At 49.2% G+C, this 135,510-nt stretch overlaps 1 protein-coding gene across 2 annotated transcripts; it reads right to left on the reverse strand.

Annotated features, from left to right (window-relative positions):
• Positions 1 to 42,762: 42,762 nt before the first annotated feature.
• On the reverse strand, positions 42,763 to 121,488 carry LOC135447895 (gamma-aminobutyric acid receptor subunit beta-4). Of its 2 annotated transcripts, none has more exons than XM_064713081.1 (9): positions 120,726 to 121,488; positions 115,984 to 116,072; positions 93,725 to 93,792; positions 68,860 to 69,080; positions 54,947 to 55,029; positions 50,475 to 50,612; positions 48,903 to 49,055; positions 46,017 to 46,273; positions 42,763 to 43,428 (listed from the first exon to the last, which is right to left on the reverse strand). In XM_064713081.1, exons 1-9 carry the CDS (start codon positions 120,803 to 120,805, stop codon positions 43,051 to 43,053), a joined length of 1,467 nt encoding a protein of 488 aa, XP_064569151.1. In that variant the 5' UTR covers positions 120,806 to 121,488; the 3' UTR covers positions 42,763 to 43,050. The 2 variants fall into 2 exon arrangements, with proteins under 2 accessions (XP_064569151.1, XP_064569152.1); XM_064713082.1 differs by having other exon boundaries at positions 42,938 to 43,428; positions 46,029 to 46,273; positions 120,726 to 120,926.
• Positions 121,489 to 135,510: the final 14,022 nt, after the last annotated feature.

Below are 135,510 nucleotides of genomic sequence, written 5' to 3' on the forward strand. Positions count from 1 at the left end.
GAGCACAGATGCCTCCCCAGCCAAGCCCTGTGCTCTTGCTGCAGGTGAGGCTGGGATGGTGCTGCAGGTCTGCCCTCAGCCCCTGCTTCCCCCAGCTCCTTTTCCACATGCAAAGCCAGATTTGGGAGGATTGCATTGTCTGGCTCCATCCCCTAAATCAGCTTGCTGGCTAATCCTGTTTTAAGTGCACTCCACCTTTGAGGGAGCATCAGCACTTGCAGAAGCCCCTCTTGCTCCAGTTAATTGCACAGAATAACACCAGGCCCAGCCTCAGACTACAGGAGCCTCGTTGCCACAGAGCAGATGGTTTCCAAAAGCAGTTTTCTCTCCACTGTGAAGTCTGTAAAAATTGAAAGCAGGAGACACCTGCCTTCAGCACAAAGGGAGAAAGCTGGGCAGCTTCCCATTATCAGAACAAGTAATTTTCAATATCAGCACTCACTCAGGGTAGTATTCCTATCTGATAACTCAATTTTTCTCTGAGTTTCTTAGCTACTTTTAAAAAAAGCCAATTTAAAAATAAAAAAGCCACTTCACACTGAAGTGTCCAGGTGTTCACACCTGCTGTTTTCCAAGGGAAGCCTTTCAACTTTTTCTTTCCTTTCCTCAGCTGAAGTTTATCAGCAAATTTGCAACAGTTCCTCAGGCTGTGTCTTTAGACAAAGAAATCACTGATACTAAATTTAGGTATTTGTTTCTTTTTCTAAAAAAAGGACATGGGTAATAAAAAGCGAAATTAAGCATAGGTGGGACCACATTAGATTTAGACAGAGCCACAGTGAAAGGAGAGATGTGTCTTAGTTTTCAGTGGAGGAGAAAGTTTTGTAAGCTTATGGTGAGCAAATAAAGCCTCCATATTTCACCTTGTTCAGCTTTAGATGGATTTTTTCTTTGAAAAAGGATAAAAATCTTCACAACTTCAACCTCCTACTCCTACCAGACTCACCTGTGCTGTCAGTGCCCTGCAGTGATCCCAGATGTGGAATAGGACCATTTTTTTTTTGCCACCTTCAATCCCAGCTGTTTTGCCAACCTGAAGGACCCCCATGGCTGGGTTAAGGGTGACAGGAGGCCTCAAAATGCCCACAAAAAATGAGCATTCCCCAGCATGAGGTGGACTTTCAGCCAGCTGCATCTCAGCAGTGCAGAGGCAGCCAACATCTGGACAGGCCACCAACAGGAGGCTGTGCCTGCACATCTGGCAAAGCTGCTGCTGGACGGCAGAGATGGGCAAACAGCATTTCCTGGGAATGGGGACCTGGCTCTGAGCCTGCACTGAGCACCAGGGGAGGTACAACCTCACCAAAAGTCATGCAAGTATTTGTAAAGATCAAGAAAAAAACCCCAAACAGCAACAAAAAACCAAAACCAAACCAAAACAAACAAAAACAAAACAAAATTAAAAAACAAACAAACTAACTAAAACTCCCCCCCAAATTTTTTTAAAAACCAAAAAACCAGCAAAAAACAAAAATAAAAATAAAAATAACCCAACACCCCCCCAAAAATCCCAAACACCCAAACAAACAAAAAAAACCCAAAAACTCCCCCCCTCAAAATTTTAAAAAACCAAAAAAACCCACCAAAACCCAAAAATAAAATTAAAAATAATCCAACACCCTCAAAAACCCCAACAAACAAACAAACAAATAAAAGCCCTGAGCAAACTGAAGGCAAAATGCTGATTTTTGCTGTGTGTGGGTAGGACAGGACAGCCCGTGCCCCTGGGGTTTGGCTGTTGACATCCACAGAACTCCTTGCCCAGGCTCAGCACAGTCCCTTGGGGCTGCACCCTCGGCTCTTGCTCTGTCTGCAGCTCTGTGCTCAGAACATTTGTGCTGCCCTCTCCCCCTTCTCTTTGCCTTTGCTTCTGCCTTTCCTGGAGCCTTCCTGCAGAGGTGACAGTCCAGTACCGCAGCTATGCCAGATATGTCACTCTCCAAAGAAAAGGGAACTTTTTTGCTGGGATTAGGATCCTCTCTCCTGCGAATCCACTGCCCACCATGCTGTATGCAACCTCCTGTGGGGCTTTGACACCATAAACCAGAAATACCTCATTAAAGGCAGAGATATTTAGGAAAATCTATCAGCACCTTGACTGTGTAATGGTTACAGCCAGGGACACAGCCAGCAAAAAATCCCAAACAACAAAAGCAACCTCACCACCACCACAACAACTCTGATTCTTTTTCTCACCTTTCCTTTGTTTCATTCCTAAACAATGCTGGGTTTTTTTCTAGATTTCTGTAGCTTCCCCACTGTTATAAATGAGAAGCTTGACTAGGCCAATATTCAAGAAGCAATCAATTTATTAATTAATATGGTAAAGTATGAGCAATGCAGTGCTGGGTACAGTGGGGGAAGTTTTCCCTCCAACTGCACACCCTTAGTTGGGGCTTACAGGTGTTTATAGGGGTTCTCATCAGCTTTCTCAGCAGTTTCTATTCCAAATTTTTACGTCACAATTCTATACACTATTGTGATTTAGTCTTCTCAGGATGCACATCCCAAAAGAAGTCTCCCAGCTGGTGAGGTCCAGATTCCAGATGTGGGTCCACCTTTTGATTGCAAGGACTATAAATCTCATAACAGTGATGTCCAGCTTCCCTTGGTTGAAACTATTAATCCCTGAGTTGATGTTCATCTTCCTTTCTCAAGCTGCTTTTCACTGTTTCGTTAAGGCACGAGATAAGCATGTTTCCTTTTTATATCTTCTAAATTATAGTTTCAAAGATCCTTACTACAAGCAATATTTTAAAATTATACTTCAAAAGGTTATTATTGCAAAACTCTTTAAGGCTTAACTACAAGCAGAAAGTTACTGTCAAAAAGCAACATCTTAAAACTTGAATTCAAATGCTCCTAAATCAACTTAAGACTTATAAAAGTTAATTGCAAACAAAAGATAGGTTCAAAGGCCTTCTTCCATGCTTTACTTTCCTCAGTTATTTATTAGAATTCATCTTTATAACCGTCCCATGGTGGTTTCCACACATATCACAATCACAAACACACACGTTGCCTGTTTGTACCTGACACCAAACCCAGCTTTGTATTACACACCCACTGTCCCATACAGCCAGAAAAAAAGAGACTCTCCACATTGTTGCCAGACAAACTTATTCACAAACTGAATTTGCGGCGCTTCTTCCCAAGGTGACATGCAGATTCTCCTCACTGCTATTACCTATGTGCTTCTTTTGAGCAGGAAAAAAAAGCCAATACCAAATGTTATCAAACCTATGGGGTACCAACAGTCACCTTCACATTTTCCATTCTGTGGGGTGTTTTTACTTCCCTTCCCACTGAAAACTCAACTGTACCCCCACAAAGACCCCACCCATGACACATCTGGTTGCTGGTAACAATTATTTTGAAGTCCCACAGCTGCAACTGAACAGAACCACCATGAGTTCTGTGAGCAGCTTAATTTGATGATCTGAAGAACCTATTTGTTTTCCTAATGTTAGGTGATTAGATTGATTTTGCTATTATTTTCAGCTCCATGGGAAAGAAAATTTGTAAAAAACTTATTTTTTAAAAATAAAATTATAGCAGTCATTAACTGTCAACAGAGCATCAGACAAATCAAAGTGCAGCAGCAGCACTGAACTATCCTGTGTCCCCTCAGTGTCCCCTCAGCAACCAGAGGAGAAAATTAAATCATCCCAAGCTCAGAGCTCCAGACCTAAGGCACAGCCAAAGCCAACTTTCCTGTTTCAGAAGTCCCTCATTATTTTGGCTTTTTTTTAACCTGATTTTTCTTGCTCCTCCTCCTCACCAAACTCTCAAGCAAATCTTCAGCAGCAGATCCACATCTCCAGACCCTTCACACCAAATTCTCCTGCTTCAACATTGTGTGTGAACACCAGTTCTTCTGAGGTAAGGCTCTCCATAGGAATGGATGTTAAGCAATCAAATCACCCCTTTTCCTCCTCCAAATTTAAGATTTCAGGAAGTCAGGGAGAAGTTCCTGCCTGTTTACAAAATATTGTTCATAGAGCAGCACTGCAGGACTTGATGTGTTCAGGGACAGAGAAAATGGCCTCAAGTTATGGCAGGGGAGGACTGGATTGAATGTTAGGAAAAAATTCTTAGTGGAAAGGATTGTCAAACATCAGAAGAGTGGAGTGGTGGAGTCACCATCCCTGGAAGTGTTCACAGGACATGTGGATGTGGCACTTGGGGACATGGTTTAGTGGTGAGCATGGTGGTGGTGCCAAGCTGGACTTGATGGCCTTAAAGACTTTTCCCAACCTTTACAACTCCATAATTATTCTGTGATCTGCAGGTAACACAAACCAAAGCTCCTCTTGCTGCTTGCTCCCAGGATTAAAATCGTGTGGGCTCTGGGACATAGTCCTAGCAACAGCAACAGTTCCTAATTTGTGAGATGTCAAAGCTCTCTGACATCCTACCCTGAGGAGCAATCCAGCCTCCATCTCCCTCACCCAATCTGCAATTCTGCAGCTCAGAAAATCTCACATCTACAGACAAAATCTCACATCCCTCCACAAACAGCAGCATGGCTGCACCAAGGGCAGCACTCCTCATTTCCAGAGCTATCACATGAAGTCTTCAGCAAGGCCAAATACTTTAAATAAACACTTGAAGACATGTTCATCTGGGAATTCTTCACATTCTGGGAATTCTTCAGCATTAACAGATGGGTTGGTAGATGCAGTAGATTAATCTGGGTACAATGTAATCCAATATGATACCCAAGTGATTCAAGCAAGGAAACCACATGCAATGTGTTTTTTTTTGAAGAAAAAGATATATTTTCTTGTCAAGGGCATCAAGATGTTCTGGTGCTGACCCTCCTCCTGCATTTATTTCCCATAGAAATACACCCTGCTATCCTCCATGGCCAGATGGCCACAGGTTCCTCTAAGTGAGCAGCATCATTCCCACACACCCTGGATTTCAATGACTCCAGGGCAGACTCCAGTGGAGAATTTCCAGTCAGGCCAGCTCAGGACAGGCGGCACAAGCAGTTTTTTCCAAGCAGAGATTTGGACACCTGGCAGGGAGGAGAAGCAGCAAACACTGAGGTTCAATTTTATGCCCAGTCAGGCCTTGACACCCTCTCACTCAGCTCCATAAATTAGGCTGCTCTTTCCCTAAATATTTGCCTGGAACAGCTCCTGACTTTATCCTGGAAGCTGAAAGATAAACTCTGCTGTTCCTGTATCAGGCCAGGCTGCACCAGCCCAGCTGTCTGAAGGAACCCCCTGTCCCCAGGCAGACCCTTGCAGAGCTGTCTGTCTGTCCTTGCATGTCACCCTTTGTGTTTAATTTCCCTGACAGAGCAAGGAGAGTGCTGCAGGAACTGCAGGGCTGGGCTGCCCTAACCCCCTGCACAGGGGGAAAATGCCCTAGTGGCAGCCAGGTGACCACAGGTGGCTTTGGGCCCTTTCTTCCTTGGCAGAAGGGTCAAATTCAGGCTCAGGGCTGACCCTGACACCTCAATTCCCCTAATTCCTAGATTTACTCCCAGCCTTCCCCTTTCTGAGTGCTTCCTGGAGTGTTTTGTGGCTGGGGTGGGACTTGCTTCACCCAAATATCTGTGTGATTTTCCACCTGGAGCACTGTCAGCATCCCTGCTTTTCCCTTGGTGCTGTGTCTTTTTTTGTAGCATTTATCTCTCTTGGGAGGACAACTAATGTGTGTGATAATCAGACAGTGTGATAAAGGAAAAATGACATGTGCTACACCAGAAGGGGAAATTAAAAGGCTTTTTCATGCCTCTGTGTTTGTTAATAGGCTTGAATTGCCTGGATCAGACTCATCTGGGACCCCCCCATGTCAACCATCAGTTTAAGAGCTGCACTTCAGCTCTGACATGGTTTGTAGCTTTGTCCTCAACTATTCCTGACTTAACAGGCAACATCTTCCTTTTCCTGGTGGTGACACAGGCTCACCTTTTTCAATGTGGTCACATTGCACCCTGGCTGCTCAGGGTAGTGGTCACCCTCCATTCCCTGCTTGGTTTTCCTTTCCTTGCCTTTCCTCTCCTGCTGGATTTCCAGGTAGACAGGATGGGAAAGGGAGGGTTAAAGGAGAAAAACCTGCCCCTGTGCTCACACTGTCACTGGGTAAACAGCAAAGGCTGTTGGTAGCTTGCAGCAGGCAAATCTAGAAATTAAAGAAACAAGTCACCTTTGCAGGAGGGGAATACAATGAACCACAGTTTCTACTGACCCTTGGCCAGCCCTTGAGCAGGATGGAGAGCCCACAGCTCCTGTGCTTGGCTGTGAGCAGAGGATGATCTTGTACAGAGCTGCATTTCCAAGGTGCAGCTCAGCACTGCTGAAAGCCTCTGGCAAACTCCTACTGCTTTGCATGGAGAGCTCCAGAAACACCAACTTGTAACTTGATGGATTTGTCAAACACATTTCTGCAATTTCTGCATGTTTTTATGTGGTGCAGAATCATGAACTCTTCCTGTGTTTGATACAGTTTAAATGCCTGGAATTGCTCAGAATGGAAAGCTGGCCTGTGGTGTGCTGGGGCTGTCCCATCATCATCACGTTGAGGCAGGAGCTGGACAGGCAGCACGTGCCAAGGCTGGGCAATGAGCAGTTTGCCATGGTGGGGCTGTGCTGGGAGCCCTGCCAGCTCTGGGAGGGTGGGAGCACCTCTGGGACCTGCAGATTGGCACAGGAAATGTGTGGGATCCTCAGCTTAACTCAGGGTCAGGTCCCTCTTACAGGGAATTTCTTCTATGGGCTCCCTGCTTTGGAGACTTGATTTAAAAAAACTCCTTTTTTTTCTTTCAGCCCATCTTCAGGAGAGTCCCTCTTGGAGCAATTTTGTGACGGTGTTCACAGGGGTCTGAGGATGAGGGAAGAGATGAGGATCTGACTATGTTTCTGAAGGCTTGATTTACTATTTTATGATATATATTATATTAAAGCTATACTAAAAGAATAGAAGAAAGGGTTTCATCAGAAGGCTAGCTAAGAATAGAAAAAGAAAGAATGAATAACAAAAGCTTGTGTCTCGGACAGAGAGTGTGAGCCAGCTGACTGTGATTGGCCATTAATTTGAAACATCCACATGAGACCAATCACAGCTGCACCTGTTGCATTCCACAGCAGCAGATAATCATTGTTTACATTTTGTTCCTGAGGCCTCTCAGCTTCTCAGGAGGAAAAATCCCAAGGAAAGGATTTTTCATAAAAGATGTCTGTGACAATTCCCCCATTCTCATGGGCAGGAATTGTTACTTGGGCACAGCCAGGGGCACTCAGGAAGGTGAAGTAGCTTTATCCTGGATACTCCTTTCCCCTCACATCCTTCTGGCTGGTCCCAGGCAGAGTCCATCTGTGGTTTTGCTGATGCCCAGTGGAAAAGGGAGGAGGTGGAGGAGGTGGGTGCTCCCTGGATGGCAGCACAGGCACTGGGGGCTCTGGGAGCCACTCCTGCTCATGCCCAAGGCTAACCCAGCCTCTTGGACTCAGTGCAAAGAGCCCCAGCCATCGGGTACAGTAACAAGTGGGCTTTAATGGTCCCCAGCAGGCAGCCCTGGCCCTGCCAGGCTTCCCTCAGCAGGGCTGGGAAGATCAAAGCTGTCATGTGTGAGTGCCAGCCCGACTGATGGGGACATGGGGAACAAATGTGATTAAGCAGGAGGGATGAGGCTCAGCCAGGACCCTCCTGGCAGCAGCAGGAGTTTGGAGAACAGCTGGTGCTGATCTGCTGTCCTGTCCTGCCTCGGGAGGATGAGGAGGAGGCAGGGGAGGAAGGGATCCCAGTTTCACACAGTGCCATGTGGGAGTACCTCAGCTCGTGGCTCTGCGGTTCCCAGCCCTGCCTCTGCTCTGAGAGCACAGGAACAGCCTCTCCTCCTCCCCCAGACCCTCCCTGGTGATGTTGGAGGCTCCTTGGCTCTCACCGTGCTCATGTCTCACCAAACCCCTCTCCAGGAGCCCCAGGGGGATGGGGAACTGCCCTGTGCTGCTCCCACTCCTGGTGCTGACACTGTAACTTATGGGGAATTAATTGTGCATTATTAGCATCCGTTATTCATTCCTGTGATGTGAACAGACATTTGTGGTGCTGGAAATAAAGGGAATTATGCCAAACAGTTAAATGGCCCTCCACAGAGGAACAGCCTTGAGAGAAGGGGCTGTATCCCAAAACAAGGGGGGATTTAGTGGGGGCTGGCACCAAACCTGGTGGGGAAAGGAGGGAACAGCCCTTGCAGGAGGAAAGGCAAGGCAGAAGGCAAGAAACCAGCAGAGATGTGTGAATTACAGCTGACTGCACAGACTATTTTTCATGTGAGTGGCTGAACCCAAAGAAAGCAGAGGGAATTTGGGTCAACCACTTTGGCAAAACGAAGTCAGGCCTAAGTGGTGGCTTCAACAGGAAGAGAAAAATGTCCTTTATCATCTACTCTGGTTTTTAATGTTAGGCTAAACAGAATTTATTTCAGTGTTAAAAGTTTAAAAAAAGCAATTTCAAAACATTTCAGCTTGATGTCAAAACTAATCCTGCATACATTTGGCTGAAGCTGTTTGTGAAATTAGACACAAACTTGCACATAGGTTGGGTTAACTGGAAGAAGGAAAATTTTGATCAATTTTGGCATATTTGGGTTTTTTATATATGGCATGGTGAGGAGGGGAGCGGAAGGAATTCCCAGTGCTCAGGGGAGAGAAGCAGATCAAGGAGCAGAGCTGAGAGCTGCAGCCTGTGTGTGATAGATCAGAGCTGCAGCAAAGCTGGAGGGGAAGCTCAGGTTTTCAGAATCCATCTCAATTGACAGAGATAATTACAGGTGCCATGTTCCCAATTTCTTCTTCTGAGGACTCTCTTCTTTAATAAACTCATTCTAACAAATTGATCACAGCCTCTCTGCTACTCAGCACATATCAAAGCCATTTTTAAGATTGAAGAGAACACTTTGGGTGAAAAATAGGAACCAGTGCCAGACTTTGTAGAGATCTAAATCTACCTCAGCTGTAATACAACTGAATTAACTTGCTGTCTTCCCATGCCCACTGCTTAACATGTTCATGGGTGTCTGAGGTTTGGTCAGTGCTGAAGCCAGGACCCAAAGAGAGCCCTGGAATTGCTGATGGTGTTCTCTGGAGGTTGCACCCCAGCTGGGGAGCCCAGGTGAGGATCACACTGTGGTTTCCCAATGCAGCTTGGACACCTGTGCTGTTTTGGGCTGACTTCAGAGAACCAGGCAATCACAGAGAGTTTTGTGTTGGAAACAACCTTGTTCCCCCACCTGCCACGGGCAGGGACACCTCCCACTGTCCCAGGTTTCTCCAAGCCCTGTCCAGCCTGGCCTTGGACACTCCCAAGGATGGGGCAGCCACAACTGCTCTGGGCACCCTGTGCCAGGCCCTCCCCACATAATAAAAAATAATTTGCATTATTTATATTGGACAAGTGCCTTCATATAAACAATATAAGTAATACAAATACAAATAATAAAAATAGATTAATAAATTCTGGAGGAGTTTGACTAGATGACTGCTTGATTTGGTCTAGTTTACTTCTCTTGGTCGTTTCCTGTTCTTTTTTCCTATGTTCTCAGTGGAGTGTTTGTACCAGCATAATTCTAGTGAAATAACTAGACAAAGAGTAACTTTTTCACAGGAGCATCTGGCATGCTGAAGACCTTGTTTTCTAAACCAATATAATTAAACCAATGCCCCCCAAAAATCAACAAGTGATTTAAACCCAGGCTTTTAAGTGCATTCCGTCAGACACAGGGAAATTCCACAAGGATGCTGTAATTCCCTTTGTTGAATTAGTCTGAGGAGAACATTATAATTAACTCTCATAACTCCAAAATAAATACTTCTTAACTGTCTTAGGTTACAAATGCAAGTTGTGGCCAGGGGTGTGTACTCTGTTGCCATCTATTAAAGGTGGGCCAGTTATCTGCTGTTCATTGGGCAGTTTTCTTTATCTCTTCCATGACACATATTTCCTCCAGGAGATCCCTTCTATCCATGGCCACTGAGCGTCCCTGCAGGGCTGATCCAATCCCAGCATCCCATGGGGAGATGCTCCGCCCAGGGGAGGAGCCAAGCATTCCTACCTGGATCCAATCTGAGCCTGGCACAGCACAGCAGCCTTTGCCCCCTGCATTGCCAGAGGAGCAGCTTTCTGCTGCCCTGCATGGCCAGAGGGAGCCCAGGCCCATCTGCAGCAGCCCTGGAGCTGCAGAGGAAAACTCCCCCCTTGTGCAGGATCCCTGCTGCAGCAGAGCCACAGCTGGCACTTCAGGAGGGCTGAGCCTCCATGGATGGGGCTGGGACACCGCCCTGACGCACAGAGGAGCACCGCCTGCTCTCACTCTGGCAGTGGTTGTTTTATGTATTATTTTTTTATTATTTTTTTGTAAATTTTTGTATTATTGTATTTGTGTTATTTATATTTATTTATATTACTTATTTGTATTATTGTATTATTTTGTATTTTTGTAGTATTTTGTATTATTCGTATTTTTATTTTGTATTGCTGCATTTTTATTTCTTTTCTTTTCCCTACTAAAGAACTGTTATTCCTATTCCCATACCTTTCCCTGAGAGTCCCTTCATTTCAAAATTATAACAGTTTGGAGGGAGGGGGTTTATATTTTCCATTTCAAGAGAAACTCCTGCCCTCTTTTGTCTTTCCAAACAAGACATAACCCAAGCTGAGAGCAGCCCTGCTGGCATTGTTCATGTGAATAAGCTGCAAGTTCAGTGCAGCCATGTGGAGATGCTTTGCTCTCCACAGTGACCCATTCAGCTGTTTCATCCAGCCCCAAATCTTCCACAATCCTGGTTAGCAGCTGTCTGTAGGAGGCAGAAACACAGGGATAGGCTTATCCAGGACTGCCTTCCTGGTGTCCAGTGGGAGAAGTGCTCAGTCTAAGGTGGGCTTCACCTTCTGCTCTGGGAGGAAAGCGGGGTGACAAAATGGTTTGCTTTCCTCAACACATCCCAAGGGAGAGAGGGATGTCCAGGGCTCAGAACAGCAAATTTGCTGCAGCTACAGCTGGGAATTGTCCTGGTGGCTGTGGGGAGTTTTAAGTCACTGCTCCACAAGGTTCAGGAGCTTTCTGCAGCTGCTGAAATTCCCAGTGACGAGGGCTGAGTCAGAGATCCCAACCCTCCCCTTCCTGTCCCTGGTGCTCTCCCAAACCTGCGTCTCTCATCTGCCCTTCCCAGCCAGAAAAGGCTTTGTCTGCACAGAAAACTGCATCACTTTTATGTAACACAGAGTTACAGCCAAGACAGACACCTGCACAAAGCCTCTTCTGGTGCACCCCTCGTGCCAGCTTTCAGCATCTAAAGCACCTCCTCCTGCTCCTGGGGGACAGCATTGGCAGTGTCTGGGCTCCACAGCCCAGGCCAGGATAGCGAATTGTGACGGTGTTCACAGGGGTTTTCGGATGAGGGAAGAGATGAGAATGTTGACTCCATATTTCAGAAGGCTTGATTTATGATTTTATGATATATATTACATTAAAACTATACTAAAAGAATAGAAGGGAAAGTTCTCATCAGCAGGCTAGGCTAAGAATAGAAAAGAATGAATAACAAAGGTCTGTGGCTTGGACAGAGAGAGAGCCAGCTGTGCTGTGATTGGCCATTAATTCTAAACATCTACATGAGACCAATCAAAGATGCACCTGTTACATTCCACAGCAGCAGATAATCAATGTTTACATTTTGTTCCTGAGGCCTCTCAGCTTCTCAGGAGGAAAAAATCTTAAGATTTTTAATGAAAAGATGTCTGTGACAGGGAATGGCTGCTCTGTGTCTCTGCTTCATACTCCTTGGTCAGCAGGACACAGGTCCTGAGTGAATCTTTTTCCTTTCAGCCTTGGGGGAAGCACTCCTGGGTGCTCTGCTGGGTGGCCAAAGTGATGCTCCAGCCCCTCAATGTGTTTCTTTCATGAGGAGCCCAGAGCTGGACCCAGGATTTGAGGAGTGGCCTCAGCAGTGCCCAGGCAGGGGACAGTCACTGTCCTGGTCCTGCTGCCCCACCATGGCTGGGACAGGCCAGATGCCCGTGGCCTCTTGCCCACCTGGGCACCCCTGGCTCCTGTTGAGCTGCTGGTGAGCAGCACCCCCAGGGCCTTTCCCACCAGGCCCTTTCCAGCCCCTCTGCCCAGCCTGGAGCTGCAGGGCTTGGTGTGACCCAGGGCAGGGCCTGGCTGGGCCTCAGCCCATGGAGCCAGCCTGGCCAGATCCCTGTGCAGAGCCTTCCTGCCCTGCAGCCAGCAGTGCCTTATCAGAAAGGAGCTTCTTGGGGCATCCCACTGGATGCCCCAACCCATTCTTGGGGCTCAGGCCTTGGTGGGAGCAGCAGCTGCCTTTTGCAGGGCTGGGAATGTAGAAACGAGCATTTCTCTGGCAGGCTGCTCGGGCCCAGAGGGACTGAGCAAAGAGCTGGGTGGGTGGCTGGCAGCCTGGGAAAGGAGCCATTCAGAAGCACAGGGAAATATTCCTCCAGTTCAGGTGTGTTTTCCATGTTTCATATCCATTTCTTTTCAGCCCAAAAGAAGAAGAAAATGTCAACTGGAAAAATAAGTCCTGAAATGGACCAAAGAAGAACATTTGAGCTGCCGAAACCTTGCCCTGCTAAATTTTGTGTTTTGTTTCACTGCTGATCATTTAAATGGCGTGCATTGTGAGCTACAAGTGGACATAAATTTATGGACAAAAGATTAATCAAGATTGAATGACTGCTGCCAGCGTCTCCCTTGTCCCCTGCTCCCCTTCCTTCCCCAACCCTGAGGGATAGGATTGGGCAGAATGGGGAGGAAACTCCTTGAGAGGCAGCCAGGCCATGGCTCTGCTGCAGGCAGTCAGGGAGGACACCCAGCTGGGCCCTCTCCCCTCCAACCTTGCTGTACTTTTCATTTTTGGCTGGAGATGGGGGCTGCGGGGTGAGCTTAATTTTGCTGCTTTGACCACATGCAGGCTGCTCTGCTCTGAGAACATTGCTGTGGTCATTAAAAGCCAGCACAGCACTGGCTCCCAGCTTTGATATTGTGATATTGTCCTCCTCAAGTGGGGACAATTGGCCTGTTTGGATCGAGGTGAAGACTCCAGCCATGACTCTGGAGACAAGGGAAAGATCAAACCATCAGTCCCTGAAAGAGAAATAATCAGTGCAAGACCCTCAGCTGGAGGAAAAGCCCATTCTTGCTGTCTTGAACTCCCTGGAGGAGGTTGCAGTGAGGGGTTGTCAGTCTCTTCTCCCAGGTAAACAAAGGACAGGACAAGAGAAAACGGCCTCAAGTTGTGCCAGGGCAGGTTTAGATTGGATATTAAGGAAAATTCCTTAACTGAAAGGCTTATAAAGCCCTGGAACAGGCTGCCCAGGGCAGTGGTGGAGTCACTACCCTTGGAAGCATTCAAAAAATACATGGATGTGGCACTTGAGGACATGGTGAATATGGTGGTGCTGCTGGGTTGACAGCTGACAGCAAGAAAGGTCAAATCTGTTACATCAACTTCTATTTTGGCTGGAAAAGTATTTGCTTTCAGCATTGAAAAAAAAAAAAAGGAGCTTCTCCTGGGGTTACTATTTTTGTGGCATTTATGGTTCAAGCAGACCCCTGCTGTCTTGCTTTTCAGGAATATTTTTGGATTGTTGGTGCTCCTGCGGTGTCCAAGGCTAAAAATATTATTTGAGTTTTTGTTGCTCCTGTTTCCAGAAATAAACCAAACCCAAAGCCCCAAACAGAATCTCCTTAGGGGTTGTTTAAAGGTCAGTTTAAAGAGTTTTTATAAGGTGAATTGTTGTATTAAGGACACCTGGCCTGGAGCTTGGCATGGGTTTGGAGAGGCACAAGTGCCCAGCAGAAACAAAGGAGAACAAAGCTGGTGAAGGATCTGGAGCACAGGTCCTGTGAGGAACAGCTGAGCGAGCTGGGGTTGCTCAGCCTGGAGAAAAGGAGGTTCAGGGGACACCCTCTCATTGTCTGCAACTCCCTGACAGGAGCGGGGAGCCAGGTGGGCCTTGGCCTCTTCTCCCAGGCAACCAGGGACAGGACAAGGGGAAATTGCCTCAAGCGGCACCAGGAAAGCTGGGGTTGGACATTTGGAGAAATTTCTTCACAGAAAGGGTGATTAAATATGGGAATGGGCTGCCCAGGGAGTCTTGGGTTGCTGCTGATGATTGCTGCCCTGAGATGTGCAGGATGTCTCTGCTTCGGCCTCGCAGCTGAAGAACGAGTCTGGACTCCACTTTTCGGTCTTGAGGTTGTTTATCAATTCTTATCTATAAAATTTTCTTTCTGCCCAGCCGAGATCTGCTCAGCAGGGCAGCCACAGGCACTCTGACTGCCCCTGGGGTGGTGTTGTCCTTTTATACTACAAACTGTGTATAACATATTTACACTTAATTCCCAATACCTATCACCTGTGTTAGACAGTGCACTTCTACTCTAAACCAATCCCAAAGTGCCAACATCACTGCAGAAAATGGAGAACAAGAAGAAGAAGAAGAAAGGCTGGACATGCCCAAGTTCCTCCATCTTGTCCCCATAACCCCCATACCAAAAATCCTAAAATCTACATTTTCACCCTGTGATCATTTTTGTTATTACATCATTCAAACCTGTGTGACTTTCAGGTCCTCATACAAAGCTGGCAACTTGATCCAAGGGTCAAAATCAAATCCCCAGGTGTTCTGGGCTGTGTGCCAGGGTCTCTGAGCCCCCAGTGGGGTCCCAGCAACTCTGGACACCTGGAGGGATGCACTGAGTTCCCACAAGGGAGGAGGTGGAGTCACTGTCCCTGAAGGTGTTTAAGGAAAGACTGGCACTTGGTGCCATGGTCTATGGTACATAGTGGTGTTTGGTCATAGGTTGGACTCAATGATCTCAGAGGTATTTTCCAACCTAATTGATTCTGTGATTCTGTGGTTCAGAGGAGCAGCAAGAGAAAAAACCAAAATAATTTAAAACCCTCAGTGCCCCCAGAGCTGCTGGTGTCCCTCTGGGGTGCTGTCAGCCCTGGCATTTGGGATCAGGATGAGCACAGGGAGAGGCAGGCAGGGAGGGAGGGGAGGAAAAGCTGCAGCAGGAGCCCTGGTGGGACAGGGTGAGTTCCCCCAACAATCTGTGCACAGAAACTCCCTGGGATCAATTCCCAACTCCAGATTCACAGCCATGAAACCAGCATTGTAAGGGAAAAGGTTGGGCTATTTTTTGTTTGTTTGCTCATTTTCTGGAGTGGCAGCTCAGATTAGAGCTGACACCAGGAGGATAAGCACTGAATCCTGGGCTAAATATTTTATTTCCACAGATGCTGACATCAATTTGGTTACAAAGACACTCTTTTGCTTTTTTGCTTTTGTTTTGTTTTGTTTTGTGTTGCTTGCAGGCTTTCCTTTAGGGCTATTTGCTTATTCTTTTATACAACCTCCTGCTAAATTTTGGGGTGGAAAAGAGAAAATATAATTGAGCTCAAAAAAAAAAAAAAGAACTTGGAAGTAGAATGAGGTACTTTACAAGGAAAAAAAAGCTGAAGAAGAAAAACCCCATTACCTCCTCTTTCTTACAATTTTCATGGGCTTCATGCAAAGATCAAGGACAGCTTTGCTCTAATTCATGGCAAAGAAGAGATTTTGCTCCAGTTGATCCAGAGATGGGGCTCAGATTTGGGCAGAAGGGAGTGGGTCAGGGTAGGTCTCTCAGCTGGCTGTTCCCTGCTCCATGACAGGAATTCCTGCTGTCTGAGAGCTCACCTGGGACAGGCTGGGCTCCAGCAATGCCACAGGTGTGCTCCTGTGCCCTCAGACACACAGGTGCTGCTGCTGGTGGGCCAACAAGCAAAGGGCAGCTAAAGAATGCAGTGATGCTGAGCAGCCCCAGCTCCCTTTTGCTGCATTCCAGAGGATGGCTGGAAAACTTCACAAGGGAAATCATGTTTATGCTTCAATGCAGTGAGCAAAAAGCATCTCATTTCCCTGCTCTGCCATTCAAGCTAAATCCGGCTCTCCCTGACACGGGTCCATTTGGAATTCATCCACTGAACTTATTCTGGATTTCCACAGCAGCATCTGGGAGCAGAGCATGGAACCCTCTTGATTTATTTATCAAGGCTTCTGAGGATCTGGGATTTGTTCCTGCAGGAGGAGCCTTCCTGCCCATGGTTCATGCTGGGCTGGGGAGGCCTCGATGCACATCCGGGGGGACAGAGAGGTGACAGGACTGTCCCATCCCGTGGCACTGCCATCCTCCTGTGGCACTGCCATCTGAGGAACGTTTGAAGGAGCTGGGGCTGTTTAGCCTGGAGAAGAGGAGGCTCAGAGGTGACCTCATTGCTCTCTACACCTTCCTGAAGGGAGGTTGCAGACAGGTGGGGTTGGTCTCTAATAGAACCAGAGGACACAGTCCCAAGCTATGTCAGGGAAGGCTGGATATTAGGAAGAAATTTTTCATAGAAAGAATAATAAAGTACTGGAATGCTCTTCCCAGGGAGGTGGTAGAATCACCATCTCTGGATGTGTTTAAAAAAGGCTGGACATGGCACTTGGTGCTATACTCTGGTTGAGGTGTTTGGGCATAGGTTGGATTTGATGATCTTAGAGGTCTCTTCCAACCTCATTATTCTGTCATTCTGTCATTCTGTGATTCCTCCCATGGCACTGCCATCCCCCTGTGGCAATACCATCCTCCCATGGCACTGCCAGCTTCCAAAGCCCTTCCAGGGTCCTTCCTGCCTCTGACGTTGGCGCTGCTGCGAGGCGAGGGAGACACGGAGGGATGAAAATAGCTCAGCTGTTATCAGCTCTGCTCCGAGTTCTGCTGCCATTTAAATGCCTTTGTCAGGAGAACAAGAGCCAAACCTTTGCTCTGAGCAGCTCTTTTACCTCCTGGCTGCAGAAATATCTCAGTGCCAGCAATAACAGAGGCCAAGGCTCACAACACAGGCACTGTTTGGCTCCTGGGGATGCTCCTAAATTCTTTCCAAGCACAACCCAGAGCTGCTGGCTCGGTTTGAAGGTTTCACTGGACAGCAGTGAGATCAAAGAGGCCAACCCCATCCTTCTGCCCCAATTATTTTGGGGTAAGGACCAGCCTACACAAGGCTGTGTTCAGAAAACAGTCTCTGCATCAGAGTCTCTGAGTTTCTGAGTTCCAGTTTCAGCTTCCTTTTGGGGCCAGTGGTTCCGTCTCTTTTCTCCTTCCCTCACTTAGGAAAGCAGCCATAAATGGTCCTTCCTACTTGGCAAAAAGTGTCATCTCTGAATGTAACTTTCTCTGCTTTTGTGCAAGCTGGGATCTTTGTTAGACTGGCACATCAGGTTTTCCCTCACAAGCACATTTAGGTGCTTGGTGCTGCAGAGCTTGGGCACACTCAGGCAAAGAGCCCAGCTGTACATTGCTCTAGAGCATGAGAGTGCCCTCAGTGTCTTCTCCTCACCCCAGCTCTATCCTCCTGCCTTCCCACATTAAACACACAGAATTCCCACAGAACCTGGGTGATCCTACACTGGGTTTGGTCCCTACTCTGTCTGTGATTTCTGGAAATCCCCTTGCCACCCATGGCTGTTTTCAAGCAGGCGAGCTTCCCTTCTATGCTTGCATTTGGGGGCTTGAAGTGGTAAAAAAATAAAAATCCAGGGCTTTTAAGCAAGCACAGCTTCCCTCTGTCTCTGAGTTTTCCTTCAGGAAGACAGGTTGGAAACCCTCACGCCCTTTAGTCTGGAGTTTTCCTCAGCAACACCTCATTTTACAGCACTGTGTTGCCAAAAGATTCCTCCCTGCCAGCCCAAGCACATTTCCATTAAATATCTCCCCCTGCCCTGGAGACTACAGGAAAGTGAGAGCTGTGTGTGCCTCAATCTGTCCCCCACACCACACTGGATGTGGTTTCTTGCTTGCTGCAGTTCTTCCCACAGCTTTTTTGGCAGCAACAACTTGAACACATCTGCACCCCCAAAGGGAGCCAGGCTGGGGAAGCTCCAGCTGAGACACCCACCCCAGTGGAAATTGCTGCTCACAATTGCTGCTCACACACCTGTGGGATGGGGCAGCTGGCCTCAGAGCACCTGGGGACCAAGCCTGCAGCTCAGGGCACACCTGCACAGCACAGGAGGGGCTTTTGGGCCTCCCAGTGAGGGAAACATGCTTCAAGGACTCAGATATCAAACTCTGGCTCTTGCTTCAAGCCAGATTCCAGCTCTTTGGGGAGCTTGTGTAGCAACAGAACTATCAGGCCTGGCCCAGCCTGTCCCCAGGCCTGAATTGGGGTCTGCTGGGGGGAGAACTGGGACTGGGCTCACTGTAAGGTACATGAATGATGCCTTTATGGGGCTACATAAAAACAGAGGCCAGACAAAATCAGGAGAATAAAAAGCAGTTATATTTATTGAAGGGCCTTCAGGTACATTCAGGACAGACAAAGCCCCTCAGGGCCTGCATCCAAAATGGATGACAGGTCATGAGTTCTCAGAGTTTAATAAGTTTGGTCCATTGGTATGATGGGGGTTAATGTTCCAATTACAGATTCAGGTAATGAAGTCATTTACCCCCAGTTTGCTGCCCCCAACTCATTTTTGTTTCCATCTCTCAGGGCCTGAGGCAGTGAGGTGTCCTTGATTGCCAGGCCTGGAGAGGAATTGTTGTGTCTGCCCAAAATGGGAAAGCTCACACTGTGTGTGGAGTTTAGAGTTATCCACTAAAGAACTGCAGGGTTACAAATATAAGAAAGTATAAAATCTGAAATCCTGAGGTGTCATGGACAGCCACTCCTGTCCCCAGCTCACATGGGCTGTGCTGACAGACAGAGCCCAGCCAAAGAGGGGGAATGGGGAGAGACACACCTGGACCTGCCTCTGGAAATGGTCCTGGTGCTCTCCCAGGGCAGCCTCACCCATGGAGCCACCCCCTGCCCCAGGTCCCTCTGGGCTCAGGATTTGGAGGATGTGTGGCCCTGACTTTTTAAGATTTTCTAAGCCTTCTGATATTTACATTCTTGTAACAAACTTTCTCACACGCTTTCTGTAAATAACTTATTGTTTTGCATTCTTTTATGGAGGAGGAGAAATTTGATGGACTGTTGGTTTGTCCAGTGTCATTGGAGAGGTGTCATTGTCACCCTCCAATCCACTGTCACGTTTGGAAATCTATAAATGTTGGAGTCAGAAAATAAACTTCCCTTTTTCTTCACCTTGAGAGCAGCAGTGTGAGCTTGTGTTGTTTCATGTCCTATAGTGACAGGAATGAGCTCCTGTGTCCCACTGTGAGGGAAGCTCTGCCTGTGGGGCAGCTGGGAGAAGCCAATGGGAGGATAAACCACGCCAACAACAGTCAGGGCATTCCCAGTACCATTGCCCCTGTCCCCTCTCCCTCCTCCACTCCACATCCCTGCGCTCCCCACTAGGATCAGAAGCGATTTTCCTGTCTCATTTCTGTCAGTAAATCTCACTGAATTCATGAAAAAACCCACAAAAAAGTTGAGCACGTTTCACACCCAGCTGCCCATCTCTGGAGAGCAGTGGAGCGAGAGCAGGAGCAGCATCACGGGGCGCAGAGCCCCTGGGACCCCTCCTGCCCTTCCCTGGGGATGGGGCTGCTCTGCTGACGTGCTTGGCTGGGCATGGAAGGCTCATTAGAGCCTCCTGCAGGCCTGGCCGTGGTGGAGGCAGCTCACCCTTCACTCCCTCCCCTCTGTGTGTCTGGGGAGGGCTTCACCTCCTCTCAGCCCTTCCAGAGCCATCCTTGCTCCCCACATGGAGGTGGACACCTCCCTGCCACCCACCCCAGCCTGGCAGTCTGTCCTAGAAGGGGCGTTCAGGATGGGTTTTTGTGGAATTGAGGTGAGGAGTTGTGCAATGCCTGCCCTCCTCTGGCTCCTGCCATGGAGTTTGCAGGAATTGCTGTCCCCCTTCCCTCTGAGGGGCTTCCCAGCTCCTCCTGTGACTCTCTGCACCCCTGGCTCCCACTCCTCTGGTCCTCCCTGTGCCCTGCAACCCCCTCTGACAGGGTTATCCAGGTTTCTGTCAGCTCTGCTCCCCACTGGCATCAGCTGAAGGATTCCAGCTCTGGGCCTGAGCTCTCCATCAGAAAGGAAGGGGTAACACATCACCTTGGCACCAGCACAAGGAGCATTCAGCTGCTTAAAAGATGATTTCAGCAGATGGAAGTGATTGTGCCCAGCTGCCCATCACTGCTGACCACAGCTCTATGGGAAGCAGAGCTGACAGTGTAAATTTTGGGTGGGAGCAGCAACATTTGCTCATTGTGGCAGTCGATGCTTTTCTGCTTGTGGTGCTGGTGCCTCCTTGCCCCTGAATCCTGACCCCAGCACTGAGCTGCTCCCTGCTGGGTGCTGACAAAGTAGAGCTGGCACCGGGAGCAGGAACCCTCTGGCTGGAACTGCAGCCTGGCCCCACCACCATGGTCAAGACCATTCTCCAAACGCTATTTGTGCCTGAACAAATCTCCGTTCTGATGTTTTGCATGTTGAAGGCCTTAGATTGTTCCCTTTCAGTGTTCACTCAAGAAATCCTAGTGGGATTTTCCCTTTCCAAGCACAAGCAGCATCCTGCTGATGGGGGCAGCCTCGTGGGCGTGATAATTGCTGCCCACATCTGCCTCAGGACTGCAAACTATGCCGTGGCTGGGATGGGGGTGTGGAGGAGGCTGCTGTGATATTCCTTCAGCTGCCCTCTCCAAAAACCTGGCCTCTCCCTGGAAAAGCACCCACTGCTGAAGAAAAGGGCTGCTCTGAGTCACAATTCTTTCACCACACAAAAACAAGCTGCAAAAACAGGCAAACTCCTGAGCAACCACCTCATTCAATTAATCCCCGCAGCTGTTGGACCAAAAATAACTAGGGGAGAGGAAAGCAGGATGATCACATCCCTTTGCAAAGGTTTGTTCCCCTTGCAGGAAAGACCCCTGCTCCCCTCCCTCTCCAGCTTTGGAGGAATTGCCCACACAGGTTTTATTTGGTGTTTTCCACCTCTCTCCTTAATTTCAAATCCCTGGGATTGCCACACCTTCTGTGCTGGAAACAAAGCCATAAAAGAAATTGGAAGAGAAAAGGAAAAGACAGCCCACTGATCCCCCAATTAGCACGGAGTGCTTAAACAGTCAGAACTTTGCATTTTAATTGTAATCAGTCCAAACACAAAAAGCTGAAGTGACAAACCCCACAGCTAATTCCAGCTGATTAAATAGCTCCCCATCCCAACGCTTGTGTGTGTTTCTGGTTTAATTCCTGGCCTCTGGACACAGCCCCACTGATAAAGGCAGTGCTTTATTTTTACTCTCCTCCACCCAAATCAGTTTGCTTCACTGAATCCTTTAACAGAGCCACATCTGAGCTTTTTCCCCTGCTCTGGACCACAGCCTTGGGTGCCAGGGGCATCCCCAGCACTGAAGCTCTGACCATCTCTGAAGTGAACTTGGGTCTTCAGGTTCATTTTGTCAAATAATGAGTAACTCCAATTAGAGAGATCCTACTGCTAACCTGGGTCTGTGATTTGCTGGCTGACTGCCTTTGCTATGGAAATTTTTTCCTTTTCTCTAATAGAACTTTTCCTGTTGCAATTCTGCCTCCCATCTCCTTACTGTGACAATTAATTAGGAACAAATTAAATGAGAAAGGAACTCCATGGACCCAAGAAGAGCTCTCAACCCTTTGTGAAAAGCAGGACACACTGCAGAGCCTCAGCTTGGAGCACAACAGACCCAAACCAAGCCACAAAACCAAACTTCTGGGAACTGAGCTGCAGGTCCAGATGTGGGGAGAGAGCACACCCAGAGAGAATATTCTCAAGAAGCAGCTGTCTCCAAAAGAGGGGAAAGCTTCTCTTTCAGTATTCAGTGTGGACAATTCAGTGTTGGATTTTCTGAGATGCTCAGTCCACTCTTCCCACCCCCTTCACAATATAATGCCTTTAAACCTTCTGTAAAAAATCCTTTAAACCCCTGTGAAAACAGTGACTCTTTCACCAGATCAGACTGCTCAGAGCCCCATCCAGCCTGGCTGTGAGCACTTCCAGGCATCCACAACTTCCCTGGCCAACAGGCTGCCAGGGGACATCACATCTAAGAGCAGGATCAAGGTGTGAACCTCTGATTGTGAAGCTGGCATTTCCTTTTGAAGGTCCTGACTGAGAAAGCTGGGACAGGCACTGGGAGGAAAAAGAGCTGTGAAAACTGTGTGAGGCCAGCAGAGAGCCCTGGAACATGTTTATTAACTGGAACAGCAGAGAAGCAGGCAGGAGGTGTCAGTCTGATGTGACCTTACACAGGAAACTCCTCCTGAAGTGGGATCTGAGGGGCAGAATGCCTGGGACCCCAAAATGGTGCTTTGGGGTAATTATGAGCCTGCAGAGGAGGAGCTGGCTGCTGAAGGAGGCAGAGAGTGAGGGTTTGATGACCTCTCTGGTGCCCATTGTCCCTGCTGCTTCTTCACAGGAGCTGGAATGAAATGTCAAGTTGGTCTTTAGAGCTTAGAAGCAACAAGGTGCTGTGGCTGCTGGAGAGAGTTCACACAAGGATTTTCTTTGCTTGTTGTTGCTTTGTAAATTAGTTCCTTTAATCAAAGTGCTCCTTACCAAGGAACAATTCTTGGAAGCAAAAGTACAAGTGGGTGTGAGGGCTGTGCTCTCCCCTAGCACACATCCCTGTCTGCTGCTGCAGCAGATTCCTGCTCTGTGCTCCTCAGGAGGACAAGAGATGCCCAATGTCACCTCAAGGCTGCCACTTCCCATCCTGCAGGTGTTCCTCAGGAACAGGCCTGGCACACACTTCAAACACGTCCCATTTCTGGATGTGGGATATCTGGAACTCTTTTGGTTTAGGACAATGTGTTTGAGGATATCAAAGCCCCAAACTGGGGGCAGTGCTGAACTTTTATTTCCTCCTGTAAGTAGGGCTGTGCTCACGCAAACGCTCTATTTTTTGTTAGTCAAAGTGAAGAAGCAATTCTCACAGAAGGGTGGGAAATGAGGAATGTATGGATTTACACTGAATCAGATATTTCATACAGAAGGCTTAATTCTTTTTTTAGCCCCATAGGAAGAAAAGAAATGAAGAAACTAAGTAGTCTCAGAGAACTGCAGTGGAAGGAAAAATCCTGATCCCACCACAGGCTCTGCATTTAGTGACACTCAGCTCCTTCCTCTGCCCCAAGCGGTTGGGAGCAGCAGGTCCCACATCTCTGGGGTGGGCAGGGTGCTCCATCCCTCCCATTTCCATGGCTCCCCAGTTTCCATGAGTCACAGGATGCAGGGCTGCATCTCCAGAGCAAGTTCTCCAGCAGCTGGTGGGGAGTGGGTTTGACCCTGTGCCAAGGAAAGGACTGGGAAATGGTAGGAAGCAGACAGGCTCCATACCCACTCTGCTGTCCCACTGGCTGCCTTTAGTGCCTTTTTGGCCATGTTCAGGGAAATTCCTGACCTGTGGGAACGTCATGAGGCAGCACCATGCACCTTATGGAAAAGGTGCTGGCCAAGGGATCCTGCTGATTGAGGAGGAAAGGAGAGCACCTGCACAGCTCTCCTCTCAGAGGGTGCTCAGGAAAGGCCCCATTCTGCTCAGATTTCTCCCTCCCCAGAGCAGCACAGCTCATGCAGCCATGCACACTTTCACTATGTGCTCTACAAGGTCACCACACCCAGGGACAGCCCCTCAAGCCTCCCTGCCAAGGTTCCCACAAGGAACTGTTATCTACAAAGAGTGGCACTCAGACACTGAGCAGTGTTGATCTGCAGCTGCTGATCAGGCAGGAGGACAGGAGTGCCCTGGGCACAGCTGGGGTGAGGAAATCAGGCATCCTCTGGCCACTGAAGGGAACCCACTTTGCTTGTTTCAGTCCCCTTCCTCGTCTCTTGCTCTGTATTGACAGCAATAAATCATTTCATTAATCAGCCTGAAAGGGGAGATAGAAACCCCAGTGCAGGCAATGGATTTCTAGGGACAGAAACCCAAACCCATTAGTGGAGGTCCCCATTCATTCATCTCCATTAGCAAATGCCTTTGCCTGCCTTTCCAGGCCCTGCCCCCAGCTGCAGTGCCTGCAGGGGTCGTTTGGGGCATTTAACAAAGTCCCATTTTCCACCAGCTCCTGAGCAAGAAGGCGGCAGAATTCTCCTATCTCCCCATTCCCCTGTGCAAATCTGAGCTCTGAAGTCCTGGGTAGCACAGGGCATGTTTACCCCACCTGATCAGCCCTGCAGTGAGCTCATGGCTCAGCCCCTGCAGCTGAAATGGGCAGAGCTGAGGCTGACTTCACAAGAAGTTTCACACCCCAGGGACACAAAAGAGCAAAGACAAATCTCCATGGGCAGGTTTGGGGGGCGTGAGCACACCGTGGTATTGAAAAAATGGACAGAACATTAAACAAAACAAAGGTGTTCAACCCACCAAGGACTCTGGCTCCTGTGACCTGGTTGGCTGCCACTGGTACCAAGTCCTTCCAGCTCCAGTCTTACTCCTATTTATTAATTTTCTAACTACTCTGCATGTCCTTCATTCCATCCACACTCTCAGGAGCCTCTCATTTTTATTTCTGCTCTGTACTTTGCCTTTGTACTATGCATCCACCCTGTCTTCTCTGTTTGCCTTCTGGCTGAAACACTTATCCAGCTGAGGTTTCCCCCTCCTAAGACTTTCCCATCCTCCTGGAAAGCTTACAGAAGTGCTGAGGCTGCAAGCTCTGTCCCTCTCAGGAAGATGCATGGTGCAGGTGGGGCTGCTGTCCTGGGACTGTGGGCTGCTCTCAGGTTAATTTGTGAAATTACCTTCAGACTCAGCAGCTGCTGGGGCTGTTAGTACTTCAAGAGAGAAGAAAAATGCTGATGGGAACAGCTGCCTCTATGATTTATAAACCGTACAAGAACATCTAAGCTCTGGAGGGAGCTGCATATGGAAGGGGATTTTCTTGTGAATGACCTTCTTTAAGAAAAGGTACCAGGCACAGGTTTGAGGGGAAATTGGAAAATACTCCCTCAGTGGTGAAAATTTCTTCTTCCTTTTGCCTGTCTACACATCAATCCCCTCCCTGCCATGAGGAATGATGATGAAGGGCTGATCTCATTTCCTAATCCTCTTCTGTAAAACATACTCCACTCACCTCTAAGGTCTGCCAAGATGCTTTTCACTGTCCCAGCACCTCAACATGAACTGGGAACTTTGTGTAGTGGCAAGTAGGACAATGTGTGTGCAAATGTAGGGAGGTGAGGTGATGGTGAAACATCCTCTTCTGTATGATCATCAAATCCCAGGATGGCTTATGTTGGGAGAGACCATCTTATTCCACCACCTTCCACTGTCCCAGGCTGCTCCAAGCCCCATCCAACCTGGCCTTGGACACTTCCAGGGATCCAGGGGCAGCCACAGCTGCTCTGGGCACCCTGTGCCAGGGCATCAGCACCCTCACAGGGGAGAATTTCCTAAAGTTTAAACTTTAAATCCATTATCCTTCTTGACACCCTCCTATGGACACCCTTTTCATACAATTAGGGTGACCTAAGGTGCACAACAGCTTCTGCCAGTGCAGCACTCACATTGTCACCATGGGTTATGCGAGTTCCTCCCCAACTTGGCCAGCAGAGACCTTCTCCTGCCTCCAAGGAATCCAAGGGGATTCATGTGGACAGTAAATAATGTTGTCTCATTGGGATGACAATCCTATCTCCTCTTTTTGAACCATTACCAGAGCAGGAGCAAATTCTTCCAGCAGGAATCTGGGCACCTTCCCCACCAAGACCACAACGCTCTGGCTCTGCCATGCTCCAGTGGAATGGGATCTGCACCAGGGGCTCTGCAGGCCTGAGCTCTACAATTCTGCTTTTTCTGTTTATACCATCCTTGAGTGGTCACTCTTGCTCTGTCCTGAGGCACCCACGTGCTCCAGGAATGTGAATCATCTTCGCTGTTTCGTAACGTGAAGCCAGGTGGAAACTTCATCCAACAAAAACGTAAACATGAGCAGCCCTGTGCTCCTGTGCCACCCTGGCTTGTACTGCATAAATTACACTTGTTCCTTTGTCCAGCAAAGCTGGTCACAAATGCTGTGCTGAGACAGTCCAGGAGGAGATAGTCATAGTCCTGTGGGGATTTGGGGGTGGACATTTACATTTATGTTGCAGAGAAACCTCCTCCAAACCAGGAGGTTTTGGACTGGGTACAGAAACCTGTTAGACACAAATATTCAGTAATCATGAGTTAGTTTGCTTTTCTTCTTCTCCAAAATCTTGTTTTTGACTTGAAACCTATTACCTCAGTAATAATCTTTTAATGACAGATTCTTTTAATTTATCTTCTGGTAGAAGGCTCCAGCAGTCACATTTTGGAGAGTTTGTCTCCATGACAGAAACTTACTTTTTGTTTTTAAATGCAAGCACAGCCCTGGATTTATTCCCATGAATCTAAGAACATGTTGTTGTGGTTTTGTTTTTTGAAGAAGGACTTAGAACTAGGCTCATGATTAATTCACCAAATTAAATTAAACCACTTGGCAACTCTGATTTAAAGTTGGCTCATTTTCACCCATCTGACTTCAAAATGGCAGAATGGATTTTGCTCAAAGTTTAGGAAAAAAAAGAAGACAAGAAGTTGCCTTGGGAAAAGGAATAAAAATATGAACTAATAATAGTGTGTGTCCTCCAGTGTTAAGCAGAAGCAGCGCCTTGCCAGCAGGTGCACAGCAGGTGAGGCATGTCTTTGCCAGCCCACGTGGTGTCCAGGTGCAGAGCTGAGATGCCACAGCAGTTCCTGCCCCAGCAAGAGCGTGGTCAGTGCTGCTGAGCACAGTGCTGACCTGCTGCCCTGCCCTGCTGTGCAAACCCAGGGCACAGGGAATATTTCTGTGTCTGCTCTGGGGTGCCCTGACCCCCAGGGCAGCAGTGACTTTGACCCTCATTCATGGAGAAAGTTTCCCAGATTTCAAGATAGACTGGAACCCACAAAAGAGTGAAATAGATTTCAGAGAGCAGTGTAGGTGAGAAATTGAGATTTTGGGATTTTTAGTATGTTGTGGATGGAAGCAAGATGGAGGGCACAGAGTGTCATCCTGGGTTTCTTCTTCATGCTTCTTCTTCCTTCTTCTCCATGGGTTTGGGTGGCATTTTGTAATTGGGCAGAAAAATCTGCATTGGGGGCTCTTTGAGATCAGTTATTGGGTTAAAAGGGAATGTAATCCAGGTGTCAGTTCTTAATTGGAGAGTTTAGTCTTAAAAGACCTTGTAACAAGAGATTGTTGGCCATTTTGTGCCTTCTAATGAAAAGCTGCAAAACTCTCAGTAGTGAGACTGTTTTACTAATAAGAAATAATAAACACCTGAGTCCCGACATGAACTACCTGTCCTAGGGTGATGTTATGATGCTTGTATCCCCAGCTGTCTGTTCTGTTTATGCTGGATATTATGTTCTGTGCCTTCAAGACTGGCTCTGAAAAGCAAAGTTTTGTTTTGTTGTCAGCCTGCTCACTCCCCCACAGTCGGAGGGACACAGACAGGGCAGTACATAGAGCTGCTTTTGCTTTTTGCTTTTGCATGTTAGTTAGTTTAGCTAGGCAGTCTGAATTTTCCCTGGACTGTTTTTCTATCATTTTCTTGGAACCACTTGAGCCTGCTCCAGACTTGGGATCTGGGAAACACCGAGAGTTTGCACCCTGTGGCCTAGTGGGGCCTACTCTGGGCAGCAGCCATCCCGAGCGCTGAAGGGACAGAGCGACCACTCCCAGAAGAGACTTTCTGAATTTGTCATGTTTTTCAGAGCAGTGAAAGAGGGGTGTCATTCTGTATTGTTCATTTTGTGTGCTGGGGGTGCTGTGCCTGTTAAATAAACAGGTTCTTTCCACTTTTCTTCAAGGAATCCTTCCCAAACTGGTTGGGGGGAACTATGTGGGTTTGCTTTCTGGAGGGGCCCCCTTTGGAGGTTTTGTCCCAAATTTGCTCTAAACCAGGACACTGCTGTCCCAAGTGCCTTCAATCTAGACCCAGAGAAACTGATACCCTGCAGAGAAACTGCACCTGCAGCACAGCCTGCAAACCAGCACCGGGCCAAGGCCAACAGCAGCAGCAGCAGCTCCCTCTGTACACTGCGGCCCGGGGAGGGTTCCTCTGTCTCCCCATGGCAACGGGAGAGGATTCCAGCTGAAATGTGCTCATCCTTCCCCAGAAAGCTCAGAGTGAGAGCGTGCACAGCGGGAGCCTGTGGGCGGGTGAGGATCTGCCCTGTGGCACCAGGGATGGGCGCCTGGGCCCTTTCCAAGCTCTGGATCTCAGCACTGAAATGCTGGGTTTGCTGCATGTGCTCAGCTCTTCCCTCAGTGCTGGTACTGCACAGGTTTTGGATGTGGGGGATGAAGAACATCCTCGTGGTTTTAAAATTCAGGGTGCCCCCAAGCAGGGAATGATTGGTATCTGACTGCAAGGGTTTGGAATGCTGAACACTCGCTTTATTATTCTATATTATATTGCATTGCAGCTATGAGAGGAATAGTGGATTTGACTTTACAAACAAGCTGTGGGTCTGCTGGTAGGTAAAACCAGCGCTGGGAGGTAAAAGAAACAATGGGAAGGATTCCACTGATTGACGAATGGAAAAAGATATTTGTTTTTATAAATAAACTTTAGGTTTGTTGATAAAGGAAATTAGACATTGAAAGATGAAAGAAACAATGGGAAAGAAAAAAACCTAAATTCTGTAAGCATTAAAAATTAAAAGGGAGGGTTGTACATTAGAGGGGAGTCTCTGTTTTCAGGCATTCTGGGAAGGCTGTACCTCCCAAGTACCTCAGCCAATGGGGAAAGAGAGAAGGGAAATTGGGATAAAAAGGAGGCTGCATCCTCCAAAAACTTGAGACACCCCAGGGGAATGCCCCATGGCCTCTGCCTTCATTCGAATAAAGTCAAAGGACTCCTCTGTCTCCTTTTTGGACATAAACATCTGGTGTTTGTGGATTAATTTTCCTAACAACTATATTAAAGAGAGATATACTAAATCATACTTACTGCTAACTGAAAAACTCCTACTGTCTGTAGACCAACAGTCCACACAGCTTGGACTTGACAGGTTAATTAACATAAACAATCTCTTCCAGAATCCAATTACTAAATTCTTTCAGGTAAACAATCTTCTTAACACATGTGCAAAACACCAGGAGCAGCAAGTAGAGATAAGAATTGTTTTCCCTCTGTGTTTCTCCAGGAAAAAACTTGAGAGAGAGAATTATGTCTCTGTTCAGAGAATGTGAATGCCACATCGTGTCTGCCTTGTCTGCTGGTATTTATTGCACTGGCTTGCACTTTCTTGTTCTTGCATGTTTACATGACACCTCTCACCCCAGAGACTGCTGCAGATGAGCTCTTCTGTTGTCCCACAAGTGCAAGGACAGGGGAGAGGGATGGGTGGATCATTTTTCCACAGAGTATAGGATCCTGACTGAAGTCAGACCCTTCCTTGACTAGGTATAATGAGCTTTAGGCAGCTCTTCTAAATCCTGGTCTAGAACCTGCCCTGTAAATGCACAACACACAAATGAGAGTAGTGTTTCACATATAGGCTACAGAGGTAAAGTTTTGATCCTAGAGCTGAGATGACCATACAAAACCACTGACATAAATCACATTTTTAACCAGGAATTTCTCTGGAGATTCTTTCTTCAGCTACAGACTTTGCTTTTATAATTTGTGCCTTCATTGTTGCAAGGCCAGACTCCTTCACTGTGCCCAGTGTGGTGCCAAGACTAAAGCAATCCCATTTTCCAAGGCTGCTGCAGACCCTGACAGGATGCATTTCAGCAATGTCTGTGGCAGAGTTGTTTGTCCCTGAGCACATCAGCTTTGTTTGAAGCAGGGTTTTAGGGGGATTTTGGCCACATTTTGGAGGTATTAGCTCTTAAGTTTGGTGGAGAAGGAGCCTTCCTCCCTTCAGCAGTCACAGCCTGGGATGCTGAGTGTGTTTGGAGCTGCCTGCCCAAGTGACCCTGGAGCTGTGGAAAAGCCCTGTCTTCCCACACAGCCTTTTGGTGTGAGAATTGGAATATCAGAGCTGGCTTTAGACAGCAATGTGGGCTCTGTTCAGGCTGTTTCTGACTACACAGCTCTGTTTGGGGAGACAAATCCACGAGTGGGATCAGAGATGAAATCCTCTGGCTGGTCCTGCATTTCCCCTGGGTGGCAGGAGCACCTGGAAATGTTGATATTTAAATTGTTGACACAGTGCCTGCTTCAGCACCACCATCCTATGGAGAAATCTCTTTTCTTGCCTGGGGCAAAGCTGCAGGATCCAAACCAAGCTGCCAGCACAGAATGCCCAGGCTGCCCCAAAGCAGGCACTGGGGCTGCAGCTGGGTTGAGTTGGTGATTTCTGTTCTCCAGGCTGAGGGTGGATTGCAAGGACTTTGCAGCACAGAATCTGTCAGATGATATTTTACAAGACAACTGGCTGGATAATGTTTGCTGTTCTTTTTTTTTTTCCCTTCAAAAATCTGCATTTTGTCGAAAAACTGAAAAAAAGTGTCAAGTTGCAGTGATTCAAATGAAATGCTCTTCAGCTTTATTTCATTTAAGTTTCAGTATCAACTCTGCTCTCAATTTGTCTCTCTCTGAATTTCCACTCTTCTGCCTTTGCCTGCCTGAAATTAGACAATGAAAATGGTGCTGATACAGATAAAAACATAATTTATTCTTGAAGACAAAATACTCCAAAGACATACCAACAAAAAATGAAATCTTTTTGACATCAAAGATTTCACATGCATTAAAGATATCACTTTCAAATTTCCAAATAACTCTTCCTTTCTTTTTAGAATCTCTAGTCACTCCCATATTGGAGAGACTTTAAATTTGTTTTAATGCATGGTAGCTGGCAGAGCAATGCACTAAACTCTGCCTTGTTGCTCCCTTCCAAACTCTTGGAGGTTGATCTGCAGAGGCTTTTCCTGCAAATGGAGTTAGGAGAGCTTGGACTGACATTCTTCCATGCTGTTATACAAAGTGATCTTGAGGATTTCTTCATTCCAGCCTCAAGAGAATTTCCAGGTTAAACCAGTCTGAATATGCTTTAATGTCTTTACAAACTCTGCATGTCACTTTGGATATTATTATTGTGCAACTTAAATGCTCAAACCATTGAAAAGCCAGAGGGACCTGGATGATTTAATCACTTCAGAACCTGTAAAAATCACTGTTTGAATCTATAAGCGTCCTAGCACCATTTATGATCTTCAATAATTGCCTTTTGTTGGGGAGCACAGTCTCTTTAGCTTCCATCTATGCTTTTGGGGATGATGAGACCCTCAAGGGTTTGGACACACAAGCCTGAGGAGCTGATGTCCAACTCCCATGTTAGGTTTCAAATAACTTCACCTTTCAGCAAGCATGGAGTCAGTGCTTCCTGCTGATCCCATATTTGCTTAAAGCTGAGGTTTTACAGGGAAGAAAGAGGCAAGAAGGGAGGGCAGTGATGCTCCCTGGGCTTCCCATGTTGGGGCTGCAGCTGCAGCCTCTGAGCTCAGCAGGGCTTCAGGGCTTTTAGAGACAAGAACTGTCCTAATGGCTGGTGAGGAGAGAGGAAAGTTGAATTGGCAGATTTGAAGAAAAGAAGAAAATGGTTTTGTGTTATATATGGACTTCAGTGAAAGAAAATAAAGTCCAAAGACAAAAAAAGGACCTTTACCCCCATTACCTGTGATCAGAGTTTTTTTAATGAGCAGGTGGTGACTTCAGCCAGTGTTGGGGAGGGGAACTAGGATTGGATTTCACATGCTGGGTTCTGAATGCAGTTCCTAGCATGATTTTTATGCCTGACTTTCCATCCAGCAGCCACACTGGTCCCACTGGCAGTAGGTCCAGGATGGGAAGAGCTCTGGACACCAGGATGCCCATCTAGAGCATTTCAGGCACTGTAAATATTCCTGTTTTCCTGCCTGAGCAGGGGAGAGCAGCACTCTCTGCTTCAGGGGGGCAAGGATGGCCCTGTCAGTGGCTGCACACTCCCAGCAGCATCCCTGCCACGGTTGGTTTTGTATTTCTGACATTCCATTTCTGCTCACACCGCACAGGTGTCACAGACATCTTTTAATGAAAAATCCTTTCCTTAGGATTTTTCTTCTTGAGAAGTTGAGAGGCCTCAAGAATAAAATGTAAACAATGGTTATCTGCTGCTGTGGAATGCAGCAAGTAGATCTGTGATTGATCTCATAGAGTTGCTTGTAATTAATGGCAAATCACAGCCCAGCTGGCTCAGGCTCTCTGTCTGAGCCACAAGCCTTTGTTATCATTCCTTTCTATTCTTAGCTTAGCTAGCCTTTGGTGAAACCTTTTCTTCTATTCTTTTAGTATAGTTTTAATGTAATATATATAATAAAATAATAAATCAGCCTTCTGATACATGGAGTCAGATCCTCATCTCTTCACTCATCCAAGAACCCCTGTGAACACGGTCACACACAGGTGTGGAGCAGACCAAGCTGGAGAGCAGAGCCTGGGTGAGGAATGGATTTTGGGCTGGCAACATCCCTTTGCAGCCCAGGGAAGTGGGGATTCCAGGCCAGCTCCCTCCTTTTCCTGCCATCATCACTGACCACAATCCACCCCTGCCAGCACCCCCCATGTCCCCACAGTCCCTCCCTGGGTGACAACAGAGTCCCCCACTCCCCTGGCTGGACAGCAGCCTGACTTGAATATCCTAAGGCCTCTAAATGGACTTTTGAACTTCCAAACATGAATTTGGGAGCTTCAGTCTGGTCATTAAATACCTCCATATCTTGCTGGAAGTGCATCAGTCATTTCTGAAAAAGGTCCTGACTGGTTCCCTTTTGTTCAGCATGGCAAAGCCTGCAAGAGCTTGAATATCTCAGTTGCTTTTGGAAATAGGAGTGAAGAGCCCTCAAAAATGAAGAATTCCTGATCTTCGTTGCTCAGAGTTAGGATTAATCACTCACCTTGTGGTGGAAAAACAAGAGTGAGAATCTATTTTGATTTTCTCTGCTCCAGGCAGTGTCATGGAGCTTGAGCACATTCCAGCTCTTGGTTCAGGCCAGCAGAACACTTGGAAATGCAGAAAACTTTGCTTAGGTCTTAGCAAAGTCCTTGGGACACCTTTCAGGTGGCATTACCACAGCTGTGTTTAAAGCTCAGGACAAGTTGGAGTCCTCTTTATGGCAAGGCCTAAAGACAGAGCCTTGCAAATGGAAACAGGGAGAACACTCAGACCAGCCAGAGGAGTTGATTGTTTCACCTTCAAAGGCTGTATTTTATAGGTGTTACTTTTGTTCTGGGTAGGAAAAAAAAAGCACAAACCCAAAAGGCCAAGTTTCCTAACCAGTTAATAACCAACGGTGTTCAAGTACATTTATGTCCACATACAGCATTTGTTAAAAAAGAAATATCTCTTTTGTGTTTTAACACCTTTTTTTCAAAAAAAAAAAGAAGAAAAAAAAAGAAAAAGAAACAAAGAAATAATAAATTAATGTGATAAATTAATGTACACATTACATTATTTTGGCATTGGTATGGACCATTTTTAAAAACATTTGCTGTTAGTATTTATCATGTTTGTACAAAATTGTAAACTCTTTTCAAGTTTGTTGGGGTTTTTTTTCACTTTTGTTCATTGTCACCTTTCAAAAACTGTCACTACAGGAACAGAAACACCCCAAACAAAACCCCAAAAGAAAATCAAGGCAGCTCTCCCTGCCCCTCCCCACCCTTCCCCCTGCCCTCCTGCCCCTGTCCCTGGAAGATGCTGAAGGGACAGTTTGACAGTTTTTGAAAGTGCCTGGCAGCAATTGGTGACCACGTCCTTCCCAGAGCCCTCCTGGCTGCCCTGGGCTCCCACAGACACAGCAGAAAGTGCCACCCACCAGTCACACCTTCCCACCTCTAGAGTAGACAAAGATGGCTCTTTAGGTCATTTTATTTTATTTCTTTGTTGATTTTTTCCCTTTTTTTGTTGTTTTCTTTTTTTTTACAAAAATTTCTACATCTAAATCACTTTGCTAGAAACATTATTTTTCTTTCCTTTTTCCCCCCCCTTTTTTTTTACATTAGTTAAAGCAGAATCTGCTTTTGTGAAAAAAGACAAGGATCAAGGTCTTATTTCATGCAGAAAATGCAAATTAAAGATCATAAAAATGGGTGGTTTGTTCTGGGTTGGTTTTTTTTCTTTTTTTTCTCTTTTTTTGGTTTTTTTTTGTTTGTTTTTTAATAACGCTGTACAGGATGCAATGCAGCCACTCAGAGTATGTTAAGATGGTTCACAGCATTCCCTTTGACAGCACACTTTGACACTGACATTGATCCTCCTGCCCTCTTGCTGTTCAGCTGTTTGGATTTCAGGCCCCAGCAATTGTCCCCAGCCAGAGAGGACACTGCAGCTTCTTCATCTTTGGGAGGGAGATGGGTGGGTGCAGCTGGAGAGGATGAGCCAGAAATGGAACAGATTTTCCTGGGAAGATGTCCCAGCGTTGTTTTTGTGTCTTTTTTGGTGCACCATCCCTGTGGTGAGCACACTGGGTGTTTGCCCTCCAGGAGCTGGGTTCTCTTTTGGCAGGGGATGTGATTTCACACAAAGACACAATATTATGACATGCCAGGCAGTAGAAAAAGGAAATAAAACAACCCACCCCACAGACCCCACCACAGCCCTGCCACAGGGGCATGTGTATTTGCCAGAGGTTGGGCTATTTCTGGGTGACTCCTGAGGCTTTCCCTTATCCTCAGTTTTTCCATTTTCTCCTCTAGCACCTAGCTGCTCATCCAGCCAGGTAACAGAAACCCTTCTCTGTGACAACCGCTGAGCCTTTCTAGGGGTTTGCTCCCTCAGAATCTTCCCTTTTGGCCTGCCAAGCCCACTGGCCCCAGCCCAGAGAAGCTGTCAGATCCAGGCAGGATTTCAAGGAGATGTGCAGTTGTCAGGTTTGCTCCTGTGCTCAGACTTGAGCAAGACATGGGGCTTTGCTGGGCTGGGACTGTGTGGGTTTAATCTCTGCTTTGCCCATCCCTTTCTTGCTTCAGTGCAAGGGAAATGGGAGAGGGAAGGGTTGCCAACTCCCTTTCTAACCTTGCTAGCCTTGGCAGGGGCTGAAACTCAGGGATTTGTGCCCAGTCTCTGCTTGTGGGAGGCTCTGGGACACATCTTCCTTCTGTCTGCCTCAAAACTCAAGGGCCTCAGGGGTGACAAGATCTCTAACAAAAGCCTGAAATCTGCACTGGCAAAAGAGCTATTCCTGTCCAAAACAGCCCCTGTGGGTCCCCAGCTGTCCCTGAGGCAGGTAGCACAGTGGTCCCCAGGCTGTCAGGTTCTGTAGGACTCTGTTTCTGGGGAAAAGAGGTTAAAGCATCACCAGCTGTAGCAGCACCAGCTCTCTCACAAGGTGCACCTTGGGCTCCCACCTGACATGTCCCAGTATTGTGCACCAGGAGTTACCTGTTTGCCCCTGCTCTGAGACCCTCTGGCCTCGCTGTGAGAGGCCATTGCAGGGCTCCAGCCCAGCCAGGGGATGGTGGTGAGGGAGAAAAGCCCAGCCAGAGGCACCATCCCCTACAGGTGAAATGAGAGGACTCCTTTAGGGACAGAGCCAAGACCAGCAAGTTCATCCCAGCGTGGAGCAGAGCATCTGTCAGTGCAGGGGCAGTGCCAGCTCCCTTCTCTGCAGGCAGGAGACCAGGCACAGAGAGAAAAGCCTCTGCTAACCTGGACAGGCTGCTCCTGCTGCTGGAAACCCAGCCACTGCCCTGGCCTGAGGACCCAAGGGCCATCAGCATCACAACAAAGGTAAAAGCACAATTTCCTTCCTTGCTGGCCTGGCTTCTCCCAGCCCATGGATCCCCAAACCCTTTCAGCAGGCTCATCAGCACCAGGGCTGGGCACCATGAGCCATGTGATGGCACATCCAGCAAAGCACAGGCTGGGCAAGGCATGTCCAGAGGGTTGGGAGAGATCTTTGGTCTTTGTGTCCATCAGACATCCAGCAAGACTCCCAAAAACATGGACCCAGCACCTAATTAAGTGAAACAATAAACTCTGGTGCTTCCTCACATCAGAGCACTGAGAGCTGGGAGGCATTAGGCTTCACAGAAGGCAAACCAACACTGTTTAAAACATACTGGAAGAGAAATTATCATCCCCTTCACAAAAATATCGTTACTCACCACTGTACTGTTTCATCCTTTCTGGGGGAAAAGTCTGCCAGCATAAATGCCAAGCTCAGCCTGTGCAAATGATAAAATGTGCATCCCTGGATCATAAATGGGTCTATCACATCTCCTCTCCTCACTTTGTCACACACATTTTCAATATTATTGACTGAGTGCTTTCTGCCCCTGGCAATGGCAAGTTGAGGCTGTCTTAGATGGGAGCAGACAGCCCATGGCATGGGGCTGGGGAGGGGAGCTTTGGGATGCTGTGGGTCCATTGGGGAGCTTTGGGGTGCTGTGGGTCCATTGTCTCTGTGGTGACACTCCCAGACTCTGGGAGCAAGGGGCTGCCCTTTGTGGCAGAGCACAGTGCAGTGCAGGAGCTCCTGCTCACACAAGTCCCCATGGTTCTGTCTCAGCAAAGCACCTGCCCTTGGCTCCCCACCAGTGCTGGTGGCCTGGTCAGCGGCAGAAAGGGCTGAGGGGGCTCTGGGACTGCCCCATGTTGATGCACTCCAGCTTTTCTGCTGAAGATTGGCCTTTCCTAAGAGGATTGAGACTCCCCTTAGGTCTGCCTTGCACATCAAGTGCTGGTTTGCTTTGCTTTTTTTTTCCTTTTGGTCTTGCTGCAATAACACAAATAACAGGACATTTATTGGCCCCACTGCAGAGAAGCCACACTTTCTGCCCCATGGAGGCAAAACTGCCCTCTGCTTTTCCAAAGCACCAAACACAAGACTGGCAATTCCAGTTCAGGCTCCACTGCCTTTGTTCCATCTGCATTGCCCCATTTACCCAAGGGACAGCTAATCCCATCCTCCCCTCCTCACTACATCTCCTACCACAGTAAGGCATGAGGCAGGCTGGCTCTGGGAAGAGACCCTGTGCACAAGGGACTGGGGTTTAGCACACAGCCTCCTCCTGCTGGCCTCAGGGGTGGTGGGATCAAACACTGAAAAGTTACTTACATACCATCACTTCCACCTGTACTGCCCACCTCTTCTGTGCTGCACTCACAGGTGGATCAGGGAGCCAGCCCCAAGGTCACCATCCCAGCACCTCTGTGCAGGCACAGGCACAGGCACAGGTCTGCCCTCCAATCCTGTGGGAAAAGTCTGGGGAAATGGTTATAGTAGCCTGGAGGTCAGTGCTTCTTTATTGTACTTGTCACCTTTCAGCTGTTCTTTACTTCTGAATGTACAGAACCATTTTTATTTGGTTTACATCAAGACATTAGAAATCAAACAACTTTTTTTTTCTAAAAAAAAAAAAAGGAACAAAAGGAAATGAAAAATAAAACCCAACACTATATACATCTTCTCTTCCCCAGTCTCTGCTTCCTTCCCTCCCACCTTTCCACCCTCCCTCCCTCCCTCCCAGCATCTGCGTTAGGTCCTGCTTCCAACACATTGGTTTCACATCTCTTACCCAAACCATGCCCCATCCCAACTTTCACATCTACTGTAAAGACATCCTGCCCTGCTTGGTAAGGCCAGTTTCCTCTCCCAGAAAGCATTTGGTAACCAGCAGGACGTTTCTTGCCTCGTTGTCTCTGGTGTGACCCCAGGGCAGGGCTCAGCCATGCCCCAGCCTGGCATGGTGGTCACTCCCCTGCACATCTCAGCCCAGCTCCTGCAACTTTGTCTGGATGCATCTGATTGTCCCTGCCCCCAGGGACTGAGCTCTGCTGATGGCCACGCACCCTGAGTCTCCCTCCTTCCCTGTTCCTGCCCTCCCTGTCCCCCAGAGAGGACAGGCTGTGCCCACCAGGGACTGCTGCCATGGCTGGCCTTCCTGGAGTGCTGCCTGCAGCTGGACCCAGCCTGTCTGACTCAGGGCTGTCCCCAGTGCCCCAGTCCCTGCAAACCTGATGTATTGCACATATATTTTCAACAGCTCTCTCCTATTTGCTCTGCTTCTGAAGTTACAGCTCTCTCCCACCAAGCACCTTTTCCTCAAGCCCTCCTCTCCATCAGGATTCCAGTAACCACCTTCCCTAAAGCCACTGTCCTTTGGTCGGCAGCTCCAGAGGCTTCTCTTCTGTCTGGAAACAGAGATTTAAACCCATTCCTCCTCCCCACAACAAAGAGAACAAAACCAGCTCCCTTCCTCACCCCCTATCTCCTCCTGCCAGACCCTCTGGAGCAGATCTGGTCAAACAGACTGGCCAGATCACTTCCCTTCCTGGCTCTGTTTCTGGGAAGTGGATGTGCTGTCCATTGGACAGAGGAAGTGCCAAGCCTTGGCAGGTTCCCTACTTATTTGCAAGACATAAGCTGCTGGCGTGGTGTCAGATGTGCATGCAAGAAAGTTGGATGCCATTTAAAACCTACAGTCCTGTTTGTTTCATGCACGGTCAACTTATCCTATATACACTAGTGGCTGGTTTATGCTCAAAGCCATGAATATAAAGGTTTACATCTTCCTTTTACCTCAGTAACCAAAGCTTTTCTGTCACCCATGGAATAGCAGGGGTTTGCTAGCAGGGCTTATTTCCCTCTTTTGCACTTCCTCTCATTGTCTTTTCATCTCTCAACACTCAAGGCAAAGGGGGGATAGGAAGGGGACAGGCAGAATTACAGTCCCAAGGTCCCAGTCACTAAAGGTCCCTGAGTGACAGCACTATACAGTATCAGAAAATGAAGCAATAGAGTTGTGTTGGCCATGTATGTCCTGAGAGAGATTTCATTTCTATTTCTGCTCCTCCTTCTCCTCTTCCACATGCCATCCCTAGGCTGTTACACATGGAAAAGGTGCAAAACATTCTCCCCCAGCCCAGCCCCCTCAGGCAGCCCAGAGCACCCCTCATGTTCAAATGCTAAAAACCACAACCCAGCAAGCAGCAGTCCTGCGGCAAACCAGGCCCTGAGCATTGCCTCCTGCACCCCTGCAGCAAAAGCCAGAAGCAGCTCCACTCTGGAAAAGCACTCACAAACCCTTTTTCCCCTTTCCCCTCTGTGAAGAAGAGGAGGGCAGTGGGCACACCAGATGCAGCATGGAAATCCCCTCCACCTTCTGGTAACACTCATGCTTGTGATGGCTTGAAACCTCTGAGCCTTGAGCATCAATAATATGCCTTGTTTTTCCTTCTCTATGTCCTTTCTGGGTCGCTGGACCTCAAAACAAGACAGGGGTTTGTTGCCTTCCTTAGGGGTGGAGCAGGCAGCTGTGGAGGGGGACACAGAGGTGCCACCTCACTTTGTGAGCTGAGCATTCTTAAAGGCTTTCAGCATCCTTCCCTCCCATTTCCTAGTCCTCATCCCACTCCCAGGACTCTCTGTTGTTCTCCAGCACTCTGCCCCATCACCAGCAAGTGTAAGGCAGCTCCTGAACTGTCACCAGTCCTGACCACACACTCTTTGGCAAAGATCATTGTGTTGGACCCAAAAGTCCAGGAGTCTGGATGTACTGACTCTGTGAGTAGCACTGACCTGGTAATACCAAGTTAGAAACATTCAAAGAGAGAAACTAGGATGACTCCTGATAAGAAAGAGAGCCCAGCCAACAGAGAACTGAGGCCACAACACAGGAATCTGGCTCCCAGTCCCAGCAGGAGAAGAAATCTGCTAAGCAGAGCTTTTTTTCCCTGGAAAGCTTTTGGATTGTCACTGGGCTCAATCCTGGATTGAAGCCTCAAATATTAAACACAGCCTCCCTGTGCCTGATCTCCAGTTTCTGGAGGCTGTACCTGCAGGACACTGGTCCCTCAGGACCCCACCCCATGTGGGGCTCAGCTCTGAGAAGCACAGAGCATCTCTGGGGTTTGCATCATCTGTGTGCTGCTGGCCCTGCCAGCCTTTGGGGCCAGCTCAGACAGCTCTCGGGTGAGCCTAACTCATACCACACATTTGTCAGGCTTTTACTACAACTGTCAGATTCCTGCAGTTCCTGAGTCATCTTCCTCAGCTTCAGTATTTCTTACCCCACAGCCATTTGTTTTCCCTCCAATTTTAATAGGCTTTTTATAACTGCCTCTTTTTCTCCCCACTTTTATCCTTCTGACCACCCTTTACATTGCAATCACAGATATAAAGGGTAAAATTTTAAATGTTTTATTGAATCATCAATCACCTGGTTAGGCTCCCCTTGCAAACTGGACCTGCTGATAAGCAGTCTCCATGTGGGAGCTGCAGCCATGCCATGCTGAGATCCACTGACATTCTACTGCTGCTGTCATAAAGCACAACTTTATGACTTCCATTAAAGCATTTAAAAGATATTTCTGAATAGAATCACACTAGGAAGTGTAATTTTCTCCACTGGCCAAGCTTTAATTCCTGCATATCAGGTAGACAGAACTACCTGGTCCTACAGACTCCTATTCCTGTACAGACCCATACAGACCATGAACTGCAGCAATTTGGGGAAAACCCATCCCCAGCAGCACTGCTCATGGATGGGGAAACCAGCAGGAGACTGTTCTGCAGGGCAGGGGAGAATATAAGTCTGATTTAACAATTGTGCTAAAACCTTGGTGAGTCCAGGTAGGCCTGGCCCAAACATGTGCATGCATGAACATGAGAGAGGGGGACAGACACATGGGGAAGGGGGGATGCTTTACTCTTATGCTTCAGATTCTGCATAAGACACATTACTGATATAAAAATAACAATAATTACTCTGATGAGGCCTGATCCTGCTTCAGCCAAGCCCAGGCAAAACTTTCCCTGACTTCAGAGTTACTGGGTCAGGCCTGGAGAGATTCACATTTTCATAGTATTGTACAGACATAAATTAGTGAATGAAAGATGTGCATCAGGGTCATTTGCAGGGGATCACTCTGCTCTCCCAAGCAATGGGAACCGAGGAAAAGGGAGGAGAATGCTAGCAGGAAAATAAAAAGATGATTGACTAAAGGGCAATGTAGGTGTCCGTGGGTCTGACACGAAAAAACTCTGTCAGGTAAGAACAAGGTTCTCATCGTTACTCTAGTAATGGCAGAATGACCCTAGGGTTAAAGTTTTGCACTTGTGAATTTAACATTTTCATGGCTTTTATTAATATTGTCAGGGAGATTATCAATCATCAGTGATTGCCAAAGTGGCCAATAATTCAGTGGTTTTCACTGGCTCCTTTGGGAAAGTCAGACCTTGCTGTGCAAGGCCAAGTTCCCTTCCTGTACCTTCCTCTGGAATGCCTGTGGATGGAAGCTCCTGGAGACTCAGGGGCTTCCACAAGCACCAAGCTCAGCATTTTCACTGCAACCTTTCCCCCTGCCCAGCCTTTGGAGACCATCATCCTCCAGCAGGATGATGCTCCATGGAACCCCACCTCATCCTCAGCTTCATCATCTGCAAGGAAGGGCACAGAGTGCTTTTTTCTACACTCTGTACATCTTAACAGACATAAAGGGAGGCCTGGTAGAAGCAGCACAGATCAGAGGCTGCCAGCTCACCATTCACTCCTGAACTTCTTAGGAAAGGGGATCATTATCATTTCCCTATTTTTTTTTATCCTGAAACATAACCAAGTTAAATGATATCCAGCCTTTCCTGTGCCTTGATGCAGGCTATGGTCACTCAGAGGGCTGGAGTGTGGATCCACTGTCTGGCATAAGGAACAGGGAGAGGGGGAAAGGGTTGAATTTTTAGAATCCTGCAACTGCTTTTCTCTCCAGACTCAGTAAGGAAGATGCAGGGTGGGGATAACTAGGAACAACCCTTCCCCTGAGGACTAAATCAGCTTAGTCTCCTCGAGATCAGATGCCAGCAGTGACCAGCAGCACTGCCCTATTGCTGATCCCAAATCCCTCTCTGCCCTCAGCAAGTGCCAATTTGCACACTCTGCCTCCCCAGCTCTGCCTCTGGAGCTGGGACCCCGACCTCCAACCTGGTGAAGCTGCAATGAGCAAACAAACCCCTGCTATTCCCTCCCTCCCTCCCTCCCCAAACACGCTGCCAGTTAAATGTCATCTGTGTTCTCTTTCTACAAAAGATATTACAAAACCCCCCTCCCCAGCCCCCCTCCCCAGAAAACATGCTTGCACACACACATCCATGGACACACGTGCCCACACACACACACACACACACAGATGCTCCATACACGCACATTCACACAGGAAAAACAGCTTGCAAACTCCTGAAGGTGGAAAAAGGCATCTTGCAAATGTGCCTTGGTTTTGATAAGTTCCCTCCTCCCCCCCCCCATAAACCCCATGTTGCCCCTTCCCTCCCAAATAATTGCCTCATCTTCCCCTCCCTTCCCAGCTCTTCCAAAATAAATATTCTTTTTATTTGTTGGTTTAAAAGACTCTTTTAGGCTTGTAAGCAAGAGAGAGGGAGAGAGAGAAAAAGAAAAGAAAAATCTCATAGCGTGAGAATGAAACCCCATCATCTCATGAATCCATGAAAGAATTAACATGAAGGGGTTAAGAACAGTGATAGAAGAAAGATTAAAAAATATATAATAGGACTGAAAGTGAAAGATGAAATTCAGTAGTGAAATGGAAGTGAGGATAGAGCATTAGTGAGCACAGCCAAAGATAACCTATCGCCCCCACCAGTTTTTGACTCAATTTCTTTAAATCTCCCCCCTCTTTTTTTTTATATTTTCTTGGTTTTGGGGTTTTTTTGTGTGTTTTTTCTTTTTTTCTGTCTTTTTTTCTTTTTTTCTTTCTTTCCTTTTTTTTTTGGTTTTTGTTGTTTTTGTTGGTTTGGATTTTTTTTTTTTTTGTACAGTGGTGTAAGTCCTTCAGCAGGAAACCAAAATCAAGACAAACACATCCCTCCCTGAAACCAAACCCCCTCCCATACCTTTCTCTCCCTTTACCCCATCCCACACTCCGTGGTTCTACATGTGCTGAAAAGAGAAGAGTAAGCTTAGAATAAATCTAATGAACCATAGGAATAAATGACAATGATAGTAAAGAGTAAAACCCAAACCCAAAAGACCACAACACTCCTGTGTTGTCATTGTCTGAGTGTCTGTCCCTATTATCTCTCTCGGAGGCCGCAGGCATCAATTTACATAGTACAACCAGTAAACAAGGTTGAAGAATCCAAAAGTGATTGGAAAAATGATCCTTGACCACTTGTCAATGGTGCTGACGTCTGTCAGGTCTGGGATTTTGAGCTTCAGCTTGGACGACCGCCGGCGCAGGCGGCAGTTGGCGCGGTTGCGGGCGGCGGCGTGGTGGCTCAGCGGGACGTGGCGGTCCAGGGTGGGGTGGTGGCCAAAGCCATCCCGAGAGGCCAGCGGCTTGCGGAACTGGATTCCTGAGCCTTCGAAGGACATGACAGAGTTTCGAGAGTCGCCCACGCTGCTCATCATGTCCGTGGCCAGCAGCTCGTTGTTCATCTCCAGCGTGCTGAGGAGGATGTTACCGTAAGGGTCAACCTGGGACGGGGAACACAGACACAGAGGGGTTGTGGCATTCGCATTCCCTGGAAAAATCCCTTTGCCCAGGATTTTTCTCCTGGGAAGCTGAGAAGCCTCAGAGAAAAGGAAAACAAGTCTTATCTTGTTTGCTTCTCCTGTGTTTTGCTCCTTTGGAATGAGTTTGGAGATTGTTTACCCATAGGTGAGAGGAATAGCAGATTTGTGTTTACAAACAAGCTATAGGTCTGCAGGTAGATAAAACCAGATAAAAGAAACAAGGGGAAGGATTCCACTGATTGATGAATGGAAAAAGATATTTGCCTTTACAAATAAATTTTAGGTTTGCTGATAAATGAAATTAGACATTGAAAGATGAAAGAAACAGTGGGGAAGGAAAACCCCCTAAATTCTGTAAGAATTAAAAATTAAAAGGGAGGTTTATACATTAGAGGGAAATCTTTGGTATCAGGTGTTCTAGGAAGTTTGTACCTCTCAAGTACCTCAGCTAACAGGGAAAGAGAGAAGGGAAATGTGCTCAGGAAACTGGGATAAAAAGGAGGCTGCATCCTCCAAAAATGTGAGAGATCCCAGGGGAATGCCCCATGGCCTCTCCCTTTATTTGAATAAAGCCAAATAGGACTCCTCTGTCTCCTTTTTGGACATAAACCTCTAGTATTTGTGGATTAATTTTCCTAACAATTGGATTCTGGTGTGAGTTATTTTGACTCTTTGGTCAATCAGGGCCAAGCTGTGTCGAGACTCTGGAAAGAGTCACAAGTTTTCATTATTATCTTTTTAGATTAAGTGTGCTTTCTGTATTCTTTAGTATTGTATAGTATCCTTTAATATAATATAGTATTATAAAGTAATATTTTAGCCTTTTGAGAACATGGAGTCAGATTCAATCATTCCTGCCTTCACTGGGACATTTCACAGCAAATACAATACTGGGTGTCCTGCATACCATTAGGGGTGATTCTGAACAGATTTCTGGGGAGCAATACTGTTAGAAATTACATAACTTATAAAAAAATTAACTTTAGTCATGGGTTAGTTCGCCTTTGCCAAAGGGGGGTGGAAACTGAGGTTTCTCTTCAAAAGATTCTGTTCATTGAGGGTTTGAATCTCACTGGGTGAGGCCTCAATCAATGAAATGAAGATTCCTAGATTCTGAGAGCTTAATATCTATAGGGTGGAAGTAGCCAGAAGATACACAGGAGATAGAGAGACATTAACAGATATTAAACCCCTGGCAGGTTCCCAGTCTGGGAAAAGATTGATAAGGAAGCCAAAGAATGAGGACCAAAAATAGCATTGAAGGAATCAATAGCCAATAGGAGATCAAATATTAAGAATTGTCTAATGCACAACCAAAGAATGAGAATTTCTTTGGGGATTTTTTTTTGAAACATATAAATATGTGAAAATTCTGGTAAAGAATCACATGTGGTTGGACTGATTTCCACTGAACATCCTGGCCAGAATAAAGTAATGCCTGACTTATAGATAAAGTAAAAAATACTTAAAAGATCATGTTGGGGAGTTTCTTTTCTTCCCCAGAGTTTGGTGACTATAGCCCTGATGGGGTCATTTGTGAGCTCTGAACATGCTGCATTGAGGGTACATTGAGTACCTCTGCTGCTGGGGTAGAAGGACGTGCTTGCAGCAAATTTTTAGTGGGGGAAGTGTGATTCTGCTGACACAGGAGGACCAAAACCCACAGAGGGACTTTTGGCTACACCTGCCCCACGCAAAAGGAGGGCTCTGGTGCAGCTGCATGAAGATGATCAAGGCGGAAAAATTCCCAGTAACCACCAGAGAAGGGAAACTGGGGTTCAGCTCTTGTGATGAGCACAAAGACTGCTCTGCTGCTGTTCCGGATTGCAAGGCAAGATGTTTTCTATTGCCAGCTGTATGGCAGATTATCTTTTGTCAAGTGGGCAGTTTGCCTTATCTCTCTCTTTGAGTGACCACATTCACTCCTCCCTTGGGAGGGGACATCTGCTGATAACAGCTATTGAATGTCCCTGCATGGCTGATAAGAACTACAGCATCCCATTGGGAGATGTGAGCCCAGAGGGAGGAGCCAAGCATTCCTACCTGGATATAATCCAGAGGTTTTTGAGACACCAGCATGGCTTCTCCACTGGATTCCCCAGAGGAACAGCAGCTGCCTCTTCTCCCACTGGATCTTCAGAGGAAGAATCCATCCTTCTCTACAGGATCCCTGCTCCAGCAGAGCCACCCCTGACATTGCAGGAGGGCTGAGCCACAATTCCAATGGGACTGCTGCCAACACCCTGACCCACGGGGTGTCAGGCTGGGTTCTGACTCTGTCAGTGTTGTTCTAGTGTACTGCATTGTTTATTTGATCCTTTTATTTTCTTCCCTATTGAAGAACTGTTATTTCCTGCTCCCATAATTTTGCCTGAGAGCCCCTTAATTTAAAATGTATAGCAATTTGTAGGGGTGGGGAGGGTTTACATTCTCCATTTCAGGGGAGGGTCCTGCCTTCCTTAGCAGACTCCTGTCTTTCCAAACCAAGACAGCAGCTCACCCAGTGGAGAGCCTGAATTCTCCTGCCACAAGGAAAGGAGAGGACAAACCTGTTCTCTCACCCTCTTCTCCTCGTAGCGGTGGCGCTCGTTGTTGGCCTTGCTGACACGCTCGCTCTGCTTCTTCTGCTGCCGCGGCCCTCGCCCGAAGAAGATGTAATTGACAAAAGCATACTCCAGGAGGGCCAGGAACACGAAGACGAAGCAGCCCATGAGATAAACATCAATAGCCTTGACGTAGGGGATCTTGGGCAGAGTCTCCCGCAGGTGGGTGTTGATGGTTGTCATGGTAAGCACCGTGGTGACCCCTGTGAGGAGAGGGCAGGTGCTCTGTTACCCACGTGGGATGGTTTCCTGGAATGCTGTTCTCAGCTCCCACATCCCTCCTTCCACCTGGACAGCCTCAGGAGGGATGGGAGCAGTGCAACTGTCAGTATCCTAAGCCCACATGCCCACCACAAATTGCTGCAGAAAATGATCCAGCAGCAAACACTTGGAGAAAGTGTCAAAGCTGAGCATCATCAGCATGATGGGGATCAGCATCCCTGTTTCTTTAAGTCCCCCTGATCTTCCCTCTTTCTCTCAGTGTGGTAGGAAACATTCAGTTTTGCTCTTTTTTACCCTCTTCTCCTTTTTTTCTCCTTTATGAACTCATCAGGCTTTACTGTGTGCTACTGAATGTCTCAGCATCCTTGGCATCGTGAGTTTATAAACTGCTGTGTGTTCCCAATGCCATGAATTGGAGAAAGAGTGGAGAGATTTCCTCTTCATGGCATTCTCTTTTTATTGCCTGCCTCGTAGGCTTCTGTCCTTGACCCCATGAGTTCCCACCTTCCTCTCACCAGCTTTACCATTCATTACATCAATTATCACTTGGACACATTCCTCCCATGGTTCTCACACTCTTCTTTTTAGGCCTCCTCACATTTCTTGCATCTTAAATAAGCATTTTGTGAACACTTTTGTCCCCATCTACTCAGTTCCAAAAGCCTGATTCACTATGATTACCCTCACAGCTTCAGTCCTCTTCTTCAGCTTCTTCTCAGGCTCTTCCCTTCTCTGGACTGTCAGAGTGGCCCCAGACTTGCCTCTTTGACAGTCTTCTGCCAGCTCCAAAAACATAGCAACGAACCTTCACATTTCTTTTGAGGCTGGTAACTCTTCCCCTTCAACCTAGTCTTCCTCTGCTTCTCTAGCTGTTCTTACTACCTTGCTGATCTTCTTTTCTCCTTTTTTCCTCCTCATCTCTCTGTTGGCAGCTCTAATACTCTCCATGACCTTAATTTGCTCCTGTGGTTTCAGCCCCACCTCTACAGTGATGGCTCTCTGTGCACCCTGGACCTCTGCTTGTCCTATTTCCCCTTCACCCTCACTCTGCTTTGGTGTCATTCCTGATAAAAGACTGAAAGAACTATTAGCCTTCAGTTGGGTAAACAGAAGGGAGATATATTTATATACGCACACAATATGGTCTATATTTAGGCAGTAGTCTAAATATACAGAAATCTGAGGCAAGGAAAGGGAGGATAGAATGTTCTCCACGTCTCCATTAAGAAGTGGACAAATTGCAATGGAGACTTAGGGCAAAGAGGAGCTCTTTGACTGTGCAAGCAGGTAAATCTGGAGATAAAGTGACCAGAGGAGGCTGGGGAGTTTCTTTTTTTGGAGCTTTTTATGGATAAGTTAGGTCGAGAACTGTCAGGAATAGTTTAGGGAGAGCTGTTGCAGTTCTGATCTACAGTGTTCTTTTCCTGACTTCTCCTTTGAGTCCAGATGTCAGCAGAAACTCAACAGCTGTGCATCTCACCTCCACCCTCTTGCTTGTGCTTCCACAATGCCTGCCATGGTCTCTTTTTCTTCTCTCTCTGATTATACTCCTGTCAATGCAACTTACGCTTTTAATTTACCAAGTTCATCTTCCCTCCCTGTCTCCCTGCTCCAGCCTCTCTGAGCAGCCAAAGCCAAATCACCTCTTTTGTACCTTTGTACAACCCACCCCTCCTCTGAGTCTTCCCAAACTCATTCTCCTAGAGCTGCTTGAAGCCCCCAGGCTTTGCTGTAAGACCCAGCCTGTCCCTGAGCTGCCTCTCTAAGCCTTGTCCCACTCACAGATCCAGCCCTGCTCCTCCTTACCTCTCCTATTGCCCTGGAACTTCCCCTCATGTTGCACAGCCCCATTCTCGTGTACCAGCCATCCCCCCTTTCTTCTGTTCCTCCTTACAAACCCTCATCTGCCATCCACCCCCACTTCACTTCTGTTGCTTAAAAGACCTCATTTTTCCCCCTCTTATAGGAAAACATTCCTCTTTAGGGGAACATGTGCCAAAGAAGAACTTGGACTTTAACTGCTGTCCCACATTTGCCTTGGCCTTGAAGGTCTTTTTCTGCAGAGAGTGTCTGTATGAGGTCTGAGCTATCAGAAAAATGTGTAATGCCCCTTCCTTTATTTCTTTCATCTTTTAACCATTCCCATACAACTTTTTGGCCATCCAGCCTCATTAATCATGGAACTGGCCACTCCTGGCACACCTGTTGGCAAAGAGGTGCCCAGATTTCTCTTCTTTCTAAGAAAACCGGTGCAAACCAGAGTGAAGGAACTTAGGGCATGTCAAGGTCCCACATTCCTGAGAATCAGTGACCATCTGCACTTTTGTTTAGAGAGTTTAAACTCACACCCAGGACATTTTTGGTAGGACTTTTACTGATTCAAATAGAACAGACTCCAGTTTGGGAAGTACTAATAAACAAAAACAAAACAAGTAACTCTTCTGACTGAAAATTTAAAGTTTTTCTCAGAAGAAAAAAAAATATGTCCATTTGGGATGACAACTTTAACAGACCTGTTTAATTGCTACCTGATAAAGAAAAGGGATTTTCTTTGTTACAGCTGATCTCCCTCAAGAAAACACCTCCAAAACACAACGAAAAAGTCCATACCCAGTGCCACTCGTGCAGCAGAAGCATCATAGTTGATCCAGAAGGAGACCCAGGACAGGATGGTGATGAGGATGGATGGCATGTAGGTCTGCAGGATGAAGTAACCAATGTTCCTCTTAATCCTGAAACTCAGGGATAAGCGCAGATACGAACCTGCCAGTGAGACATCAAAGGAGGATGTGGGGTGAGAGGAGGGCAAGGCTGGATTTGTGCTAAGAGCTTTGGTTAGGAATTGAAATTTTATTTGGAAAAAGTTCTCAAGAGGCAGGAATAATGAGAAATCTCCTGGTTTCTGCAGCTGGTTTTGCAGACTGGTCAGCTTTTGCAAGGGGACCCTTCAGAATCTGCTCAGTTGCCCCGGAGTATTAAGAAGAAAGGAAATTCTACCTAAGTGACATTATTATATTATATCAGCCATCATGGGAGAATGGCTGTTCAGTGCTGAAATTGCTGTTATGGTGCCAGCCAATATGATGGAGGTTTACACAGGAGACTTTAACCCTATATTTGGGTGCCACAAGATGATTTTCCAATGTTTCATGTGCCAGCTCTGCCTCCAAACAGCAATGAAGATCTGAATCATATTTTTCCCATGCTGTTCTAAAAATGGGTTATGGTCAGACTGGGCAAATTCATATGCAAATAGAGTACTGTTAGTTAATCTGAAGGTCTCTTTTTTATTATTTTCAAGTTGTTGCAACTTCCTCCTAATCTTTTAGCAAACCTAATGAGGATAGTGAGGACAATAAGTACTCTTTACAGTCCTTCCACTGGAGCAGGCTAATTTTGACAGGGACAAAGCAGTGCCTCTTTCATTGCTGTGAGACAAAGTCCAGGTAATTTCTCCCGCCCACCTCTGTCCCTCAGGCAACACAGGAGCCTGAAATATGGGTGTAATCCTGCTTGGCAGCTAAAGTAACAAGAAAAGAGCAGTTTTAAACCATCAAGGATGTAGACTGAGAAAAAGGAGGTATTGTTCTCTCACCACCATGTGCCACCTGTATGGCTTGAACACAATATTTCACCAGTCTTTTTTTGACAGATGTGTGCTGTGCTGTTTTGGCAGTGAACTCCACCTCAGACCAGCAACCAAAAATCCAACCCCCTCCAACTTTCCAGCTGGCAGCATCTGAATCGTCCCAGGTATTCTCTCCAAACCTTTTTATTGCCATGTACAGATGGGTTTGCATCATTTCATAGCCCACTTGCTCCTCAATGGATATATTTTATCCTTACTTTTGCACCTACATTAGCTTGGAGACCCAGATGTAAACCACATAAAAAATCAGATGAGGCTGAGAACCTTCTGAAGGAGTTCTGAGTTCACTCATTATTTTGACTAAGAAAGGGGAAAAATTGCAGCGGGGAAAATGATCCAGAAAGTCTTTGAAGAGAAGCAGACAAAAAAAAAAAAAAAAAAAAAGCAAAGCTGGTGGGTGCAGAAGACACTTTTTTTTTACAGGAACCCCAAAGTGAAGATCCTAAGTTAGTGCCCCAGTAATCAGAAGGATTCAGCCCAGTGGATCAGCAGCAGCTTTGCCCATTCCATGCATCCCTTCCCCAGAGACTCACCAGTGGTGAAGACCACTTCCCTGCTGACCAGCCTCTGCTCAATGATGGTGAACTGGGGCAGCTCCAGCACCTCCATCCCCGTGACAGCAGAGTCGTTCCCTTGCCAGAAGAAGACAATGTCATCCACGGTGTAACCATCTGCAGGGAGGAAGGAGCACAAAGGGAGAGCTGAGTTGACAGGCTGGACCATTGGACACCTCCATTTGTAACAAGGTGATCTGGAAAAGGATCCAAAAGAAAGCCCACACCAAGCCTAGCCTCTCCCTGCTGATGTGCTTTCCTTCTTCAGCTGAGCTTGGCAATACAGTCCCCAGGAGAAGAGGAAAAATTGGCCAGAAAGCTCCCATTTCTGGCTAGAATTCAGAGCAAATGTGAGGTGTGGCCCATGGAGCCTGGACTTGCACAATGTGATCTCCATGGCTGACATGACAGGGACTAGTGCACCAGGAGCCTCTGTCAAATGCACCAAACACAGCATTTTGCTTTTTAAAAACTGCCTCCTTTTACCAGGAGGGGGAGACCACACAGTGCAGACTGGTGGGACTGGGGAAACAGGGCAGCTCAGTATTAAAAATTCCCAGAGAGGAGAAGATCTACAGCAGCAGTTGAAAAGAAGTTTGAAGATCAGAGCACCTCCCTTTTCTAAGTCCTCTCAGTCAAAATTCAGATCCAAGGAGTGAACAGAGTCTCTGAAGCTGGGAGCTGTTTTACCAAGTGCTGGCTGAGAAGAGCAGTGATGAGAGAAGAGAGAAAGGGGAGCCAGCCTCAAATATTCATCCCTTACATTTCAGGGTCATGGGTTTGCTAACTCAGCCAAGCTTCTTGCTTTAACCCCAAAATATACGTGGCAGACAGAGCTGCCTGGGCTGGAAATGTGACCCCCAAGTGCTCTGGACTCGTGGGGAATGAGGGCCAGGGCATGAAACCATGAAACCCTTCACCCAGCAGTGCCGGGTCCACAGCCCTGCCCTGTCCTTGGGGCAAGGATTCATCACAACTTGAAAATCACTTGCGTGTTTTGAAGCCCTTTGGCTGTAGCTGCATGAGGGTGGCCTCAGATTCTCAGTGAAGCTTCCTGGGAGCAGTAAGAAATGGCCAGGCTTTGGTGCAGCTCAGGGCAAGGCTGCCTTCAGAGCATGAGCTGCCCACAGACAGCTTGTGTTCACACCTGCACTGCAGCACAGCAGCCTGCTCTGCCACCCAGCCTGGCACACAGGCCATGCCAGGCTCACAGCCACTCAGCAGAGTGCCACCACAGCCAGCACCTGGCACCAGGGCAGTGAGGAGCTGCTGAATGCAGCACCAAGGAGAAATTCCTCTCTGGGGACTAAGGGTTACCCCAGATCAGAGGTGAGCCTCTGAGAACAGAGTCATCCTTAAGCTGCTCAGTGGAGAAAGGGCTCAGCAGTCTGCTCTGATCTCACAGCTGACCCTGCTTTGAGCTGCAGGCTGGACTAGGGACACCCTGAGGTGTCCTCCCAAACAGAATTATTTGATGACTGTGCAGTCTTCAAGCTCACATCCTGCACTCTCACTCATTGCTGCACTTATTCATGGGTGCCAAAATACAAACCCAATCTTCCAAATGCCATGCCACATCTGCTTCTGATGGAAATCAGCTAAGCCAGGGCTCCTCCTCCTCCCCCAGCTGGCATGTTCCTGCTCCCAGAGTTGTAAATCCTCACACCTTGGAGCCCACAGGGTTTCAGGACCCTTGGTTATCGTCCTCACACACCAGCTCTGTGCACATGAGTGTGTTTGCATCACTCAGCCCCAGGCTGGAACCAGCAGGAAACACCCAGGTTGCCCCCAGTCCTGCTGATTCCAGCAGCTCCAACACCCTCCCAGCTCAGGAACACTGTGTGTGATCTCACAGGGGAATTCATCTGGCTCAGACCCTCAGGCTCCTGTGCTTGTTCCCAATTTCTCCAGGAGGTTCCCAAGCCCTTTCCCCGCAGCATTCCCCCTCTGCAGAGGTGAGCCCAGCCTGGGAACAATTCACCTCTGCACCTCCTTAGCAGCAAACAAACCACACTGAGCTATTGGCATTTCTCACTCACTGCACAACATCTGCTCCAGCCCTTGAACCACTTTTCAGCATCTTCCCTCAACCTCTTCTGATTTCTCAGCTTCCTCCCTAAATTTTGGCACCCAAACCCAGCCAGAGCCCGTTTCCCCATCTCAGTGACACGTTCAGAGGCCAATCAATGGCGAGCTCTGACTCACGGCTCCCCTGGTTTATATAACAGGGCTCGCTCCAGCCTTTTCTGCCAGAGCCACAGAGTCTCCCTGAGCTCCTCGTGTGGCTGCAGCCCCTGAGCATGGCCCTGAAGCCCCTGGGCATGGCCCTGCAGCCCTGCTCACAGCCCAGGGCTCACTGAACTGAGCTCCTTCCGGATGGATTCCCATTGGGGAGGATTTGAATGCGCAGCCAGCGAAGCCCCGCACGCCGCTATCTTCATCATCCACAAATTTAACAGCACTGACTTCAAATTTACTTCCTGATCAGCAATGAAAATGTCAAATTGCAGTAACTAATTTTAGGAGATCTCACAGTTAACTAGCTCTATTCCATTTATTCTATGACCTGCTGGTGTTGGGTACCAATTTCTGTATTTTAATTTTTTTTTTATTATGACATTATGCAATATGAAATCGAGCATGTTTTTCATGAAGCCATTTTTAAAAAGTGTTTCTAAAGGGAAAGGTTGCTTGGTCTAAAAATAAATGCTTCACTTTGATTTCTAGCTTTAAAGAGAAAACCAAATTTCCATTTTACTTCTAAAAAGTAAACGAACTTTCACAAAGACAAGTCATTTCCATCTGAAATATCGAAAAGTATTGATGTGACGTCTTAAAATGTCAGATTAGCAGTCTGTTTGCAGCCTGCCTCATCAGGTTTTTGTTGGATCCTGGCACACAGATAGGCAGGGTGTACGTGGTGAGGGTTATTTTTGGGGTGGAGGGATGGGATCAACAGGCAGTGCTTATCTCCTACAGGTAAGAGCCCCCAGCTGCTTCCCACACCCAGCACCCCTGCATTAGAAAAGGGCTTTTTCTCTGAGGTTTGGGTCAGTTTTGTTTTTCAAAATACATGGGTTGTACAATCCAGCCCTGATTGATGTTCCAAAGTCAAGTGGAAGCAAAGAAAATGAAGCCCTGCAGATTGAGAATGTGCAAGTGTGTAAAAGAAAAAAGCTCTGAGGGAGGAAACAATTGGATCTCCTCATCTCGGCCTGGGTCTCAGGAATACTGTGAGGAAATGTAGCTTTGATGAACAAATTGGCTTGACATGACCCATTAAGAACAAAATCACAACACGGGGAACTGTGGGTAATTCCCTGCCTTCTGTTTGCTTGGTTCTACTGTAAGCTGCTCCCAAACTGCTGAGGAGTGGCAGAAATGACAAAAATTACATTCTAGCACTGGTGCATGCAGCAGGACCTCACTTCCATCCCCTGACCCTGCATGGGTGGGATGGGGAGGGCAGCTCCCAGCCAAGGTGCTGTGGGAGCTCCCTGATGGAAGGAGCAGCTCCCAGATCCCTCCCTGATGGAAGGAGCAGCTCCCAGATCCCTCCCTGATGGAAGGAGCAGCTCCCAGATCCCTCCCTGATGGAAGGAGCAGCTCCCAGATCCCTCCCTGATGGAAGGAGCAGCTCCCAGATCATTCCCTGATGGAAGGGGCAGCTCCCAGATCCCTCCCTGATTGAAGGAGCAGCCCCTAGATCATTCCTTGATGGAAGGAGCAGCTCCCAGATCATTCCTGATGGAAGGAGCAGCTCCTAGATAATTCCGTGATGGAAGGAGCAGTTCCCTGATGGAAGAAGCAGCTCCCAGATCCTGCCCTGATGGAAGGGGCAGCTCTCAGATCCCTCCCTGATTGAAGGAGCAGCCCCTAGATCATTCCTTGATGGAAGGAGCAGCTCCCAGATCATTCCCTGATGGAAGGAGCAGTTCCCTGATGGAAGGAGCAGCTCCCAGATCCCTCCCTGATGGAAGGGGCAGCTCCCAGATCATTCCCTGATGGAAGGAGCAGTTCCCTGATGGAAGGAGCAGCTCCCAGACAATCCCCCTGAGGCTGCACAGGGATTTCTGCTGCTCTGGACAGCCCTGGATGGAACCTGCCGTGCATTTTTATCAGGGAGAGCTGGACCTGCTCTGCCAGCACAGCTGGAAGAGGATTTCCATGGGCGTCTAGGGAACATCCAGGCAGGGATGAGGGCTTGGGTGCCACCTCCCACACAGAATGGAGCCAGCCATGAGCAAGAACAGCTTCCTTAAGGCTAAAGGATGCTTCCCCACCCTCCTGGGACTGGTTTTAATGCCCAGCTTGCTACTCGGGCTCTGTTTTCCCGGGAATTTCCCCCATGGGTGAGGAGCCCGGTGCTGTGGCAGCCCTGGGTGCATCCCCAGGAGCGGGTGGCATCAGGTGGCACCGTGTGGCAGGGGATGTGCCCGAGGCATACGCACAGCTCTCGATCTCCAGCGTGCAGTTCTGCTGGTCCAGCGGGTACCTCCGCAGGTCCATCATGCAGGCGGCCGTGGTGGTGATCCTGAAAGGGAAAGAGGAACAAAAATATAATAAAATTTTTAAAAATTGTGTTGTGTCTGTTTTTTTCTTAGCAAAAAGAAAAAGGAATAAAAGGAGAAATGAAAGGCAGAAGTGAAAGTCAGGCAGCATTTGGGGCCGCTGTTTCCCTGGAAACCAGGGAGATCCGGGGTGGGAGGTGTGCAGGGCGGGGGGCTGGTGCTGCTCACCCCCAATGGCACGGCACAAACCCTCCGTGACTCACGTCAGCAAAGCAGCATCTCTATCAACGGGCTGGGGAGGGACCCGTGTGCCCGCTCTGCCTCTCCCTGGAGAGAGACAAAGAACCCGGGGGGAGGCACAGCCCCGGCTCGGGGGGAGAGGAGAGGAGAGGAGAGGCTGCCAGCGTGGAACAGGGAGACAGCAGGCACGTGTGTGCGTGTGTGGGGCTGGGGATGGATCGGCTCCATCACCCAGCACTGACCTATTGCTGACCACATCATCGCCCCCTTCCCTCACAAACTGCCCCAAACCTCCTTATCACAGCCCCCCATCCCCGTCGTGCCCACTTTGGCACTGCCAAACCCAAAACCCAAAATCCCAGAGGACTCTGGCAGAGCCCCCCTGCTCCACAGCCCCACTACCTGTGTGCAAATCATTGTGTAGTCATCAAAGACACTTGGAGGATGTGTGTGGGTTTGTGTGCATCTCCCCCCAAAATAAATATGGGGAGAGGATGAGGGTGGGTGCTGCTTTGGGGTGATGGAGCATGGGGAGGACACAGAGCAGGGAGGTTCAGCTGAGGATGCCAGGAGGGTGTATGCGTGTGTGTTGTACAGGAAGGAATATTTTTGTACAATATATTGTACATCTCTGGGATGGGGGGTTTTGGGCTGGCACAGATGAGGGCATGAGAGGCAGGGACAGAGTTAACTCCCCAGCATGGCAACAGCGCCCTGGAGTTTACAGGCTGCCCCTGTTTCTCAGATCTATTGCTCCCCTCACCCTTTGATGCAGTCTTCCCCCCGTGCAATGGATGTGTGCAGAGTGCTGGAGAGGGGAGAGAGATTGCTGCATTCTCCCCCTATTTTTTCAATTAACCATCTGGAAGGCATTAATCAAGCTACACATTTTTTACTATGTAGGCATAACCAGTGAACTGTTAACTAGAAAGCTTTATCTTCTGAGCCCTGTGGCCTGGGAGAGAGAAAAGAGAGGGGAAAAAAGAAAAAAACAAGAAAGCAGGGATGATGAGATGGCGAACCAGTGAAAGAGATGGGGAAAAAAAAAAAAAAAGAAAAAGCAAAAAACATCAATGGTAGAAAAAGAGACCAGAAAGGGGGAGAATATGGGAGAAGCTGGGCATAAAATTGGAAATGGGGAGGAGGGGGGAAGAATGTGGGAGGATAGAAGGGGAAGAGGGCTGCCCCAGTGGGGGTATCAGGGCAGGGGCTGTGGCAGGGCAGGCTGGCAGCCCCGCAGAGCTGCTGGCTCTTTAAGAAATCTCGTGTGCTAAATTTATCTTCTCTGCTGTCTGTGAAGTCTGTTTGTAGGAGATGAAGCCTTGAGGAGAGCCTTTGCCACTGCCTGCCGTGCTATAAATAGATCCGAAGAGACGAAGGGAATTTATATATATCCTCACTGGGTCTAGATACAACACTGCAACTGCCCTCTCTCCGAGCAGGGGGCCCAGGCGAGCTCTTAACCCTTTCATCTGTGATGCATTTGGGGTGGAGGAGAAACCTCTGAGGGGGGAGAAGGACAACAGGACAGGAACCACTTAAAAAATTACCACTGCAGCCTTGCCCTTGCGTGGATTGCTTTCACATCCTCCCAGCTGGGCAGCTCCAGCAGGGCAGCTGGGAACACAAAGCCTGTCCCACCCTAATCCTGCTGCTGTGCTGGGGTAACTGGGCATTGGGGTGCTGGGGGGAAGCAAAAAGGGGAGCTCAACCTTGGCAGGAAAGGCCAAGGTGGGAGGCGCAGGGAGCAAGGAGTGGGATGAGTCATCCCCCAGTGCTGCACACAGCATCCACTCCCTGGATTATGCTGCACCCCTGGGAAATCGTGGCCACAAACGCGCTTCCCTGTTTTCCCTAAAGTGTGAGATGCAAAAAAAATGTATTAAATGAAAATTTTCCACCCCATTTGTGGAGCCCCCATGGGCTAAAAAACCTTTGCACAGTGTCCATCCCAAAATCGCAGCCTGGCTGGCTGGCTTGGCTGCAGGAAGGACATGCAGCCTGCTCTGCTCACACAGGGACCCTCTCGCCAGGATTTGCTGATCACCTGCAGTGCTGGTTGGAAATGCAGAGCGTGACACAGTGAGATATGGCTGCCACACTCCATGCACCAAACCCTGCTCACGCTGGCAGCTGGCATAAATCCACAGCCACGCCAATGATTTCTGCAAGATCACACCAATTTGTATCAGCAGAGATTTACATCAGGGTAGAATTGAGCCCTGTTGATTCAAAAGGAAGGGACAGGTAGGACAGAAAGGAGAAAAACAAGATTAGGAGGACATTTGTCCTCAAAAAGCCTGATAATTTCTTTCTGTGCAATTAAAGGGCAGGTATATCCACACTGTGTGGCTCAGCATCCTCCAGAGATACCCCAGTTAGATGCAGATCTCAAACTCCAGGTGATCTGCCCATATAAAACTGCTTGGGCAGGTAAAATGGGAACCATGTCAGGCTTTGCTGTGGTTTTTGAGCAGAGGTGGCACAGCCATCCCCAGCTGTGCCAGGCTGTAGCCACCTGCTTGTCCAGAGAATTCCACCTGCAGTGCCTGCCCAGCCCAGGGACACCAGCACTGCAGGACCAGCAGGTGTGGGGGCCTGGGTGGGACAAGATCCAAGAGACAGCTGGTCTGGGGCACCAGATCCAGCTCAGGTCCTCTCTGGCCTTCCTAAACCCTGATAAACCAACCCAGCTTGGGGTAAAGCAAGAGATGTATCCCAGAGAGGATGGAGGTGTTTGATTCTTTAGATTTCAGATCTTAGGAAGCATCCTGACCATAAACTTTCCTTTGATAGATCCTGCTTGAAGGGTTGACTTTCACCTGCTCCTAGAGGGGCCAAGGACAGCTTTGTCCAGCTCATTTGGTGGGACTCATGGAGGGATGAGAGGCTTTATGCACCTCTCACAGTCAAAGGGGTGCATGAGCAAACCTCAGTCACCCCACGGAGAAAGTTTTGGGGTCACAGCATGTGCCATCTCTGGTGCAGAAGGCCACAGGACCAACCTTTGCCTCATTCTTTCATGGGTATAAATGTACTACCTTGATAGACTCTGAGCTGTTGTGTGAAGAGATGGGTTTGCTTGGCACGTGGGAGACTGCATGGGGAGGACAGGATAGGGGATGGATGAGGGGGGTGACCCTCAGGAGCTCCTGTCTCAACAGGCTTAAGAGAAAATCAGGGTGGAAGGAAAGTAAGAGGTGGATAAATGAGGAGAGATGACGGCATGAGCACAGCTAGGGAAGGCAGGAGTGGAGATGACAGAGGAGAGCAGAGAGCACAGGGTAAGGGAAGAGAGGAGGAGGATCAGGGGATGCATGGGGTAAAGCAGCCTGGAGAGGAAGAACTGGAGGAGAACGAGAGGTTAAAAGAGGGAAAGCAGAGGAGAGGATACTCACTCAGTGAGCAGGGAGATGAGGAGACAGGGAACAAACCATCATCCTGTAAACAGCTCTAGACAGAGCACACTGCCTCCAGAAGACGTGAGCACAGTGAAAGGGAGCAGGGAGCGCGGGGACCAGAGGGAACGCCAGGGAAGGATGCCACCTTCCCCGTGGCGCTAGCATGAGGCGCTGGCGCCCAGCCAGCCCGCATCTTCTCCCTCCCCCTCCTCCTCTCCTGCTTCTCTACCCACCTCCCTCCCCTTTTAAATTCAGAAATTTGTGTGGTGTGAAATTTCATCTGCTTTGACGGCGATTCACGGAGACACTGCCCGTGGAGGGAGCGGCTCTCCCGCGCCGCGCGCTCAGCGAAGCGTCCAGCGCCTTCCACACCGAGCCTGGCCACCACCACAGCACCCTGCAGCTCCCCTGGCCTCCCCCAGCCCCTGCCCACCCCACAGGCCTTGGGGCAGCCCCTCACAACATTTACAGCTCCTTCCTCACAAAAAAAAGACATCCATGCCCTTGATTCTAATTGTTTCTCCTGAGGTCTGTAGGCGGTTGTGCCATCCAAGTAGCCAAAGCCTGAGTGCCCTGCTACTCCAGTGCACAGCTGGCAGGCAAACACGGGTCATCTGGGGGGACACTGCTGTGGAGAAAGCACCGTGCAGCTCACAGAAAAATAAAAAGAGAAAAAGGAGAAAAGGGACATGGATGAGATGTTGAGCAGCTCGGGCAGGCTGATGGAGATGCCCTTCTCTGCCTGCATTTTGAGTGGATCAAGCAGGATACCTCACCCTGGAGGGCACCCTTGTCCCCAGGAGAGGTAGAGACCACCTCTAGAAAAACATCCATAGAGCTCTAAGTCACACAGGGCTAGGTCTGAGTGTCTGATTGTTACAATGAGGAAAGCTCTGCCCTCTTGAAGCTGGGATGGCCAGAGCGGATGCTGGCATGGGGAGGGTGGTGCAGCCTCGCCTGCTGCTCTGCACCGAGCCTGGCAGCAGCAGAGCATGGCCCCAGCACAGCTGCAGCTCAAAAGGGAGCGCTCAGGTTGCTGCAAACCATCAGTTCTCCACAAATATTTCAGTTCTCTGACATGAACACCACCAGCCATTTCATTCCCCCTCTGATCCTCCTCATCACTGTTTACTTATTAATGGCTTCTTCTGTCTTATTTAGAATGATTATATAAGTGCACGGGCATAGAGCAGCATAGAAGCTGCCATTAAACCCTGCTGCAGTCTAGGGTCTCCTTTCCATCTCCTCCTTACCCTGGTGCTGGGCACCTTCAGGGGAGCTATGCATTCAGCTCCTGCCCCAGCCACATCTCCCTCTGCTGCAGGCTCTGAGAGCCCTTGGCCACCCATTAATCCCAGCATCATCTCCAGTGTGTCGGGAGAACTGAGCTCACCAGCCACAAGTGTGAGGGGTAAAGGATTACTTCCCAAAAATGTGACCTGATTGCAAAAGAAGCAAGTCCAGGCTTTCTAAGGAGGATTGAGTGGGAGACAGGAGAAGACCATTACCTTTGAGGCATTGCTAAAGTGAGTGGGGAACTTTCCCCTTAAAGTTCATCCTCACAAAATCCTTTTGCATCATGACTGTGTCTATCCCAGCAAATTAAAAATGCTTGGCACTGGTTTCTGAGGCCAGTGTCAACTGGCATGGAACAGTCTTGGTCTGCACTTCAATTTCTACCCCACAGAAAAGGGTCTGGCTGCAGAAAGCCTGCTGAGAATGGTCACCAGCCTCTGCTGGCTCTGACTGGGGATGCCCAAGGGACTGTTTTGGACACAGAGCAAAGCCAGGAAACAAACTGACTGTGGAGGACACTGATGTTCAGTGTCCAGGAATATTCCCTGACACCTTTGGCTTGGAAAGGACGCTGACTAAAACTCAGTATGGCTGAGAACAGGAAGGGAACAGCACAAATCCCCCCCACCACTGCCTTTCTAATTCCAGGAGAGACACAGCCAGCAAACACCTCACCCTATTTCCCTGCTATAGATGAAGTGCCATGATGCAGGGACTAACACAAACACCCTCACAGCCAAAGACAAACATTTAAGTTGCTGGTTACAACTTTCTGGATTCCAGATCTCCTGAGAAGCTAAAGATGCTCCCATCCCCTGGGGATGCAGGCTCCCAAAGTTCCCAGCAGTTTGCAGCAATGAGGAGAAGGGATGGAAGCTCAGGTTCTGCAGGACTTATTCAGGCTCGCCCCATGGGGCAAGTTAGACTCCTACGGGAATTCTGGTGACTAAGAGTAGAAAGAGAGGCAAAATTACTGTTTTGCTAAACATGGGAATAAAACCAAAACTGAGTTCTTATTCTGTACATTCTCAAAGTCAGTCATAAAAAACATGCTGGCAAATGTCACCTTCTGCCTGGCAGTAAGCACAAACTTCCAAGGGCCTGGAGGGATTTATAAACCCGTGGTGAATTTTGCCATTCTTTTAACACAGCCTGATCTTTGCAAACTCCTGGAGGTCATGATTGAACCAAGAGCAAGGCAAGGATATGGAATATTTTCCCCTCGTGTCCGTTTGCCTAAAACTGACTCCACAAGCCTTGGCACAGTCCTGCTAAGGTCACTCTGTTTCCAAAAGCATCTGTGCTTGCATAGGCATCCCTTGATAAATAACAGTGTGCACTGCACTCAGATGGGAGAGGAAAAGGAGGCTTTTCTAAACCAGTGCTTAGGGTACCACTCCTCTTAACCAGCCATTTTTCCACCCTGGGAGAGTGGAAGACTGCAAGGTTTTGTTTTTCTGCCCCTTTATTCCATCCCAAATGCACCATGCATTTGGCCATCTTCCAGCTGAACTGGGGGACAAGAGACTGGTGGAACACCTTTAAAAATGTTCTTTTCCTACACTTGAGTTTCAGATATCAATGACTTGCACTTAACAGAGGTATCTCCCTTCAAGAGCATCAGGCTGGCACAAGTTGCATTAATAAAACAGCAAAACAAACCTATGGGAGGTGGCAAAGAACAGGCAAAGCCCAGGAACAGGCTTAAGAGTGGTGGCTGGGCAGGACATGCAGGAAGATGAAGAGGTGCTGCCTCAGGAGACAGTGGATGCTGCCTGACCTCTGTTTCTGCTAATAAACAACTCAGACTCATAGGAGATGCAGCACAGGCAGCAATTCCAGCCAGGAGGGTGCTTGCCTTTGTTCTTGCAAAGATGCAAGGATGTCAAGGATGGAGGAGCAGCTTTGGCTTTGCTGCTTTGTCCTGGTTTAGTAAGCTCCAATTTCTTCCACATCTTCTGAGATTATTGAGAAATTTCATATTATTAAACTTTCTTTAAGTATTCCCAGTTAAATCCATCATTCCAGCCCTAAGAGACAAAAATGCAGGAGAGGATCTATCCTTAACCTCAGCTGGGGAGCTGAGCTCTTAATAAAACCCTGATTTCTCCTCACCCACCTAAGGAAGTCCTCTCCAATCTCCACATATTTGTGCTGAGGAGCTGGCCCAAGGCAGGGCTTGGGGGTGGGACCAGGACAAAGCTCCAGGATCAGCTCCAAGGGGATGGATGGATGGATGGATGGATGGATGGATGGATGGATGGATGGATGGATATGAGTCCAACTTTTTGCATCCCAGCTGCCATGGGGGAGATTTCTGCTGCCTTTGCCTAACCTGCAGAGGGAGCAGGCAGACCTCCCAGAGGCAGGGTAGAGCCTGAATCAGCTCTCACATTTCCAGAGAAAACTCTCTCAGGGAGGGAAAGGGAAGCAAAAATAGTAGATTTCTTCCCTGCTGGCCTGTGAGATGGGAGAAGAAAATTGCTCAGTGGTCTCAGCACAGAAAAAAACTCCTCTCTGTTAAAAACTCCTGTCTTAAACCATCAGGCCAGATTCTTGTGGAAAATCAACAAATACCCATGGAGAAAACAAGGACATGGCTGCAGACAGCAGCTCCAAGTGAGACAGGAGCAGAAGAAACCTTTCTACTGTCTGGAGAGCTAAATAACCCCAGGCTGGGACCTGGGAAATGCAGCACTGCCAGGGCTGGATCCTGATCAAGGGGCAGGTTGGGGATGGGGGCTCTGGAGAAGCCCCCAGGAGGAGCCCCAGCCATGGCAGGGCAGGCTCTGGGATGGCACAGGGGGCTGTGACAATGTGACAGTGTCCCCAGGGCTGAATGGGCCAGCAGGTGGGATGTTTGACATCAGCCTGTGCTGCTCCACAATGCCAGGTGAGCCAGAGGGATGTCCTGGCTGCTGCTTTGCCCACCAAGGGTCAGCAATGGGAGGGTTGGTGGCCCCAGGAGCAGCTGACTGGTGAGAAGTCACCACAGAGAGCAAAAATGAGGTGTTGCCAAAGCAGATACACCCAGCATCTCTCAGTTTAAGACGTTTTGAAGTGTTTGAAGCATCGCAATTCTCTCCCTCTTGCTTTAAGGGATTTTTTACACCGATGAGAGGGTTCTGCCTCCCCAGGAGAGCATTCCTTGGGCTCGGAGCCCCACGGTGCTGCCTTGGCACCTCGGCGTGCTCCTGAGCTGACTCATCCCTCAAGCACACCTCGTTACATCACTAGGGCCAGGAATAAAAACCCCCACCTCACACATGCACACGTTCCCCAGCACCACCCCCAGCTTCGCAGGAGGAGATCCCTCCTTCCCTCCACACAGGATTTAGCCTCCACCACCACCCAATTCCTCTGCACTTCTCCAGTTGCTCAGTTTACACTGCCTGGGCTCCTCGCCAGCCAGGCACGGTCCACGCTGCTCCCTGCCTGCTTCCCAACACCCCAGATTCCAGGGAGGAATTCCTGCTTCCCAACACCCCAGATTCCCCACCAACCCAAGGAGGCAGCCTGGCCTCCTCACATCACCTGTTTAGCCAAAAATCCTCTAATTAGAACGACACCAAACGGCTCCAAGATTCCCCTGAAGGGTGTTTTAAAGCTGGTTTCAAATATGATTCCCCAATTACCACATGAGAATTTCAGCATTGTTACAGTGGTTGCTATTTTTAGGTCTCTGAAAACAGACAGCAAAATGCTGGTGACATCAGCACTTGACAAGTGCCGACTTGTTTCACTACCAAATGGATGCTGCGTGGTCTGGGCAAGGAATTAAAAATCCCAGACCAATGTAGAGCTTGAATGTGTGATAATGTAAAGCTTATTGAATATTGGGGCAGGGCTCCAGACAGTGTCTGGAGGTCCAGAGGAAGCCTTGGTAATTCTGTTACTCAAACATCAATGGTGGTTGTAAAGCAGCTTGTAAGAGTGAGGGAAATATTGACCTAAGTGAAACATCAACATGCACCGACATGGTTTTTCTTAAATGAAAAAATTTCTCGCTAATTTTTGTTCAAAAAAAAAAAAAAAAAACAAAAACAAAAACCAACAGCCATTAGGTAGAAAAGCATATGAAATTCAGCCAGTGCTATACAGATTTTCCTCACTGTTTTACCCACCTCCCTCCACCACCCAGCAGCTTTGTCTTTGTGGGTAACACCCTCAGGCCTCCCTTGCTGTTGCAAGATTTCCACATCATTTTAGCACTCCCCAGTTTCACACTGTGGGTGAACACCCTCCTGTGCTCCACAGGCACTTCTCACTCCAGCAAGGTGCTCAGGGGCCAGGTGAGTGCCAGGTCACACCTCCTGCATCCTCCTGCATCCTCCCATCCCACCGTGCCTGCAGAGCTGGGGCTGACCTCTGGGCTGGCTCAGAGCTCTCTTTGGCTTTCTGGGGTTTGTGCCATCTGGTAACTGCTTGGGGAAGGGGGTAGGAAACACCAGTCCTGCATCCCAGCATCACTGCTGCTGTTTATTCATTCCTTTTGTTGGAGACCTGGCAACCAGCTATTAATGTGAGCCTGGTGGGAATTAATTTTGGAGTAAGCTTTTGTATGGAATGCTTCCCTGAGATGGAGCTGGATTGCAATTCCTTCAACCTTTAATTTGCTAATTCCACCAAAACCAAGAAGAATATGCTTTTCTGACACCCAGCTCTCACAATGGGTTACAGGGCTTCATTTACTCGTGCAAACAAGTTATCTGGAGCCTGCTCTTGTTCTCACAGTGGTCAGGAGCTCCTCATGACTTGGGTGTGCCTTCACTGGGACCCTGGGGTCTGGTCCAGGGATTGAGCCTGGTCCTGCTGGTCCCTGGAACACTTGCTGAAGGCAGGGGCCTGCCAGGATGTCATCCTTCCCTGCTCTCTGACATCAGAGCCTGCTGGAAAAAAATGACTGTTGTGCCACAAATAGCATGATTGAGTCACTTTGCTACAGGATCAGCTCAGAGGAGGGGGAAGCGGCTGGCGAGGAGGGAGAGGAGCAGGAGATGTGGGATCTGCTCAGGGGCAAACTGGCAAACAAAGGAAAAGAGGCAGGTATTGCCTCCTCTGGCCCTCTGCCATCAGGGTGACTCCATTTCATCAATTCCTCCACAAAATGCAGGACAAGAGCAGGATTCAGAGCACTGGGTGCACCTGCCCCTCTCTGCCTGTTGGCAGGGCAAGCCTGGCTGCACATTTACAGAGAGGAGAGGGGCTCAGGTGAATATTCAGGGACTGTTTGCTTGCTTGCTTACACCTGCTGTGTATTTTTGAGTAGGATCACCATTATTTGCACCTGGAAAAAACTGGATCTAGTATTCCTGTTTTCAGCAAAATTGCAGGTCCAGGAGTCAGCATAGAAAGCAGCCCTAAAGAAATCCTTTTCTTACCACTGTGAGCAAAGCTAGAGGGACTTCAAGCATTCAGGGCACCTGGCTTGTACCCCCAGTGCTTCCAGCAAGCCACCCTGACCTGAGGTACAGCTGGGGAGCAGGAGCTGCCATTGCTCAGAGCTTCACTTCTGCAATTGTCATTTTCTCCAGGGGCAAGGGAGCAGCTTCCAGGAAAACCAGCCAAAAGTTAAACCAACACAGGCAGCTCTTACTGAGGCCTGGAAATAGCAGACAAACAGCTGTCATTTTCTTTCATTTGGCCTGGGTGCAATTTTCCTCTTCTCTCCCATTTGCACAGGTCATTCCAGGGGGAAGGGAAGGGAAGGGAAGGGAAGGGAAGGGAAGGGAAGGGAAGGGAAGGGAAGGGAAGGGAAGGGAAGGGAAGGGAAGGGAAGGGAAGGGAAGGGAAGGGAAGGGAAGGGAAGGGAAGGGAAGGGAAGGGAAGGGAAGGTGCGTGAGGAGCTGGCACTGTGGCCCAGCTCGAGTGCAAACCCTCCAAGGACTTGCACTGCCTGGGTTCACACTGCTTGTTCTTCAAGCTAAATAGCAGCTGATAAAAATACAGCAGCACTTGTACTTGTGCTGTGCAGGTGTGTGCAGAGATTGCCCACCAGCCTGGGGGAGGCAGCTCTGTGCTCAGGTGGGCTGATCAGCAGCAAAGAGCAGCCTGAGCTCAGCTGCATTCTTTGCCCCCTCCTTCCTGAATTTATACTCCTACCTGCTTCCAAGTCAAAATATCTTCCTGCCTGCCCTTCACTGCTGTTGGGATAGGAGATCTGGGGGAGCAGCTGTGGGACTGCTGCAGTCTCTCTGGTGGGTCAGCAAAGGCAGCTTGGGGCTCTGTGACAGGTTCAGCCGAACAACATCACTGGCAATGGGGAGAGATGACGTGCCTGTCCTGGGGAGGGAGAGGCACAGCAGGGACAGGTCACAGAGCCGGGCTTGTCCCACCTTTTGCTGTCTCTGGGCCTGGAGCAGGCGGCTTCCATTAATAAAAGGCAAAACCAGCCCAGATATGACCCCAGGGAGCCCAGGGTGTCCCTCAGCACCAGCAGTGCTGCTGCTCCTTTGGCTTCCCTGGGCTCTGCTGCAGGGAGAGCACAGGGCACAACCACCTCTGGCAGGATGATGTTCTGGGCAGCCTCCTGCTTTGCCATGCCCTACCCTCCTCAAAACAACCCTGCCACTCAGAGAGGAGTAAAATAATCCTAAAGTCACACTTTGCCACAGAACACAACAGCTGATATTGTAAATGGGAAGGGTGGTTGAACCCTCTCTGAACAGGGAAAGGTCTTTTCTCCCCCTTGCCTCCATCTCTGGGACAAAAGCCCAGATGCTATCACAAATATTTGTGGAGGCAGGTCAAAAGAGCCAGTTGTGAATTTTGGTAATTGAAAAGGAAAAAAAAGCATGACAAAAATAAAAAACCCTCACCAAATAAACCCAACAACATCAAAAAACCCAAACAAAAAAAACCCCCAAACTCTGAGACTAAAGCAAACAAATACAGGGTTGGAAAAACAATTTCCCAGATTTCAGCTACAGCACCCTGCAGCTGCAAATTTACCTTTTTGCCCTCTGCTTCTCCATTCAACTTTGTTACATACCCTGCCCCTTCACATACCCAGATAAAAGAGTAAGAGCAACCTTTTCTCCCTGCACTTCACACAAGCACAGCAATTTCAAAGGCCTTGGACTTGCCTATGTTCCAGATGCCACAAAACATCTCCTCACTGAGGACCATTCTCCTACCAGATATCAATTTTCAAGCCTCATTCCTCAGAATTATTCCAATAAACAGATGTTTTCCTTAACCTTACACAAACCCATCTTGAACACAAAAATTGACTGAAGTGGTTTGACTAAAAGGCTACAGACATTTAGTCCTGGATACCACAGTAACAAAGGCTCATCTCCATAGCCCAAACTTGCAGAAAATTATAAGCAACTGAAAATGAGTGTTTCAAATGGAAGTGTTATGCAACATGAATGACAGTGACCTGAAACGCCCAGAGCAGACTATTCCCCTCTCCAACATCCATCTATAGCAGCACAGGAAATGTTGGAGGCCTGAAAGAAACAGCCATTTCCAGCTTGGAGAAAGAACAGAGACACAAAACTGCGTAGCACTGGAGTATCTTTTGGGCCCTTGCCTTGCCAGAATATTTTTAGAGACAAGAGAAGTTCAAATGAGGTGTGGTTTTTGACAGGAGTAAGAGCCTGAATGAGGGATGTGGGACTCAGGCAGCTCTTCAAAATGCAGCTTATTCCATCCAAGAGTTACAGCAGTCCGGGGCTGTGGGTGACAGAGCTGTGCCTACAGCTGTCAGCTCCAGCTGCAGGCAGGCCTGGAGACCCTTTGGTTTTAGTTACATTGCATTATATAATTTTCTTTGCTGAGCATCTCAATACAGAAGAACCAATCTGTACCTTAACTTTTATCTACAGCCTATCATAACTACTATAATTACTATATTCATGTTACTGTTCTCCAACCACTAAAAGTTAGTACATTACAGTTTAAGCTAGAAGTTGTTTTTCAGTTTTCGTGCAGTGGAAAATTCTGAGACTTTTTTTCTACTTGCAACATGGGCAATCTTGTTTACCTGTGATTTCTACTTGGTAAAAACATCTTGTTTGGGGTGAGTTTATCCTTTGCTCTAAGTCATAAAATCCCTTCTAACTAACATACCCTTGGTTGTCCAGTAAGACTGGGTCAGCAATTATTTTCTTCTATATGGAAACTTGCTTTCATCTATATTCCTTCTTCAGGTTTGTCCTAAGGTGATGTTATCATGTTTGTATCCCCATTCCTGTGTTCTGTTTATGTTCTGTGCCTTCAAGACTAGCTCTGAAGAGTGAAAGTTTTGTTTTGGTTTCTTATCAGCCTGCTCCCCCACCGCTGGTGGGACACAGAGATGGGGCAGTACATGGGTGCTGCTTCTGCTTTTTGCCTGGCTTTTTGCTTTGTTCTTGCTCTTGCTTCTGCTTTGCTCCTGCTTTTTGCTTCTGCTCATTAGTTAGTTTAGCTAAGCAGTCCAAATTTTCCCTAGACTATTTTTCCTTTCCCTTTTTTTGGACCTACTCGAACCTGCTTCGGACTGGGACCTGGGAACACCGAGAGTTTGTGCCCTGTGGCCTAGCGGGGCCTACTCTGGGCAGCAGCCATCCCCAGTGCTGGAGGGACTGAGAACAGAGCAACCACCCCTCAGAGAGACTTTCTGAATTCGTCATCTTTTTCAGAGCAGTGAAAGAGTGGTGTCATCCAACACTGATCATTTTGTGTGCTGTGCCTGTTAAATTCTTTCCACTTCTCTCTGAGGAATCCTTCCTGAACTGACTGGGGGAACCATGTGGGTTTGCTTTCTGGAGGGACCCCCTTTGAAGGTTTTCTCCCAAATTTGCCCTAAACCACAACAAGGTTCTACATTCAAAAATCTTTCTGCCAAGCACACATATCTGTGAGACTTTCTTGTCAAACCTCCATCCTTCCCAACAGACAGGAACCATTCCAGCAAACGCTGTGACTCACCTGAGGCCGTAGAGGACGGTGCCGTCGGGGTGGAGCCGGATCATGCGGTTCTTCACCGTCACCCCGTGCAGAAAGGACTTCTTGTCATTCAGGAAGTAGGTGTCAGGCAGCCACAGCTGGTCAGCCACCCTGTTGTCCAGGGTCAGGTTGAGAGGAAGGTCGTTGTAGGCCAGGCGTTTGTCCCGCCAGCTCTGCTGGAAGTACATGGTGATGGTGTAATCCTGCCAGAGAAATGGGCACATGTCAGCCTGGGGGCACTGCAGCTCCAGCCCCTCACCAACCACTGCCAACACCTCCCCCAGTTCCTCAGCACCCAAATGTGTGGGTCCACACCTCCAAAAGTTTTTTTTTAAGGGTTTTGTTTTGAGTTTTTTTGGGGGCTTTTTTTGGTTTAGTTTGGTTTGTTTTTTGGAGTTTTTTGTTTGTTTTTGTTTTTTTGTTTTGGTTTGTTTTAGGTTGCATTTTTTAGTTTTGTTTTTTTGGGCTTGTTTTGTTTTGTTTTGTTTTTTTCTCTTTCTTTTTCTCTTTTTTTGGAGGGGTGTGTGCTGCGATTCGTTCTGTGAAAATGGGAGCAAGCCCATGTTTTGCAGGGGACAAAACACAATTATGTTCTGTCCCCTGTTTCCCCTGTCCTTGCCATTTAAGTTTCCAATCAAGCAAAACTGCATCCCACTCCTGCTGTCCCAGCTTGCAGCAGTGTCTGCACCACTCAGGCTACAGGAGCACCAAAGCGTGCTCAAATTTATGGGGAATAAATTTTAGCCAACAGTGGTTACCCAGCAAAGGCTTCCAGGGTCATTCCCCACTTCCCTCACACAAAGGTCACATAAATGAAATCCACCCACGTCCAGGCACTGCTTGTTAGTTGGTAAAAGCCAATTTTGGTTTCAGCAGAAGCTGAGGCTGTTCCAAAGGGCACAGGGAGAACCTCACCTTGAGGCCAAGGTTTGAAGATCAGGCCAGGCCAGCTGTGACCAGCTCTGAGCACTTGCCTCGCTATGGGAGCTGAGCTGGGAGCTCGTGGTGGTTCTCAGGAAGGGACATATGGGGAGGAAATCTGTCATCAGTGGAGCATGATCCACTGGTAAAGGGGCAGTTCCCTGAAAAATTCCCCATAAATTTGGACAGCAGGAGGAAGCTCTTCATGGAAAGGGTTGTTAAACATCAGAATGGAGTGCCTAGGGAGGTGGTGCAGTCCCCATCCCTGGAGGTGTCCAAGGAACAACTGGATGTGGCACTCAGGGCCATGGTCTGGCTGACAAGGCTGGGGTCACTCAGTCACAGGTGGAACTCAGTCTTAGAAGTCTTTTCCAGCCTAAATAATTCTGTGATTCCCAACCATCCCCAGCCAGCACAATGCCATACAAACCTCCTGCTCCCCTCCTGTCCAACAGAGAAAAGCTGACACAAAACTGTTGCTAACACAAGAATTTTATAGAAGGGAGTGTGAGCTGTTGGTGGCTGCTGCTCTGCAGAAACCAAACCCATTTCTGGGCACATCCAGGACACATCCAGAGGCCTTGGATTAGCCTGTTCAGAGGCACAGAAACCAAACCCATTGCTGGGCACATCCAGAGGCCTTGGTCAGCCTGTTCAGAGGCTCAGTGTGGTGCCACATAATAGAACAACTTCTTCTTCCCAGGTAAACAAGCAGTACAGGAAAGAGTCCTGTACACACCAACAACAGGAAACATTCTCAGGAAACATTCTCACAACAGGTCTTAAATAGGCTGGGAGATAAGATTTTTGGGGCAAACCAGATGGCATTAAAAGCTATGGATTGATTGGGGAGTGGGCACAAGTCCTGTTGACAGTGACCTTACAGAAGTCAGAGATTTTTCCCCAAGTCCTTAAATAAAAAGCTATAGAAATGTGCTTCTTGTTGACAGAGTGATAAAACCATCTTTTGTTCCCTTAAAAAGGAATTAAGTCTAGAAGTTTCTCTTCTCAATTAGGTGAAGAGACATCTCATATGACTTAGGAGACTTCATCTCAAATTTAAGGATAGCTAATTGCACAGAAGGTAAAAAGTCTTGCCTAAGCAATTTACTAGAAAAAGAAGAGAACAAATAAACTAATCACTTTTGTGAGGTGTTTCACTAGGGGCAAAGACCTTTGCACCTGGCTTGGTTTTTCTCTGCAAAGAGTTTTGTTATTTTGCCTTTTATTAAAACCTTTTTGGTTTTAACATTACCACAGAAGCCATCCTGTTGATTTTAAGCCTTCTAAGGTAGCTGAGCTATCTTGGGTATGAAATAGATCTCCAAGAGCTTATGAGACTTAGCTCAAAGAGACCCATATTAAAAGCATTTTTGCAAATGATCTAGAACAGGTGGGACCACAGACACATTGTCTCTTCTCAAGCAGTCCCTGCAGTGCCACAGGAATCCCCTTGACCACATGAATTTGCAGGATGAGCCTTTCTGCTCTGCAAATCCCAGCTCTGTGTGACAAGCTGGTGAGGATCTTGCTCATGCACCAACATCTGGGCTGAGCACTGAGGCATCTGCCTGCCTGTCTTCTCCCACAGCCTTCATTCAAAGCCAGGTTTGATTAACACCTCTGAAAACAAGCTCAAATAATCCCACATCATGGATAATGCCAGCTTTTGGGTATCTAACTATGATTCAGAAATCCAGACCCACATGCACACCGAAAGGTCACTGTGTAAATCTGTGGAGCACACCCGATACAGAGCTATATCTGTCACCTTCTGGGCTGTCTTGAGAAGAACAAAGATGCAGTGACAACTTGCTGGCCAAGGAGCTGTTTTGCTCTGCTTTTTAAAGGACTGTAAACTCCTGCATCAGAAGGCTCACAGTCCATCTCTCTGAAGCACAAATATTCTCATTTTGGTCAGGACCCTGTAAAGGAAGATATTGTCCCCAGAATTTCTACCAGCGTGCTTGGGGCATGCTTGGGGCAGTGAGAGCACAGAGAGCAGAGCATCCAAATTCCTGAATCTTCTGACTCCTGTTGGTAACAGACTCATCCCCTGCCTGTGGGACACTCGGCTACAGAGGCATCCTCTCCATTCCCCCCTTTGAGAACTCCACCCACACAGCTTGGCAAGCTCCTTCACTGACCTGCATTTCCCTAATCCTTGACAGAGCCCTGCAACACCTCACCCCTAACCAGGCCACCCTGCTGTCACTGCCTTCAAGCAGCAGCAGGCAAGAGGTGGCACTGATCTCCAGAAGACAAAAAGGGCAAGCTGCTTGCAAAGTGAACAATGCACCTTCTAAAACACATCCTCTGTGTTCCCAGGGCTGATGGAACAGGCTCAGAGGGGTGCTGACAGAAAAGCTACACCCCAGCTATCAGCTAGAGGATGTTCTTCATGTGCAGAGACCTTCCTGGGGAAGAGCAGCCAGCCCAGCCCAGGGCTGAGCTCTGCTCTCTGGCCTTGCTGGGTTCCTTGGCACAACAGATTTCTCTGGGCAGCATTGTGGAGGTGAGAACTTGATAACCACGGCTCATGGCAGGGCCTCAGGTTTCCCTCAGCCTCTCTCTCTGCTGATTCCTGTGTTCCACTTCTTGTTCTGCTGCTCTCATCACATTGCTGAACAGCAGGCAGGATTTCTGGGCAGAAGGAAGAGCAGGGCAGGTGCCCACCCCACAGTGGTCAGCCCTCCTAAGAGGGATGAAGGGCACTGACATGGCAGGGACAGAACCAAGCCATGGGGATGAGGGACAGGGCAGGCACAGCTGGGGCTGGAGGCAGCACTGGCAGGGTCCCTCCAGCAGGTGAGAGGGGCAGAACCCAGTAGAGAAGCAGTGAGCTTGCCTTCCCCTTCATATCCCATTTCCTGGCCAGGCAGTTATGGAGTAGCCATGTGCCACCCTAACATCACACCCTGGCCAGGCTCCAGAGCTGCTGGGACCTTAATCACAGCCTTCTTCCAGAGGCACACAAGGGTGACACTGCTCTGCAGCAGCAGAATGGCCAGATGGAGCCAAGGCATGCAGGGGTTCATAGGTTCAGGAATCAAGTAATGAGCCTGATTTCCCTCCAAGCCTTGCATGACAAGGCCTTTGTTGTGGGGTTTTATCTGTCACTGGGCTAATATGAGGCTTTCCCAAACCTCCCACTAATCCATGACACTCACCAGCCTGCTGATGCCACAGATATGACACCAGCTGGCTTTCCCAGAGTCACCAGCTGGCAGCAGTTGGCCAATTTACCAGGTTTGGTGAAGAACTCTGAATTAAACACACCTGGAGCTCTCACACCCCTCCAGCTCTTCCTTCCACCTCAGACTGAGGCATCTTGGTGGGACAGCAGAGCTGGATGTCTCTGCTGCCTGTGCAGGGCTAAGGGAGGGGTTTTGCCTCTGCACACACACCCAGCAAGCAGAGCTCTCCTGGTGCTGCTGGAGGAGCAAACGAGAGGTGCAGGAAAATCTGACTTCTCCCTTGTCTCTAAATGATAGAGGTGCAGGAAAATTTGACTTTTCCCTTGTCTCTAAATGATAGAGGTGCAAGAAAATCTGACTTCTCCCTTATCTCTAAATGAGAGAGGTGCAAGAAAATCTGACTTCTCCCTTATCTCTAAACTGGTAGCCTAGACCTTCTCCACCCTGCACCAGTGCAGCTCCAGCAGCAACAAAAATGCTTCCAAATGATGGATCCCACTGGTCTTTGCGGAGGACCATGAAATGCTCAGGCAGGGCCAGAGCCTGGCCATGGCCATCACAGCTGGGGCAAGGATGGCAGAGCTTTGTGGGGAGCTCCCAGCTCGCCCTGCCAAGGTGGTCTGCACTGAGATAGAAGGCAGGATGTGCCAGGCCATCCTGTGCAAGCTCCTGCTTCATCTGGTGCCTGCTGGGGGAGGAGAAATGAGGCTGGAAGTAGGGAGATATCACTCCTCACCAGAAACTGCACTCTGGAAAGTGTTCACCATGACCCTGGAATTATTTTTTTTTAAAACAAAGGCTAGGACAGGACAAAGGGAGCTTTTGAAGGGTGGATATGACCAGAAATTGCACGCCTCCCCTTGTTCTCCCTTTTCCCATCCCAAGGAAAAGCAAGCTTTGCAAAGATACCTGCAAACTCTGCCCAGCTGGGCTTTGCTACCAGAGCTGAGCTGGCCATGTCAGGCTGCCCTGCCCTGCCCAGCATCCCACTGTGGGAGCTGAAATGCCAGAATCAACAGCTCTGGCCAGGGGAAAGCTCTTTCAGGCCTGCTGAGGCTCACTGACCTAAAAAGCAGGTGCCTCTTTGCTAAAAGGGCTTGTGTGCTTCAAAAGAAGCCTCTCCTTCCTCTCTGCCAGCCCAGCAGTGGCCAGATCCCTTGGTTTGTCCCCAAGGTCTGGTACCCAGGACTTTCACAGGATTCACAGAATCACCAGGTTGGAAGAGATCTTCATAATCATCGAGTCCACCCCAGCCCCAACAGCTCACCCAAACCCTGGCACCCAGTGCCACATCCAGGCTTTGTTAAACACACCCAGGGATGGGGACTGCACCACCTCCCTGGGCAGCCATTCCAGAACTTTATCCCCTTTCTGTAAAAAACTTCAAGCCCCTGCAGCAGCATCAGCATCCCTGAGCTGCCCTCCTGTCCCAGCTGTGTGTGGGCAGCTCTGGGCACCACAGCTCCCCTCCAGCAGCTCAGATGGCACTTGAGCTGCTGGGAAGCTGGGGAGCTGCTGAGCCTGCCTGTCCCTTGTTGGGGAAGATGAAACAGGAAAGCCTTATAAATATGATTGTCTGGCAAAAGATTTTGAGAATATGGAACCTATAAGCGAGATTGGAATGAAAGCAAGCTTTGAGATACCTCAGTTACTGAACAACTGGAAAACAATGGTGTGGCAGGACTGAAGGTGAAACAATACCCTTTGCTTGCAAACAGCTCCAAGGGTCCCAGCAGACCCTGCCAGCTTGGCAGAAGGGGCCCAAAGCGGAGTTTTTAGGGTTTAAAGTGTAACACAGTATGATAATGTAGTGATTCTTATAGGCTGTATGGAAATGCTGTAGGATTTGTATCTTGTACTAGATTGGTTAGTGAGAATCAGAATATTCAGCACAGAAGATGATTTATTGTATTGTAACGAGAACTTTGCTGTCTTAGCTCTTCCTTTCTATGCTCTTACCTCTTACCCCTTTTACTCTCTTACCCTTTTACTCTCTCCCCCTCTCATTCTCTCTCCCCCTCTCTTCTCTCGGGCCTGCTCTGAGCTGTGTTTGGCAGCTCCCAGCAGGGCCCTGCACCCAGGCCCTTTGCAATAAACCCCAAGTTCCAGCCCTGGCTGCAGAGATCTCTCGTCTCCGTCTGTCCCCACCATGCTAACCCCGACACCCTACAGTCCCTGAGGGATCCCTGCACATGCCTGGCTCTGCTGGGCAGCTCTGTGCCAGCTGCCAGTGCCAGCCCCTGATGCCCCCACTCTGAAGGATTCCAAAGCCTTTCCAAAGGGTTTTTTCTCTTCCTTCCTGCTCTGTGAGGCACACAAGGCAGAGGTGAGAGCTGGCAGACACTCATTGTGCAGAGGTGCTCCCCTGTGAGCAGAGCTCACCTAAAGGGACACAAAAATACTGCAGAAGGGAGAGGAGATTACCTGGGGGCCCCATGTGTTGGGATGATGGGGTGTCCTAGCAGCTGCTGAGGACAGGAATGCTAAAATCCATCTCCAGGTGAAAGGATATTGATAATTACAGCCTGTCCTGAAGCTCAGCTGAGCCCCCAAACCAAAGATGGTGCACATTGTGAGAGGCTGGAGTGCTGACACGGCAGGGGCATGAATGGAGGAAGGTGTTTCCTGCAGAACCCCAGAGGCAACAAACTCAGCCAAGCATGCACAGGGATTCCCCAGACTCTCAGAGGACAGGGCAGAGAAATCTGAGGGAACAGCAGCTGAGTCACAGCAAGAAGGGAAATAAGCTGGCACTTCATTGGTATGAATTCAAGAATGAATTTCCACTGGCTCATTTTCCAAACACCTCTATTAACATCTATCCTATAAGCTGCTTCTCCCCCTCCACCTCACAGAGCCCCTTTTGGGAGTAAAATGCTCTTTGGGAAGCAAACCTGGCCTGGCCCTGGACCCCTCCCTGTGGTGCTGGCTCTGTGCAGCCCAGGAGCAGAAATGAACCCACTGTCAGACAACATCAAAGCTGCCTCCTGGAGAAGTGTCCCAGGCTAAGATGCCAGATCTGAGCACAGGAACAAACATGTTTGTGCAGAAGAAGGCACAGTTTGGGGGAAACAAGGCAGTGAGATGATTGTGAACCAGGGGAAGGGACTAAAGCAGGAGAGGAGCCACTCCTGCCATGGGCAGCACAGGCTGGGTGCTGCTGGAGCAGTAACACCCTGGGAGGCAGCAGGAGGCTGAGGATGGAGGTAGCAGATATCATCTGAAGCCACCATAACTCAGTGAGGACACAGAACAGCTGCTGGTGGGCCAGCCATGGCTGTTTAATGGTGTGCAGGGATGTGCCCAAACCACCAAGGCCCTTATGGGAACCTGAACCTCCTTGTCCACGGATCAAAGAACAGCAAGGGGCGGGAAGGAGCAGTTAAGGGACACCACAGTGTCCCTTTCTGTCACTGCAGTGACAGGAGGGATACAAAATCGAGGAGCCCCTCTTCTCCTGTGTCAGTTTGCAGGACACAAACATGCTCTGAACACAAGTGCAGTTCTTACAAATGTGCTTGTGCTGGGTTTGGAGACACAGGTGTATTATGCCAGAACAAAAGTCTTTACACAGTCATAGCCTGTCTTCAGTGACAGCAAAGAGAATGGCAGGGGGGAATAGAAATTAAAAAGGGTCTTAGTTGTGATACTTAATTCTGCAGCTATTTGGACTTAGGGATCTCCTCAGTCTGAGCTGGTACCTTCTTAATTGAAGACACTCAGTTTCTCTTATGAGAGCTTATCTTATTTCTCAAATATTCAACCTTTGGCCTCTGCAGTCTTGTGGCTATGAGTCCTTCACTGTTTGCACATCACTTTAAACAGGTACAAGTCAGGTTTTCTCTTTTCCAACTCTCTGTAGTGCATGTATTAAGCTGGTAAACAACCACAACCTTGTGCTCTCAGGCTCAGTGTCCCACCTCCTTTTAGACGCTTCAGGGTTACTCATCAGAGCACAAATAACCACAAACACTCTCAGAACTAGTTGAGAGGCTCTGATAGAGGCAGGAGACAGCAAGGCAGGGAGAACTGTTGCAGGGGTTAAGCACAGAGCAGAGCTCTGGCAGAGTCTGACGTTCAGCAATGGGCTGTTGCACAAGAATAGACTGAAGGCAAGGTAATGGAAATAACTTTCCACAGAGCCTGTGCAATTAGATGTTACAAAAGCATGAAGTCAGGAGCATAAGAATATTTTGGAAGGTCTAAGCATTAATATGGAAAATAAATTCAAGTTGTTATGGGAAGGAACTCACAGGAAAGAATAGCTCAAGGATGCTGAGCCTGCTGCTGCAAGGCTCCCATCTTCCAACTGCTTCCATGTTTGAACAGAACTCCCAGCAGCTGCTCCCCAAATCCCCAGCACAGCTCCTGAGGGACACACCTCATGTGCAGGCTGGGTCACATCATTTTCCTTCGTGCTGTGACCTAGAGAACCCTCAGCACTGAGCTAGTCCGGGGGCACAAGTGGGCAGGCTCATTAGGGACTCCACTAGACCCAGGCACCAGGACCAGAAATTGAAAGAATGTGTGTGGAGAGGTCAAATATTTGCTCAGAATACAGCAATTCTGGCAACACAGGTCTTGCCTTGTGCCTGGTCCATTTTTGTGGATGACAAACGAGTTGGAAACCTTTCAGTGGGGCTTTGGAAATGAAGGTGACTGTTCCAGGCTGCTACTGGAGGCTCTTTCACCAAGCACTTGTGAGGTACTGGGAACAATAACTTTCTGCAGGGGAGAGTGGGCACTGCTCTTCTGCTGCTGCAGGGCTCTGGGCATGAGGGATAAAGGAGGTTTTGCAGCTCACCTCTAGCTCTGGCTGTACCACTTGACTTTCCCCCCCCCTGACTTTGATAAAGAACCTCCTTTTGGAAAAGCAACCAAATAAAAGTCCTTCCCTATATAAGCAAATGACATATGGTCTCCTTGTCCAAGATCACAAAAGAACATTAGGAAAGCCAAGATGCTCCAGAAAGAGGGAGAAAAATGGAACATCTGACTTAGTAAAAACCAAGCTGCCACTGCCAGAGACTAATGAACAGTTTGCTGGCTTCAACTTCTTTGATGATTAAACACCAGCTCCTGTTCCCGTCATTCTTGGGAAAGAAATTAAAGGACAAAGTAGTCCTCAAGTATGTTTCATTTGAAGGAGGGGATAGGAGAAAGAAGGGGAATTGTTTTGAAGGGGAGAAGACAGGATCTGCCTGCAGTCAGCTGAAAGGAATTGGAACAGTGTAAAAAATTCCTGTACAGGAATGTACAGGAATATATGGGAATATACAGGAATCTACAGAAATGTATAGGAATATATAGGAGTCTAAAGGAATATATAGGAATATACAGGAAGGTACAGGAATGTACAGGAATATACAGGAATATATAGGAATGTACAGGAAAATATAGGAATATATAGGAATATACGGGAATGTATAGGAATATACAGGAATGTACAGGAATGTGCAGGAATGTACAGATACAGGAATGTAGAGAAATGTACAGGAATATGAAGAAATATACAGGAATGTACAGGAATGTAGAGGAATGCACTGGAATACACAGGAATGTACAGGGAAATACAGGAATATCTAGGAATGCACAGGAATGTACAGGAATATATGGGAATGTACAGGAATCTACAGGAATATATAGGAATGTACAAGAATTTACAGGAATGTACAGGAAGGAATGAGCAGAATGGCCACAGCCCTTCCTCAGCCAGCTCATCACAGAGGGGATTGTCCATCTCCAGGCAGATAAATGAAGGACCCTAGACCTCAATGAGCAGCAGTTAACCTGCCATCAGTAAATACCTGCCAGCAGCCTCTCCAGCCTGAGACAGCACAGAGCCTGCTCAGACTCTCACCTTTGCTTGAGGCAGGAGGCAGCAGCTCTTGTACTTACTGTACTTTTCATGGGGGGAGCATCCTGCCAAAATGCTGCTTTTAATTTCTGGTTTGGTACAAGTGCCAGTGCCCAGCTTACAAGTCTGAAGTTCTGCATGACAGTTGTTGTACATAAAGTGACAAATATTTCAGATACTGCCCTTCTCCCTACACTTCAGCCTAGCAGGCAGGAAAGACACAATGTTTTCCCACCTTCCTTCTTTTTGAATAGATGTCAGCACTGACTTGGGAATCAGCGAATGCAAGGAGGGGCTGGCTTCTAGGATATACTCTATGCCCTTCTGTGCTGCAGGTCTCTGTGCTCTTGAACTCATTTTCTTCAAGACCTGAGAAGTACTTTGCATGGATATGTTCCCCTCACTAATCTGATCTACTTTTGTAGTAATTTGCATGTGTTTAATTGCTGAATGCATGACCAGAAACTGGGACAGGTGTCTGCAATATCCTCACCATCCCAGGGTGTGCAGGGACAGTGTGGCTTTGTTGCCCTATTTCTCTCCAGCCTGGCCCTGTCCCTGCAGCACCTGGGACGGTGCTGGCCCTGCAGGTGTCAGCTAGAGGACATAGCTGGGTCCTGGCCCGAAGGGATCTGCTGGGACAAGGCCTTCAGAGTCCTGGGGCTGCACCTCAGAGCCCTGTCTGAGCAGGAGGCAGCACCTGCTGGGAGCAGAGACCAAGAGGAAAGAGGCAGAACTGAGGGGCACAGGGACGAGCATCACCTGCTCTGTGAGCCCAGGCAGAACAGCAGCCTTGCTCCCATTTACAGGCAGCAATCCCAAACTCACCACCTGCAGCACATCATCCTCAGGCTTTGGAAACAACACAAGGCACTTTCTACCCTGAGCTGTGAAATCTGGGAGCTGGTGCACACCATTCCTGAGGGCTGGTTCCTCCCTCTGCCCCCCAAGGGCCAGCAGCCAGGCCAACGCAGAGCCCTTCCTGCCCTCAATTGTCCTGTTTCTGCACCACCAGCTGGATTACTCTCAAACCCCACCACAGCCTGAGAAATTGCCTATTCCAGAGAGCAACCACTTAATGGGGACACATTTTTGTTTCCTGCAGCTTGCCATGGCAAAGCAGCACAGAAGGGCACACTTTGGCCAGACACCCACCTAAGGGCAGAGAAGCAAGGCCATACATAAATCTTGGGAAAGGCACTATGTGAATTTGGCCATTTTGGGGGCAGAAAGGGATGCTGTTACACAATATTCTAAACCTAGATGGGCTGAGAACTGCTAGGGAACTCACATTTGTGTTTTGCTAGAGCATCACATGTAACCAAATGGCTGCTCCAAACCTTCCCAAGACTCTTCTCTCCCTTACTATATTTACTTAAGACAAAATCTTACCTAAGCCCCTTTTGTTAACTCCCTTAACCTCTCCCCAGGCATGCACAAGGCCACCCATGCCCACAATGTGGGACACATGAACATTAATGCCCTGTTTCTGTGGAGTCCCAGAGAAGAATTATGACCAGGCATTGCAGAGCTGGGAAAGGGAATCCAAGAACTTGCTTTTATTACAAGACGTTATTTTGGTGTGAAGTGCTTGGTGATTTAAAACAGTTTCTATTGATCCACCACAAAAATCTCTTGTGTTTTCCAAGGCCATCTTCACCTTCCTCTGCTGACCTGCACTAACCCAGCCCTCTACCCTGCTGCCTTCCACATGAGGTGCCTCAATCCCACCTCTCTGCTCCCCTTTCCTCTCCTTCCTGCCTCACAGCCTGTGCTGCCAGCATCCTCCTGTACACACATATTGCCATATCTAATATACAGCCATGAAAGCTCAAAAATGCTTTTAATAATTACTTGGTATTTAATTAAACATGCAACAACCAGCCTATTAGAGTAAATTAAATCTGAGTGAGGCGTTTGAACAGTGACTAGTGAAGATATCAGTTTCTAAAGCTCTCAGAAGGATGGAGGAAGAAAACTGGATTATGTCAAGGGAAAGTTGATGCTGGAAGATGAGTGATGCTTCCTAAACCTTTCCCCCACATCTCTGGGCAAGTACTAAATGTGTAAACACAGAAATTATTTTTTCCTCCCTGAGGAAAAAAATTAGACAGAGCTTGTAATTCCCTGTGCTTCTCAAGACCTCCAGTGCAGTTTGGGGCTGCAGAGGTAGGAATTCATGTTATAAATAAAGCAATATTATTACTTTACAAGGCAAAATAAAATGCAGTATATCCAGCTCTGAGCATTGAAACCATGACACTCGGTAACAATATCAAGGCACACAAGGCTTTGAAAACATTGTTTTAACTGAGGGAAGGAAGGTTTCCTGTTTCAAGCTCTGAAAATTGCCAGAAAGATGTCATTTCCCGGGAGTTAGCCAGAGGCAAACAAATCCTTTAAATCATTTAAGACAACTAACACCTCCTGGGTGAAACCATCACCTCAGCTAGGCTGGCACAGATTGACTTGACCAAAAATTTAGACTGGAGTTTGCTTCCTAGAGAAAGCAAAGTTTGATCATGTGGGAAGGATGAAGTAGATGATGAAGAGCAGAACATGAAGAAGTGAAGATGAAGATGAAGATGAAGATGAAGTAGATGATGAAGAGCAGAACATGATGAAGACGAAGCAGATGATGAAGAGCAAAACATGATGAAGTGAAGATGAAGAAGATGGTGAAGAACAGAACATACTTCTGTCAGGGGAGTTCAGTTAGGTCAGGCACGGTCTCAGCACAGAGGATGGCAGCTCTGGGGTTGGAAAAGCAAGTCCTGCTTTTTAACATGAGCAAGCAAACTGGACACAAACCATTTCCCCTGCAAACTCTCAGCCTCCTGCTCCCAGAGACCTGGCTCTGTGTCTGGGGTGACTTTCTGCAGGTGAATTATCTGCACAGCTGCATGTGCGGCCCCTCAGGTGACAACCTCAGTGAGAGGGAATGGTGTTAGAGAAAAGGGTCAGAAATCAGCTTTGGCAGCTGTGGTGTGGACAGAGCACTGCCCAGTCCTGCTGGACAGCTGGAAGGGGCAGGGGGATCAATGAATCTGTCCTAGGGAAGAATTTCTACTGTCATGGAAGAAGCCAGCAGGACGGAGGGATGGATGGATGATGGATGGATGGATGGATGGATGGATGGATGGATGGATGGATGGATGGATGGATGATGGGTACCTCCTCCTCCATCCATGGGTGAGTGTCCCCATGGTCATTCCAGGCTCAAGCCAAGGGAACCAGCCCAGGATGAGGCCAGCAGCAATGCCCATCATATGGACCCTGCTGGTCCTCTCCCACTTCATCCACCCCAATGCTGCCTGTGGGATCCCAGACCTGATGGGTGGGTGCTGGTAGCACTGCAAACAGCATTCACACTGCAGCTGTAGGAAACACTCCTGATTCTGCTGAACAAGTCAAGCTTATTGCAGGATGCACAAAGGGGAAAAAAAAGAGGTTTCAGCAGGCTGTGGAGGTCCACAAGCAGAGCAGACTTTGGCTTCACAGCCAACTGGATGGAGAGAACAAGCTGCAGTCCCTGTCCACGCTGAGTGAGTGCTCGCTGCAGCACCAGGACCAACAGTCCTGGAGCCAAGGAGCTCTATTTGCAGAGCTGGCAGGGAGCCCACGGGAGCTCAGTAAATAAAGTATCTAGATAATAAAAATACCCAAAAGCACTGTTTAATTTTTTTTTTTTCTCTGAGGGATCTGATACAGAGAGAAGTGTAGGGTAAACCCATCCCTCCAGAAGAGTGGAGCACAGAGCACCTGAAGGGTCTGGTGGCTCACAGCTGGTACAACTGAATACCTGACACTCCTTTTTGAGGCAAGCAATAACGAGGCTCAGACAGGAGCTTCTGTATTGTAAAACCTCACATCCCCTGCAAACCTAGCTACAAACTCTTGAAGGATAAAAGGGTCAATGCTTTGGTATCAGTGACCTAGGAAAGCATCAAAGGAGGTGGTCAGGGACACAGAAGGCACAGGCTGTCCTCCCCTGTGGTCACACTGGAGATTTAGGGATGCTGGGGTAGCAAGGTGCTGCAGAGGGAAAAGGAGGTGAGATCCAATCTGTAAGCACTGAGCATGGTTTGGGTTTGCTTCCCTCCTCACCAGAGCCTCAGCTGGGAGGTCAGCACCCCCTGGGAGATGCAGGCAGGGGTGTGTGAGATGCTCAGCCAGGTGACCCAGCACACCCAGCAGGAGAGCAGCTGTGCACACCTGGCAAGCAGGGATGTGGGAGGGACCAGTATATCTTGCCTTTTACTCCCTCCTCTGCCATTTTTTTTCTGGCTGGGGCTGGCCTGAGATTCTGTTTGTGCCAAGGCAACAGGGACATCCCACAGCTCATCCTACATGTGTGAACGCCCTCCTTCCCCAAAATGATCCCTTCATCTGGCTAGAGGACCTCTCTGGAGCTCCAAGCAGCTCAGCAGACCCTCTTCCTTCCACCATCCCTTTTCCTTGAATGTTCCTTTTTCTCTGTAGCCTAGCAACTCAGCACAGACTCAGAATATTAACAGCTCCTGTCCCCACACACGATCTTCTCCAGAGGCCTGAAAAATGTGATAGCAGAGAGGCTGAGAGGGGTAGGAGCAAACATGAGAGATGTGGAGAGCGTGCAGGGAGCCTGTCCCAGCATTCAGAAACAGCAGAGCCATTCAGCTGTCGGATCTGCCACCTTCACTTAACATGTACATAACATATAGAGCTATTTATAGCCCCATTTATTTACATATTCAAATATCAGCACGACACGCAAGCACTTGTATTTGGATTTAGGTTCTATATTGAGGTACTGGCATCCTTGCACAAAATACATTCTCTGTTGCTGGGCGCTTTAAATGTATATATGACAGGATGTCAGAAGGTCAGATTCTCAAGGTCTAATTTGGTTTTCAATCAAATCAGATGAAGCTTTCACTTGGGGGGAGAGCTACTTTAGCATTCTGCAGTAATCCTCTCCAATGCTGCAACATTGCTATTGAAACAGGTGGCACTTTGGAACATTGCTCACAAATAGAGCCAGCTTTTTAATACATGTATATATATATAAATATATATATTGGTGGGGGGAGTTTTGCCCATGTGAAAACATGAATAAAAATTTAAGCAAGGCAGGGAGGGGGGGGGGAATTATCCCAGGCAGTTTTCTGCAGTAGGAATTCTAACTACTACAGGAATGCTGGGGTGCAAGCTGAAGTGGTTCATACCAGCACCATACAACACTGACATGTTCAGAGCTAAAGATAACTCGGCTGCTAGAGGAACAGATGGAGCACTGCAATGCATAGCCCTGTTCAGCTGAAGGCACGCTGCAAAGCATCCAGCCACAGCCTCGCCTCCCCCCCAGCACGATCCTCTCCTGGCGTGGGGTGCAGGCACCTCCCAAGAGCCCAGGGAGCTCTGAGTGCACCCGAATGGCCCCATTTGGAAACCTGCCTGGAGAGCAGAGCATGGGGACTCTGCTGCTGGGCACTGCAGCAGGCTCAGCTCAGCCCCCCAACGTGGCCTAGAGGGCTCCCTGCTCCTCAGGGAGGGCAGCACCCTGCAAAGGCTTGTGCCACATCCTCTGAACACAGAGAGACATAATTCTCTCTCACAGGATTTTTCCTGAAGAAGAGAAACCAATTCTTATCTCTACCTGCAGCTCCTGTTGTTTTTGCACATGTGGAATGTGTTAAGAAGATTGTTTACCTGAAGTGATTTGTCAATTAAATTCTAATAAAGATTGTTTTGATTCATTAGCCAATCACTCCAAGCTGTGTCCTGGCTATCTCAGACAGTCACAGGTTTTTCTTTAGTATCTTTTCTGTAGTATCCTTTTAGCATATCTTTAGTATAATGTAATATAGTACAGTTTTAATAAATCAATTGTTCAGCATTCTGAATCAATAGAGTCAGATGCCAATTACTCCCTATGTCAGAGGCACCCTGAATTGGATAAAGACTCTCACTGGGGGATCACTCTTGACAAGCATTGCCACCAGGTTTTGTTCATGCTGCAAGCCCCAAGCTCTGGGCAGGGAATCAGCCAGTTCACCCCACAGCTTTGCCATAACCCAGAATTTCCCATTGTGCAGACGAAGAGATCCTGCAAACTCTCCCATTAAGATATCAGGTGAATGCTGGAAGGCCCCCAGGCAGAAACAAGCAGAGCAGAATAAAAAGCTTCAGGGGCAAGAGAGAGAATCATTCCCTTGTCCAGCAGTTCAGTCTTGCTCCAGCAAGGTTCCCACAGTTCTCCTACTTATGGCCAAATTGTGCCATTTGGCCAACAAAAATATTCATCCAAGGTCACCATTAATGCTGAAGAAGTCATAGCCCATCATCGCAAGCACTGAGGAGCCCTTTTTGGGAAGCAGAGGAGCTGTCCCCTCACAGGAGGAGCCTCAGGCAGGATTGCTGCTCCACCAGGCTGCTCCCTGCTCCACAGGCAGCGAGTCCTTGAGACCTCTGTCTCCAAAGGAATTCCTGGGGCTTTGTGTAGATCCAGCTCCCAGCTGGCCACGGCATTTGGAGAGCCTGCATGGTGATCTTTGGCTTGTTACTTAGCAACTGGGCTGAAGTAGTGGTGAATTCACGGGGCTGTCACTGCAGGCACAGCAGAACCAGGAGCAAGGGCACGGAGAGGGCTCTGCCATGGCAATGGGATAACTTGTGAAGCATTATGGGAGGCAGGCGAGATTTTTCCCTTCTACAAGTTGCCATAAATGCAGTAAATATTGACATATGAGTCACACTGACCTATTTTCCAGCTTTTAGGCCGGGACAATCTCTTTGCAACTGATTTCAGAAGCAGTGAATGGGGAGCACTTCAGGCTCCTTGACGAGTTCACTTTATTCTTGACTGTTTTATTCAACCCCTTTGGAATAACCATCCCCATCTTTCAGGCAGACAGGGGACCACTCCTTGTTTGAACTTCAGCCCCCAATCCCTGACCACCACCCTGCAGAGCATCTCTGAGGCCAGATGCTTTCCTTGTCCTCACACTCCATCTCAGTCCAAGGGATGTTTCAGCACAACCAGTGGGAATTCTGTTAAAGAAGGGCATTGTGTGATGTGAGCAGGTGTCCACATCTGATCCTTGGCTTTTTAGTCAGTGTCAGTGCTGGGGAAGTCACCCTAAGCCTCAGCACTCACAGGATATCACTGCTGCAAGGATGAAACAATCCTAACCACAAATCTAAGGATGGCAGGTGAGGTGTGTCCCTGGCATCAGCTTTGCAAAGGTGTTTCTGGAGATCAGTGCATTTCTACTCTTACTCTCTCTCCAGACAAGCCACCGAGCAGGCAGTTGTGCCTTCTGCATGCAAACAAGAGCATCTCAAAGCTGCCAAGTCCAGCGTGATTTGGAGGTTGCTCTCCACCCTGCCACAGCCATCTTTTATTGCTCCAAACACCCCTCCAGCAGCAGGAAAAACCATCAATATGCTGCTGCTTTCCCTCAGCCAGCCCAGTGGTCGTGTGTCTCCCACTTGCCACTGCTGGAGAAGCAAAGTGAGCAGGTCCTGTATGACTGATGGCAGTGTGCACATGGACCTTTGCCTCCCCTGGTAACCCTCCCCTCCAGGAGATGCAGTTTCAGTGCACAGAAGCAGCATGGCTTGGTTTCCCAGCCATGCCATGCACTGCAGCTCCCCACACCAGGAGCTGAAGGGACAGGAGCTGTGTGACACCAGCAGAGGAGGGCACAGACACTTCCAGCCCTGAAGGAACCTTCCATCCCAGCTGCCTGCTGCAATACCCTGGTTTAGCTCACACAGAAGCCCCTTGTGAATAAGAAAAGCACAAAACCCCACCTGCCCATGCCTGTAGGGATTGCCCACCCCAAGTCAGAGCTCTGCCATCCTCACCATGAGCAGATCAAGACTCATAGAATCAATAAGGTTGGGAAAGACATCCAAGGTCATCAGGTCCAGCCTTTGACCAAACACCCCCATGGCCACTAAACCACACCACACACTGCCAGGTCTGCTTGGTTTTTGAGCACTGCCAGGGATGGTGACTTCACACTTCCCTGGGGAGCCTGTTTAAATTCTTATCCACTCATTTAGGGAAGAAATTTTTCCTGATATCCAACATGAATGCCCCCTGAATCCTTCTCCACCAGTAAGGCCCCACAGCCCCCTCTGCTACCTACAGCCCTTCCATCCCAGGAGCCTCCAGCAATCCAGCAGGACTGTATCCCCTGCAGCACCATGACAGAGCACCAGCTGCAGCTCAGCACCAACCTCCTAGCTTTCCCATATTTTGGCAGTCCTAAATATTCAGCAGCCTTGAATATGAAGATGTGATGTATACACACACACAGAGTTTAGATACCACAGTGTCACAGGGCTGGGGATACCCAAGGCTACAGAGAAACATTTGCAGCACTGGAGTGTCATGTCATACTTGTATCTCACAGCACATAACTCCAGAAAACTCTGACTGCAGAATTTAAATGCTTTAACCTTTGCTTTTAAAAAACATTTGGATACCCAAGGACATAGAGACTGAGGAGTATCTGCACATCATTTCTCCATTGAAAAGAGACAGCAACAAAACAGAACGTGTTCAATTAAGAGTAAGGAAAACATTGACACATTTCAAGAGAATAGATGGTACTAAAAGGCACTGCATAATAGTAGAACTTTCTTCTTTAAAATCTTGGTTTTCACAGCTCAAGGCATCTACAGCAATGGAAAATCCTTTTCAAGGGCACATTGCAGCAAAGTTGGGTTTGTCCAGTATTGCAGGTGTACATATATTTCATAAAAAACAGAACTGCAAAGCCTGCTCAGGACACATTTCACCAAAAAGTCAATTTCAAGCACACCCAAAAGATGGAAAATTTGATGTAGTGAGGAGAGTGATGCCCTACTGTTGATGGCATAACAGGTTGTAGGATGAACTGTCCTGGTCAAGAACACTCTTACACAAATCTGGTCCACTTCATTTTGGGTTAAAAGCCAATTGAAAACCATTGCAGCTCATGGTTGTCTGGAGACATGCTTACATCTCTTGAGCAGGGAAATCTGCCAAACCAGACAGCTTGTTTTTGAAGCAAGCTTTGAGAAGTTGGGCAATAACAGCCACGATGCTTCCTGCTGTAACCTCCAAGAGATCCAGTGCCAGCACCAGAGCAGTCACTCCAACAAGGCACAGCCTGGCAGCAGGGGCACGGGGCTGGGAAGCAGTGAGCCATTGGAAGAGGCTGCCCAGAGAAGCTGTGGCAGCCCCTGGATGTGTCCAAGGCCAGGTTGGATGGGGCTTGGAACAACCTGGGGTGGTGGGAAGTGTCCTGATTTGGAATGAGATGAGCTTTAAATCCCTTCCAATCCAGACCATTCTGAAGCAAAACATCAAGGTCAGCTTTGCCAAGCCCCATGCCCTGGCCCCTAACCCCTCCCCACTGCAGGCTGTCCCCCAGCAAAAGGAATTGGCAATGCCACAGGCATCCTTCCTTTCACAGCCCTATTCCTGCAAATGTTTTTGTCTGGAAGCCTTGTTTCCTACACTAGCCCTCTGCAACAATCCTCTTGTAACTTTTCAACTTGTCACCAGGTTTATAAAACTTTAAAGCTGGTGCTATAACAAACTGAAATGATGTTATTGCAGATGTAGGAGAGCATCTTGGGATGAATAAATTATAGGAGGCACAAAGAAATCATGACTATAATGGCTGGATGCTCCGAGCTGTCTACGGTGTGCAGACACAGGAGGGAGCAGGTTTAGGACTGCACAGATCATAGGGCAGGAAAATTGAAGCCTTATGAAGGGTAACCTCCTCTTATTTCAAATGCATACAAAACTTCTGGTAGTTTTCCTTATTGAAATAGTTCATTAATACTTCAAGGGAGTCTGAACTGTCTGGTGCTAGAAAAATACATCCCCAGAGATTGCCTAGAGAGGGAAAAGGCTGCTTTGGAAGGATTAGTCCTTGTCTAGTCCAATCATGCAGGAATATACAGCACACCCTGAGTCCTCAGCTGGATGGAAGGACATCCAGCAATGGGGAGAGACCTGCAGCTCTTTCTGAAGCCATTGGTGCTGGACAACATCAGAATGGCACCCCCAGAAGCAGGCCCTTAGGTGAGTGACTGTGGGCAGCATTCAGACCATGAAACACAAGGACAGACACCCCCAGTCTGCTCCAGCTGAGAGTGACATGAGCTCCACACTGCCAGAGCTCTGCATTCCCCAGCTCAGAATGCTGCTGGACTCCTCAGGAACCTGGCACCACACCAAGAGACCTGAAACTGTCACTGCCCCCGTGCCACTGCACACCAACAAGAGTCCATAAACACCTGCAGGCTGTTCCCTTGATGCCTTAAGCTTTATCTTTTCTATTTTTCAGATCCTGCACTGCATTAGTGTGAAGCTCTGAACTCCATACAGAGTGCTGGGAAGCTCTCTTCAGTTTGGTCAGACAGAACAATCCTTCCAGGCCTGAGAGCCAAGGACACCATCACAGCCCAAATAAATATAAACAAAAGTAAATTAGAGGGAAGCAAACTGAGGCAATGTGACTTCATTACCTGAAGCTGTAATTGGGGAATGAACCTCTGATATGCAAATAGGCCAAACTTATATCAACCCAAAAAACTCATATCCATCTTGGGTGTAGCCTCTGCCAGGCTCCTGCACTGCCCAAAGTGTGCCTGTTAAAGGCCTTTAATAAACACTTTTTTATTTTAACTCTGTCTGGCATCTGCTCTAGGTTGTCGCTGTAGGACATGAAATAACACAACGCGCACAAGCAGCTCTTCCAAGGTAAAAAGAGAATTTTTAATTTCTGACTCCAACATTTATAGATTCCCAAAAGTGACAGTGAACAGGAGGGTGACAGTGCCACCTCTCCAATGACACTGGACAAACCAACAGTCCTTCAAATTTCTCCTCCTCCATAAAAGAATGCAAAATAATGAGTTATTTACATAAGGTGTGCGAGAAAGTTTGTTACAAGAATGTAAACAACAGAAGGCTTAGAAGAACCTAAAAAATCAGGGCAACACTAGGTAGCCATTCTAGGCATCACCCTGCTCACTGCAACTCAGTCCCAGGTCACCTCAAAGGAGAAGGGCTGGGTGAGCTATCCAGGAGACACCATCCCTCTGTCCTTCATGGCTCACCTGAGCTAGTCAACAGCAGCAGGAAGACATTCCTCCTCTCAGCCTGCCTTCAAATCCCCACCTTGCAAATGTGTACAGGAGATGAAAAGGCTCCAGCGAAGCCTTTCATCTTCATGGATCAGCACTTCCCAGAGGGTCTGCCACTCAAATGTGCCCTCCCCAATACCTGTTTGGCCTGGCCCCTGGCATCCTTCCCCAGACATTTCAATTGATGTCACTGATCTTGGCTCAGCAAATAATCCTTCTAATCACTGACAAGAACAGAGGCTGCAGCTCAGCATTGCTTGGCCATGCTGAGGGGGGTACACAGCAAGAAAGCAGCGCTCCAGAAAGTGAGCTTGCAACTATGGCTGACCACACACAGGCAGCAGTGCCATGGACCAGGAGGGGACACTTTTTAAAATAAGGGCTGCAGTTTTGGTCTCTCATGACTGGGAGAAGGTTGCCACTGTACCTTTGAACACCCTGCAGCCTGGCATGGCACAGGATCTGGGAATGGCCCTCAGGGAGCTGGGGGTGTGTCGCAGACATCTTTTATGAAAAATCCTTTCCTTAAGATTTTTCCTCCTGAGAAGCTGAGAGGCCTCAGGAACAAAACATAAACATTGATTATCTGCTGCTGTGGAATGCAACAGGTACATCTTTGATTGGCCCATGTTAGATGTTTGTAATTAATGGCCAATCACAGCCCAGCTAGCTTGGACAGAGAGCCGAGCCACAAACCTTTGTTATCATTCTTTGCTATTCTATTCTTAGTTAGCCTTCTGATGAAATCCTTTCTTCTATTCTCTTAGTATAATTTTAATATAATATATATCATAAAATAATAAATCAAGCCTTCTGAAACATGGAGTCAAATCCTCGTCTCTTCCCTCATCCAAGAACCCCTGTGAACACCGTCACAGGGGCGCATCAGCTTTGGGTGTCAGAACACACATGGCATCTACAGACAGTGCAAAGTGTTCTGTGTGTCAGAGTGTCTGGGAACACGGTGTGTCTGTCTGTCCCAGCAGAAGGACATCACTGTGGTGCCTCCTCAGAGAGCCCTGTGTCCTCCAGGACAGGAATGTCACCACATCTCCACTTTGGGAACACGGCTCCCATGGGAGTGAGGGCAAGGAGTGATGGTGGATGGAGCTGGATTGTTGCACAGCTCCAGAGCCAGCTGGACTCCTGTGGCAAGCAGCTTTTGGAAGCCCATGCAATGCCTGGTCAGTGACAGCACTTGTTCCCCACCAGAGGCAGCCAGCAGGCGCCAGGAGTCCCAGGGAGAGGCCTGGGAGAGCCGGGGGCTCTCAGCCTGCCCAGCCCCAGCACCAGGGCCATTGTTCCCAAAAGGATGTCTGAGGATTAATTAATTATCCTACAAGGGGTAGTAAGTAATAACACTCCTTGTGGAACAATAGAAGCTATTTGGTCACCATGACAACCCAGCTTCACTTGTGCGCCTTTAATTTATTCATTGCACAGTTCCTTTCCCAAGCACACATGATGCCAAAAAAATGCCTTGTTTTTCTTGCCAGTATCCATGTCCAGAGCAGGGGTAAAACACAGCCCTTTCCCCGGGGCATCTGTCACACAGAAGAATGATGCACATAAAATCCCTTCAGCCTGGAAACTTACATCACATGAGAACTCTTCTGCTCCTTAAATGTTTGTTCTTTAAGATGATTCTGATTCTTAACCCCTTCTTGAAGCTGCCTCACCATGATGCTCAGAGATCTTGATCCTGAATAAGTTCTCACCTACAGCCACCTCATCTCCCATCCCCAAACCTTTCCACACCCTCTCCCCCTGCCTCAATCTATGTAGAAAAGATGAGCAGGACATTTTTCTTGTCAAACAGAGAGCCAGGAGGTATAATCAAGGTCTAGAAGTGACATTCCTTCACATCTACAGGAGCATGGCATGGACAGTAGTGCCCAGCCTGACCACAGCCATGCCACCACCATCAAAGCACTCAGTGTCCATCCCTGTGCTGCTCAAACTCTGCAGGATCCACAGCAGCACTTTCCAACCCTTGCCATGTAAATGTGGCTCTCTCCTCTCTGCTGTGAGCCCCTGCTCTCACCTGCTGGACAAAGCCTTTGATCAGCCCCTGTAGTCCATGGACACCTCTCCAGCAGGAGGTTCATCCTGCACCAGCCCCTGCAGGGCTCAGCTGTCTTCACAGAATGGTCTGGGTTGCAAAGGACCTTAAAGATCACCTTGTTCCAGCCCTCTGCCATGGGCAGGGACACCTTCCACTGTTCCAGGCTGCTCAGAGCCCCATCCAGCCTGGCCTTGGGCACTGCCAGGGATCCAGGGGCAGCCACAGCTGCTCTGGGCACCCTGTGCCAGGGCCAGCCCACCCTCACAGGGGAAAATCTTTTCCTAAGATCCAATGTGAACCTACTCTTTTAGTCTGAATCCATCCCCCCTTGTCCTGTCACTCCAGCCCTTGTAAACAAGTTTCTCTCCACCTTTCTTCTGGGCTCCCTTCAGGTACTGGAAGGCCACCCCTAAGCTGGTTTTTTGCAGGCTGTGCAATCCCAGCTGTGCCAGCCTTTCCTCCCAGCAGAGCTGCTCCATCCCTCTGATCCCTGGTGCCTGCTCTGTTTCCCTCTCCTTCTGTGCTGGGACAGAGCTGCTCAGGCTCACAGGACCCAGTTATGTCTGTGCAAGTCTTGGTCTTAAGGCACAAGTGCAGAGCCCAAAGGATCAAGATCTCTGAGCATCATGGTGAGGTGCCACAGGTCATGCAGGGAATTCAGGTGAGGGTGGCATGGTGGCAGAGTCAACAAAAGGAACTTTCACTCAGGAACATAAAGGTTATGGCTGGCTCTTCCCCCTGGGTCATTTCAACACAAATTCAGGCTTTTCAGCCAGCTTGGGAACAAAACCAACTGGTCAGGTTGTGTCACCCCCCCCTCCTCAGAAGAGCTGATGGGCCAGGAAAACAGGGCAGGAGAGGCCAGAGACAGAGAAATGGGACAGGAGAAGGGGCAGAGTGGGATTTTAATTGACCTGAACTGCAAGAGCTCTAAAGTGGCCCAGGATCCTCCTGCACAGGCCACAAGGGAGGAACTGGACAGGAGCTCTCAGGAGGCTCCCACCAGCCTCCCCCTGCACTCAGCCCCTGGGAAAGGATCTGACTCTGGAGGAAAAGCCTCTGGACAGGAGGGAGAAAGGCAAGTTTAGGCAATTACAACACAATCTATGACCCCTTCTGGGTGCTGAGGGTTTCTGAGGGACAGTCCTGGATATGAACATAAACCATGACCAAAGTAATCATCAAATTTCACAGATTTCACCCCAAACCATCGCTACCTGAGCAGATAATTTCTTTTTTGTTGCTGTTGTTCACAGTTATATGAAAAGCTCCAATCTATCAATGCCACCCAAACCCAGATTTCCATTAGAAGCCTCTCTTTCCAGCATGGATCTCCAAGGAAATGTTGAATTACCACCACCAAATGAAAACTCACTGCTTTTAACTTGGCAGGGACAGACTGACCATAAAGCCACCTTTGTATCAACCAAAAAAATACAATTTGCGTCTACTTTTTCAAGGCGTAACTTGGGGAGATGTCTCTGCCACCAGCAGAGAAGGTGAAAAGAATCTACTCTGGATGAGATGAGATGGCACAAATTCTAGAGGTACCAGCAGAGATCCAGATGCCTCCAAGAAAACATTGCTTTGGAAGTAAATCTCAGTCAGAAAATGAAAGAACATTTTATAGTTGTTTTTTTTTTTCCCTTTCTTTCTTTCCAAACTTACCATGTTGACTTCAGAGATCTGGTCAATGCTGGAGATGTGGATGCTCATTCCCACTGTGACAGGGTTACCTGGAACACAAATAGGCTGGGTTAGGACCACATTCAAGTCCTCCTCTCTTATCTGCAATATAAGAATTGCCTAGAAATGCATGGATTTGATTCCAAGCAGCCCCACATTCCCTGAGTATCATGGAATTGAATGTGCTCAAGTGATTTGATTTCTCACTCCCAGACTTGCAGACTCACCCCAAGGAGCAGTGCAGCCTAAGCTTGATTTTTTTTTTTTTTTTATTCTGGAAGTTAATTACCCCCTAGTAACACAATTATCTCTGGTTATTCCAAATAATCCCTTCAGAGACCATCAGCAGGCTCCTAGTGGGCTCGCACAGGGTGGTCCTGATTGACCACACAAAGAACTCAGCACTCAAGGCCATGAAAGCCACGGGCAGGAAACTTGCTCCAGCTCACTCCTCCATCACTCTGCTCGCTCTGAGTACTCAGCCTGAAAGTCCCAAGTGAGTTTTAACATCCAAGGCACCAGACAAGTACAGCAAACAGATCTATGAAGTGAAAAGCAGCATTTGTAAGGTGGCTTTTCAGAGCAGAGCTTAGACTAGAGAATAGGGCAGTCCTTACTGTGGGGTTTAAGCCATGTAAAGCAATTTAAAATGAGACACACACCCACTACCAAACCCAGTAAAACACCTCCTGCAGCTGGAAATGGGGTTTTGCACATTACCCCTCCCCTGCTCAGGCCCACAACCCCAAAGGCAGAGCACAAACTCAATTCCACCCCAAGAAAATCCCCTTTACCTCACACATGCAAGGTGGAAAATGATCCCTTGCAATGCATCACTAGAAAGGGAAAGGCAAGCAGTTGTGCCACTCAAGGTATTAACTCTTCCATGCACTCATTAGTAGATCTAAGTGCTGAAATATTTACAGATAATCATGAAATGGCTTAGAAAGTAATTAGGAGATTGGGGGAGAGGGGAGAACCACACAACTGGAAATGGAGTGATTTTTTAATTATGTGTTACCAGAAGTAGGGAAGCAGTGTCATTAGGGGTGCCTTGTGATTGGGTGTGCTGTTCACCGAGACCCTCTGCTGCAAATTAAGCAGCATTATCCTTTAATGGAATATGAACAACACTGAAAACATCAGAATCAACCACTGTAATTAGGCCCTGCTATGCAAATCTCCTTAAAGAGGCAGTGCAGGCTCCAGCTTCCCGAGCTGGCTGACAGGGTGCCCGAGGCAGGGGAGCTCAGGAGACCTCGTGGAGCCTCTGAAGATGCCATCACAGCCACACTCCAGACACATCTTCGCTGTGCTTGTGCCTTCATCCTTCACAAGGGAGCCAGGTGGGAAAATAACCAACAGTCACGCCAGGGAGACACGATCCTCCCGCAGCCTCTTTGTGCCAGAGGCTGACACAGGCACAGCAAAGCTTTTAAGGAAGTCTCACTTTGATAGTTTGTCTTTTTTTTTTTTGCCCTGAAATCAGGGCCTTGTGATAGAAGCCATAGCAGGAGGAGGAAGTCAGAGCTGCCCTGAGGATCTTGCAGGCTAATTAGTTACAGGAGGAGAGTCAGGGCCACGCACAGGGCTGCAGCAGAGCCTGGCAGAAGCCACATTCCCACTCCAGAGCCTTTCTGCCATGTAGTGCTGCTCCCTCCAAGAGTGCCCCACTGCCTGCTTGGCTTCCAGCCTGTCCCCACCAGTGCTTGTGTCACTGTGGCTGTGCGTCTCCTCCTTCCCCACCATCCCCACCAGTGCTTGTGCCACTGTGGCTGTGCATTCCCACCATCCCCACCAGTGCCTGTGTCACTGTGGCTGTGCGTCTCCTCCTTCCCCACCATCCCCACCAGTGCTTGTGCCACTGTGGCTGTGCATCCCCACCATCCCCACCAGTGCTTGTGCCACTGTGGCTGTGCATTCCCACCATCCCCACCAGTGCCTGTGTCACTGTGGCTGTGCATCCCCTCCTTCCCCACCAGTGTTTGTGTCACTGTGGCTGTGCATCCCCTCCTTCTCCACCATCCCTACCAGTGCTTGTGTCACTGTGGCTGTGCATCCCCACCATCCCCACCAGTGCTTGTGTCATTGTGGCTGTGCATTCCCACCAGTGCTTGTGTCACTGTGGCTGTGCATTCCCACCATCCCCACTAGTGTTTGTGTCACTGTGGCTGTGCACTCCCACCATCCCCAGCAGTGCTTGTGTCACTGGGGCTGTGCATCCCCACCATCTCCAGCACTACCCAGGGCTGTTCCCCCAGTGAGAGCAGGCTGGGTGGGTAGAGCAGGGGAGCTCTGGCAGTGGGGATGCACAGATATCTGTCAAAGCCAGAGCCTGTGCAGTGCATTCTATGCATGCAGACAGTTGTGCTGTGTTCATCACCGTGGCATCCGAGTGCCCGGGGTCATGCAGTGACTCAGAGCCAGGGATGAGATCCAGAGCTCCCCTCTCCCAGCTCCAGGAGCAGCTCTGGGCTGGAGGGATCAGCTCCCTGCAGAGTCAGCAGGGCTCCTCTTGGCACTGCAGACTCCTCCACATCCCATCTATCAGAGAATTTGGGAGGCTGCACTGCCCAAATTCTGTGAGCCCTGGGGTGTGCAGCCCATGGGCTCCTGTGTGTGACTGTCCTACAAAAATGAAATGCAAGCCCTGTCTTTACTGCACTACTTCATCTTGATGCCAAGGAAGCCATTTCACCTTCTCCAGCCCTGCTGGCTCCCAGTCTGCTCAGGACAGGCACTCAGGAGCATGGACACAGCCAACACTGAAATATGTCCTGACTCTCAATGCAGCCCAATGGGAAACCAGGCCAGCTGGTGCCCAACATTCAGACTTTAAGTAGTACAGAAAAATAAACAAAGGACATCAATTCTGCCAATGTTAATAGCTTCAGGCAAGAGGGATACAAAAGTAGGGTATTTCAAATATGGGATAACGTCATCTGTAGATTTGTCCAGAAGAGACAGAATTTGTGGATCCAAGACAGGGCAAAAGAAGTAAACCTGATATTAAAGGCCCATGCTTTTATCTGTGCCTTGCCAGTGGGTACAAAGATCTAGGCTTCCTCCCCTTAAAGAAAAAGCTTCTACCTGGGAAGGATTTATAGGCAAGATCACGAGTGAGGGAGTGTGAGAAATTCTGCCACTTTTACCAGTGAATGGCACCCTCACACATCCCTGTTTCACACCACCACTGGAGAGTTCACCAACATTTTGTCCTGAAAGAAGTAGTTTGATGCCTAAGAATAATGCACTCAGGAAGTTGGGAGGGAAGCAGACAAAAGAGTTATAATAAAACCTGTCCTTTTTCTGCAAGTGATACTTGTCAAATATAAACACAGTCAAGGTAGAGAACAAGTTGTGCTAATCTGCAATATTTTCCCAGCAACCGGTTATTACGTTCACATTTTATTTTATAATGCATCAAACCCCAGCACCTGGAGTCACGTTGCTAACTGAAAGAACTCAGCACAGGTATAGAGAAATGGTTGTGTTGCCAAGCCTGTGTGTGCCTGCACTCCAGCCAGAGGTGATGGCAGCCTGGACTGGGACATCTCTCCCAGAACTCAGCCTGGTTCTGAGCTCACTGAAGACAAAAGCACAAAATCCAGTGAAACAGGGGGGTGATCACTCAGGCAGCTGCCCGGAGCTTAGGTCCAAGCTGTCCCCTCTTCACTCCTACCCAAGGAAGTCAACACCAGAGCAAGCTCAGGTTCCTCTGCATTCAGATGTCCAACTGCAGCTCAGACACAGCCAAAGAGACTCCAAACCAGTGGGCAGGAGAGCAGAGCTGCATTTATGGTCCACTGAAGCCACATCATTGTTATGAACTGCAGCCAGGGCTTCAAGGATGCTGGTTCCTGCATTCCTGACCAACGTGGACTTGGCCCTGCTGGCAGAGCTGAGGTTTGCAGTGCTGAGGGACAGGGATCAGCCTGAAAATTACCCTTTAGTCTGAGCTACAGGAACAAAGGCATTAACAGGGTGTCAGAAATTTCACAGCTTCCCTGAACAATACCTTCCCACATTTCACTGCACTGAAGGCTTTTCCTAGATATCCAAACCAAATCTTCTCTGCAGTTTAAATGTAGTTTGGTCTCATCATTCCCCCCCCCCCTCCACAACAGTGAAAGAATAAATCAATCATCCTTCCTTAACAACAGCTTTTATGTTCTGAGAAACCATGACATCCCCCTCCCTCCCCCACCCATACTGCCTTGTCTAGATTAAATGCACCTGATTTCTTCAACCTCTCCTCAGAGGTCATGTTTTCTAAAGCTCTGACAATTAGTGCTGCTCTCCTCTGGCCTTTTGCCAATTTGTCTACATCTCTATTTTAAAGCCTGGTATCCACAAACCAGCCACTGAAGCAACGACATACTCATGGGGACAAAAGAAAAAGGAACCTCTCCTGTACAAAACCCTCCTAAAACCACAGAAACATCTCCAAACCCTCTGCAGCCATCCTGGGAGCTGCTCACTCTGTGGAGGAGGTTGGAGATGGCAAAGGGGCAGCTGAGCTCCTGCCATTGGAGTGCATCACGTGTGCAGCAGGAGCGAGCACAGCCCTGTCTCTTCTGGACAAGAGGAGAAATTATTCAAGACAGCTTTGTGCATGAGCCTCAGCATTCCCTGCTTGCACCCTGCCTGTGGCATCACCAGTCTCTGAGATCCCTGCAGCAGCAGGAAAGCTGCTTTTAGGTCTTCTGCTGAGTAAACAAAGCCAACCAGAGAAAATTAGAGGCTTCAGTTACTAAACCTGCATATAGAACAGGTCTGTGCCTTACCCTGCAATGGTAAACAGCCATAGGCATGAGATTCCATCCATGCAAAACCCTGCTCCTCACTTCAAACCCTCCAGAAGCTGAAGGGCAGCCCCAAACCAGGCAGTCCCAGACAAGGCTGCCCTACGCTGTCTGGTGGAAGTGTTTCTGCACAGAAGGCTGGTGCAGGAGGGCCAGGTTTGCTGGTGAAGGACCATGGCACCACAGTACCTCTCTTGCATTTTCAGTGACCCCCCCACTCAACAGGACCAGCACCTGGGGCAATCTCAGTCCCACCACAGGCATAACCAGCACACAGCCTGTCATTGTCATTCCACTGCCAGCACTTTTCCCTCCAGTCCTCACTCCACACTACTCAACGAGGCAGGGGCGTTCAGCATCCACTCGTCCTTTCTGCAGAAAATGGCTCACCCAGGCTGCTCCTCTCCTTTGTTCCCAGCACTGGACCTGGGGGCAGCCTGGCTTTGTGTTTCCAGCTCAGAGCCAGGCCCACGTCATGGGCTGGTTACACAAGGCCTGACAGACGTGGTTAGTTGGGAGCCAAGAGCTCCCAGGTAATTGGAGGTGCAGGAGGCACATCCAGCACTGGGCTTGTTGCTGGCTGAGGAGCTGCTGCCAGGATGAAAACATTCGTCCTCTTCATAAATCTCCCTCTGGCCCTCCCAAAACAGATAGCCCTGAATCATTTTTGGCTGATGGACTAATTAGTCCTGTGCTGTCGTTTTTTTGAAACCACCCAAAAGATAACTCAGAGGCCAGCCTGTTGTCAGGACACTCAAATTTACTACACTCCAGTGCAGGCAGAATGGAAATGCTCCTGGGTTTTCAGCACACAGGGAGATTGCAAGAGGAGCTCACAAATTGCTGTCTGCATAATAGCTGTGCTTACAGATCTCAGGACCAGGGCTCTGCTACAGCAGTGAGAGAACATCTAAAAGATGCCAGCCCAGCAGGCTACACAAGCCAAATCACAAAGAAGTTTCCCAACACTGATTTTCCTGTTCCTTTCCTTTTATTTTAGCTTATGTACAGCATCAAGCACAACCTCAGTTTAGTGTTAACGTTGCTTGAGGAACAAGAAAAGCTGACCATGTATCATGAAAGCAGAAATGTTCTGGGAACCACTTTCATCCAGCACCTCTGATTTGCAGTGACATCTAGAAGCACTGAGTTCAGCAGGGTCCCTTAAGAACTTACTCAAACTTTTCCAATAAAATCCAGGTTTAAACATCCATTTAACACTTTCCAATCCTTTTCCCACTTGGTTTTTTCCACTCTTATTTCCATGATCTCTTCCCCCAAACACAGCCAATGCTGTGCATTTCTTTTGCCAGGTTTAGCACAAGAGCCAGAAACATCAAACACATTCAGAGGCTGATATTGGAGCTCTCCCTCCACTCCCAGCAGGTCACCCTCATGGAATCCCTTGGATTTAAAAGGTCAAAGCCCTCCATGGCCTTACACTCTTATACATTACCAGAAGGAGAGGTGGTCTCAAGACAAGTTAGCAAATTTGTTATTGGATTTTTGTTGGGGAGGGACAGGTTTTATGAGGGTCTTGTCACTGCTGAGGAATCTCTCAGTGGGATTTTGGAGCTAAAAGACAGGGTCCTGGCCTCCAGGGTGTCTGGGAATGTCAATGCCTGCTCTTTCCCCATGGATTCATGGCTCTGCAGGGGCAGGGAGGATATCTACCACCACTAGTTCCCATGGAGATTGCAGCTGCTCTCCAAGTAGGTCTGGTAGAAAACAGTTTCTTGGGTATTTCTTAGGTTTCCTTGGTATTTCTTAGATTTCCTACATTTTGCCATACTCTTTTAGGGAGTGCCTGGCCCTTTTTACACCACTGAGCCCAGGCACAGAATGAGATCTTGCCTAACCCTGGTGTGGTTTCCATCCATCTACACCATACCAGGCACAGCACCACCCTGTACAAGGAGGATAATGAGGATTTCCTGCGCCATTGTCCTCTCCTGGCATCCTGGCATTGTCACCTCATCCAGTCAGACAACTGAACTTGAAATATTTATTTAAGAAAGGGGAATACTTGGGACTTCCCAAGGAAAATGCCATGTTGGAGGAAGCTCTCACCATATCAAGGACAGCACAAAGGTAGGATGGAACATCTAAGGAAGGGTAAAACCACAGCTCAGCTCCTGAGCAGACTTTTGGAATATCCAAACACAGCCATGGTGCAAGCAATGAGGCTCCTGTTCAGCGAGGAGCCACAGCCCTTGCAGAGCAGGCAGGGCTGACCTCTGTTCCTGCAAGCTCTGCTCCCTGAGATGCTCTTTGCAAACACACAGCTTAACCTGGATAACAGCACCACAGTCCCAGCCTGTTGTCACATGAAGCCTCCCTATGGACCTGAACAGTCACAGAACATTTTCTCAAGCAAACTGTGCCTGCTGCTAAGCCAGGGCTGAGGGATCCTTTTGGAGGAACTGTGCTTTCCCAGGGCAGGTGCAGCACCTGCTCTGTGGCTGTTCCAGGGGAAGCACAGAGTTAAGGAGCACAATCTGTGAGGCACAGTGGATTACCTAATCTATCTCATGGGTATTTTTAATGGATTAGTGGGTATTAGAGTGGGATATTGCAAATATCCCATGGAAATTTGGAAGTGAGAGAGAACAATCAGCTGGCTGCAAAAAACAGTGTAAAGGTTGTCCCAGAGGGATTGAAGGATTACAGAGGAAGCTAAATCAAGGTTGATTTTAAAAGATGTTGGTAGACAGCTACCCAAGCTGAATAAAAACAAAGTCTCAAATGTACAGGCTTAAAAATGGAACAAGAGAGTAGACACCAAGCCTGACAGCGTCTGGACTGCCAGTGGACCTAGTCCAGCAAAGCACCTGTACACACACACACACACACACACAGGGCTCTCAGCATTAAAAACAGTTACTGACTACCTAGAGCATCATCTGTTCTTGGAAGAGGCCTAGGTCAATATTCAGGAGAGAGATTTTTAAAGCTGTTTCATCCTCAGTGATGAAAACAGTCTTCCAATAGCTTCTGGTTGTGAATCTCTTGCCCAGGTGATGCACATTTGGTAAGGTTACAGCAAAGCAAGAGGAAAAGAAGTTCTCAGGTTTGTCAAGCTCTAATTTAGAGACACACAACTGCATCACCTCACCAGAACTCACCATCCTCACCCTGGCATTGACCAGTGGGTCCAAGCAATCAACTCTATAAGAGCAACTTTACCAAGAGGACTGAGTGCCAGCTCCCATCCATCCCTTACAGCTGGCAGTGCCGCAGCTGAGACAATGGCCAGCTTGTTTTGCAGGGTTGTCACTGCCATTGGAGTCCTTTTTGGAGCAGGGACATGGCAGAAGGTGGGTCCAGACCTAACCCTTGGCAGATGAAGGCAGTGCTCCAGCCTCCTGAAGAATGGCTCACCTGCCCTCCCCTTGACCCAGGGCACACACAGGGACCAGCTCTGAGGCTCTGCAGCCTGCAGGGCACACACTTGGTGTTCCCCTGTTCTCTGCGGAGCTGGCACTATGCAATACCACATTTCCCTGTGTTTACACTGAGCAAATCCCAGGAAAGCAGAGACTCTGAGCATCCCAGGTCCCTCCAGCTCTCCTCCACCAAGAGTAGTAGCAGGAGGACAGCGGGGCTTGCCAAGCAAGTGCCTGTTGTAGAGTGACAGCAAAGCAACACAAGGCAGGCTTCTTCTCCCCAGCAGCAGTGTGAAGCATTGTGCCCACGCTCATCAGCCTCCCCCACACCGCTCCACCTGAGAAGACTTCCCTCCTACCTCTGTCAGGATCCTGGCAGGAACTGCATCTCTGCAGGGGCCCTGCCAGAGCAGCCCTGGGGCACAGCTCTGCCTGCCTGGGGAGCTCTGGTGGACTCAGGAGCAGCCCAGTCCTTCTGCTTTTACTCACAGCTTGTGTTCGCCCCATCTCCTAGAGCCAGCCAGGGCAATGCCAGAGACTCTGCTCCTACAGCTGAGCAGGCTCAGAAGCCTTTGGCTCCCTCCTGCTCCTCCTTTCCCAGCCCAGCACCTGCTTTTGAAAGGGGCAGCTCTTCAGGAAGGATTGCACACAGACATTAGATATTTTGAACCCCTGGGTGCAAAAGTCATCAGGATATTTAACCATGTACCAGAACACACTCACCACAGGCAGCTGCCCCATCTCAATCTCTGAGCAGACCAACCCTCAGGACTCATCACAGCTTCAAAAACACTCTTTACAATGCCAAATGTTCCACCTCTGTACCAGTTCTGGTGCTACGAGGCCCACAGAGGCACACAGGTTTAAAAGCAGGTTTTAGGGCCGAATCCCAAGTGCTGGGATCCCTCCCCCAGCATCATAACACTCCTTGCAGAGCCAGGAGGTAGGAGTGCAGCAAAATACCTGGAAAACCATAGCACCATCCTCCTCCTCACAGCCAAACCACCCCCAATGGCAGGGGTGGTGCTGCTATGTGTGGGATCCTATCCTATCCTATCCTATCCTATCCTATCCTATCCTATCCTATCCTATCCTATATCGTATCCTATCCTATCCCATCCTATCCTATTCTATTTTATCCTATGCTCTATCCTATCCTATCCTATCCTATCCTATCTATCATCCTATCCTATCCCTATCCTCCTTATCCTATATCCTATCCTATCCTATACCTATCCTATCCTATCACTATCCTATTCTATCTCTTCCCATCCTATCCTATCCTATCCTATCTATCCTATCCTATCACTATCCTATCCTATCCCTATCCTATATCCTATCCTCCCTCCTATCCTATTCTAGCTCTATCCTATCCTATCCTATCCTATCCTATCCCATCCTATCCCATCCTATCCTATATCCTATATCCTATATCCTATATCCTATATCCTATATCCTATATCCTATATCCTATCCTATCATCTATCCTATCCTCTCCTCTATTTTCTCCTATCCCATCCTATCCTATTCTAGTCTCTATCCCATCCTATCCTATCCTATCCTATCCTATCCTATCCTATCCTATCCCTAATCTATTCTCTATCCTATCCCTCCCTTCCCAGGCCACTCCACCCTCAGGCCAGGTTGCCACTATGGCTCACAAGTGAGGTTATTTAGCAGTTTTCCCTGCCTGGCAGTTGTGGAATTTTCTCCCAAGCTGCCCCTTGGAATGTCTCATTTCTCTCCTTCCCACCCAGGGCACAAAGGTGCTGCCCCAGCTTTTCAGTGCTGGGGCTTTCCTGGCACGTGAGCAATAAATGTTTTCTCCATGCAGGAGCCTCTCTCTTGCTGCACTGGAAATATCCTCCCCCAAAGCATCTCCAGACCTGGCCTGGACTATGGGATGTGACCTGTCTGGGAAAACACTCTCTCACATTACCAAATCCTGAGCCATCTAATCCCCTTAGCTGCAAATGAGCTGAGCCAAATTAATTTAAATGGGTTAACACAAGCTCCTCTGTTCACATCAAATCCCTTTCTCTGTCTTAGAAGTGTTTGTAACAACAACAAAATACCTGGACTTGTCATTTTTATCAAAGTGACAACAACAAGGTGTTTTCTCTTTTTTCCTCCCTGTTTTCTATTTTTTTTATGAGTTAGTCACACCTCCTCATCTCTGTTTACAGACTCTTGTCTTTAAAGGATGTAACTCCTGGATTGGATCCAGTTGGACATCCCCAGCATCTGGGGAAAAACAAAAGGAATAAGATGGCCAGGTTGAGACCTAGTGCTAAACTTGCACCATGCCCAAGGGTTATGTTTGGGACAATTTACAGGCCAAGTATTGAAAAAATGGAATGAGTCAGGTCTGAAAATATCATTGCATTCACATTAAATTCATATCTCGGTTAGGAATCATGAGAAAACAAAGCACACACAAAAAACCAAGCCTCCTCCTTTCCAAATGTCATCCATGGGATAACAAGTTTTCATCCCTCAGTTTCTGAAGCTCTTGGATGTGCTTTGTTCAGGTGGTCCTGCCCTTTCTCCACTGTCTGAAACAGGGAAGATCTGACAAAATTTGGTGTGACCAAGAATTGAAAGAGTTTAGTAGAAAAAAGGATTCCAGGATGTTCACTTCTAAAAGATTGCCCCCTGTGCTGGTGTTGCCATTATTTCAGTAAGGCTTGATTTGCAATAATGTCCGGAACAAAAGTTGCCTTTTAGCCCAGAACCTCTTTATTAAGACATAAAACTAAGTCCCATTTGCTCACCAAAATAATTGCTTTCACTCAGGATGCATGGATGAGTGAATCTTGCAGAGCTTTTACATATATATTCATCTCCAGCAATTCATCAACACAATAAGCACACATTATTAACTTGAGTACTCATCAATTTCTTTTTTCTGGAGCTTCAAATACTAGCAAGGAGCTAGTGTGCAATAGGGAAGAAAAACATGTAGGGAACTTGTGATAAATGTTCTATTTTTGCTGTGAAAGGAGGATAAGAAGAGGAATCCAGCTCATAGCCTACCCTCTCCCTCACTTCCAAAAATTTCCTGCCAAGCTGAGATCCTTCTCCAGAGGCCAGGAGAGTGGGCTTTTCTGCAGACCTTCTCCAGGTGACATCTGTGACCTGGATGGCCTCCTCTCCTGGCCTGACAGCTTCTGATCTTACACCCAGAGCTTTGCCAGTGCCATCAGCACCCCCTTTTTTGTGCATCACCCATGGAACTGCCCAGTGCAGCCCTTGGACGTGGCTTTACCCTGGCACAAGGTTCCCCTGTCACTTGCTGTGGTGTCAGCAGCACCAAGCTCCTTAAAGAATCAGGAATCATCTCGCAGAGTGTAAGAGAAGAGTCAGAACTACTCCAGGTAGCTGAGGGGATGTGTTTGGAGAGATCTGCTGACCAGAAAGCCCAGCTGGCTCTGCAGAAAGAGGAAGGGGCACTTTGGTGCTCTCCCAGCTCAGCTGACTGTCCCAAATGTGAGCATGGGGTGACAAAGTGTCCCAGGAACCAAGGCTGCCACCCTATTTCTTCTCTGCTCTTGGGGTGTGTCACCCATAAAAGCCCACTGTGGTTTTTAGTGGCTGGAATGGCTCTGCAGGCTCACAGTGGAGCCTCACATGGGGCAGGGAAGGCTCTGGTGTCCCCTCCTTGCTGACAGCCCCTGGGGGATTCACTACAGAAGCACAGGAGTGAAAGCTGAAAGCAATGCAGGACATCCTTCCCAGTTTCCCTACTCTATGACACGATCATACACAGTAAATACATTTTCCGCCTCATGTAGTGGCTTTTAAAACATTTTGCCAATGATCAAATTTACAAAATTTCCATTTTTCTCTGAAGGGGTGTTGAAGAATGTCCTTCTGCTTCACCCATCAGAAGGGGAACTATTTTTGGACACGATTAATGCCCACTAAAGAAGAGCTTTCCTATGGCTACACCATGACACTTCTCCACAGCAAAAAGTGGCCTCACCTGCCTGTTCCCTGTGGGGATTGCACAGGACACCACAGCTGAAGGAAAGGTCACAGTTTGGTGACCAAGCAATGGCCCAGAGCTCAGGAGGTGCTAGGTCTGTTCTCACAAATAAAGAGAACAGCAGGAAGCAGAGCTTCCCAGTGCCATTCCCAGTGCTGCTATGGGTTTTTACCATTATCCCCAAAAATCTTCCCCCTTTGGGTGTCCCCAAGGTGTAAAATGTCCCCAGAGGTGTCCCATCCTCCCCCAGGTAGTGGGGGAGATTTGTTAGTCAATATTTGCACAGCACAGGAGCCTTGCTGATATCTGTCCCACAGAGCCCCTAATACCACCCAGGAACAAATTCTATTTGTACACACTCAACATCACATCCAGCTCAGCCCTGATTTGAGAATCCTTTCTGGCGAGTGATGATGTCCAGGGCAGAGAGAGCACAGCTTGATTTCCAGAGCCCAGGCTGAGCTGGCAGAGCTGGCAGGTAGAAATATCTTGTTTTGACTGGTAAACTGAGCAAGTTTGACATGGAAACCACTGAGGGAGAATAAATATGGAACAACAAGATGTAATTTTACAGAGTCTTTCTTCCAACTAGAACTGCACTCGGAGTCATCCCAGAGTTGAACTAAGAGGTCCTGAGGTCTAGGGAGGGGAATTCTGGACATGGTGGGTTGGGCTGAGGCTCACCCCTGTCACAAACACAATTATTTAACAGCACAATTCCTGCAGGACTGCAAAGAACAGGAGAAACAGGAAGGGGAGGGGGGAAAGATCAGAGGGAAAAAAAGAGGTTTTAGCAATGGCACAAAACCAGGGATAAATGCCACAACCAGAAAAACAGCCTATAGGAATGGTGTGATCAGTGCTGCCCAACCCAGCCTGAAAATCCTGCTCTGCTCAAAGCAAACAGCAGAGCTCCCACATCCCAGCAGGAAGGGAGAAGAGCTCTGCTTCCTTCCACTTCATGAGAACAGGATCAATCCCTGGGTATCCAGCAAACCTGTTTTACTGACCATTCTGTTCATCCTATAGGGCTCCACTACCCAACTTTGCCCTTTCTCACCCATAAGAAGTGAATTCCTCTGAAAGCCTTGTGCCTTCATTAAACACATCTTTTGTCTTGTCCATGTTTCTGGTCATGCTTTAACAAGTGCATGATATTTCACATGAAATATCAAGATATAAAAACCTCCAGCAAGGGGTATCTGCAAAAATGGATTTTAGAGACCAGACACTGTCAGTACCACCAAAAACCCCTCTTACATCCAGCACCCTGACACTGTAGCAGCCTCCAACTCTTTTTCTTTGAACCAAACATGGGTGAGAAAAGTGACATGCACACACAGAGCCTCTTCACACAGCAGCACAACTGCAGCGCATTCCTTGGCTTTTCTATTTTGTGTTATATGGATTAAAAATACCTCTCTGCCTAACTGGGATACTGGGAGTCTTAGGAGATGAACAATGCAGGTATGTAAAGCTGCTCTGATGAACAGCTCCAGGGCGGTGAGAATATATTCTGAGTAATCAAAAGGACTTGTACTAATGGATTTTACACTCCTTTCACATTGTGCTTTCAGTGGCAGTCCCTCGAAGGCAAGTTTGCTGGCAGGAATAATCTCAGAAATGGTGAGTGCTACGTAGATGTTTGTCAAGGAGGAACACGGGTCCAGGTGATGTGGCAAATCTGGCTATAAACAACAATCTGCTTTTAGTCAGTTAATTAATTAAGAAGTATTGGAATTATTCTGCTAATTAGTTACTCCAATGTATTGCATCTTGATGTAAAAAAATCTATGACTAAGGGTGGAGGAAAAATTCCTGGAATAAAAGCTTAGTTAAAATGATGATGACGTCTTTGTTTTAAGAGACATCTCTGAGGGGTTCTTGCCAGCCCAGGGCCCTGCCATGGAGTGGAAGAGCAGCTGTGCCAGGGCCTGAGCAGAGCTGCAGGGAGGGGCTGCACCAGCCAAGGGGGAAAAGGAAGGAGAAAGGCAACGAAGTGCATTCATCCCACACAGGCTTGGGCATGAGAACCAACATCTCCTCCAGCTCCAGTTGGAAATGGATGACAGTGAAACTTTATGCTCCTCACTGGACACCAAATCCTGAAAAGCAGGCACAGCTCTGTGGCAGGAACACAGCTTGCCCAGAAACCCAAGGCCAGCCTCAGGGAAACTCATCTCCATTGCTGTTTTCTCCCAAAACAGCTCCCACTGCTCTGTGCCAGAGATTCTGTCTCGAAAGGAGGATAATAAGTGTGGCCACACCTGAATGCACAAGGGTGTTCAGTGTGCAGCAAGAGGTTCACAAGCTCTGTCACACTGGAGGAAGGGACTGGTCTAATACCCTAAAACATTATTGCCCTCAAGAACAAAATCATGAGGAAAACAAAATGGATGAAGGTTAGGTGGAAGGATGCCCACTGCTGAATGGATGTTATGGAGCCAGTTCTTAATTAAACTGTCCACAGCATCCTTGCTCATTGCTTTTCCTTGATTGATAGAGGATGGATTTGCAGGAGGGCAGTGCTGACAGTGCCCAGTGAGTGAGGGGAAGCCCACAGGAAAGGGAGGATGCTTTTGTGGCTGTGTCACAGGGTTCCTGTGTGCTCTGTCCTACCCCAGCCACCTGGAGCTCCCGGATTTCAGTGACCTCTGTGTGTCTCTCTCTTGGGGCACTGTGGCTGAGCACTCACAGCCGTGGCTGAAATCAAGAGGACGTGTGCTCCAAACAGGCACTGCCTGCCTCCAGTGCTGCTGAGCATCCTGGAGAATCACCCCCTCACTGGGCACCCCTCAGCAGGGGATACCTTTGGCTCCTTGGGGGAGAGGTGTGAACATGCTCCTGCTGTACTGCTGTGCTTGGCAGCAGGCATAAACACAGCTGAGGCTGTGTGGAGAGCAGGTCTGAGCACAGAACAGCCAGGAAAGAACAAGTCCAAGATGGAATTTGGGTGCTCAACCCCAGCACCAGACAATCAACCCTCCCTAACCACCTGCTGTGGCCACCTCAGCTGTCCCCACTGCCATGCCCATAGCCTGTCCCACTCTGGAGGAAAGGGAAGGAGAAAAAGCAGCTCCATGTGTAAATGGCACCTTGGTGTGCTCTGCAGGCTGCTCAGGAGGAGGCAACTCTTGGACCTTTCCTCCTGATGTACCCTCACAAGAGGACCAAATGTAGATCCCTGGAGAAACCCCAATTCTGGCTTTTTCTGAAGTCTTGTGTGTCTGACTTAACAGCCTCCAAGTGCTTTTCGCAGCATGTATTTCATATAAAAAGAGCAAAGTGAAAAAAATAGAAATTCCATCATGTGGCAATGTGTTAACATCCACATATGTCCCAAGAAGGACGGGATCCTTTCATTTCCTGCCACTTCAGTTAATGAAGTAAGACACAACAGCAGGAGGTTGTCATCTTCCTTCTGGATTAGCCCTAGAGAGGATGTGACCCATGGTCTGGAGCCAGAAGTCACAAAAACTGGGGAGGAAGTGAGGGCTGCACAGCTGCAGCCAGTTTTACTGACCAAGAATGGCCTTTTCTTAATGCTCTTTATTCAGGAAGGAAAGTGGGACCACTGACAGCCCTAGTAGGAATTCACCTTTCCTTTGGCCTTGAGTGACACTGGGGTTTAGAGAGACAGACAGATTCTGCCTCTCCTTTCTCAATTAACTCCTTTCCCCAGCCTGATCCATAATTACCCCTCTGCTTTCAAACCCAGAGCTGCAGCCACAGTGTGGGGACAGAAGGGTGACATTTCTTGGTGGAGTCAGGCTCTGTGAAGTGCAGAATTTCACATTCACCCCATGTCCAGCTCTGTGAGAAGGGAAGGAGCTGTCCCTGGTGGGACCAGACCTTCCTGCCAAATCTCAGTGCCCTGCCCCAAAAGGGCTGCCTCAAAGCATCTCAGAAGAAAAAGAAAAATTGAATCTAGCTGCTCTGAGATTTAAACATTTTTTGCCACAGAAAAGGAGGGGAAAGCTGAAAACTAAAGCTTAGAAAGGCAGGTGAGCAGCTCCTGTGGCCCCCAGACAGGCAGCCCAGGAGCAGCGCCCATTGCCCTCTTCCAGCCCCATATCCTGGTCCTCCTGCAGCAGCATCACTGCTCTGAGGTGCTGCCCTGGCACCAGAGGCAGTGGGGACACAGCCCTTGTGCCAGCCAGGTCGCTGGTGCCCACACCTGCTCCCCATGCACAGGGGCCAGCCCTGCAGTGGGTGCTGCCGGTTTTATCCCCCAACATTTTAGGACAGGGAAAAAAAACCCAGCACGTACACGTTTTGGCTTGTTCTCAGAAATTTCTGAATCATTTTTCCTAAAATTTCCCCCCCCTCCCCTTCAAAAATCCAAAGCAATCTAGCTGCCTGGAAAAAACCACCGCCTGACACACAGTAGAAAACAGGGACATTTTGGGGAAGGCTTGAACAGCACCGCCAGCCTTGACCATGGAAGAAACCAAATTGTCATTCCTTCTAGCACAGGAGCACTGAGAGCAGCAGTTTCCCAGGCACACAGGGCTGGTGGGCCAGGGAAACAACCCAAGCACCTCATCCCCTGCTGCTGCAACCGTGCCAGCTGGTACAGCCGCTCAGCCCCGCCAGTGTTGGAGCCCTGAACCACTGACGATGCTTCACTGCAACACTTTATGCATCAGCAATCATTTATTTTTACAATTCTGGCTTTCAAGCGATGCTGTTACACAGGGAAAGGCTGAGGATTTCACCCCCAGCTCCACTGAATCTGGAGTGGCCACTGAAGAAGGAATACTGGGGGGTAAAGAGGATGTGGGAGCAGGGCTGGGTGCCCAGGAGGGTGGAGGTGTGATGGAGCAGAGAGGAGCTGAGAGCAGGAGGGGCAGGGCACAGGAGGGAGGAAGGCCAAGATATTGCAGCAAAGAGGGGTTGGGATATCCCAAATGAGGGTGGCAAGACCTGGGAAGCCTCATCCATAACACAAAGCAGATGAGGAGCAGGACACAGCCTAATTTCAACCCAAGATCTTTTAAGTGTTAATTTTCCTTAGGGAAGTTTGAATTAAAAATGGAGTAGAGAAATCTGCTGGATCCACAGACATGAAAATCCAGGATTTACTGTACAATCCCAAGGGCTTCACGGTCATTCTGTTTTCACCAGGCATTTCCAGACACTTGCATTCCCCCCAGGAGAAACACTAGGAACCCTGCACTCCAGGAGGGCTGGCAGCAAGGAGCACAGAGTGCCCTCACCTTGCTTTTGGCTACCAAGACCTGCAAATGATGCTGGAAAACCATCAAGAGCCATCTGCTTGGAACTCTTGCAAAGTTTTGGGCTGGAAACGTTGCACCAACCGAGAGCAGCTGAGTCACTGAGCTCAAGTGGGATCTTCCTGCCATTCCTTCATTGCCTTCTCTACCCTGGGGCAATATCATCTTAGTTTGCTTTCTTTTTCTTTTTTTTTTTTTTTTCCTAACTAATGCTTCTGAAAGTGAGTGCCTAAGAGCACTTACAAGAGCCAGGGTGCTGCTCTGAGATGATTCCCAGACATTATCTGCAGCACCCCCTGCTCAGCCAGCCCTAAATCATGGCCATCCTGCTCACCTGGTGGTGGAATTAGTGTTCTATATGAATCACCCCCAGACTGTCCATCCTCCAGAGCCAACTCATGGCACCCACCTGGGATTTGATGTCCAAAACCCTCTCTCTGCATTGTTCTGCTCTTGCAGTACCAGGACAAAGATCTCTCTCTTGGAGACCTGGCTGCTTCTTGCTCCTCCTTGCACATCCCTCCTGAAGGCTGCTCCAGATCCTCACCACAATCCTGGCCAGACCCTTTGGACTTGTTTGCCATCACCCCCTCCTGTCCCCCCGGTGCCAGGCCCTCTCCTGTACCAGCCCTGGCACCTGCATGTCCCACCCTGGCACTGTCCTACATCTCTCCAGCACGGGGTGACACTCCAGGGCTTGGGGACAGCAGGAAACACCAGAGGGGACTGTCCTGTCTTGTGCCCCTGAAACACCAGAGGGGACTGTCCTGTCCTGTGTCCCCTGAAACACCAGAGGGGACTGTCCCCCAGGCTGCCCCCACCTAACCAGGGTGGCTTTCCCATGGAGTTGCTCCCAGATTTTCCCATCATCTCCACATGGCTCCAGCTGTCCCCTTAGGTGTCCCCTGCTCAGCCCAGCTCCCCAGGTGAGCACATGGCACTCATTGCCAGGGCTCCACCCCTGAGAGCTGACCTGATCCTCGGCCTAATGGGTTTCCAGGGGGGTGAGGGAGAGGGAGGAGAGCGAGAGGCTGATGCTTCTCAGCCACTCAGCTCAGCCCAGAGCTAACGAGGCATCTCAAAATTAAAAAGTGAACTGCAATCCCCAGCAGGCCTGTCCTCCTTTTGGCATTAGGTGGAGTTCTCTTTCTCTTTTTCAAAAAAATTTTTAAAAAAGAGTGCTGGGAAGCCACGAGTTGTGTTTGGAGCTGTGGAAGCACCACATCCTGGGCAGGGTGGGGGTGCTGGGATGAGCCTGGGGGCTCACTTAGAAAGACTGTGAGGGGCGAGAGCTGCCTCACCATGCAGGTAGTACATGGGAACAGGTCCCTCCATGTGCCTTCGCACCCAAAGCATCCCAGCTGCTCCTGTTCTACAGGCAGGAGTGAATGGAGGGGGCACCCCAGGATGTGGAGCTGGGACAATGTCCCCAAGGCTGAGGGTGGGGACAGGGCAGGGTGACTGCCACTGATGTGGGGACAGGACAGCAAGGAAGAAACAACTCTACTGCAGAAGGAAAACACAGGGAAAGGAGCAGGAAAGAGCAGGGAAGGGAGGAAGGGAAGCCAATTGGTTCATCACGTTTGTGGGTTGCATTCCTCATGTGGGAATCTGTCTGGGAAGGACCTGGCTGTACCCACACCTCCAGGGAGCCCAGCACTGGCTGCTGTGACCTTCCTGCCCCCGGTGCCTCAACCTTGAGCCACAGAGAGCTGAGGGCTCTAGCTTTAGAGGCACAGCTCAGCCTACTTCATGGGCAGCTGAGTGGCAGCTGCTTTGCTGCACTCCTCTCCCCTTGGGCAGGCAGCTGCCTGTCCTGCTAGACCCCCTGGTCACTCCTGGACAGCCCTGAGGCAGCTCCATGACATCCCTTTGGGGCACAGGGCTCCCAGCAGGACCTGCCACCCCTCTGAGGTGCCACCTTGGCCATTCCCAGCTCACCCTCACTGGTGTTCCCAGGATGGGAGCATGGGAGGTGGTGGGATCACCTCCCCACACAGGGAGGGCTGACAGCCCCCCTGCCCAGCTGGGAGGCAGACGAGGGGGGCAGGACAGTCCATGTGGAGAACAGGGCAGTCCTGGAGAACAGTCCAGTCCTCAGGATGCTGGAACTGGAGCTCAGTCCCACATGGCCCTGGGACACAGCAGGGCTGCACACACACAGCCCCAGGGCTTTGCCCAAACTGTGCCTTTTCCACAGAATCACAGCACATCAGAGCAGGAGGGCACCCACAAGGATCTGTCCGACTCCTGACCCTGTCCAGGACACCCCAACAACCCCATCCTGTGCCTGAGAGCATTGTACAAACACTCCTGGAGCTCTGGCAGCCCTGGGGACACAGCCATTCCCTGGGGAGCCTGCTCCACGTTCCAATCACCCTCTGGGGAAAGAACCTTTTCCTGATATCCAACCTGAGCCTCCCCTGGCACAGCTTCATGCTGTTCCTGTGGGTCCCGTGGCAGTGCCAGCTGCACTCAACTCATTGGGGAGAACTTCAGCCTCTGCACAACGGGATTGGGAGCCACACAGGCTTAGACACCTCCTGGCATGACCCCAGTGGATTTCACCTAGAAATGGGTTTGATCCAAAAGCCCAGAGCCCTGGTGATCACTGGGTATAGCAGTGGTACAAGGAAACTTCCACCCCTTTCTCTGGCCTTGTAACACCAACAATCTCCAGCTTCCAGACCCTTGTGTCAGCCCAGCTGGAAATGCTGCAGTAATTTTGCCTGAATAAGCTTTTCCTAGGGTGGGAGCCAGGCATGCCGAGAGTTTAGGTACCACGAGAACCAAGGGGCTCCCCACCAGGACCTCACTCTCATGAGCAAACGGAAGGACAAGAAAGGGTGAAGGGCAACAGTGAGGCATTTACAGGGAAGGGGGTTATGCTCATAATTCTATTTCTTTGCTTGAGTGAGGAGAAATGCTGCTTGCACTTTGGGAATTCAGAGCAAAATCCAATGAAGTGCTAGGGCTGCCCAGCCCCATCCATCCTGCAGTGCCTGCCAAGCCCAGCCCAGCACTGCACAGATCTGTAGGGTCAGCAGAGGAAGGGCTGAGCCTGTCCTGGGTGCCCTGGGGGCTGCAATCAGCGAACAAAACCCGCTGGCCCCAGCCAGGGCTCCCTGTGCTCCGTGGCTCTGCAGAGCCAGCTCTGCTCCTGCTGCACTGGATCCCAGTCCCTGCCGTGCCTTTGCACCCTGCTCCTCTTCCAGTTTTATGTCATCTCCACAGCTCTCCCCCTCATAAAATGTGACTGCACCAATTTCTGTGGTCAGGCCTGGCCAGGTAATAGGGACATGTCGTGTTTGCCGGGCAGAGCCTTTCAATCAAAGCCAGCCTATCCCATATACTAAGGAGGGAAGATTTGGAAGATTTGGAAGCCCTGTTTGCCTGCAGGATGCTGCACCCAGAGCATCTCCCCACTGCCCTGGGTGACCTCCCAGGTGCCCACTATGGAGGGGTGGGCATCATCTCCCCCACCCAGAGCCCTCCCTGAGGCCAGGGCCCAGCAGCGCCTGGTGCTGCCTCCTGAAAGCCCCTGTTCCACCACGGGGTAGAACAAGGAGATGAGGGCAGTGGGGATGGTGTTTGTGGGGTGGAAGTGACTCTGCTGAAGGGTACGGGGTGGTCAGAGATTGGGGCACGTCTGGGCGAGATGCAGGGAAACCAGAGGCTTCAGTGAGGGATGGGTTTGGTCATGGGGAACAGCAAATTGGGGTGCCTTCAAACCCTGCTGAGAGCAGTGAGGGTATTCCTTCACTCCCAGCTTCTAGGATCTATGGGTCAGCCCTATTGGGAGAAAACTGCTCCCTTGAGCCACTAAATAATTGTCCCTAGCCTCTCTTCCCCCTGAGAGCACAGCCATGAGCCTGTTTCCCATCAGTCTCATGGAGAGGGACACCTGTATCTGTCCTCCTGTGGGCTGAGCATCCCCCAGCCCCTCACATCTCCTCATCAGGAGGAAATAGCATTGCCCAGAAAAGACTTAAAGCAGCCAAGCTTGGCAGGCTGAGTCCAGAAGCCCTCAAATCCCCCTCCCTGTGCTTTTCCAGTGCCTCCTCCTCTTCAAGAAATGGACCTCAACTGGACCTGGCAACACGACAGTGCCCAAAGATTTTCCATATTTCATCTCCACCAGGCCCTTTTTGTTCTCCTGCTTGCTCACAGGACACAAGGAAGGAATTGGAGATCCTTGACCCCAGGGAATATTTTATGCCTCACTGTTGCTGAGGGAGCAGCTTTGCAGGCCTACCAACAGCCCCACCAGCATCACCTCAACCTTCTGCAGGGAAAAGAGCCAAAATATCTGGCACTGGGAGCAGAAATGGAGGAGGGACGACTTGCTGTCTGTGATGGAGGAAAGCTTGGAGCAGAGGAAGAGCTGAGTGTCTCTGTTGTGGCAAAATATCCCCAGAAACATCACACCATGGACAGCACAGCTGCCTGCAGAGATGGGGGAAGCTGGAAGGAGAGGAACCAGCGAGAGGAGAAGGGAAAGCAGGAGGGGTGACAGAAATATGAGGGAGAAAGCCCTAAGGACGTGAGGGAGAAGGCCATAAAGATGTGAGGGAGAAGGCCATAAGGACATGAGGGAGAAGGCAGTAAGGACATGAGGGAGAAGGCCCTAAAGATGTGAGGGAGAAGGCCCTAAGGATGTGAGAGAGAAGGCCCTAAGAATGTGAGGGAGAAGCTGTAAGGACGTTAGGGTTGGAGGTGTCTGAGGGGAGCACTGCCCATGGTGTGTGTGGCCAAGGGACCAGCACAGACACAGCCCTTGCCCACTGTCCCCTGTGCCCTGTCCCCGTCCCCTGCCCCGCCTCACCTCCAAAGTCAGGCCTGAGGCGGACGTCATAGCCCTTGAGCAGTTTGTCCACAATCTCTTTCACCACAGAAATATTTCCAGTGGAGGGGCTGAAAGACAAAAGAAGAGAGTTCTTGTCATCCCATGTGGCACCAGGGGTGTTGGCCAGCTCCCTCAGCATCTTTCACACCCCAAGGCACCAGAACACCTCAGCCACCAGCAGAGCCTCTCTGTGTTCTCTCTCACTCATGTCTTCTGTCCTTGGCACAGATCCCAGCCACTTGTATGCCCACGAGCCCCACAGAGCCTCTGAGCCATCCTGGGAAGGGCTCAGAACTCTCAGCAGTGTTTTGGTTCCTCTTCTGCAGCTCACCCTGACTCCAGGGCACCACAAGCTCTGTTCTCGGTGCCCCTCTGGTGTAGGCACCCCAGGAATTGGGCTGCTGCACCCCTCAATGAACACCCTGGCCACCAACCCACACACCCCGGGGCCTTCCCTGTCCCTGCCCACAGAGGGGTGCACAGACACAGAGGCAGGAATTGTCCTTTCTGTGCCTCAGGCTGTGCTTGGGGCAGCTGCAGCCCTCCCTTGCAAATCTCACTCCCCTTCCTCAGCCCAGCTGGGCTCTTGCATCACCCAGCACAGACTTGGCACGTCCCAAGGTCCCCACCACACGGGTGGCCCCCAGCAGGCACCCTGCCCTGTCACACACCCAAGTGTGACTTCCCACTGCACCCAGGGCTTTCTTCAGGTTATTGAAGCAAACAATTAAGATATTGAAGAAAACAAGGCTCCTTTTTCTCCTACGGCCTCGATATACGGCTGATCTTTGCTGTGTAAAAATTCAGTTTCTGTCACTCAGCATCACTGTGACTTCTTAGCAATGCAGATCAAGAGGCAGAGCCAGGGAAGGAGAGTCCATCTTCCCCTCTGTGTGCCACAGCAGTAATCCTTTCCCTCCCAGCCCTTTAACCTGCACACAGAGAGGGCAGACGTCCTCCCTAACATCCACGCGGCAGGAAAGGAGCTCCTTCTGAAATCAGCCCAAGGGTCAAACCTAAACTGAAGGTGGGAAACCAGAAAGCAGGGGATGCTAAAAATACCGGACCTATTGAGTGCTGCGGGGTGTATGAGGTTTTGTGCCTGAATCCCCAGCCTCTGTGCCACCCTCGTCCCCTGCTTTGCATGAGAATAGAGACCCTGCCGGTGACAACTGCTGCTCTTTGCAGTCACCCACCACAACAGCATGTCTCCCTGTCAACACCGCCTCCCACATCCATCCCAGTCAACCTGGAAAGCTGCACTGCCTCTGCCTGCCAGCCCCGTGCCAGGGGCTGCCGCTGGCATGTCCCTGAGTCTGCACACACACACAGACACACACAGACAGACAGACAGGCAGACAGGCAGACAGGCGTGCTCCCCTGGCTGCACGGAGCAGGTAGGGACTCCCTGACTGTGCACACAGACACACAGACACACAGACACAGGGGAGCACTGGGTGAGGCTGCAGAACAGGCTCAGAGGTGTGTGCATGTGTGTGACCACATCCCAGCCAGGGCCTGGGGGGCCTGGGGGTGCCTGGGGGTGAAGTGGGGGGGCAGACCCTGCTCTGCTGGGGTGTGATGAGACACTGGGCTGTGGACACGATTTATGGGGAGCACAGAAGCAGGCATTTGTGGGTCTGGTGATCCAGACTCTCCCTAGGGCTGTGGGTGGAGGCATGTAGGACCACCTGGGGATCTCGGCAGGTCTCAGGGCTCTCTGGGATGTGCAGGAATTTCTCAGCAGGACAGGGATGTGTAAATGTGAAGCAGCCCCCAGCTCTGGTGCATGCCCAACCAACAAGCCCTAGTGCTGGCCGGGGAAGGGGTCTGATCTCCACTCCTGAGTGTGCTCCTGAGAGGGGTACAGCTCTTCCTTGCCGGGCTTTAATCACTGTGAAAAGGCCAGAGAGGTGGGCACAGGTGGGCACTTCCACAACGCCGTGCCCAGGCTTGCAAGGTCCACTTGCACCTGTGGATTTCTCTGCAGGTGTGTGAGGTTTTGCAGCATGCAAAGCACAGTCCTGTCACTGAGCACTGAGAGCGTGCAGCAGCACTTGTTCATCTCTAGACAGCCATTCCTAGGTACACAGGCTCCCATATTCATAATATGGACACTGTGCATCTCTCAAGGGATTTGGACACCTCTGCCTCGCTTCCTACAGTGCATAAAACTCAGGAATCAGTTATACCTCATTAATATTAGAAAGGAAATTGAGGTAGAGACAGGAAACAGGAGCTCTGCAGAAAGGGGCAGAGTGGGAAGAGGGCCGTGGGGACACTTTCCTCCTCACCAGTGACAAGGTGGCCTAGTGAGGGAATAAACTATCATGATTAAGGACAAGGTCTTTTGCCTCCCAGTGCTCCCTGTGATCCAAAAAGCCACATCCCTCCCACGGAGGAGGCAAGTCGTGCATTTGCCCAGCTGTGGGCGAGCAGCTGCATGCCAGTGCTATTCCTGGCGAATGTGGGTCTGCATCCGCTCGGGGAGCACGCACAGCCAGCCTGTGATCTGAATTCCAGAGTGCTGTGCCCCTGATTCTGTGTCAGCGGCCATGTGCTCTGCACAGCCACGTACCCTTGCAGCCCAACCTCTCCATTCCAGCACCCCGTGCTGCTGCCTGGGCTGTGTAGGAGTAGCTGGAGGCTCGTGCACATGGAGAGTGTTTTGTCTCCGAGCTGTGCACAGACACACATGCAGGCTGTGGGTAAAAATCAGTGCTGGACAGACAAACACACATGCAGGGACACAGGTCTCAGCAAAGGGGCTTGCTGTGGGCTCTGAATGTCACACATTTGCTTGGCCAGTGCCTCCCAAGCTGCCTGCCTGTGTGTCCCCACACAACAGGACCACGCATGAATGGTGTAGGCAAGGTGGGCACGCGCCTGCGCCTGTGCGTGTTTATGGCCACAGGAACACAGCCCTGCAAGGACCTGTGTGTGTGTTTATAGCCATGGGAACACAAATGTGGGCACACACAGCCCTGCAAGGACCTGTGCATGTTTATAGCCATGGGAACACAAATGTGGGCACACACAGCCCTGCAAGGACCTGTGTGTGTGTTTATAGCCATGGGAACACAAATGTGGGCACACACAGCACTGCAAGGACCTGTGCATGTTTATAACCATGGGAACACAGCCCCACAAGGACCTGTGTGTGTTTATAACGATGGGAGCACAAATCTGGGCACCCACAGCTCTGCAAGGACTCTGTGTGTGTCTGTGTGTGTGTGTGTGTGTCTGTGTGTCTGTGTGTGTCTGTGTGTGTCTGTGTGTGTTTATAATGACAGGAACACAAATCTGGACACCCATAGCCCCAAAAGGATCTGTGTATGTGTGTGTTTATAACCATGGGAACACAAATCTGGGCACCCACAGCCCTGCAAGGACCTGTGTGTGTTTATAATGATGGGAACACTAATGTGGGTACGCACAGCCCTGCAAGGACCTGTGCTTGTTTATAACCACAGGAACACAAATCTGGGCACCCACAGACCTACAAGGACCTGCATATGTTTATAGTGATGGGAGCACAAATCTGGGCACCCCCAGTTTTACAAGGACCTGTGCATGTTTATAACCATGGGAGAACAAATCTGGGCACCCACAGCCTCACAAGAACCTGTGTGTGTTTATAATGATAGAAGCTGAAATTTGGGCACCCACAGCCCCACAAGAACCTGTGTGTGTGCGTGCATGTGCGTGTTTATAACCATGGGAACACAAATCTGGGCACCCACAGCTCTGCAAAGACTGCGTGCGTGTTTATAACCACAGGAACCAAAATGTGGGCACCCAGAGCCCCGTAAGGACTGCGTGTGTGCGCCAGGAACGCGCTGCTCCCTGTACACGGCTGAGCAGGGAGATGCCAGAGCTCCCCCCGGCAGGCGCAGGGACAAACGCACCTGCCCGCAGGTGTGCGGAGGGAGGGAGGGCGAGCAGCAGCAGCAGGCAGCGCTACCCCCGTGCGTGAAAGCAGCGGATGAGCGAGCAAACAGGTGCGCTCCACACACCTCGGCCAGGCTGGATGGGCTCCCGCACCTCCGGAGCGCTGCGAGTGCTCCGGGCACAGCTCAGGAGCAGCTGCAGCCGGAGCGGGCAGCGGAGCGGTGCCAGCTCTGCCCGGTGCCACGCAGGGCAGGTGAAGCTTTGCCGTAGGTGTGAGTGACACACGGGCGGGCACGGCTGGCTGCGCACACGCAGGGCCGGATCCGGATGCATGGCACCCACAGAGGAGGTGTTGCATGCCATCAATCCCGCACGGCCGTGGGCATCGCCCCCGGAGCTCCGCAGAGCCGGGGCTGTGGCACGGCGCAGCTCGCACGGATGCGAGCGTGGCTGCGTGTGCGTGGCCAAGGCAGCCTTGCCGGGCGCCTAGCGCAGCTCCGGGGCTCCGGCGGCTCCTGCGGGCACCATGTTCCCCAGCAAGCCCCCTCGTTTGGCCATTTTCCCCCGGGCTGGGCAGGGGGACGCGCACACACGCTCTGCGAGGTGGGCTCCGTCCTCAGGGTCTGCTCCCCATCTCATGTACGAGCATCCCTCCTCCCCGCGGAACGGCACGGGTTGGGAAATAACGATAGCAGACGGCAGGGGAAGCGATTTGGGGGAAGAACCCCCTCCTCTTCCCCACATCCAGCTCGATGGAGAAAAGCCCGACCGAGACAAACAAGCCCTGTGCCAGCCCCCCTGTCCCCGCAGCCTGGGATCGCAATCCTTACCTTTGCGCACAGCAGGCGAGACAAAGAGCTGCTAAAGCAGAGACAATTCCACTCAATCTGTCTGCCTGAAATGTCCACATTTCCACAAAGACGAAGGATGAAAAAAAAAATCTTTGGAGGGGAGGGGAAAAAAAGATGGATCTTCTGAAATCCCCCTCCAAAAAAAGGGGGGGGAGGGAAAAAAGAAACCAACCCCCCCCCCAGTTAATGATTTCCTAGAGAAAAAGAATAATGACAAAAAACTAAAAAATGAGGGGGAAAAATACCCCCCCGCTCCTTCAGTGCCAGTCAAAGAATTCGTTTCTTCTTCCTTTCAGCATCCTCTCAACAAGAGACATCCTCTGGCAATGGAGAAAATCCCAAGAGAAAGAAAAATAAAATGCCCCAAAATGGGCTCAGCAAAATGTGAAATCGAATCTCACAGGTACGCGGCAGAAGAAAAAGAAGGAAAAAAAAAATTTAAAAAATAAAGAAAAAGAAAAAAACCCAACTCAGTGTCCCCTGAGCACTCCACTTGGATTATTTTTCCTCCTGCTCTTTTGCCATCCGGTTCTGCAGATGTTGCATGGCTCCTGCTACCCACCTTCAGAGAGGAGGAGGAGGAGAAAGAGCGTGTGTGTGTGTGTGTGTGTGTGTGTGTGTGAGAGAGAGAGAGAGAGAGGGAGGACGTGTGAGTTTTCAAGCAATATGATTTTATTCTGGATTTTACCTATTTGCTCCCCCTTTCCTCTTTATTTTCTGAGGGGGGAAGGGGAAGCCACCCAGCCCCACTGTGCTGTTATTTTATTTTAGGGAAATCTCAGGCTCGTCACTTGGGAGGTTTGGAGCTTTTGTGAAAAGGCTACAAAAAATAAAAATAAAAAAGGACCAGCAAATGCAGCCCGGTGAATAAAAAAAATACATATATGCATGTGTAGAAAATAGATAAATCCCTGTCTGCAGGGAGGGCTGGATGTCTCCCTAGTGCTGTTGCCGCAGCTCCTGTGGAGTTTTGCTGCTCATTGCAAAGTCACAAGAGGAGGGGAGGAGAGAGGGAGTTTGTGGTTGGGGAGGGGGACTCTCTGGACAAATTGGGATCCTGACGTCATGGCTGACAGCATTAACCCCTGCTGGCTTGCAGAGGGGATGGATGAGCATTTTTGCTGAGGTGGATTTTTGGGTTTTTTGCCCGGGGAGGTGGGTGCAGGGAAGATGATGGGAAAGGTGGTGGCATTTTGGCAAGAGGGGGGCTGTGCCTGGGCAAGAGGGGCTCAGCTGTGAGCGCTGATGGGTGCTGTGGCTGCCTGAAACACTGTCACCAGCACAGGCTGAGCTTCCTCCTGCAGCCACAGAGATGGAAAATAAGGAGATTTACTCAGAATGTCTCCATGCCACACAGCCCAGTGGCCTGGTGGCTCCTCCAGGGGCACTGGGGGAGATCTGGAGGCTCTGCTGGGGCTGGAGACTCCCCCAGGCTGGGGAAGCCCAGCTCAGGAGGGATGCTCAGCTCTCCCTGAAGGATGCTGTTATGCATACAATGGAGTTTGTGGGAAAAGGGAGCCTGAACTTCCAGAAATGCTGCTGGGGATCAGCTCCTGGTGCTGAGGCTTTGCCTGCTGGAATGGTAACAGCCATTGAAATCATCACAGCCTCCTGTGCACCACCTTCTGATCTTTGTCATAAAAAATAATATAATGAAGGAAATCTCCATCAGGCATGCAGTAGTGTACTACCATGAAGGGTTTTTTTCTTTTCTCTAGGAAAAAGAAGAGATCCAGCAGCACTTTGAATGCAGAGCAGAAGCCATGGCTCAAGGAGGAAACATCTGATGGGATCTCCTCTGCACCTGCCTGGCAGCTCAGAGCAGCCCTTCTGAACAGGTATGTCCAGCTTGGCACCTGTGGGTAGATGGTCCCCAAAGCCCTCTGGGACAAGGGGCAGAGCAGATGTGTCACTGCAGCTGGGCAGGACCAGCTCCAAAATGCCTCAAGGGGCATGGGGCAATGTCCAGTGGCCACTGGGCAGCTGCTCTGTCCTGCCCTTCCCTGCAGGGAGATCTGGCCAGCAGGAACAGGGAACTCATCCTGCCCCTGTCCCTGGCACTGTGAGGGCACACCCTGAGTGCTGTGCCCAGCTCTGGCCCCTCAGCTTGGGAAGGACCTTGGGACACTGAGCACATCCAGAGAGAGGGGCTGGGAACACAAACCCTGAGAGGAACCCCTGAGGGAGCTGGGGGTGCTCAGCCTGCAGAAAAGGAGACTCAGGGGTGCCCCCATCGCTCTGCACAGCTCCTGAAAGGTGCCTGTGCTCACCTGGGGCTGGGCTCTGTCTGCAGGAACTGACACAACCAGAGCACACAGCCTTGAGCTGTGCCCAGGGAAATACAGGCTGGATATTAGGAAGTTTTTAATGGAAAGAGTAATAAAGTTGTGGAATGGCTGCCCAGGGAGGTGGTGGAGTCCCCATCCCTGGGTGTGTTTAACAAAGCCTGGATGTGGCACTGGGTGCCAGGGTTTGGTTGAGATGCTGGGGCTGGGGTGGACTCGATGATCTTGAAGGTCTCTTCCAACCTGGTGATTCTGTGATTTCTCTGTGAATCTGGGAGCATCCTTTTCTCTGGGGTTCCTAATGCTCCTTTCCCTCATGCTTGGCTTGGCTCTACATGGTTTCCTCATCAGAGGCATGCCACAGATCCTGTGGTCCCAATCTCCTTCTCCCAAACAGCCTGGTGGGGTGTGACCTTTATGAGGAGCTTCTCCCTGGCAGGCCAGACTGGGCTGGGCCAGGCAGAGCCACCAAACCAGGGAGCAGCTGAGTGCTGTGCTGAGCTGGCCTGGTGTCCCTGGGGGCACTGAACCTGTGGGGCTTGTGGGGAAAAGGAAGGCTGGGAAAGGTTTAACATCCACAGTAAGGCTGGGCTAGAATGGCAGGGGAGAAGATCTTCTCACTTACTGCTGAGGCTGGTGGAAAAGGTTCTCTGCTTGGTTTAGTACCCAGACCACCCCTGCTTGTCCAGACTTAGTAAATTAAGCTCAGAGCAGTGATCTCCACTGCCTTCCCAAAGCCCAAAGCAGGTAAGTGGCACTTGTCACCTGCCAGTGAATGTGCCTGCCCCTGTGGAATCAGGGCCATGCTGCCCATGGCTTTCACTGCTGGCCTTTCCACATGGGCTCCACAGTGAGTGCAGGGTGCAGGGACCCCCAGGACACCCAGCTGGTGACATTTCACTGTGTGGTAGCCCACAGCAAGCCTGTGTGCCTGGGCTCCCAGTGCTGCACTCTGCCCTCAGGGTGCCCCTGGGCTCCCACACACCCGGTGTCACCAGCAACTCATGCTTTGTCACCACCCCCAGGAGCTTGTGGCTCCCTGCTCCTGTGGCTGAGGGGTCCATGGCCAAAGCTATAGGGTTTCTCCACGACTCTGTTGAAGAAGAGGAGCCAGCCCGGCAGATCTGGCCCTGCAGGATGTCCCCACGTGCCCAGGATGAGCTGCCTGGTGTCATCAGGTGCTGGCTGCTGTACAGGTACAGCATTTACCTCCTCTGCTGCTGCCAGCACACAGAGCTCCTGACAGCAGTGACTTTCTGAAGCATTTATTCTGATTTAAGCTGCTGGGCACCAGGGAGGAGCTCTTGGGGAGATTAGAAGCATTTCCCCCCAGGCACCAGTGCCCCCATTAAGCCCTTCCTGGTCCCTTCCTGCTCTGCTCCCTCCCACCAGCCATGATTGCAAGTTACTGGCAGGAAAGGTAAGTGAAAAGCAAATGTCAGAGGCACACATGAAGAGGAAAAATTATGTTCACAAATGGTGACATTTGTGCTTGCTAGTTCTCCCAGTCGGGAGCAGAAACCATGTCCCGTGAATTATCTGACCACTCAGCTACAACAGGAAATTTTGGGAAGCCCTGCTTGGCAGGGAATGCATGCAGAGGAGCTGCTGGATGCTCCTGAACCTCCTACCTGGAGCCATGTTCTGGGGTAAAGGGGTGCTCTGGAGTTAGTGCCCATCTCTGCTGGCTCTCATGAGGGAGAGGAGATGATGCAGATTGCCTGTGCTCACTGCGGGGTTTGTTCCTTGCCCTCCAGAAGATGGGCCCCTCCCAGAGCCCCAAACTCAGTGTCTCCCTGCCCTGCTGGGGGCTGCCTGCTCTCCAGGGAGGGCCCAGTGATGGCTTTTTCTGAACTTCACACCCTGGCCCTGCCAATGGCTGTGAGAGGCTGCTGGGGATGCCACCTGTGGCTGTAACCACCCAGCAGAGACCATGGGCTTCATGTTTGTGGCCATTTCCTCTCCTGCACTATCAAATCACTTATGTTCACTCCTTTCTTACTTTCTGCTCTGCTGAAATCTCCACACCCTGACCTCCCTTCTTCTCCAGTGGCCACTGCCAACTCCCCAAGTGCTGCTTTTCCCAAGGGCTTGCCATCAAGGTGAAAAATCTCCCTCATCCCCTCTCCCAGACAGCTGGAGAGCTGGCTCTTCTGTCCAGCCAACAATTTCCAGAAGAAGATGGGTGTTCTTCTAAAGCAGAACAAGGACAAGAGCTGAGAAAGCAAAAGAATCTTTACAAAACCAGAAATTTAATGGAAAACGAGAAAAAAAGCCTTACAGCTGGCATTTCTGTGCAGAAAGTAGAAAACAACCTGAAAGTAAGTGAAGTGCACATCATGAGGTGGAAATAGAGACAAGCAGAGGCAAAGGGGAGTTTTCCCACCCTGTCCAGAATACAGCCTCAGTCTCTGGAGCTCCATCTAGGACCAAGCCAAAGAGCCTTTGCAATTCCAGTTCCAGGTTCTGCAGGAAAGATTTCCCTCAAGCTATCCTACAGGACAAAGGCTCCATCATCCCCCCAGTGCCATCTAAACACCCTCAGGTGCTGCCAAGGAAAGATCACAAGTCACAGCCCCGTTGGACTGGTGGGGCTGACTTGGTGGCAGCTGCTTGGGCAGATGTGGCTCCTGTTTTAGTGACTCTGCATCCTCTGATCACAAATTCCTCATGTGTAGCCCTGGCTGATTTCCTCTTTGCATTTCCATGATGGTGCTCAGGAGGAGCACTGGCATTTCTGACTGTGTTGGGACAGGCAGTGAAGGGCACAAGGCAATGAAAAGGCTCTTCAGCCCCTGCAGAGAGTTAAGGAGTGCCCAAAAATGCCACTCTGCTCATTATTGTTAGTGATGGAATCTGTTCTGAGGGCTGCACCCATATCCCCCATTGGGCCTTCCCATTCTAGAGGGTGTCCCCCTTCTCACTCCTAGGGATGCTCCTGCCCACCTGTGCCAGCAGAGGAGCCCCCTTCTGAGTCAAAGCTCCTGGTCTGAGTCATGGAGCCTCAACAAAAACATCTGGAAGCAGCAGCAGAACGGATGACAAGGATCTGAGCAGAAAATTCCTCTGCTGACCACCACATGGAGATGTGGATGGTTTTATCTCCTTTTTCTCCCTCTGGCCCCACAGCTCTCCTGTCCTAGGGCTCAGCACCCAGGAGGAAGGGTAGCAGAGGAGCCCAGCTGCTGGTCCCTGCTGGCTGCAGGACAAAGTGTTCCCAGAGCAGGTGCCACCTGCCTTGGCCTAAAGCCCTGCAGCAACCAGCACCTGCGCTGAGGGGACACAGCAGAGGTGACAGGAGAGGCTCCCTGGGGACATTGCACTCCACTCAGCCTCAGGGGTCAGGCCCAGCTCTCCTGGAGTCCTCTCCTGTGCTTATCCCGTGACAAAGCTTGTGGTGTGTCCTCCATGCAGTGCCCCTTCCTCCAGGCCATGGCTGCATTCATTTGAACAAGACCGGGCCCAGTGGTGTCCCCTGGGCAGCAGCACCAGTCACAGGCCTCCAGCAGGACCCTGGGCCACCATCAGAATCCCTGAGCTCTGCCACACAGCCCGTTCTCAGCCCTCTATCCCACCCCAACCTGTCAGCCTCCCACCCTCCCTGTGAGGAGGTTATGGGACAGTGCCAAGGACCCTGCTGGTGCCAGGGCAGCCAGGAACCACTGCTCTCCCTCACCTACCAGGCAGCCATCCCATCCCCAAAGCCTATCAGACTGCTTGAGCATGATTTCCCCCTGCTGAACCCATGCTGACAACTCCTGGTAACCTTCTTCTCCTCCCCATGCATGGAGATGACATTCAGGATGAGCTGTTCCTTAACCTTTCCAGGGATGGAGCTGGGGCTGGCTGGCCTGCAGCTCCCTGCGCCCTCCTTTGTGCCCTTTCTGAGCACTGGAGTGACTTGGCTCTCCTCCAGGCCTCAAGCAGCTCTCCTGTTCCCCATGACCTGTACTGTGATGAGATTATGGCTCTGTGACCACACAGAGATCTCTAAATCTTCTTGTTTATGCCCCATGCCGTGTGCATTGCTGCACAGGCATTTCAGAGAGCTAATGGAGCCTGAAAGCTCCCAACAAAGGGTGCAAGAGGATCCCCAGAGCTGTCAGTCTGCACCTTTCCAGAGTCACACCGTGCCAGGGAGCTGCTCTGCTCAGTTCCTTCCCTGGAGCAGATCAGGACCCCCTGAACCATGTTCTGGTCTCCACTGGTAGTGCTCCATTCCCAGCTGGGAGGTTTCTGACTGCCAAATTTGGTCTCAGTTTTGACCAGACACCTAAACCAGCTAGCAGGCTTCTTTGTGTGATGGAAGAACTGGACACTCTTTCTGGGATGGAAGAACTGGACACTCTGTGATGGAAGAACTGGACACTGATGGAAGAGCTGGGCAATCTCTCTGTGATGGAAGAACTGAACACTGTGATAGAAGAACTGGACATTTTTTGTGATGGAAGAGCCGGACACTCTCTGTGATGGAAGAACTGGACACTTTCTGTGATGGAAGCTGGACTCTCTTTCTGTGACGGAAGAACTGGATACTCTTTCTGTGATGGAAGAACTGGACATTCTGTGATGGCAGCTGGACACACTTTCTGTGATGAAAGAACTGGGCACTCTGTGATGGAAGAACTGGTCTCTTTCTGCGACGGAAGCTGGACAATCTGTGATGGAAGCTGGACACTCTCTCTGTGATGGAAGAACTGGACACTGTGATGAAAGAACTGGACATACTTTCTGTGATGGAAGAACTGGACACTGATGGAAGCTGGACACTGTGATGGAGGCTGGACACTCTGTGATGGAAGAACTGGGCACTCTCTTTGTGATGGAAGAACTGGACACTGATGGAAGAACTGGACACTCTCTGTAATGGAAGAACTGGATACTCACTCTGTAATGGCAGCTGGACACTCTCAAGTCCAGCTGTTAGTGTGGAAATGCAGGAGTCCACATGCAAAATGTGCTTTTTGAAGGCACATCCTGCTTTGGGAGAGGTGTGCTTCCTTCCTCTAGCACTCCTCCTGCCTGGGACAGGCAGCAGCACATTTCCCCTGGGAACACGATGTGTGGTCCTCTCTGGCTCAGCATTTCATGTGGGATAACCCCTGTGTGCTTTCCCATGGTGCTTCACCCCTGCAGAGGCTGCTGGAGGCTTTGGCTGACAGCTCTAATCAGGTGGTTGAGTGCTGAGTGACTTTTATGACCTGAAAAGGGTGATAATTGTGCCAAAATTAGCTCTCAGGAGTGTTATATGGCTGTCACCAAACAGGATTTGTACATTATGGCTTGGGAGACAGTGAGATGTGTGTCCTGCCCCTGAGGCAGGTCTGACAGTCCATCAGCCCGCTGACAGCAGCAACCTGGGCTGGTGCCTCAACTTCTGGAGCCATTTCAGCCTTTGGAGTTCTGAAAACAAAGCTCCTGTGTAATTCCCTGGCTCTGGGCAGTCTGAGGGTGGGAGAGCTGTTCAACAATTCCCTGTGGGAGACAAGGATCATGGCAAGGTTTGCCATCACTCCAAGTGGGGCTGTGCCCAAAGAGAGCCCCAGAAACCAACAAACCTTCCAGCAGAACTCAGTGTGTGCCCTCCCAGGTGCCAAAGTGGCAGATGGGGAGGCAAAGTGAGGAAAAAGCAAAGCCAGCAGCGACTGCTGGAGACCCCTCAGAGCTGTCAGGAGCACAGGTGAGGTCCCTCTCTGGACAAGCAGGAGAAAAATCCCCTGTACTGCAGTTTGTTTGGGAGCTGGGGAGTGAATCCATGTGATGCTGGGTTGCCTGGCAACAGGCTGAGAGTGATGGAGCACAGGGCAGGTCTGCTCCAGGCTGGGGAGCAGAGGGAAGGGGAGAGACACCAGGAGTGAAAACATGGTCACAAAAACCTGCCGAGAACCAAGAGGGAGATAAAAGTCTAACTGAGGGTAGGGAGAAAGAGAGAAAACAGGGGAAAGGGAAAGAGAGCCCAGAGAGGACATCTGGGCATTCAAGGAGCTGCAAAGGCTCCTGGCTGTCACCTCTCAGGGACAGCTGCTGTCTGTGCTCAGGGTTGTCCCAGCTGAAGAAGAACTGCAGGAAAATGCAGTTTTCCTTGCAGAACCTGTAGTGATTCTTCACCTCTGAGGGACACCCAGAGTGCTGCTGCCCTCACTGCCTCAGAGAAGTTTTGAAGCTGGTTACACTGGTTTGGGCTGAGGGAGCTGCTCTGAGCAGTGATCATCCACACCAGGTGACACTGGGAGTGTAATTGTGAGTCTAATCTTAATTTCCTCCACATTTAGCTGTTTGGAGAGAAAGAGGGAAAGAGAGAGAGAAAGGAAAAGGAGAAGGAAGGAAGGAAAAGGAAAAGGAAAAGGAAAAGGGAAAGGAGAAAGGAAAAGGGAAAGGAAAGGAAAGGGAAGGAAGGAAGGAGAAGGAAAAGGAAAGGGAAAGGAAAGGAAAGGGAAAAGGGAAAGGAAAGGAAGGAAGGAAGGAAAAGGAAAAGGAAAAGGAAGGAAGAAGGAAAAGGAAAAGGAAGGAAGGAAGGAAGGAAGGAAGGAAGGAAGGAAGGAAGGAAGGAAGGAAGGAAGGAAGGAAGGAAGGAAGGAAGGAAGAAGGAAGGAAGGAAGGAAGGAAGGAAGGAAGGAAGGAAGGAAGGAAGGAAGGAAGGAAGGAAGGAAGGAAGGAAGGAAGGAAGGAAGGAAGGAAGGAAGGAAGGAAGGAAGGAAGGAAGGGAAGGAGAAAAGCAAGTGTTTTCCATCCATACCAAATGCTTTTGGTCTTCCAAATCCCTCTCAAAACCACAGCTCTCCCTGTACATCTCTTCTTACATTTGCATCCAGAGCAGAGAGGTCCCCCTGTCAGACACTCCCAAGAAATGTATTGAAGTGCTGCTTTGTCCCACAGGTGAGGTTTGCCCAGCTCTCCCTGCTGATTTCAGCCCATTTTCATCCCTGGTTCAGGATGGAGGCTGAGCTCAGCCCCCCACACCCCTCCCCTGACACCAACAGTGCCCCTGCACAGAGCACATTGCAAAAATTGTCATCCCCATACCTTTGGCCACCCTCTGGCTTCCCCTTTTGCTGTTTTAGCCTACTCACACCATCCCACAGTGTCCTCAGGAGGAGGAATTCACCCATGTTTCCTCTGGGACACATAAAACAAGGTATTTTGCTCACACTCACATGGTGAGGGAGCAGTAGGGTTGTTGATGGGCTGTGATTTCCCTGTTCTCGGCTCTAGACTCTTAATAATTAAAACTTTTACCTCAGTACTTTCCATTTTGGTGTTTTTTTTTACCTAGACTGACTATAAACAGTGCTGTAACAGGATTTTGACCTGGCAGGAAATTCCAAATCCAGCAGTTAATTGATCCCAATTTGAAAAAACGAGCAAAAATATTTTATCTAAGTACAGCTGCTTCTGAAATGTCAGGATAAAGTTTTGTTTTTAGCTGTACCTTTCTTGTCATTTATAATAGGAGGCAATACTAAATTTACCCTGATAAGTACTGCAACACTCATCAGAACAAAGCCTATTACAATTTTCTATCATGAGCATGGAGGGGGGAAAAAATCATCCTCTCTCCGCAGAACATCTCCACTTTGTGCCGTGTTTTCTGAGAAAATTAATCCTCTTGCTCTGTCTTCAAAAATTCAGGCTCAGCAGAGCACCTGGGAGCAGCAGGGGAGGGGAGGCAGCATTCCTGGGAGCTCCTGGCAGGGGGAAGCAGCTGGAGCCCAGGACGGGCACTGGGCACACTGACTGTGCCAGCTGCACTGCTGACCACGCTGTCCTTGCCTCAGCTTCACAAGGAAAAGCACCTTTTATTTTTTTTTTTCAGGAGTAATAGTCCAAAATCTGTTCAGAACAGGGTTACAGTGTGTTCCCTGTAGTAAGAGCCTGAATGAGGGATGTGGGACTCCAGGCAGCTCTTCAACATGCAGTTTATTGTATCTGAGATGTTACAGCATCCAGGGTTGTGGGCGACAGAGCTGTGCCCACAGCTGTCAGCTCCAGCTGCAGGCAGGCCTGAAGACCCTGAGTTTAGGTTACAAATGAATTATATACTTTTCTTTTGGTTACAATGCATTTTATACTTTTCTTAGCTGAGCATCTTCATACAGTAGAACCAATCTATACCTTAACTTTTATCTATAGCCTATCATAACTACTGTAATTACCATATTCATGTTACTGTTCTCCAATCACTAAAAGTTAGTACATTACAGTTTAAGCTGGAAGTTGTTTTACAGTTTTCTTGCAGTGGAAAATTCTGAGACCTTTTTTCTACTTGCAACATTTGCTGACTTGTTTGCCTGTGCTATCTTTCTGCTTGGTAAAAACATCTTGTTTGGGGTGGGTTTATCCTTTGCTCTTAGCCATAAAAACCCCTTCTAACTAACACACCCTTTGCCTCCTTGGTTATCCAGTAAGACTGGCTCAGCAATTCTTTTCTTCTATATCAAAACTTGCTTCCATCTCTATTCCTTCATCAGACTCTACATTCAAAAATCTTTCTGCTAAGCACACATATCTGTGAGACTTTCTTGTCAAACTTCCATCCTTCCCAGCACCCTGTGAATCCTCTCCCAGCCCTCCCCTCTTACTCCACTGCCTTTTCCCAGGCAGAGCTATCTATAACCAAAGCAATAGCTGTAACATCTGATTTTCCACCACCCAACACCTCCTGCTGCAGCTAGCACCAGCCTAAGGTGAGTGCACAAAGAGTCACAACACTTCAGTAACATGTTACATTTGCTTTTTGCTGGTGCCAGCTGCTGCAGAAGGTGGTAGGGAGAGAGTTGGAGCTGAAACAGGAGGTTTTGGGAAGCTGTTGCCATAAATCCAGGCCACATCTAATCTTCATTTCCTTCACCTTTAGCTGTTTGAAGACATAAAGAGAGGGAAACAAAGAGGGAAAGGGAAGGGAAAAGGAAAGGGAAGGGAAAAGGGAAAGGGAAAGGGAAAGGAAAAGGGAAAGGGAAAAGGGAAAAGGGAAAGGGAAAGGGAAAAGGGAAAGAAGGGAAAAGGGAAAAGGGAAAAGGGAAAAGGGAAAAGGGAAAAGGGAAAAGGGAAAAGGAAAAGGAAAGGAAAGAAAAAGGAAAGAAAAGGAAAGGAAAAAGGAAAGGAAAGGAAAGGAAAGGAAAGGAAAGGAAAGGAAAAAAGGAAAGGAAAGGAAAGGAAAGGAAAGGAAAGGATCTCACACACAGAGCGACCCCAGGCATGGATTGCACCCAGGGTGCAATATTTCTCAGTTCATGCTCGTTTCTTCCTCACCAAAAGGTGCTTCTAATTATTTCCATTCAGGCTGGAAATTGTTGTTTTCTGTGCTCACCAACTGCACTGAGGGGGAATGTTTCCATCTAAAGAAAGTCCATAGGGGAAATTAACTTTTCCAAGGAAACAGCAGGGAGGCAGAGAACAAAGCAACTGGAAGGAGAAGTGTAAAACATCCTGCAAATCTGCTCCCTGCAAACCTTCTCCAGCAGGGAAAGGCAGGGAGTGGAGACCAGGAATGGCCACAGAGCTCAGCTTTGCTGTGGGATGTGCAGGCAGGGCTTGCAGGTGGGAGCTGAGACCTCTGGGCTGGCACCCAGCAAACCCTAAACTCCCAGTTCATGGAAGCACCACCTTTTCCTTTGCTTGCTTTGGTGTTTCTGGCCCTCATCTGCACCCAAAAGGCTGGAGATGAGCAGGGGCTGGGTTAAACACAGGTAGAATCACAATCTCAGTTACACATTTGGCTCGTCATGGTTTTCCCAGCCACCAGCTGCTCACAGTGGGCTTGCAGATATCATTTTTGCTGGGTTTTTTAACTGAATAAAAGCAAATGCCCCTGCTGCCCTCCCCAGGGTCCCAAGGGAAGTGTACTGCCAAGCCTAAAAACCTCACAGCCCAAGCTCAGTTCAGGGCTCCACATCTTCTTGGGTGCTCCAAAGGAGGACACAGCACACGCCACACTCACTGAAGTGAGCTGACCTGCATTGCTGCTCTTTCCTTGCTCTACTCTCTGTTCCCCAGAGCAGAGGAGACTTTTCCTCCATGGTTGGAGAGGACAAAGCATTTTGTAGATAAAACCATGAGGGTCAGGGTCAAAGATGGAGCTGGATGCCCCTGTCCCCAGGGAACCTGCACCTAAGGTGTCTTAGCCACGTGGTAAATGACTGTCCACTTTTATAAATTTTAGAGGTTTATTAAAATTTAACAAAAAAAAAAAATACAACAAAAGGACTAAATAAGGAAAAACTACAGCACTGGGAGCCCCTATGACTACCAGCCATGTGCTCATCTCCAAAATGGATGCTCTGCTTTTTATACTTCTAGTTCCTCTTAAAGTCTTGTCAGCCAGCTCCTTCCTTGCCATCCAGGGGTGGAAGTCACTTTCTGACATCTTGATTAGAGGTCAGGTATTGCCACAGTAACAAGCCAACCCTCCCCAAATGCCCCAGTAACCAAGGCCATCCCATGACAGCAAAGCAAGGGGAGGACACATTGCAGTAACAAAACTACACATCTACAAAACTTCTCTCACCACACACCTAATGTTCACCCCTTCATTGTGAGAGCCAAGCATCTCATTACTCATCTGTAACAGCCAGCACCCTGCCAGCAGAAGGAAGAGCTTCTGAGCCTGCTTCCCAGGCCACCATTCCAGCTCCTGGATGTGAAGTTGTCTCCCAGACCACCAAAATAATTCTTCCAGCAAGGACGGCCCAGCTCTGCAGGGAAAACTGAACCAATAAATCAGTGATGGCCAGACATCCATCACAGGAACACTGGTGGCAAGAGAGCCCTGGAGATCAGCCCAGCCTCCCCTCACACTGTGAGCCATCCTCACAGCACAGGACACTGCTGATCCAAGGGAATTCCTGTTTCCCCAGGCTCAGATAGCTGCTGGTTGAGGTGTTCCTGCTTTCTGTGCCACATCCCCATCTTGTCACACTGGTGTGAGCTCAGGACCAGGCAGCAAATCCACTGCTCCGTGTCCTTGGATCAGCCAACACCTCAAAGGTATCTGTTGTCTCCTGGTGGTGCCACTCACATTTACACCCCCAGCTCTCCAGGCTTTGAGGGAGCTGGAAAAGCTCTTTGCTTTATCATATTTAATTCCCAGTGGAAGTGCAGGGGTCAGGAGGAGGCTGTTTTCGTGCCAGGATGTCCTGATTAAGTCAAGCACTGCTGATGGCATCTTAAAAGCGCTGAAGAGGGGTAAAGCATCTCGCAGCATCGGAAGTTCTGGGGGGCAATTACCAAGGAATGCTTTTGCTAGGAGTCAGAATGGGCCAGGCACATGCACATCCCTCAGCCAGGAGCCCGTGGCTCCCAGGAAAGCCGAGTGGCCCTCACGACACAGGGGCTGGCAGGCTCTGTCGGCATGGCAACGCGGGATGCTGGAGAGGGGCCGCGGGCGGCACTTTGCAATCGGCAACGCGGAGAAATGTTGGATAGATTCAAAAATGCCAACCTCGCACACTCGTTATCTCCTTCCCTCCCTCCTCCCGCACTCACTCACTCCACCTTGTGCTGCCAAGCTGAATAACGACGGGATTGTGCTGGGAGAAAACGGCATCATCCGCACCCCGGCTGGCAGATGAAATAAACAGGGCAGGAGACTTTTTCTCCTTTTAATGCCTTTATTAAAAGTGATCAGCTCAAGGTTGGGAAGCTCGGCCTCCATCGTCGCTCCCAGGGTGACTCGGAGGAGGAAGAATGTGCAGCTTTGTCCACTAAAAGACAGAGCTGGGGGTCCTGTCCTCACAAGAGCAGCAGCATACCCCCGTGTTTTCCAACTTTCGAGTTTCCCAGGCTCAGGTCTTGGTTCTAGCTGAGGTCTTTGCTCAGGACAAGGGGCAACGAAGGTTCTCAGCATCTCTGCAGGCTCGGTACTTTGTTCTTCACGTCCAGACATCACTCTGAACTCTTAATTCTGTGTTGGCTCGTTGTTTTCGGGGTCCTTCGGTAAGTTTGGTGGGGTGGCCTCCCATGGCATGCTGGTCCTGAAGTTATTTTGCATTCTCTCTGATGCCCCTCATGTCCCTTCCTCTCACTGTCCGGGGAGAAGGACAACTTAGCCCCAGGTTGGGCTATACTGATACTAAACGAGCAATTAACGAAACGACCGGTGATTACAATAACAAACAGGTAGAACTTCACCTTGGCAGCAACTGGTTTAACTGGCTCTGCAGCCCCTTTTCCCCCCAAAAAAATTGGGAGATTTTTTACTTATAACAGCAGGGACAGGGGCACAGCGGGCTGAACCACGTTTTTATCTGCCAGTCCCCCATTTCCTGCCGGGATTTCTCCCTGTGGAGGCAAAGGCAGGTGTGCAGAGGGATTGGGGCTCAGGCTCTCTCTCAGTCTGTGATATCCCACATTCATCATCAACCTTCTAGACTACTTTACCCTCCCCATTGCAGGATGGAGAGGGCAACTCTGACTTACCTTTTTTTATTTTTAAAATGTTTTAAGACCCAGGGCTTTTCAAGCATTAAGTGGTTCTTGTTCAC

The sequence above is a fragment of the Zonotrichia leucophrys genome, chromosome 4A (genome assembly GCF_028769735.1).
Source record: "Zonotrichia leucophrys gambelii isolate GWCS_2022_RI chromosome 4A, RI_Zleu_2.0, whole genome shotgun sequence".
NCBI lineage: Eukaryota > Metazoa > Chordata > Aves > Passeriformes > Passerellidae > Zonotrichia > Zonotrichia leucophrys.

Excerpts from the sequence above, each read along its gene's own strand:
- LOC135447895 (XM_064713081.1), bottom strand. The coding sequence starts at position 120,805 with ATGTGGACATTTCAGGCAGACAGATTGAGTGGAATTGTCTCTGCTTTA. Across the intron at positions 93,793-115,983 it reads CCTCAGGCCTGACTTTGGAG|GTAACCCTGTCACAGTGGGA; the intron begins GTGAGGCGGGGC and ends TTTGTGTTCCAG. Across the intron at positions 55,030-68,859 it reads ACCGTCCTCTACGGCCTCAG|GATCACCACCACGGCCGCCT; the intron begins GTGAGTCACAGC and ends TTTCCCTTTCAG.